Source organism: Phoenix dactylifera, chromosome 9 (genome assembly GCF_051530095.1).
Source record: "Phoenix dactylifera cultivar Ajwa chromosome 9, Ajwa_hap1_PhDact_Kaust_v1.1, whole genome shotgun sequence".
NCBI lineage: Eukaryota > Viridiplantae > Streptophyta > Magnoliopsida > Arecales > Arecaceae > Phoenix > Phoenix dactylifera.
In genome coordinates, this window is record NC_143198.1 from 30,165,000 (window position 1) to 30,292,573 (window position 127,574).

Genomic DNA, 127,574 nt, shown 5'->3' on the forward strand with positions numbered 1-127,574 from the left:
GAAAGTAGAGCTAATGAGAAAATGGAGATATACCTCATGTTTGATTGGTTGGAATTTTCAAAAAAGAGAGGTAGAAAACTAGCTTTGCCATGAAAATAAGATTTCCATATTTTATGAAAAAAAACCTATGTGGGACATTTAAAACTCCAATTCTTACCTACTGGGAATTGATGTATTTTTTTTTTCAAAAGTATATCTAAGCTTTTAGATGGAATGGGATAAAGTTTTTCCGTTTATTAAGAGTATAACATGTATTTTATGCAACTTTACCAAGAAAGCAGATACTCAACTAGACATAAGTTACTTTGAAATATATCATTTTTTTATAGTTAACCAAATATATAAAAATTATTTTTCTAAATATTATACATCTAGGCATCAGCTCATAAAAAAAATATTTCAGTAGTGAGGAAATCTTTTTTATGCAAACCAAATAAGTCCTCATATTAAAAGAGAAAGGTAGGGAGATGGAGAAAAGTGGGCTGAGCTGTAAGTACTTTCCGAGTTTGTTTGTCTGAAATTGTCGTGGGCTACTTTGTGGTGCATATAAAAGGAAATTTGGTGGCTATGTTTTTATTAAGGACATGTGCAATGTAGTGTGAGAAAATATGGATGGTTGCAATTTCTTCAAAAGGTCTTGAGAAGTACAGTTAAACTTTCACATGGAGTGGAAACCTTGAGCGCTAGAATTATTGCTCAAATGTGATAAGGCCAGCTTCAATTTGAGAGTACAGCCATCTACATAAATCGCATTACCATCTTTGTTTAAATATGCAAAGAAATATATCGGCAATTGAAATACAAGGGCTTGGTGTCCTCAATAATTATAGTAATATCAGGCAAGGTCCCGAGAAGAAGATTAATACTTTTTTTCCCTGTTTTTTTCAACCTGATTATAGGAAGCTTGGAAAGATAGCCATATCCAGATTCACCTTATACATCATACCTCCCATTGATCGAAGGTTGCCTGGCGACTTTCATAATAGGGATGGTAGATGTGAAAAAATTGGATATCGTTATATTGCAAGACTTATTTTATGGTGGGCTATTGTGTTTTATAAAGTTAATTAGAGTCAGGCATATGTTGTGGTTGAAATCTGGCCTGAAGGTGACCACGCCGGAAGAAGCCGAGGAGACACCGGCCGGGATGGAGAAAGAGGGTCACCTCCTGCACTCCGGGTTACCTGCACAAAGCCTTGGCCGGAGATTCCGACGAAGGTCCTCCGATGGCTAAATTAGTCAGGCTTTTGGAGAGGTTTCTGGGTGCCTTATCTTATAGCTTAAAATAATTTATTATGGCTTACCGAAGGCCTTTTCCTACCCTTTTTTATAGGGTGAGTGTCTCGGCCATTACTTGAAATTTCGGATCGATTCGTGATCAGCTAGCCATCAATTGGAGGCGGCGTACAATACGGAGATCAATCCTACCGGTGGAGAATTTGGGAGATATCTTTCCGGATTTGTTCTGGGGGTCCACCAGATTGTTCAAAGCGGAAGTAGTCGAGGCAGCTCTTTAATGCGTTGCGTGCGCACTTGCGAGACGTTACCTGGTGTTATGCGAGGGATTAGTCATCAATGCCCTACCCTCCTGAGGCAGCCGTCATAATGACTCGCCTTTAACACAACGATCCAGAAAGATCTGCTGAGGAAGCTTCTAAGTCTGCCACGTGGCACGATCTGGCCGCTCGGCCGCCTGAGCATGGAATCCGTAGGATCTTTGATGGGATCAAGGTCGGCTCGGCCTTGGGCGGAGGTCGGCCTAGCCTCTGGCCGAGGTCAGTTTGGCCTTTGGCGGGTTTTGAGGTCGGCCTGGCCTCTGGCCAAGGTCGACTCGGCCTTCGGCGGGGTTTGAGGTCGGCTCGGCTATTGGCGGGATCCGAGGTCAGCCTGACTCTTGGTGGGACCAAGGTCTAGCCTGTTCGACTCTAAGACCTACTCGGCTGGAATTGGCTGACTCCACAAGACGATCCATTTTGCCTCCCATCAACATAGCATCTCATTATTCTCATGGTTACTCATATGTATCACTAGTGATTTAACCTTGTTTTCTCGTTCATTTTCTAAATGCATCATACAACCACTGTTCTATTATTTTTCATGTTGGAATATAAAAACAAACACTATCATGGCACATGTAAAATAAGCTTAGAGAAGTCCCTCCCAGCCAAGTGACAACTCAGATCGACGAACCAGCTTTAGTATTGTGACGGCCATGTGGAGTGGCCGAAGCTTCTCTATAAAAATAATCCTTGGTGTTTTGTTTTACATGCTTTCTATACAGTAGTTACTGTCTTCTTTGCCACTCATCATTTTGAAAAAAATCTCTGAACCCATTTTATATTTGTTTCTTTACACATTTTTTTTCAGAATTCTTCTCCTCACCGAAAAAGGATTGCCTAAGATTTTAATGGATGGGCATACTCTTATAAAGAATAAGCGTGATTGACGTGACGACATTTGACAGAGCAGCAGGAGCTGGATCAACCAATGAGGCTTCGGGCTTCGAAAGAAAAGTTTATGAGGTATTTTGTCCTTTAATTCAGATGACAATGCTCACATGAGACTAGTGCGAGCTTCTGATGTACCAAAAAAAAATATAGTGGCTCCATTAAAGTTGGCTCCATTATTGAAGCAGATATATGTATGCTTGAATAATTATTCGTTTAGTAAACATAATTGCTACCGTGGAAGCTTTTTACTGTTTTCAGTGAAGCTAGCCTTCGATGACGCTGGTGGTGGCACCTTTCTTATTCACGTGCGATGGATGGCATGGATGCATTAATTCTAGAGAGGGAGGAATGAATCTAACCTGCATTAAATTAGGGTGATTGGGGTCTGTTGCGGGATTTTCACCCCGGCAACAGCCTTAGTCCCAACCGAGCCGAGCAGAAAGAGACCGCGTCCCCCACGAGGTATTGTCCGCTTTGGGCGCTCCGGTCCGCGCGTCCAGCGCTGACGGAGGGAGACGTTTCCGGCCCGCGCGTCCAGCGCTGACGGGGGGATTGCCTTCACGGTTTTGTCCCACAAAAGGGCCCTCGTGAGGAAAAGGCTTCGCCCTCCTCATTATAAGGCACGGAACCTTTCCGCTCTAGCCGATGTGGGACTAAATTCAAGGCCCCCTCCCCCCCCACAACATAGCCCCCCCAGCGGGAAGGTTCCGGCCAGGTTTTACCCCAACGGGCCCCCACAGTCCTGGAGGGTAGTCAATGGAGAGAGGAGGCTGGCCCTTCCTCTAGCGCCATCTGTTGCGGGGTCGGAACCCCGACACCAGCCCGCACACCGGACGAGCAGGGAAAGCATCCGCGTCCTCCCCGAGGTATTGTCCGCTCTGGGATTGCCGCTTCGGGTCTGCGGGAGGTCGCCCAGGGCCGTGGCCCAATGACAGTCCCGAGCCCTGCCGGCGCGGGGGTCCGCGGAGGTACTACCCCTACCCTCACGGTTTTGTCCTACAAAAGGGCCCTCGGTGAGAAGAGGTGTTTGCACCCCCCATTTAAGGCACAGACCTTTCCGCTGATTATTCGATGTGGGACTAAACTGGGAACCCCATCCCACAACACAGCCCCCCCAGCGGGAAGGTCTGTTGCGGGATTTTCACCCCGGCAACAGCCTTAGTCCCAACCGAGCCGAGCAGAAAGAGACCGCGTCCCCCACGAGGTATTGTCCGCTTTGGGCGCTCCGGTCCGCGCGTCCAGCGCTGACGGAGGGAGACGTTTCCGGCCCGCGCGTCCAGCGCTGACGGGGGGATTGCCCTCACGGTTTTGTCCCACAAAAGGGCCCTCGTGAGGAAAAGGCTTCGCCCTCCTCATTATAAGGCACGGAACCTTTCCGCTCTAGACTAAATTCAAGCCCCCCCCCCCCCCCCCCCCCCCAACAGGGTCTATCCTTAATTCATGTGACAAATGATTAATTTGGAACTGAGATCAGTATAAAAGAAGCAGGTACTTGTGGATCAAACTCAATACTGACTGTGGATGTGGATCGTGTAGTTTGAAGTTTTTATACCCCTCTTATGTGGATGGACGGGGTGAAAAGAATGGAGCAATGCCATCTCTCATGAATTGGAAAGGCCCTTGGCCATTGCTAGGCTCACCTTTCCCTTTTGGCTAAAGGTTCTTCAGGTAGTAAGGGGAAAATTGTGTTGGATCCTCTGAACATAGTGTTTATGTAATGCTAGAGAGCTATATGAAGCAACTCACACCCCGCAAAATTATCTTATTAGAAATCTCGAACAAAATAAAAGAAAAGAAGTTTAACAAGAAAATGATTTGATGCTCAAATGATGTGCAATCTTGAATCTGGGGGGGTGCAAGAGGCTTTTCCGCATTTCTGACACCCTGGAAAGGGTCTTAAAAAGAAAAAAAATAAAGCTAGAAGGGAACTAGTTTAGGATATTGCAATATATTATATATCATAGGTCAGATTCAAATTGCGTATTGTATACTTTTATATGGGTTATACTTTTTTTTAAATAAGTGATGAGGATCGTACATTGTTGGATATCATTTTATATTTCTGAACTACTTATATACCAAAAATCATATAATTTGAAGGCACCTAATTTATACATCAAATTCAAAAAACATACACTATTTAATTCATGATATGATAAAATCTCTCTCTCTCTCTCTCTCTCTCTCTATATATATATATATATATATATATATTTATATATATGCACTTTTTAGTCATCATGGTACTATGTAAATGCTTATTTGATTCAATAACGAGCATTTACTTTTAACTCTCTATGCTCCAAAATTGCTTGAGTGGTACAATAATTTTTTTGTTGTTGATGGATTCAATCTCTGGGCTAGCACGCTTTTCATTAATCATTTCTATGCAAGTTGCAAATGATTATCATGAACAAGGAATGTAAAATATCGACAAAATGTTAAAGTTTCTAATCTTTCTCTTTTTTGGATTTTTGAAATATTATGTAATTTTGAGCCAAGGACAATAATACATGGAATATAATAGAAGAGTAACCCCAATGAATGTTTGCATGGTTTCTTATAGGTAGGTATGATGATGAGATCTTTGAATTATTGGAGCGACATGCATTTATTTCCTCAAAAGTTACTGACATCATCATTTTTGCCCTAGCTGGTTCCCGAAAAATAATTAGGATCTCTGAGAACATGGCATTTTACTCATTGAAATAAAGCTAATTACCTCCTGAAGCAACGTAACAATTCAAGTCGGCGTTAGCGTTTTAATGCTTTCGGCCTACGTGCGGAAAAGTCGAGGCACGTGACAGACTTGGTCAAAGCTATTCGCCCATCAATGGCAGCACACGAAGCACCCTCCCATGCATGTAAGGAAAAGAAGAGAAGGAAACGGAAAATAAAAAAAGAAACTATATATTACGTGAAAATATCGAGATAAAAAATAGAACATAATCGTACGGCGCACGCCACGCCGTCATCAAATCTCCCCCAGCTCGATCGCCGCCGCGTCATCCGGTACTCCCGCACCACGAGGCCGGCGCCAGCCGCGACCCCTCTCGCCGGAACACCACCGCGCACTCCGGCAGCTCCCCGAGCCCGGCGAACATCCCATCCTCCTCGCCATCCGCTATCTCTTTGCCACCGCAATCCTCCGGGAGCCCCAACGCCGTGCCGGCGAAGATCGAGCCATAAAGCAGATCCTCCGCGGCCGCCGGGGGCGAGGCGGAGGACGGGGATCCTAGGTTGGAGAACCACCGGAACTCGTCGTGGATCATGAGGGACGGCTCTTCTCCGATCAGATCAGAGAACTTTTGGTCCAGATCGGCCGATTCCGGCGGGCTCAGGCGGATCGGGGACGGATCCTCGACGGGAGGCTCCGCTGCCGGCTGAGGAGGCTTGGGGTGCTGGTGGTGGTTCTTGGGGAGGGGCCAGGGGTGGTTGTGGTCGAAGGAGTAGGTGACGACGAGCATGGCAGGGTCCACCCGGCTCCTTTCCACCTGCTTCCTCGCCGGACAACCCTTGGAGCTGCTGCACCTATAGTACCCCCTGCGTCCAATTTATAGCATTAGAGAGTACGCCTACTGGGCTACCGTGCGCCAAGATCCCGGCGCGTGATAGTGCGGGGATGGAACTAACCTCGGGTAAGGGGAGCCCTTGATCGGCTTCTGGCCGTACTTCCTCCAGGCCCAGGAGTCCGTCGGTGGAACTCCCTCCCCGCCGGCGCCGCCTTTGGGCCGCGATCCGCTGTCGCCGGAGATGGGCACAGACACCACTCGTTTCTGGACCGACCGCCGGCTGCTGTCGATATTTATTTAAAAAAATATAAATTAACACAAATAAATAATTTAAACCAAATAGAAGGGAAATTAAAATCTAAAAGAGTTCCGGCGGAACGACGGACGCACCTTCTCTTATGGGAGGAAGAGAGGGATCGGGCCGCTTTTGGGTCGCCGGGCGGGCTCGGGGAGTTATTCTCGGGCGCTATTCCAACCTCCTCGGGCTCGGAATTACGTGACTCGGCGCTGCACCGGCCGTCCATGGTCGTTGTTCCCCGCGAGACCGAGATTAATCGCTATCCCTTGGTCCCTCCGTATATGAAAAAAGAGGAAAAAAGCTGCACCAACCAAAAGAAGGAAAGCCTATACGAGGGAGGGAGGAGAACGAGAGAGAGGAATAGCGGAATAGGGTTGCACAAGGCCGGCTTTGAGGGGGGGGCTATATGGTGGCTGTTCTAATGGTCATTGTTCGCATCCATCCATGGAGTACTGTATATATTAAACAATGACGTTTGGGTGAATTTTATACACGGGGTTTTGGACACTCGCGAGGGGTCCAGAGGGCTGAGGGAAGGAGAGAAGGATGTGGGAGGAAACGTTTCAACTAAACTATTGAAAGATGTGAGAGCGACCCCTCCTCCATCCATTCCCCATTTCCCATTTGGATTTGTTAGCAGAGAAAACATAGTTTATTGGAAAAACAAGGTGGTATCCGGCACATGCTCTCTATATATTGTAACCTTCTCATTCTCTCCGTCTCTCTCAGATTGCTACAGCAAGTGCTAGCTCCTTCTCTGAGTAATACCCTAAGCTGGAGTTGAGGATTAACAATTCCATCAGTTGCTTTTAACCGGGGAGTGGAGTTGTACTAGATTCTTAGATGGTGGTATTCATGGATCTGACTTCGAGGTTCAAGTAGGACCCCATGGATCCAGGCTCGTATCCCAGCGTAACTGATAGCCTGGTAACAAAAAAACAGTAGCCCGTACCGGGCATGGAGATATAAAGGCGACCGTTAGTGTTGCAAGTTACCACTGCATGCCTCCATTGAGATCTAGAAGCGGGTCTACATACAGAGAGAGAGCACGCGGCTTCGAGGAAATTAAAGCCAGACCAATCAATCATTCGAATTATCCTATACAAAAGTTACACAGAAGTTGCACAGAGTCATGGCAGCATGACTCCATTCTCTTGTTTTTATATTCTTATATATATATATTCTGCCTCACTTATTAACTTATTGCCAATTAGAAAATTCTTTAATCTCTCTCTCTTAATTTGTCAAAGCTCTTGTTTCTTAATTCAAAGAGTGGAAGTTTCCACATGCCTTCCTGTTCACAGCGACGCGGCACCTCCATTTATAAAAATCGGGAGGTTCTCTGGCCTCCCTTGACACCATTTTTATAAGTCGATTGCCGAGTTATGCGGGCGGGGATAACGGCAGCGATAGCTGTTTCCATTAGGAATAGCTGTCTCCAGTGGGACAAGGAGACTTGAGTTTAAGTGGCGGAGGCATTGGCATTGTGGTGGGGCCTTGTACTGCCGTGCGAGGAGTTTTCTTGGTAGTACTTACTCCTTGGCCAAGGCCACGCGACGGAGGAAAACTAGCGTTCCATCGACTTCAGCCGGGGCCCATGCTGGTTAAACTAATGCAATGGCTGGTCACGGTGAGGGCGACGCCTTGGATGGACTCCATTCGGGCGTCCTTGTCCGGCCCTTCATTTTGATTGAACGAGGCGACCCAGTCCCACCCAACGGCTATCTCCGTAGCCCCTCTGATACGTCTCTCGTGATTTACTAGAGACTATGTGTGGTTTGTCGTTGGGCGTTTGGAGATCCGAGTGATCGGCTCGGTCTAGATTATGAAGCGACTCGAAGAACCCAAATCAGGAGATCTGCATGCTGATATCCATTCAATCTACAAGGTTTTGGTGCATGTAAAATTGTTGATACGTCTCAAGTATATTTAAATTGAAACCTAAGCTGAAAGCACTGGATATGTTGCAGAGAGACGTGTTTTAGAAGTAAACGAGAAGGTATCTTGAGATGCAGTGAGAGAGCACGTGATCTGGTTATCTCCAAAATAGGGAAATCAACTTGTTTTTTTTTTTGCTTCCAAAATTGAAAGGACAGTAGATGTTAATATATTATATTGAGTCAAGATTTTGTTTTTTGAAAAAAAAATACAAATTGCGGAGTGCCGCCGGTCTTTTTAGAAGAAATCATGCAAGAGCAATGTAAACAATCGACTCCCAAGATTTAAATGTTGCATTTCATTTGCTGAAGAGACAAAAATGTTGGGCTATAGATCTTGAATGCCATAGTTGATTGGTGAACCGAGTGGTGCATGTGTGTGAGGATCCGTGTGAGTGTGTGTTTAGTTCCATATCGGTTATTCACTATATACATCTTAGGTATTTAGACAGGATTAAGCAATCCAAATAATATCTTTCGACTAGTATTTTTGGATGAAATTTTAGATTGTTATAGTATGGATGGGCAATGGTTAGCTAGGATATTACAAATAACATTATCTTGTTTGCTGGTTGTTCATCTTCGTGCACGATAGAGGATTTGTGCTCGGCCCGATGGCATCAATGAAAAATATCAGTAGGCATTAGAAGCTAGATGGGGTTGTTGGTCGAGACAAGCTAGTAGATGGACTCTTTGCCTAAATGACTTCGGTGGCAAGAAAGAGTGAAGGTTAGTAGTTCGCACGGCTGTAGAGTGCAGCTAGATCGATACTGTTGCTCGAAACTGATGCTAACTTGCACTTCATGCTCCATAAATCACAGCAAATACTCCCAAACGAAAGCTAGCTACCTAACTATTCATTCCTAGTCTAATAGTCATTCCAAATGATCAAGGAGGGACCACCCGTATTGAAGCTTACAAACTTGATTGGAATATCAAGTGATGCTGAATTCGCCATCAACTATAGCTTGCATCCAGGAGGTCAACATATGTCACGCTGGAAGCCAGTTAATTCAAGATGGAGAGAGGACGAAAATTGTTTAGCCTTCTTGTATAGCTTCAATATCTTGCAAGATAGGGCAATCTTTTTGAACTTGGATGCCTATTACTATGCAAAATGTCGACATGAGTTGGGATCTTCCCCAACTGGGGCGGATTTATTAAACCAATCTAGAATAACTATATATATCCATGGACATCTGAAAATAAAATATCTAATAATTAAGAAAGGATATCTATCACAGCTGTCTGCAAAGTAAATCCTACGTGATTAACAGCATATGACGCCAGCTAGTCTACAGCACTATTAGCTTATCTGTAGATATGTTTCACTTCGTAAGATTGAAGAGTCTCTCATTCTTCAATAATTTTCTATTAAAAAGTCCGATACCTAATTACCTGCCATTCGCGTGATGCACGAAAGCTCATTATTAGGGTGGCCCCATGTGTAAACAGGACAGTGCATCATGGGCTTATTCAACCATAAGCTGTCGCCGTTGATTGTGGATAAGACCACTGTGGATGTTATCTTGACCCAACGTAAATGGACTGGGCCAACTTGATTGATTGACCCTGTAATAGGTGTTTATCATATTTAGGTCGTGGGATCAACCTTGCAATCGGGGCCAAGAATATTAATTTTTTAAGTTAGGATCCAATCTTCTGGGGAAGAAAATAACTAGTCTTGAACGCAAGAAGCAAGTTTAGGCATGCTAGCTTCTGAGCTTTATTTCAACTCACAGACACTTGAAAATTTGCAGATGGCTGGAACCTATAACTTCTTTATGGCATCAATGCAGCTGGGTGAAATTCATGGGCAAGAGTCAAATTCATATCTCTTTTCCCTTTTTCTACTCAGAAATCTACCTGTGCCAGGATAGAGGGTCATGTAAATCCAGTCAAAAGCAATTACCCTCGGCTTCTTTTTAACCCATTAATTACAGTAGAGCGAGACCACTTCCAAAAATTAATTGTAGGACGGTCTTGTTGGACTTAGGCCAGCGCATTGCTGATCCTAGTCTAGGATGATGGTCTAGACTCTAGACCTTGTTAAGTTTTGTTTTTTTTGTGTGTTTTTGGGTACAAAGAAGAGCAGAAGCTAAAAGTAACCAAAGAGTTTCTGTCCATAGAAGAAATTAAGAAGGCCTAATATGCACAACTCCGCAAGCATCAGCCCTAAAAATTTGAGCAAACATAGGATGAAAACTTAGCCACAGGTTCGACCGCCAAAATAGCAATGGATACTCGAGAATTCCTCTTGGTTGAGAAGGGGCGCAAAGCTTTAGTTGCATTTCCGACTCCCCCAGGCCCGTAAGACATGGTCCGTCGTGGCACGGATCATCTTGTCTTGTTAGTTTGAGACGAGGTTGAGACACAAGGCAACACCTTGTTATTTGCTTGCAGCCCTTCCACAGGAAGAGAAATATGAAAAAAATGTCCCTCTGGCTCAGAGCAAAATCATCTTACTTTAGTTAAATTTTGATAAGGAAAGACAGATTCCACAAGCTTGATGGAAAATAGCTCCACTTTCAATGGCTTCCATCCTATTTACTCCATTCTATCTTTCATAAGCATAAATTTGGATACATACATACAATATAGATAACGAAATAAGTAAACAAACAAATAAATGAACTATTCTTACTTGGTCGGCGCTGCTACACGCACTCTTAGATATAGTGTGTGGGCGAATGGCAGGGCAATTCTCCTTTGGCAAGAATAGCAGCAGCAGGCAATCTTCGCCATGCCTCGGACTCGTGCCAAAGGAGAATCACCCTGTTATTCATAGACCTCACATGTGCCTCTGCTCATCTTCTTCAGCGAGGCTCGACGCCATGTAGATCACCGGCGATACAAGCTTTTATAGAGAGTGCGAGCCACAAATAAATCGGGATATCTTCAGCATATGCCTGGAAGTTGGAACTATTCCGAGGAGCTTCCCTTGCTTCGAGCCTTTTATCTTTACTCTTTTTTTGGGGGGATGGTCCAAAATTCTCTGCCAACTCTTCCAAAAGCAGTTACCTTTTTTCCCGTCTTCAACGGGCTTCCTCCCTCTTCAACTTTCTTCTGTCTACTTTGTTTTATGCCTCTTGCTCAGGCTCAGGTATCTCCATATATTTACAGGGGCATTAAGGTGTTTGGGCTAGTTGGCCCCAGGGTTAATGGTCTAACCAAGGGGCATTTGACAACAATTAATGGATTAGGCTAAATTTTGAGTCTGGTCCAACTGACGAGGAACCAGAGCTGGTCTGCGTTTGGGCTTGACATTGTTTGGTCCCAGACCAGACTTGTTCCTACGCCTATTTGTTTGACCCAGCCCATTGACACTCCTAGCAAGGTGGGGATCAATAAATTAAAAAAAAAAAAAAAATGCTCGGAAGGTGATCATTGTCAAAGAGTTTCAGAAATATTATTAGATTCTCCACTTGTCAAGGAATGTCCTAATAATTTTACTGGAATAAATGGAGTAATTATACATCACTGTGAAATTCTGGAATTGGTGTAGCAAACAAACTACATGGCCTGCCATTAGCCATGCATGCGAGCATCCATTTCATTTACAACCTTCCATCTGACCAGATAACGTTTTATCCATGGTCATGTCATCATCAGGTAGGCATAACCAAATTCTCCAACAAAATCTCAGATGTATTTTAACAAATTATATTTCTTATACTCGATCCTCCATGGAGTCGACTCGTAGCAGTACGTAAGAACACTTTATAAGTAGACCCAAGCTTGTGAGCACAAAGGAATCACCTTTCCGTCCACGTTTTGACAGCCATGACCCTAACTTTGTGCATCAGAATTCAGCATGTGAGGAACATACCCCTGGATATTCCCTTCCCGACATGCTCTTGCTTGCCATCGTTATAGTTCTAGTTGCTTCTTGTACTTAGCACATGATATGCTCGTGAGAAGGCATGAGCCTGCTGCCTTCGGCCATCCAGGCTTTCTAGGGCTGCCGACATGCAAAAACTAAGCTAATAGACGAGGTCTCATGAGCTTTTTGTCAGGGCTAAAACTAGATCGCTCACTCTCCTACTCTGTAGTCCGGTTTAATTTTGTTATGAGATATTTCTCCAGTGTCGTAGAACTGAAGCACATATATGGACCCAAGTACTCGCAAGTTCTGACAGGAGAGGTTTAATTCTAGGAATAGCATTCGATTCTTTAACGTGTCTTAGATAATAAATTGTAAGGCGATCGATGGTGGAAGTTGCAGTTATAGTATTGTTGTATAGTTATTTGATATTCGGGGATCAGACAGCCATGACTGTCTTTAAATATCCAACCTTAAACATAAGACTCTGGCGAGCCGAGGAGACAATATAAGAGTAAAATGCATCAAGTACGAAAAACAAAAATGCAGGAGTTCATGTGTTTGTCTTATAACCTTTGTCCACAACTCACAACCTTTGGTCATGGTCGTTTATTCTTGTATTTACGACCTCAGTATGTACGTGCCGACGCTTGTCGGGTATAAAATACATGCACGTAATTGGCGAAGCCGAGCTTCCGCAGGAAATGAATCAAACAAGTTTCCTTCCCTCGTACGCTCATCTAAAATGACAAGAAGAGAACATGCGTGGGAATCTTCCATTAACAGGGCACGAGAGCAGAGCATGCACCAGAGTCTCAAATCATGGACCGAGTGACTTTTCGCAGGATTAGATCGACGTGGCATGCTTCCATTGGAAGGTCAAATGGGTCCCTCACTGCATGCCTTTGAGCTCGCGACAAATTTGAGAATAAAATTGCGTGGTTAGACCTATATGTGTCGAAGATTTTATCCCCTACTTTTCTCATTCACGTTTCTTCGTCTGTCATTCTCTCAAGTGTTTGTTGCAGAGACAATATTCTCTTTTCTCAAAGAAAACGAGAAGAAGGAAAAAAGATAAGAAGAAGAAATCTAGATCAAGGATGTCCGCCCGGATATGCCGTTGCCCATTGCAGCGGGCAATGGACGCGCAAATGGCCTGTGCCCACAGTAGAGGTCCATAAATACCCAATAGGAGTGATGCACCTTCTGTGTGGCCATCGAGCCAGCAGAGCACACAAATGTGCAGTTGGATTACAGGGCAAATACTCCCTTGGCAGTCGGCCACTCCAGTACACCGGAGTGCCGAGGAGTGTGCCTACTGCCAAAGGAGATTTGTCCGGCAATTCACCTGCATTATTATCATCATCATCATCATTATCATCTATGCCATTCATGTAAGCTGATCAGGTTTGTTTAGTTTTATTTGAGTTTTTATAAGCAGGCACAAAAAATTTTCAAAATAAACATTGTTTGAATCTTAAACTGTTGAAAAATAATAGTCTCACATCGGATAGGCTAAGAACTGGTGCTTATATACTTTTGCCCTAATCCATTTGAATCAAATATGTTACGGGAGAGAAATTTGCAACATGCCTTGCATTCATGGCTGGGCTCGGGTCAGATCATTCAAAATGTGTAGGTTGTATGTGCGAGTGAATGAGAGAGAGAGAGAGAGAGAGGAACAGATCCAAAGGTTATTCCACCAGAAAATAGGAAAATTTTATTATTGATAAGGGATAATATTAAAATGAAACTGAAAAAAAATACAAATATCAATGTCGTGATATTCTTCTATAAAAAAGTAGAGAAGCTATTTGTTATAGAAATTAAATTTGCAAGAGGCGGATACTAAAATTAAAAACCTAGGAAATTTGATTTTCTTTCAGCACCTTCTTTTTAGAACCATACATCATTAGCTAAATGAAGTAATATTAACTCCTAAAATATTAGAACAAATCTAGCTAGCAATCTTAGAGTGGAAAATGCAAATTTCTTTATAAAAAAGGAGAGATATATTAAACTTACAGCACTAAGGGGAAGTTGCGATGTCACTTAACTTATGTATGGTATATTTCTCCTATGGCTAAGAATTGGAAGAGGCTATCAGAGTGGTGGGCCATTTTGTGAACGATGGCTTAGATCTCTCGATACTCTCAAATTTACGAACAAAGAAAACTATTTTTTGATGAAATTCATTATTTCAAAATTATAGGAATTCTAAAAGCAAGTGAGAGAGTTTGGGAGCATCACTCAGCCGGTCTGAACTAGGGACAAAGGTTCTAAAATTCATTGTACCTTTTTTTTCATGCGAATCCACCATTCGATTGTCCATTTTTTGCTTCTGAGATCACTGCACATGGATGAAGAAAAGAGTTCGGAGTACTTTAAGATCTATGAAATTTGTCTGGAACTTGATGCGGCAATTTCCAATGTCAGAGAATTCATTTAGACTCATTTGGTTCAATGGAAAAGAAAGAGTAGAAGTGGAGTCAACAAGAAAATGAAGGAATACCCCATATTTGGTTGGTCGGAATTTTCAAAAGCAAAAAAAAAAAAAAGTTTTTTCATAAAAATAAGATTCTCATAAAAAAGAAAAATCTATGTGGAACAAGTGAAACTCCAATTCCCACCTGCTAGGAATTGGCATAACTTTTTTTTCCCAAAAGTATACCTAAAATTTTAGGTAGAATGAGATAAAGTCTTTCCGTTTATTAATAGCATAATATGTCTTTTATGTAACTTTACCAAAAAAGTGGATGCTCAACTAAAATATAAGTTATTTTAAAATATGTCATCTTTTTATGGTCAACTAAATATATAAAAATTACTTTTTTAAATATCATATATCTAGATATAACTTACAGGAAAAATAATTTAGTGATTTTTTTTTTTGCGAATTAAATGAGTCATGTATAGAAGAGGGGCAGAGAGATAGAGAAAGGAGGCATGAGAAGTAAGCACTTTCCAGAGTTTGAGTTTGTGTGTTTCCAAGATGGTGCGTGAGATTCAATTTCCAGAAGGTGAGCAAAGACTTGACCCACGTTGTCAGTCTACTCTGTTCGGACGAGCCAGGCTTTAGAAAATATTGTCGTGGGCTACTTGGTTGTGCGTATAAAAGAAAATATAGTGGCTATGTTTTTATTAAGGACGTGCAATGTAGTGTGTGAGAAAATATCGATGGTTGCAATTTCTTCAAATGGTCATGAGAAGTACAGTTAAACTTTCACAACGAGTGGAAACCATGAGCGCTAGAGTTAATACTAAAATGATAAGGCCAGCTTCAATTTGAGAGTTTAACCATATACATGAATGCATGTTGAGCGAGAAAAACATGCCACCTAATTACCATCGTTATTTATATGTGCCAAGAAATAGATCAGGCAAGGTCCCGAGAAGAAGATTAATGCTTTTTTTCTTCTTTTTTTTCAACCTGATTATAGAAAGCTTGGAAAGATAGCCATATCCATGTTCCCCTTGTTCATCATACATCCCATTGATTGAAGGTTGCCTGGCGACGCTACGAGCAATGTAAGGCTTTCATAATATGGAAAAATTGGATATCGTTATGTTAATTACAAGACTTATTTTATGGTGGGCTACCGTGTTTCATAAAGTTAATCGGAGTCAGGCCGGCATAACATCTCATGGTTACTCATATGTATCACTAGTGATTTAACCTTGTTTTCTCGTTCATTTTTTCAATGTTTAGTACAACCACTGTTCTATTATTTTTCATGTTGGAATATAAAGAACAAACACTATCATGGCACTTGTAAAATAAGCTTAGAGAAGTCCCTCCCAGCCAAGCGACAGCCTTACAACTCGGATCGACGATCCAACTTCAGTATTGGGACGGCCAATGTGGAGTGGTCAAGGCTCAGCTTCTCCATAAAAATAATCCGAGTTGGTGCTTTCCTTTACGTGCTTTCCATATGGTGGCTCCTGTCCCCGCGATTCTAGCCCTCTTAAAGCTGGCTCCATCGTTGAAGCAGATATATCTATGCTTGAATAATTATTCGTTTAGTAGACAAAATTGCTACAGTGGTAGCTTTTCACTGTTTTCAGTGAAGCCATTTTTTTTTTGTTTGCTGCTAAAACGGATGATTATATAGTTCTGGTACTGATGCATTCAAAAAAAATTAAAAAAAAACAAATCACGGAGCGATGGATGGCATGGAGGCATTAATTCTAGAGAGGGAGGAATGAATCTGACCTGCATTAAATTAGGGTGACAGGGGTCTTTGCTTAATTCATGTGACAAATGATTAATTTGGAACTGAGATCAGTATAAAAGCAACAGGTACTTGTGAATCAAACTCAATACTGACTGTGGATGAGGATCGTGCATGTAGTCCGAAGTTTTTTTTTGTAATACCCCTCTAATGTGCATGGACGTGGTAAAAAGAATGGAGCAATGCCATCACTCATGAATTGGAAATGTAATGTCCGGGCCCACAACCTACTAGGCCCAATAAGAAATGGGCCCAGTTAAGGGTTTGGGCCCAAATTTCACTGTGGGCAGTGTTGTTATAATGTTAAAAAAAAAAAAAAAAAAAAACGAAGGGATAAGACCGACAGGGAGGGGTTACCGCATCCCCTGCTGGCAGCCGATGCCGGCGCGCCGGAGACAGGGGGGCGGCGGCCAGTCCCGAAGTATGGAGGAAAGGAGAGGATGGGACCTCTCAGAGGGGGGTTTCATCCTCTAAACAAATATTTAAGCCTCTGCCGGCAACCCCAAATCACAGACCCCCCTAAACACCGAACGAGAGAAAGAGAGAGAGAGCCGAAGCCCTGGAGCCTAAGGCCAAGGAGCCCTGAAGCTCTGAGGAAGGGGGGACTACCCGAGAGGAGGCACTGCCCGACTGAAACCGACTAAAACCAGGTATGGACCCCTTTTAATAAAATTTTAGGGAGTGGAGAAACCCTCTGTGGGGTATTCTCCCCTCTGTTTCAACTATGGGACAGAGAGGAGGAGACCGGCAGAAGGGAGAAGAGTCACGGGCCGGACCCATAGACCCCGGACCGGCCTGAGAACGGCCGCGGTCCAAGGCCAGGCCCGATGACCACTCGGACCGAGCCGCCTGCAGGGCACCGCAGCCTCGGCTGCGGCTACCCTAGGGCTCGGGGGGCAGCCCCGGGCCGCCGGATCTGGCCGAGCCGGCAACAGAGGTGGCCACAAGGCCACCAGCCCCGGCCGGACCGCCACCTCTTCTCCGGCAAGAGGTGGTGGTGCCGGAAGGAAGAACCAAGAAAAAAAAAAAAAAAAAAAAAAGAAGAAGAAGAAAGGGAATGAACTCACCGGACCGAAGAGGCTTCATCCTTGGACCCCGGCCTTACCTCACCGTGGTCGGAGCAGGGGGAGATCTCCCGGAGGAGATCCAGCCGCGACCTTACTTCCCGGCACCCCTCCTCTTCTCCGGCATCGCTTCGGAGAAGAGGAAGGGGGGGGGGCCGGCCTTTCTTCCGCCGGTGCTCCGGGGGGAAGCTCCGCCTCGGTCAGTGGATCGGAGGGGAGCCTCGTCTCCCCGGTCGCCTGCGGGAGAAGAAGGGGAGGAGACAGTGGGTTCCGGTGGGGGGGCGAAGGGTCGGAAGCTAGGGTTCGGCGAAAACAAAGAAGAAAGAAAAAAAAAAAAAAAGACAGAGAGGGAAAGAGAGGGAGTGACCGAGAGGGGGAAGGCCACAGATCTGGCCGGAGGAGAAGAAGGGGAGCCGGAGGAGAGGGCCGGAAGCATGGGCTTCGGTAGAGACGAAGGAGAGAAGAGGGAGAGAGAGAGAGGGAAAGAGAGGGAGTGACCGAGAGGGGGAAGGCCACAGATCTGGCCGGAGGAGAAGAAGGGGAGCCGGAGGGCCGGCCGGAGGCATGGGTCCGGTGGAGACGAAGGAGAAAAGAGAGGAGAGAGAGGAGAGCGGGAGATGAAGAGGCGGAAGCCTCTGGAAGGGGGGAAGAAAACCTGATAACGGGTTCGCGGGTCGGATCCGAATCCGAATCCGCAACCCGTTAAGCCCAAAGAAAAAGAAAAAGAAAAAAAAAAGAAAAAGAAAAAGAAAAAGAAAAAGAAAAAGGGAAAGGGTTTAGCCAAATTTGACTAAACCCGAGCCCAATCAAATTGGGCTAAGTCTGGACAAGCCAGACTATAAATTTAACCAAAATTAAACCCAATTTAAGCTGGGAATTAAGCTTAGTGGCCAATCGGAAGGCCAATTAAGACTTATGAGCTCAGCCAAGACCCCAATACAAAGGAATTAGGCTTGGGCTAAATTTCAGGTAGAAAAGGAAATAACATATTGTTATTATGACATGATTGTAGGTGACTTAGGACTCGTCACCAGGACGCAGGAGACCTAGGAGAAAGGCAAATTACTGTAAGTAACTTGTTTTAATCTTGTTGTGAATCGTGTATGTAAGTAGCCTGTCCTAATCTTTTATGGATCATGCATGAAATTTAACCCGTTATACTTGTATTATAGGTCATGTACCCTAAATTATAAGCTGTGAATGGTGAATGTATATGGCATGCTTTAGTTATACAAGTTATGATTATATGTGCTTTATGATTTCCATTGTGCCTACGAAATAAGTAGATTACATTATATCCTAAGATATGGATTATGAATCATGTGTATGAGTGGCATGTGTTAGCCATATAATTGGTGATTATGCATAAATCATGCTTATGTAGATTTCATAATGCATGTAAGGTGAATGGAATGGTATGTCATAATTTTTATTAGCATGAGCATAAAGCATGATGATGAATTGCCTCTAGTTGTTTGCACATCTTGCAAGGGGTACCTAAGGGTTCTTGATGCTACGGGCCGAATGCAACTGAGCCGGCCTTGCCAGTGGCCGATAATGACTGAGCCAGCCCCGCCAGTGGCCGACTAATAACTGAGCAGGCCCCGCCAGTGACCATTAATGAATTCGCCGTAGCATCTATGAGGTACTACCTATACGGAGCATTATTTATGAACTCTTAAGAGCTACTGACCTAATGTAACTGAGCCGGCCTTGCCAGTGGCCGAGAATGACTGAGCCAGCCCCGCCAGTGGCCGCCTAATAACTGAGCCGGTCCCGCCAGTGGCCAAGAAAGACTTCGCAGTAGCATTTAAGAGCCTGACCACGGCAATGCCGGTGGCACGATTTTTCCTACATGTGCATATTACTTGATTTCTTGATATCGTAGGATACTGTTTTATTTACTCAGCATGGATATTTTATTATGATGATTGATTTAGTAGCATACATGTCAGCTTTTCAAATCCTGATAAGCATGGTTAGTATTTTTAAGTCGATTCGACAAGATTATGCAGGATTACTTACTGAGCCGTGTAGCTCATGCCTGTTCATTTACGTTTTTTTAGATCACCACCAGTGACAGCTGCCAGAAGCATTTTTCTTTTGCAACAGGGCTTCTTTATTTTTGGAGATGATATAAATAAACTTTTGTGTATATAAACTATGTAGAAGCTCTGTACTCTATACGAACCAATGGGTTGTAATACTTTCTTTTGATATATATACAAGTTACACTGCTTTTGACTACCTGTTGACCATGTACGAGGCTGCGTGCTATTGCGGGTAGTAGTCGGCAATAGCACGGCCGTGTCACGGAGCCGGATCCGGGGCGTGACAGGAAAGACCCTTGGCCATTGCTAGGCTCATCTTTCCCTTTTGGCTAAAGTTCTTCAAGTATTAAAGAAAAAATTGTGTTGGATCCTCTGAACATGGTGTTTATCATGTAATGCTAGAGAGCTATGTGAAGCAACTCACACTCCGCAAAATTATTTTATTAAAAATGTCAAACAGAATAAAAGAAAATTAAGAAGTTTAACAAGAAGATGGTTTGATGCTCAAATGACGTACAATCTTGAATCTGGGGGGTGCATTAGTTTTTTTGGCATTTCTGACACCATGGAAAGGGTCTTAAAAAGAAAAAAATAGAGCTAGAAGGAACTGGTTTAGAATATTGCAATATATTATGTATTATAGGTCAGGTTCAAATTATGTAGTGTATACTTTTTATATGGGTTATACTTCTTTCGAATAAGTGATGAGGATTATACATTGATAATCTAAGTTACTGAATATGATTCATATTTCTAAGCTACTTATATACCAAAAATCATATGATTTGAAGATACCTAATCTATGCATCAAGTTCAAAAAACATATACTATTATTTCACGATGTGATATACTCTATGTATATATATGCACTCTTTATTCATCATGGTACTATGTAAATGCTTATTTGATTCACGGTATGTTCTATAATGAGCATTTATGTTAACTCTTTATGCTCCAAAATTGCTTGAGTATTACAATGATTTTTATTATTGATGGATTCAATCTCTGGCTAGCACGCTTTTCATTATTCATTTATGATGTAAGTTGCAAATGACTATCATGAACAAGGAACGCAAAATAGTGTCAATATGTTAAAGTTTGGAAACTTTCTCTTTTTAGGATTTTTGAAATATTATGTAATTTTGAGCCAAGGACAGTGATACATGGAATATCATAGAAGAGTAACCCAATGAATGTTTGCATGGTTTCTTATCGGTAGGTATGATAATGAGATCTTTGAATTATGGAAGCGACATGCATTTATTTCCTCGAAGGTTACTGACATCATCATTTTTGCCCTAGCTGGTTCCTGAAAAATAATTAGGATCCCCGAGAACACAGCATTTTTCTTATTGAAATAAAGCTAATTACCTCCTGAAGCAACGTAACAATTCAAGTCGGCGATAGCGTTTTGGAAAATGCTTTCGGCCTACGCGCGAAAAAGTCGAGACGACACAAATGGTCAAAGCTTTTCGCCCATCAATGGCAGCACGCGAAGCACCCTCCCATGCATGTAAAGAAAAGAAGAGAAGGAAACGAAAAATAAAAAAAGAAACTATATATTGCATGAAAATATCGAGCGAAAAAATAGAACATAATCGTACGGCGCAAGCCCCGCCGTCATCAAATCTCCCCCACCTCGAACGCCGCCGCCTCATCCGGTACTCCCCCACCACGAGGCCGGCGCCAGCCGCGACCCCTCTCGCCGGAACACCACCGCGCACTCCGGCAGCTCCCCGAGCCCGGCGAACATCCCATCCTCCTCGCCATCCCCTATCTCTTTGCCGCCGCAGTCCTCCGGGAGCCCCAACGCCGCGCCGGCGAAGATCGAGCCATAAAGCAGATCCTCCGCGGCCTCCGGGGGCGAGGCGGAGGACGGGGATCCTAGGTTGGAGAACCACCGGAACTCGTCGTGGATCATGAGGGACGGCTCTCCTCCGATTCCGGTGGGCTCGGGCGGGTCGGCGACGGGTCCTTGACGGGCGGCGCCGCTGCCGGCGGAGGAGGCTTGGGGTGCTGGTGGTGGTTCTTGGGGAGGGGCCAGGGGCGGTTGTGGTCGAAGGAGTAGGTGACGACGAGCCTGGACATCATAAAACAAAATGTTTATAATATTACTAGCCGGATTTATTAAACCAATCTAGAATATAACTATATCCATAGACATCAGAAAATAAAATATCTAATAATTCAAAAGAAATATTATTAAAAGTAGATCTTTGCGATTCAAAGTATCTGACGCCAACCAGTCTACAGCACTATCATAAGTTTTACATCGTAAGATTGAAGAGTCTCTCATTCTTCAATAATTTTCTATCAAAAAGTCTGATACCTAATTACGTGCCATTCGTGTGATGCACGCAAGCTCATTATTAGGGCGGCCCCATGTGTAAACAGGACAGTGCATCATGGGCTTATTCAATCATAAGCTGTCGCCGTTGAATGTGGATAGGACCACTGTGGTTCAATGTCGAACTACAGAGGATTGGATGTCATATTGACCCAACGGTAAATGGACTGGGCCAAGTTGGCTGATCAAACCATGTAATAGGTGTTTTTTATATATAAGTCCTGGGATCAACCTTGCAATCAGGCCCAAGAATCTTAATTGTTTAAGTTAGGATCCAATCATCTGGGAAAGAAATTAACTAGTTTTCAACGCAAGAAGCAAGTTTAGGCATGCTGCCCTCTGAGATTTATTTCAACTCACTGACACTTGAAAATTTACAGGTGGTTGTAACCTATAAATTCTTCATGGCATCAATGCAACTGGTTGAAATTCGTGGGCAAGAGTCAAATTCATATCTCTTTTCCCTTTTTCTACTCAGAAATCTACCTGTGTAATCCACAGTCAAAGGCAATCACTCTTGGCTTCTTTTAACCCATTAATTACACTAGAGCGAGACCACTTAACAAACGTAATGGCAAGATGGTCCTGTTGGACTAATGCCGGCCCATTGCTGATCCTAGTCTAGGATGATGGTCTAGACCTTGTTATTTTTTTTGTTTTTGTTTTTTTGTGTGCGCGTTTTTGGGTACGAGGAGGAGCAAAGCTAAAAGCAACCAAAGAGTTACAATCTGTCCATAGAAGAATTAAGAAGGCCTAATATGCACAACTCCGCAAACAGGATTTGAGCAAAGATAGGATGAAAACTTAGCTACAAGCTCGTCGCACGAGTTGCCGGCATGGCATAGTATCGGGGGGCTCGGAAAGCATGATATTTGGCATAGCGGCCGACCGCTAAGATGGTAATGGACATTCGAGGATTCTTCCTAGTTGAGGAGGGGCGCGGAGTTTTAGTCGCATTCTAACTCCCCAGCCCGTAAGATATGGGTCCGCCGTAGCATGATCATCTTGTCTTGTTAGTTGAGACTAGGTTAGGCAGCACCCTGTTATTTACTTGCAGCGCTTTCCCAGGAAGAGAAATATGAAAAAAAATGTCCCTCTGGTTCAGAGCAAAATCATCTTACATTAGTTTAAATTTTGATAAGGAAAGAGAGATTCCACAAGCTTGATGGAAAATAGCTCCACTTTCAACGGCTTCCGTTCTATTCGGTCCATTCTATCTTTCATAAGCATAAATATGGATACATACATACATATGGATAACGAAATAAGTAAACAAACAAATAAATGAACCATACTTACTTGGTCGACGCTGCTACATGCACTCTTAGATAGAGTGTGTGGGCGAATGGCAGGGCAATTCTCCTTTGGCAAGAATAGCAGCAGCAGGCAATCTTCGCCATGCCTCGTACAGTCGTACTCGTGCCAAAGGAGAACCACCCTGTTATTCATAGACCTCACATGTGCCTCTGCTCATCTTCTTCAGCGAGGCTCGACGCCATCTAGATCACCGGCGATGCAAGCTTTTATAGAGACTGCGAGCCACAAATAAATCGGGATATCTTCAGCATATGCTTGGAAGTTGGAACTATTCTTAGGAGCTTCCTTTGCTTCGAGCCTTTTATCTTTACTCTTTTTTTTCGGGATGGTCCAAAATTCTCTGCCAACTCTTCCAAAAGCAGTTACCTTTTCTCCCGTCTTCAACGGGCTTCCTCAACTTTCTTCTGTCTACTTTGTTTTATGCCTCTTGCTCAGGCTCAGGTATCTCCATATAGTTATTGGGGCATTAAGGTGTTTGGGCTAGTTGGCCCCAGGGTTAATGGCAAACATTTGACAACAATGGATTAGGCTAAATTGTGAGTCTGCTCTAACTGACAGGAACCAGAGTTGGCCTGGGTTTGGGTTTGACCAGACTTGTTAATTCCTAGGCCTATTTGTTTGACCCAGACCATTGACACTCCTGGCAAGGTGGGGATCAATAAAGCAAAAAAAAAAAGAAGCTCGGAAGGTGATCACCGTCAGAGAGTTTCAGAAATATTATTTAGATTCTCCACTTGTCAAGGAATGTCCTAATAATTTTACTGGAATAAATGTAGTAATTATACATCACTGTGAAATTCTGGAATTGGCGTAGCCAATAAACTACATGGCCTGCGGCCTGCCATTAGCCATGCATGCGAGCATCCATTTCATTTACAACCTTCCATCTGACCAGATAACGTTTTATCCATGGTCACGGCATCATCGGGTAGCTAGGCATAGCCAAATTTTCCAACAAAATCTCAGATGTATTTTTACGAATTATATTCCTTATACTCGATCCTCCATAGAGTTGACTGGTAGCAGTACGTAAGAATACTTTATAAGTAGACCCAAGCTTGTGAGCACAAAGGAATCACCTTTCCATCCATGTTTTGACAACCATGACCCTAACTTTGTGCATCAGAATTCAGCATGTGAGGAACATACCCCTGGATCTTCCCTTCCCGATATGCTCTCGCTTGCCATCGTTATAGTTCTAATTGCTTCTAGTGCTAAGCACGCGATATGCTCGTGTGAAGGCAAGAGCCTGCTGCCTTTGGCCATCCAGGTTTTCTAGGGCTGCCAACATGCAAAAACTAAGCTCATAGACGAGGTCTCATAAGCTTTTTGTCAGGGCTAAAACTAGATCGCTCACTCTCCTACTCTATAGTCCGGTTTAATTTTGTTATGAGATATTTCTCCAGTGTCGGAGAACTGAAGCAAATATATGGACCCAAGTACTCGCAAGTTGTGACAGGAGAGGTTTAATTCTAGGAATAGCATTCGATTCTTTAACATGTCTTAGATAATAGATTGTAAAACGATCGATGGTGGAAGTCAGTTATAGTATTGTTGTTATTTGATATTCAGGGATCAGACAGCCATGACTGTCTTTAAATATCCAACCTTAAACATAAGACTCTGGCGAGCCGAGGAGACAATATAAGAGTAAAATGCATCAAGTACGAAAAACAAAAATGCAGGAGTTCATGTGTTTGTCTTATAACCTTTGTCCACAACTTATTGCATCAAACTATTGTAGTTGTTTCGAGGAGAAATCAAACTATTGTTATTGTTCCTTAAAATAAAACAATTATCAGGTTAGTGATCAACCGAAATCATGTTAACTAGTTAATTGACCCCCAAAACTTAAATTATTAAAAAAAATAAGTTAATGATGCATATTGGGCTCGACAGAGTGAGTCCACCGATCTGTAGGGGTCCATTCATCATGGTCATGAAATTCTTTCAAGTCGTTTATTCTTTCATTTACGACCTCAGTATGTACGTGCCGACGCTTGTCGGGTATAATAATACATGCACGTAAATGGCGAAGCCGAGCTTCCGCAGGAAAGGAATCAAAAAAGTTTCATTCCCTCATACGCTCAACTAAAATGACAAGAAGAGAACATGCGTGGGAATCTTCCATTAATAGGGCACAAGAGGAGAGCATGCACCAGTCTCATATCATAGACCGAGTCACTTTTCGCGGGATAAGATCGACGTGGCATGCTTCCATTGGAAGATCAAATGGGTCCCCCACTGCATGCCTTTGAGCTCGCGAAAAAGTTAGAGAATAAAATTGCGTGGTTAGACCTATATGTGTCGAAGATTTTATCCCCCGTCATTCTCTCAAGTGTTTGTTGCAGAGACAATATTCTCTTTTCTCAAAGAAAAGAAGAAGAAGAAAACAGATAACATGAAGAAATCTAGATCAAGGATGTCCGCCCGGATATGCCGTTGCCCATTGCAGCGGGCAATGGACGCGCAAATGGCCTGCGCCCACAGTAGAGGTCCATAAATACCCAACAGAACAGGAGTGATGCACCTTCTGTGTGGCCATCGAGCCAGCAGAGCACACAAATGTGCAGTTGGATTACAGGGCAAATTCTTCCTTGGCAGTCGGCCACTCCAGTACACCGGAGTGCCAAGGAGTGTGCCTACTGCCAAAGAAGATTTGCCCGGCAATTCACCTGCTCAAGCTCTCGTCGTCGTCGTCGTCGTCGTGCCATTCATGTAAGTCGATCAGGTTTGTTTAGTTTTATTTGAGTTTCTACAAGCAAGCACTAAAAGTTTCCAAAATAAACATTGTTTGAATCTTAAACTGTTGAAGAATAATAATCTCACGTCGGATGGGCTAAGAACTTATGTGGTGCTTATATACTTTTGCCCTAATCCATTTGAATCAAATATGTTACAGGAGAGAAATTTACAACATGCCTTGCATTCATGGCTGGGCTCGGGCCAGATCATTCAACATGTGTAGGTGTATGTGTGAGTGAATGACAGAGAGAGAGATAGAGAGAGAGAGAGAGAGAGAGAGAGAGAGAGAGAGAAGAATGCATATGATTTTATTTTTGGATTTACTTACCTTGGCTTGGTTATACATGCAACTGTGTGAAGCACATCACCTGGCCGTGGAACAGATCCAAATTAAGGCTATTCCATGAGGAAATAAGGAAATTTTATTATAGATAAGGAATGATCTTAAAATGAATCTGAAAAAAAAAATACAAATTTCAATGTCCTGATATTCTTCAATAAGAAAGTAAAGAAGGTATTTATTATAGAAATTAAATTTGCAAGGGGCGAATACTAAAATTAAAAATCTAGGAAATTTGATTTTCTTTTAGTACCTTCTTTTTAGAACTATATATCATTAGCTAATTGAAGTAATATTAACTCTTCAAATATTATAACAAATCTAGCTAGCAATCTTATAGTGTAAAAAAAAGGGGAGAAATATATTAAACTTACTGCTATGGGGATGTTGCGATGTTGCTTAACTTATGCATGGTACATTTCTCCAATGGTTGAGAGTTGGAAGAGGTTATCAGAGTGGTGGAACATTTTGTGAACAACGACAGCTTAGAGCTCTCAATGCTCTTAATTTTACGGACAAGAATAACCACTTTTTGATGAAATCCATTGTTTCAAAATTATAGTTCTAAAAGCAAGTGAGAGAGTTTGAAAGCATCACTCAGCTGGTGTAAACTAGGGACAAAGGTTCTAAAATCCATTGTACCTTTTTTTCTTCATGCAAATCTACCATTCGATTGTCCATTTATCGCTTTGAGATCAGTGCACATGGATGAGTGAAAGTATTCGGAGTGCTTTAGATCTATGCAAGACACAATCCAATAATTAACGTCATAAAAGAAGATCAATCGTTTTTTTATATGAAAGATACAATCCAAACCTCTCAACTAGCCTGATAATTGTTATTTGATCTCCGTGGGATGAGTACCATTTTAGATCCGAAGTTATCTGATGAATAGACAATTCGAGCGTCCAAGCTGACCGGAGGTGAGACTCGACATCCGAGACATGTTTATCACATTTAGAGGAATGTAGTCATTAAGACTTAAGATTGACCTTAAAAAGACATATTTCTAGCATTCCATGAGGGAGATTATTCCTTGTCGACAACTAGGGACTTACAGGTATCTTCTCCCCAAAAAGTGAGACATTTCATTTTCCCAATCTTTTATTCACAAGAATGGTGCAACAAATTGTTGCCTGCCAACTAGGACGAGACTGCATGTTGAGTTGTCAACTCGTCATGCGTTCTCAAGTGACGGACCCACCACAGTTTGTAGAGATAAATTCAAATAAAATAAAATAAAATAAAATAAACCACAGTACCTCCAATTTTTTCCAGACATGCGAGTCTGTGATCCGCTGCACAAGTGTTTCCAGCAATCAGCAGGCTGGTGGCGGGGGCCCATCTTGATTTTTTTGGGCTATATCTTGCTTGCTCCTTAAAAGATGTGGACCTTGTGAGGTGGAATCACGTGCTCACAGGACCGTTGCCACCTCGAATTAAAGCATGGCATCTCGTCATTCCAAATTCAAAAATGGCCGATTTCTATTCTTCTTCCTTTTGAGCTTTACTCCAGCTTATGCTCCATCTCTGTCTCCCTTCGGATTCGTTGCCTCACCTTTGTACACGATCTCATGGATGATGAGATCATCTTAGAAAGCCTAGGCTCCCTCTGGTTCTTCTCCAATATCCTCTCACCATCTTCTCCCATTACTTGCATCAATGCAAAGAATACCCATGACTCTCATCCCAGTGACCCTCGAAAGCCAAAACAACCGGGACCAACTACTCAAATCCTTCAGTCCCACCAACTTAAATCTCCAGACATCTGTGTCCAAGCTGTAGGGAAAGGCGCAGGATCGGGCGAGCAAGCAACAAAACCAGAGAATCATGAAGCATCCAAATATCCGAAAGAGTCCTTCATGGAGCAGAGGAAGAAAAAGAGCAACCGAGAACAGGGTATGAAGAAATTACACAGGTTTAAGGAGGAGTTCACGGTTTTGGGTTTGAGCTTTGGCGAATTGGGGCCAGATGGTAGAAGACCATTCTATACATCTTGGAAGCAGCAAAGAATGGCGAGGTCGTATGGGCTGAGGCAGCCATTTCGTTGTCACAATATGCCCCCACTGAGTGATGGTTTGGCCATGAAGGAGCACCTTAAATCATGGGCTCATGCTGTTGCATGCACCGTCAGATAACTGGGTCTGGAATGCTACTTACTGCCATCCAGCATTTTCTTTCTCTATCCGGGTAGAAATCTTTAATAGATTCGTTCCAGTTTGTTACATTCAATCTAGATATTGATCCATCATTGTTGTTTTTATTAGCCGTCCCTGCCGTCCCTCTCGCTGGTTTGCCGATGTTATTGCTTCCCTCTCTTTTCATTCATAGGGTGAAACCGTGATAATATAAAGGAATGCCTTTTGCCAATTCATAAGCGAGTTCTCAAGCTTAGATGCAATACAGAATGACAGCACAAAGACCTCATCTTAGATGCTGCAATCTTTATCTTTATCTTTATTTTACTTTATTTTTTGTTTTGTGGGAAGGATTAGGCACAAGGTGCCTAAACAAATTCATTTAGGCAATTAAGAAAAACAAAAAAGATGCTGCAATATTTTAAAAAGTACTTTTTTATTTTTTCATTACATCAATATTAGGAGGGAGGGAGGGAGGGAGGGAGGGAGAGAGAGAGAGGAATTTTCACTTACTACATGTGAAAGTGAGGAGAATGATCTGCAAGGAGTCCTCTCCAACATTCAGAATATTATGCAAGCAGAAAGCGAGAGAGATTGATTTATAAAAACCTCTATACAAATAATTAGATATGCATGGAACAAGTGATTTAGGAGAAACCCAATGGCAAAGGATCTCATTCCTTGTTAGAAATTGCCTCTGGAAGTTTGAAGGTGGGAGGTCTATCTGCGCCCCTCCTTGAATATTCTCTCCACCTTCTGGATGCTGCTGCAGCTGTCTTAGCTCTCTCCTTTGCTTCCTCCTCTGTTAACAAGACCATTGCCAAATTAATGTACTAGGAATGAAATGCAGCAGCATATTTTTCTATTAGAATTTATATTGTTTTTTGTTTTCCAAGTAAAATGAAATTCTGATGAGCAACGATCGATCACACCGGCAAATGACTTCTTTGTGCTTGTATGCTTAGAGACAGCGAAGAATCAAATTTAGTACATGCCACATGAACCTTAAATAGAAAAATAGAAAAGAAAATTATCTTTGAACCAACTAAAGAAAAAAGAAAAGCTATTTTTCCAACTCTTGGACTGTTGTTCTTGCAGGTAACTATATGGACAAAATTGTTGAGTTCTTGAGATTGCAATTGTATTCCATTAACACTAACAAGGTGTCTTAAGCATATATAAAAAAGAGATTGATTTGATTAGTGTGTTGCAATGATCATGTTAAATTTAACAGACAAAGACAGCAGGCATTAACAACCAAAATTCATATGGGCCTAGGGTACAATATAGAAGAATCTTTAAGAACACCATCATACTTCCAAGATCCTTGTATACTGATGCAAATGGAAGAATTCATATAGGCTAACAGCTAGGAAACATCAAGGACCACCCTAAAAGCTCCCAGCATTTCAAGTATCAATGGTCACCAAGATGAAACGTACAATAGACATTGCCTTCAGCTCTCCTGTTAAGCAGACATCCAGCAACAGCTGACAAGAGAGCTAGTCTTTCTAAGGGCCAAAAATGTTGCTTGAATAGCATTACTGTTATGTGCATGCTAAAAGCAGGAAGCTTCAAGATAAATAATTCGCACAAAGAAAGTAGATTTTTTACGGGGTTCCAAGCTGCTTAGGAGAGTATTCAATGAGGACTAGAATTGTGAAAATCAAAAACCACGCATGCTCCTACAACACAATTCATTTTCAGAGTTTTGATTATCTATAGTGCAGGCATGAATTTATCAGTTAGAGATATGTGACATTCCACTAAATATTGGGACGTAGTTAGCTCACATGATGAGAGTTGTCCTAGACTAGCACCACCAATAAAATTATTTTTTCTGCAATTTTAAGAACAAGAACAGCATATAAGCACAAAGACCTAGCAAAAGAGTGCTACAAAAGAAGCATACCAATTCTTTCTCATTATATGTTTTTCTTTTATCAACGAAATTTTTCTTCTTTTATCAAGAGTACCTCTATTTTGGTAACTTTTTGGCTTTCCCCAAAGATCACTCCAAGCCCCACTTTTATCAGAGTCCTTTTGTTTCATCATTCGCAACTTAGCTTTTTCCTGCGTAAGAAAGGAGAAGTCCAACGTAATGCATAAACAAGATCTGAAAAATATGCCCACGTTATGTTGAAATGCAAACATTGAATCCATTGCTACCACAAAATGTGTAAACAGACCATGAAATCCTGAAGATTAGCAATGACAAGCAAATGATATTAGAAGCTAAGATTCAAAGAAGATGAAGAAGAGAAACTGGGGCCTTATTCAACCAATAAGCTCCAGATTTACTACCAAATGAGACAAATAAATCAACCCTGAAAAGATATTAGTATATGCTAACAATTGTTGATGCTTCCCTACACACCAAATTCTTCACACAAACACATTCATGCACGCGCGCGCACACACACACAAAAAGAAATTTTATTGACACAAAGCACCATAAATTTGGCATTTGACACAGAATTATTAATCGTCCAGCCTTTTCTTAGAAATAGTTCACAACAATCAAGCACAATAAACAATTGAACTGATCATTTTGAAGGCAGATATGATACAACTGAAAATATATTAAGTAATAGGAATGTGAAAGGATAGAGATTGCAACATATGACAAAAAAGAAAAGCAATAAACATAGAAATTGTGGGCCTGGATGTAAGTAATTTAGATAACAATTTGGGTTGATGTGTAGATCAGGTCTTAGGGAACTGGTGGTAATACCAGGATTTTTGTTTGCCGCTTCTGCCACCGTGAACTTGCCTAGCACATGCATGTAAAAAAAGATGGTCAGGACTTCAAAAAAAATGCAATAAGAAATCACTGGATAAATTTATCCATAATCTGCATAACCTACAAAAACATGTTTATTAAATTGCAATTCAAAATCAAAAAGATAAAGAAAAGGAGACCTGCTGTGCATGTCTATATTGGATGGAGTGAACATAGCTATTTTGTGCAAGCAATGCACCATAGGTTCATATAGATATGAGAATGTTATATTTGAGTGGCAAAAGATGGTCTAAATATGTATGTTAAGCTATTGGCCCCTGATTAGCAGATACATTTGCATTAAACTTTCCAACTGTTGCAGCCCAATTAATATAGCATCAGAGAAATGGATTGTTGTTATTGGCCCTCTGTGATGGCTTTGCAAACATTCAAATGACATTGGTTCTACCTACATTGATAGCTCAGAACTATCACATGATTCCAAAAAATTTTGGCAGATACTACCACAGAAATGGTCAAAGTTTGACAAAATCAGGGGAGTCTGGTCTAGATTCTAATACAGCATCAGATCTTAAGTCTAGCACTAGTGTCTTCTATCCCCAATCCTTTTTTTATATTGAACAGTGACCCAAAATATATTCCAGCCACTGCAACTTCTTCAAATGGCAAACACCCAAAACTGACATGTTGGGGTCATAATCAGCTCATTTGTAGCTCGTTAGGGCTTTTTAAAACATGCCTTCCATTTTAAATGGAAATTCAATATCATCGCATGCACCACTTCACCTTGAGTCCTTAATGAGTATTTTCTTATAACTATCTTATTCAGTACCAAATCTAATTGTTGTTTGTTGGGCTTTCTTTCATATGTTGCACACCAGGGTTCCAACTCCTGGCTGTTTACTATTGATTCCTTCATACATGTGTAGTTGCTTCGACCACCAGTCTTTTTGCACTTGACCATATGGCAGCCCACCCTCATGATGATGATGAAAGTGGTGAACAAATTGCTGAACATTCAGTTTTCTGGTGCAAACAATTAGATCATGTATCCCATCACCATTTGATGAGCTAAACAGGTAGAGATGTATGTCCATGTGGATAGACAAATCATGGAAATCACTCCTTAACAGAAGTTGATGCGACAAAGCCAACAGTGTTGCAGGAGTCTCATGTTGATCAAATAAAGAGGTGACATACATATGAGTGTTTTAAAATAGAGAATTTGAAGATGACATGAAGTGATACAAGGAAGGGCAGAGCTAGAACTGAGTACCTTAGAGGAGGCACATGGAACTTAGACAGGAAAAAAATGGTTAAGATGATCGAAGAACCAATTGAGATATGCGTAAGGGTTAAAAAAAAAGGCAATAACATAATGAAAAGCAGGAAAAAAGTTGCCAAAAAGGATTTGATGAGATTTTCACCGACGAAGGCATCAAAAAGAATTTTGCCTAACAAATAAGAATGGTGAAGAAAAGGCAAAATTCCTAACCAAATAAAATGAACAAGGCCAGTTAGGGCCTTATGTTTATGGTAATTTCTTCTGGTTGTAAATATAAAATATTATTAGGTGCATGAAACTGATTGAAGCATGATCCTAGATCATAATCCAGTACTTTCTGAAAGTCAATGAGCTCTTAAAAATTAACAACTGATATTAGAACTTAACTTGTTCAGAAGTCTAGTAACAATCATTTGCATGGATAAAATCAATACTGCATTGGTGGATGACTCAAAGTAAACTTAACAGATATAATTATTACCATTCTAAAGACATCAATGGATGAACCTCCCATTCCTGCAAGCATTAGCCCAACCTGTTGAAATGACAACCCAAATTTATAAAGATGTTAATATGTGTCAATATGTCCTATTGGTAAAGAAGACAGACTTGAAATAAATTCAAACAATTAATTTGCAATAAGACAACTTTTGGCTCAGTTCCATCTTGCAAAGATGTACAAAAGGACAAAATAAAGGTTAGTTGGAACCTCGACAATATCTGTAACTCTAACAGCTCATGCACATTTCAATGGTTTTTATGATACCTTCCTATTAAAAACTATACAACTAAAGGACTATTATTGCTCTCAGAAGAAATTCTATCCAGATTGGCATTCCAAAATTGTACTGCCTATGTTTAACATATATGGGCATGTGCATCTTAATCAGCTACCAAAGTTAAAGAAAATGTATTACTCTAGCATGTAAAGAAACAACAGCAAATATAACTGGGCCCTTATCAACTGAAAAAAAATGATTTGCTTTGTTTCTTTGTGTCTTTCATGCTTAATTCATAAAGAAAATGCTTACAGATCTCAGACTCCTGACTAAGAAGAATGTCTCGCATAATAGCTCATAATTTTAATATATGATATGATTGTTCATGCTAATATTTCTATCAACCTGTCATCAAATAATGCAAAGATGTATACACACATGCAAGTATGTATGTATGTATGTACATTTCTATATATGAATATATATACATATATATGTATATAAATATATAACTAATATGCGAGAATCCAAAAACAGTCCAGTTAAGATCACTCCTGACCAGATGACCAAGGGAACGACACTGATGATACGAGCCATCTACTATCTCTAAACTATTTACTGTTAAAAAATCACGTGATTTGGAGATCCCTGACATATGCATCCAGTAGTCAGAAATATGCTTCGTTCGTGTTATTTAAACTATCCATTTTTTGACCACCGAATGCATAAATGATGTACAGGCTAGGAATGTCCAAATCATATGATTTTTTGAAACTAAGCAATTTGGAAAGAGTAGATCACATCCAATGACTCAAATAGCCAATGTTAGTCTTCCGGTTGTTTGGTTAGGGCTGATATTCTTTGGGTTATTGTCTATGCACCCATGATGGATTAAACTATAATTTATCCTTTTCACCTGCTAAGTTTGAAAGTTTAAGCTAAATCTATAATTTAAGCAAGACATCTTAATCAATGTTTCTTAAGGTTTGGTAGTCTCGCTTTCCTTGAAACTACATGATGGATTATCATTGAACTAATTATCATGCCTAGCTTCATACTCTATATCATGACAAAAACCACAGATAATAATACCTAAGATGCATCAATCATTTGTGATTCTGTTCATGTCTAGATAAGTCAAATATCCTTTTCACCTGCTAAGTTTGAAAGTTTAAGCTAAATCTATAATTTAAGCAAGACATCTTAATCAATGTTTCTTAAGGTTTGGTAGTCTCGCTTTCCTTTAAACTGCATGATGGATTATCACTGAACTAACTATCATGCCTAGCTTCATACTCTATATCATGACGAAAACCACAGATAATAATACCTAAGATGCGTCAATCACTTGCGGAATCCCATTTTGGATGATCGAGGGTTTTGTGCAACTTAGTAGGTACAATTAGTACAATAATCAGGTCAAGTTTATCCTCAGATTGTGAAAATATTTTCTGTTCGAAACTTATGAAAATCATGATGATCTAGCATTAGAGACAATATCAGGAATATACATTTGGGGAAGAAGACAGTGAAACATAGAAATTTATCTTACATTCACTCTCTCCATTCTGCGCATTTCATCTTCAAGGAGAGAAATTTGGGCAGCAGAAGTCCAATGAATGCAATCAACTGGGCTGGAACATATTATTGACACAAATGATCAAATATAATATTATAAAATATCTACTAACAATAAAATATTAAATAACTACGAATAAGTGAAAAATATTGTTTATTATGAATTAATTAGTTTAGACCTGAGGATGTTTATTAAGCAAATGAACAGGACAAGAGTCATGGAATAATTTTGAAGCATAATACAGAGATAAAAAAAGAATTATCCTGAAATCTTTAACTATTCAATGTAGGGCATGACTTAGATGAAAATTGTACCTCAAAATGTAAAGGTAAAAGCTTTCATGGGCCTCATGGCATAAAGGGTAGAATAATCCCAAAAAAAAAAAGCTTTCCAAAACTAAATAATCAGGAATTTAACTATCTTTTCATCATATCATATATTCAGAAATTCCCTCAGATATGGGATAAAATTAAGTTCTTAATATATAATAGGATGATGGTTTCTATAAAAGAATATATTAAACTGTAAAAGTCCGAAGCTCATGTCATCACTTAAAAAGTGCATTGCACCTTGGCATCATTTTTCATGTCCTGTGTTTATACAAGAATTAGAACTTAATATATGAAAACAGAGCATGGTTGAGTAGATTTCATTTCCTGAATGAGATTCAAAGATTCTAAAAACATAAACTTGTCTTCAATTTAATTTCCATGACATTACAGAGCATAAAAGCTATGTTTCAAGAAGAACAATCATGGTTTTTGATTCCCAAAGAACTAATAAAAAAGCCTATCACCTAAAATTTTGTTAAAGATAATGATATTCTTATTTTCCCAGGTAAAGCTAAATTTAATTGAGCATGTCGCAATCAGCTAGCATAAGTTTTCAAGTGTCATCATGCATTGTAAACAGCGCATCTCAAAGTGCATTAACATGGATTAAGTTGGGCAATAAAACCATGAATGAGTTCGTAAAAAAATAAGTTGTGTAACAACAAACTTGCACTTCTTTAGGAGTGGCAAGATAATTTGAAGCTCTCAATATCAACACTTAAAGATTATTGTTTCTAATATGAGATTATAGAACTCTACCAAGTTTTCACGTGAACACTGAAAGAACAAAAAGTTTTAGCTATTCTCCTCTACCACTAACCAACTATCAATTGCTTGTTGAACCAACTCAGGATCACCAGATTGGCTGCAGACTCTCGCTCGTCCAAAGTCCTCTTCAATCCAAAATGTATCTGGGGCCACATTGGCACAATTTTTACATCCTATTTGACCAAGAAGAAACAAAGGTTATTGATGGGTACCAATCTATAGCAGATTGATAAAGTTGATTGCCAAAATTCACTCTTGCTCGACAGGTAAAGTGTTCATTGTCTTATTGTGTGCATCGAAAATAAGATTTATGTATGTACGTATGTATGTATGTACATATGTATCACATTTTGATGCTCTCCAATGATAGAAAGAAAATCACTCTAGGTTACAACAAAAATATCAAGAAGCTGGTTAACAAAGAGAAGAAAGAAATATTTCTGCTACAAAACTGCTTTAACATTAAGAATTTAAAGCAGGGGTTGAGATCACCCATACCTATGCAACTAAACTCATCAACAAATGCATGATCCTTTGGGGCAGTGTCATCCAAGAAAGGGTTGATAGCGGTCAATGCATACCCATGAATTTCATCATATACCATACGCTGCACAGGATCACTAAGCACCTGCTCTTCCCTGATCCATGTTAGCTTACTGAATTAAAAAGTTCAGGACAGATTGATTTTAAACAGCCTGTTTTTAAGTTTCAAGTCAATTAACCCACCGTATAAACTTCATTGATGAACATACAAAAGTTTGTGATCTCTGAATCATTTCCACTCAAGTCTGGATGGCATGCTTTCATGCAATTGTAGTAAGCTTTCTTTATCTGCTGAGGAGTGGCATCTGGCAGCTGGCATGCATAAATGTTTATACACTGTATCAGGACCACAACGTACTAAAACCAGAGGTATAGATTCATCTATTATTCCAGTAATTCTGTATCTTACAAATATATGGTATCCAAGTGAATAAACATAATAAAACTATATTTGAAATTTCACAAATAACATTCAGTATGTAGCTAAAACTGAATGAACATAAGCAGAAAACTTGTTTAAGACACTCTCAGATGAAATAATTTTATCATTTTACTTCTACTAAAACAGTGAATAGTAATTATCAATAAAATGGTCACAAATATGCGCACTCATGTTTTATAGGCCACTAATTTCAATTTGCTACATAGCATTCAGCCACGAAATTAATTTTTTATGATAAATCTTTATTTTCATGTAATTAGAAGAAAATTGCAGATTTATTACATGTATGAGAGATTTATTGCTACCAGAGAAACCCCATATCTGGGCTAAAAATAACAGAAAAAAAAATAAATTAGTTCCACATAACTTTCCCTAATTTCTTCTTCACAGGTCATGCTGCATAGCAATTAGCAATTGATGTTTATAATTTTAATAATTAAATTGTTCATATTCTTATTTAGTGTCATTATAGCTTAAATTAAACAGTATACACAGGCAAAATATATTTTTAACTTGAATTTCAATATAGATTTGTTTGAAAAAAAAACTTGTAGATGCTACCCTATCTTAATATTTTTTTCTGAAATCAACTTGATTTCTACCCCTAATCTTCCCAAAAGCATGCTGTTGTCACTAAGTCCCAAGCAATGTCAGTCACCATGCAAATCCTTTTTAACCTCCATTTAATGAAAAGGTATAACTCTACACTAGGCCCATAATTAATCCCAAAGAAAAACTTAAAGCGCAATTTACTAAAAAACAATCTTAAGCTCCCTTTCCACTTCCTCTTAAGCAAGTTAATCACAGTAAAAACTTTACTGTTCATGGACGGCCAATTTAAGAAACTACAATTGCTCAAAAACATAACAAAAGGACTTGAAATTTTTGTATGTATACCTTTATAAATATCTAAAATTGCATATATATACCCTCGCAAATTTACAATCTGTGTATACTCTTATAAATTATTTTCCTTTGCACATCTACCTTGTGTCAAGATACCATCTAACAGCATGAAAAAACGAGCTGCTTAAAATTGAAATGGTTGAAATACTATTAACTCAATAAGGATAAACATACAAAAGGAAATAATTTATAAAAATATACATGCAAAAAATATATATATTTTAATCAAATTCTAGTTACACCGACATCATCAACCAAACTGTGACGTCGAAGATATAAGTGTGACAAGAAATAATTTATAATAGTATATGCATAAATAGTGAAATTATGAGTGTGAACATGTAATTTCAAACATTTATAACCGTATTCACGTAAAAAAAAAAAAAGATCAGTACTTGAGATCACTAATCCTATTCAAAAGTACTGTCCCAAACCTTCTCTCCTATGTCCTAAATTTAGAAGCGCAGATTCTCCTAAGTCAGATCTAACTCAAACCTACACAAAAGCATTGACATGTAACAGGAATTCAGAGATTTATAAACTTTCCTAAATCATTCGGTAGACGAACCACTCCTCGTTGAGCATTTCGCGTACGGTACAGCTCTTTTTCCAATCCTAAATTTACAAACCATAATTTTTAATATTCTCATTCCGCTTCCATTGCCATTTCTCCGACGAACCTTGATTTGTATCAGGTTTAGTATTACCAAACGTTGCTAACATTAAAGCAGCAAACACTTCTCAGCTAAAACTAAACATGACACAACATTCGAATTCACGAAAAGGTTAACCAGACAGCAAATTACTGTTGGAAAAGCAAAGGTTCTTTATATATATATATATAAAGAAGGTACTAAATAAAATTGTTGAGAGTTAAATTACCAGTCCAAGAACGGCGTAATAGTCATCCGCTATATCATCTTCCGAGAACGAATCACCTGCTACGGCGGTGATCCTGACATCTCTTCTCCGCCTCCTGAAGCAGCGGCGGCGGCGGCGGTGGTGGGCAGTCTGCGCTAAGCTCCGCCGCCGGTTTCCGAAGCAGAGGAACGACGGCGAAGGGCTCTGGAATTTGACGAGCGAGTCCGCACAAAGCGGCGAGAGCAATTGGGCCATCAGCAATTTCGAGAAGGGGAAAGAGAAAAAAATCCGATGCGATCCCAATTCCTTCTCTTCCTCCGCCTCTCGTTCTCTCCCACCGTGAGGGCCTGGCGGTATAGTAGTTTTCCCTTCTATTTTCCCATGCCTCACGGCGCGATTTTTAAGGAGGTCCTGGTATGAGTACTGCGGGTGAGGTTAAGAGAAGTTCGACCTTCTCTCATAACCAGAAAGCATCAGGCGGAACCTTTTGAGGGGAACGAGGGTGCGGATAGAGGTGAAGCTCCGGATCCCTTCATTGTGATAGCAATGACTTATGCGTGCATATATTGAGGAGGAGAAAATTGGGGTCCAAATTTCTGGACCCATCATGAATTTTCGTGGGAGGAGCTTGTTATTCTTGACTCTTGACGTCTGCTTACATGGCACTCTCAGAGCCTCAATCCTCCCTTTCCCTGGGAGTGGACGCAACTGGCCAGAAACTATGCTTCTTGGTATTTCGTATGGGACTGTTCACAGGAGATGAATCCAAAGCTGGAGAGTATGAGGCGTATTTAGGAAGGCAAACATGACAGCGGATTAAACAACTTCTTACGTGGACAATCACTCCTGAGGCACCATATCGGTTGGAGATGAGGAGCTGCCTAGAATATTTTGAAATTTTTTTTTTTGATTTTATTGGATGTATCCGTGTAAGATATATAAGAACCATCGATTTTAGCACCAAAAATAAAAAAAAAAAAAAAGCCCGGACAGGTAACATTAGCAGCCCAGAGCCCAGGTGGGCTGACAAGTTCATGGGCCTGGCTAGCTCTTTCCGGGCTGACACGACCCAGATCCGTAGTTCTGGGTTATGAGTCATGACCCAGTAGGCTAGCCTTCGGAGTTGGGACAGCGTGATTATTATAGCTCGTTGGGACAAGAAACAAACGGGAGCGACCAAGACGGGGACCGCGAAATGCCCTCCTCGGCTCCCAAGTCCTCCTCCGCCCCCGTCAACGGCGGCCGCGACGACGTGGCCGGCGGGAAAGGCGGGTCGCAGGACGCGACTGTGGCGAAGGCTGTGGGCTTCGTCGTCTTCTCCGGCATCGCCGTCAGCATCGTCAAATCCCTCCTCTCCAAATCCGGCCAACCCCAGCGGCCTCAAACCCCCTTCCAGGACTTCTCCAAGGTAATGTCTCCAGTCTTCACTCGAAGTGGTAGGGATAAGCCCGTTTACTTAATTTCATTGGTTTAAGATGTTTTTTTTCTCTCTCTCTCTCTCTCTATGTTAGCCCATGGTTGAGGAGGGATTCGGAAGTGGGTCGTCTTCAGCTCGGATAATAAAGATTGAGAAAGGGGATACTCTTTGGGATCTGTCCAGAAAGTACGAGGTAGGGTTCTTTTTCTCTTGAGGGAAAAATTAAACATCATTTTCTACTTTATTTTACATGTAGAACAAATCTTATGGTGGCCATATGGTGGGTTTTAGGTTTCGATTGATGCGATCAAGGAAGCAAATGGAATCATGGGAAACACCATCTATGCTGGAAAGAAGCTGGTTATCCCTTGAATGCTTGTTTGTATGGTTTTGGTTCCCATTCTTCTTCTTCTTCTTCTTTTGTGGGTTTTTGGTACATATAACGAGAACCATCGTAATCCTCCCATTTGTCATTTTGATATTAAGGCTGAAGGGAAGGAGAAGACAGCATGTAGAGTTTGTATTAGTTGAGAAATTGAGTAGTTAACTATGATTGTGTTTGAGAGGGAGGTGCTTGGATGCTGTGAGCTGAATAACATGTAACCGTTAAGTTTGCAGGACCTTGAGAGATATAACTGTAGCATGGGATCAAGTGTACTGTCTGACATTATGTTGTAGTGTTTATGATGAGTAGAACAGATAACATTTGCCTTGGTAGGTAATCCAGTGGATTGATCATAGTGTTGCTTTCTTGTTTAGAACCATGAATGATCAATATGAGATGTCATTTGTCGAGGCGACCTATAGTTGCGCAACAAACCGGCAGTCTATATAAGGACCACTTTAGCAATGTGGTCTGTTGGTTTGACCCATTCCTTTGAATCTTCTATCCATTGATTAATTGCTTTAGATACAATTGGAATCAAATGTTTTCCATGGGTGAGAGCTTTGGGGTTATATTGTTGTAAACTTAAGGATTTTGATGTTGTACACATTGATGGCCTGCACCACGGACCCTTCCCTCTGCTTTTTTGTTATTATTATAAGATAACTTGATTCTAAAGCTATCAACTTGTAGATACCTGCATGTGTTGGTCATGGCCCCAGGGCTACAAGACTGTGGGGTTCCCTTTTTTTTAAAAAAAATTAGCATCTCCCACCCCTTCTGATTTCTGATCAGCTTCGGAGGAAATGATAAAACCTTAGCTGCAGCAGTTAGTCTAGCATTTAATGCATTCAAGGAAAAACAAGTAATCATAAAGTCTGCTCCTATGTGCTGTGTTAGACCTCCTAAATCATAATTTTTTTCTAATGGTTTCAATTAAGTTTTAATGTAAGTTACACTAGCATATATTTGCAATGCTTGGAATGCTATAATCATGTGATTTTGTCCTGTAATTTTATGCAAATTCTAGTACGACTTTGAGAAGCAGGTCCACAATTTCACAACCAAAGTTTGAACTGCTGGTCAGCTTTTTCCTACAAAATGTTGGATGGTATGGTAATTGCTATTTCAGACTCTTGCATGTGTTTTCTCACTTTCTTGGTCACCATCTTTGTGCCCAATTTCATAGATCAAAGACAAATATAGAATGTGGTACAACTAGCATGACCAAGGAATTAGTTATATGACATGGATGCTATGGGTGGCTGTAAATATACTTACTTTTGTAGATGCATAAGCTTGGGCTTCTGTCTTTTTATGGTTGTGCAAGTTGATGTTTGATCTGGTATGATTCCTCATATATTATTAGCAATCTAATGCCTCCTTTTTCTTTTAGTAGTTGTGTTCATAATTTGCTTAAGGTGGCAACATGATATGAGACCTTATTCATGTGGAACATTTTAGTGGCAATTGATAATGATTTGTGCAACCCCACAAGCTGAATGCTTTGGAGTTGATTGTGCATAATATCATAGACATGAGAGGTTCAGCTCTGTTTTGATTTTGTTTCTTAGGCTCTTTTTTTTTTTCTTCCTTTCTTGCTGAAGATCTTGATGTTGACTATGCTATGTTAGTAGAATTCTTGTTTAATTGACTTGCACCAGCTGAATGCTTTGATGTTGATTATATATAATATCATAGGCTTGGAAATTGGAAGCTAAGCTTTGCTTTGATATCATCTATTAGGCTCTTTTTTTCTCCTATTTTCTTCTGAAGATCTTGATGATGGTATTGTACATTACTAAAGTGAAGGGAGCATTCTTCTCATCTTTTCTTTCTGAATGTCCTTTTTTTTTTCTCATCTTTTCTTTCTGACATAGGTGCAAGGTCAAAATCTGAGTCATATTATTGCATTACTACAGACTATTATATCTATAACTGAAAGCTCATGATAGAAACTGTCTGATATGAATTTTCAGCGATATTCTTAACTGACACAGAAGTGAAAGATCTGTGTCAGTATTCTGCTATAGATCATAACATATTGATTTTGTTATTACAAACTATCTTATGTAAAATGATGTTCTAGTTACGTAGAATGATTCTTATTTTTAGCTCATATGTTTTTATCATTAAAGTATTACTGAAGCTTATACCTCACAAAGAAAGATGTCTTCTTTTTGTTTTTAGTTAGTTGTGTCATCAGAGAACGCTTAAGTCAAAGAAATTATGAACATTTGCTTTAGGTGTTTTTCTTTGTTATGCCTAGTGTCTTGCCTTCTCGTTATGATAAGAAGTTAATGCCTGAGCCGCAAAAACATAATGTATAAATTTGAACTCATGATACAGAAGATGATTGTCAAACTAGCTTGAAGAAAGGACAGTCAACTTTTCCATTTTTTTGTTTGTGCCGTTGTTGTTATTGTTGTTGTTGAGAAATGAACACATTCAAGTTAGCTATTAATCATACTTAATGCCATGGGGTTTCTTAATTCTCTTAGAAATTCTGTTTGTTGGATTCGATTTTCAAAGTTCCTGTTTTCCTTTTTAAACTTATATTATCTCCAAAGATAATCCATGTCTTTGTACTACTGTTATGTGAATCCAAGGTCCTGATTCAGCTTAGTTCAGGGATCTGCAGCTAACGGAAAGCGGTCCTCTGTGTGTGTGTGTGTGTGATTGAAGTTTGTGGAAAGATGGATCTTTCATGCTATTGGAAGTTAATTAGTAGGGACTCAAAATTTTGCTCCATCAGAATAACTGCTACCCTTTCTCTCTTGCAAATAATATGCAGGGATTCAATCAAGCAGTTTCATTCCGTTTTCTCCTACCCATGTTGCACATAGAAGCTATATAGGCGACAGGAGAGGCAACGATGCCAGAGTATATTGCTATCCAAGGATGCTTAATGTTTTGAGGAACGTTTTTCTTGGGTGGCCCTAGTTTTACTTCTGGAATTTCAGCGCTTCTCAATAGAGTGAACCATATTTTTTCTGGATGTCCTGTGCCTGTTTGTGGTTACAAACTTGCAGCTGTTGATTGCCCTGCATCACCTCTCTTAATTACTTCCGATTTCGCTGCTCAGGAATAATTCATTTACAGTTGTTCTAAAATAAGATAAAACAATACATAATTATTGATGGACATGGTGGCTGTAGACTTCCAAACTAGATATCATGCGGACGATCATACTCCGCAGGTCCATCGTGATCACATTGGCAAGTATGGCTGTTTCATTAATTTAGTGGAAGTTGGCAAGGTGCATCGAGGGGCTTATTGACTCTATTCGTCTGAGCTCATAGCAACTCAGCCGAACACCTGCTTGTAAGAAACTTTGGTAATATAATTTTTTTGCATGATATATATAGGCTCACAACAAAGGATATGCACATTGAGACAGCACCACAAGGGGTTCTGGCATCCTCTTACATCAAGTACTTTAGATATTTCAGACTCATATCTTAGGAGAATGGTTCATTGAGCCAGCAATTTGGAAAGAAAATTCTGCATCCAAACTCTTGTTTGGCTTTGCGCTCAAAAAGAAAAAGAAAGAATAAGAAGAAGAAAGAAAGAAAGAAAGAATGGAAGAAAATCTTGTAATAGCTGGATTAGACAAGTCCTATTAAATTTCTTTGGATAGCTGGATGCATGAATTTAGAGGAGCATTGAAGGGTAGGCACCTCTAGCTGACTCTGCTTGTGGTTTTAGTAGCAATTGAGGGTCCTCCATCCCTCACCTTCCAGCTTTCATTCATTTTAATATTTGTACAAAAGTGATCTAATTTTCCGAACTTTTCAACTCTCGTAATAACCCTACTGGATTCCTGTATTAAAAAATTATATCAATCTAAAATTTTCAGGAAAAAAGGATTCTAGTAAATGGACTCTAAATAGAAGTCACCGAAGGAAACAATCTCTTCAAAGTAGAAGTTACTCAAGGAAACAATCTCCTTAAGTTGGGAGTTCCAAGGTTTTTGCATAACAAGAGTCATAATCCTACAAGAGCTAAATGGAGAGTAATTTGTTGTTCAAAGCAAAACTTAAAGTTATTTACACTAATAAAATAGATTTTAAATAATTTTATAAGTAAGTATATTGATGTCTATTTTTTTCAAAATTGATTCTATATTAAAATCTTTACTCGTAGAGTGTTATTGCTATAATTATTTTGTGCCAAAAAGATGAATCATCAACAGTAGTTTTGACAATATTATTGACAAAAAAAGGTCAGAGTGTGCATTCTAATCTCTACTAATGTAAAAGAAATTATCAAGCAATAGTTGCCTATCAAATATCAATTGTGAATACACACAATATATGTTAACTAGTTTAACTATTATATGGGAGTGAAAATTAAAATAAGTGCATTAGCCGAAAGCAAGATTTATATTAATTAGTAGAGACGATAATTATCAATATTTCCTTTCACATGATTGCAATCATCAATATTATACCATTGAGATTGAGCTCGAACCAGACACCGAGCTAACAAGGTTGTTAGAGAGATCAATAGATTTGTTGTCTCGGTCGGAAGGTCGGCTTGGAAGTTGCTATATGTCTTCGAGGAAAGTAGGGCATTCGGATGGTGGCTTTAGCGCTATGCTCAAGAAAACAGCGCATATATTGTGAAAGCGGCAGAGTAGCAGCGTAAGAAAAAGGATGTAAGAGCACTTATGTGAAGGATTTTGCAAAAGTAATTTATATAAAATGAGAGTTTAAACCCATCCTCGGAGAAATCGAGGACATGAATCAACCGTCTTAAAGATTGTGCCTACGCATTTTGTCCGTACATCTCATCTCACCATCTCAGTCGTTCGTCATGCGATTATGAAAACGTGCGCAATGGTGGTCGAGTCGTTGCCAATTAAAAGAAGAGTTTCAAATTCAAAGAAATCTCCGTGCGCCTTTGAGACTGGCCATGTGGCGGGCTTTTATTAGTCAGTTGGTGGCTTTATGACAGCCTCCTATTGGTTGGTTTTCCACGCTGGCTGTGGCTAGTTCTAAGACATATTATATCAGCTTAGATACAATAATTGCGTTATTTGCAAACCTAATGCATTTCCAGGGCAGAGAATAAGCATTCCAACAACCCAACAGACGGTGTAAAATATCTGTCCTCCGTGCTTTTGTTTTCGAATTTTGGAAACATTTGCGAATCTTGCTCAGCCGGAGTTCCCCAATTATAAATAAATAATTGCAGAGAAATTTACATCAGGACATACTGTTAGATGCCTTGATGCTGCTCCGCGAGTAACTATATCCCACTCCGCCGTCCCGCCGAAGAAAAACGTTGGTTGGGTAATCCCAAGAAGCCGTCGCCCGGACCCCACGAATCCCACCCACCTCCGTCATCTTCCGAAACTCGCCTCCCTTCCAAAACCCGCAATCTCTCTCTGTGAGCAGAGCTCCCGCGTGATAATAACAAGAAATAAATCATCACCAGACCAAGATTTCAGCTCAGCGTAGCTCATCAGAGAGGATGATCACGAATCGACCTCCCACCGTGAAGAAAACAGCCTTTGCTTCCATTCTTTCCTTCTACCTGCCGACGCCGACCCCTCAACCCCCCGAATCCTCCTCCTCCTCCCCCTCCCCCTCTACAAAGACCCCTGACCCCAAGATGCCTTCCCTTAGGGCTAGGGTTGGGATCTCCCACTACCACCAACAGCAGCGGGAGGAGGAGGAGTACGAGGACGAGGATGATGGAGTCCGGCGTTCCCCTCTGCAACGCCTGCGGCGAGCCCGTGGGCTCTTCGTCCAGTGGCGAGGTCTTCGTCGCTTGCCATGGTTGCAACTACCCACTATGCCGGCCCTGTCTCGACCGTGAGATCAAAGAGGGGCGTCAGAGCTGCCTCAGGTGCGGGGAGCCTTACGTCCACGCCGCCTTGGGTATGTTGCTTGATCTTTGCGACTTTGCTTGAGATATTTCGTCTCTTTGTGATGTTAGGCATTTGGCTTTGGCTGAAGCGGTGGATTGATGGTTGCTTGAGTTTGAGAGATGTTTCAGGTGTTCTTATTTGTTTAGCGGGAAAAAAAAAAGAAAAAAAACAAGCCTTTTGCGTAGAATTTGTAGAAACTGTGTTCTTGGTTGGTCGAATACATTATACATTAGTTGTTGGCATTATAACGAACAGATAACAGTCACTTCCCCCCATCTTTTGGTTATCTAAATATATATCATTCTTGATTCCTTCAAGACTTACAAATGAACCCTTTTTTTGGGTAGCTTTTCCTGTCTTCATTAATTTTGTTACGCCTCAATAAAAAAGACTTTGTTTTGCAATTAACTTTTTCATTTTATAGTTAGATCTTGGTAGAACAGATTTTGTAGTTCTAACTGGATGATACTCTCTGTGAACAAAATTTTATGATTCTTTTTCGATGTATTAATAATGGTACATGAAATCTTCAGAAAAAGCGGATGTCAATTATGAGGATCAAGGTGCAAGATCGACACTGGCATCTCATCTCGAAGATTATGAGGTGGACTGATCATTAAGCATGCTTTTAACATTTTGTCTGACAAAGGCATTTTTTTGAAAAATAGTTTGGTTTATTTCTTGAGACATCATTATGCCATTCCAACCATCATATTTAATTTGTTAGGAACTTTGATAAGATCTTGCTATGCCCTTTAACTTTTACAGGATGAAGGAGGTCATGCCAGAAACTTGAGCAGCCTCTCTATGGTTGAAAGTGGTAGGTATTTTCATCTTTGACTATCATGTTGAGTTGTTAGTTAGCTTCTTTAGTAATAATTATAGTCCTGATAAAACTTGGCTTCATGTTGTATTATTCAAAGAGACAAATGGGGAATCTGGGAATCCAATATGGAAGAACAGAGTAGAGAGTTGGAAGGAGAAGAAGAAAGAGAAGAAATCTTCAAAGAAGGATGGAAAAACTCAAATTCCAGTGGAGCAGCATATGGAAGAGAATGAGTAAGGACACAATGAGCATAAAGAAAATTAAATGAATTGTTTTAAGCAAAGCATGCTTTCTTCAATGAATTGAAGGATTATTTCTTATTTAAAGGGTTATTCATTATTCAAAAGCACCACATTGATCACCCTAATTGGCGTCTTTCTGCAGATCTTTAGAAGCCTGGCAGCCACTTTCAAACGTCGTTCCAATTTCGCGTAATAAGCTTACACCTTACAGGGCTGTGATTATAATGAGACTGATAGTTCTTGGGCTCTTCTTCCATTATAGAATAACCAATCCTGTTGACAGTGCTTATGGTCTTTGGCTAACGTCAGTCATATGTGAGATTTGGTTTGCATTCTCTTGGGTCTTGGATCAATTTCCTAAGTGGTTGCCTATCGATAGAGAGACATATATTGACAGGCTGTCTGCAAGGTATGCATCTGAAACTGCTGAAAATATGGAAATCACTTAAATACAGTAATAGGATGACTAAGACAAGTATGTCACGAACGATGACGTTCTCTTATTTCAGAAAGCTGCCTAAAGAACTTACTGTTTTTTGAGGCTGGTTATGATATGGCTGAAATGTTCCAAACCTTATTTAAGGTTTAGGTTTTAATGTTGAATTTTTGTTTCAGCAAACCAAGTAGTCAAACACTTTAAGCTGAGAGCAATCATTCACCGTAATTGAGTTTTAAAAAATAAGGAAAAATATTTTTTAGCAAAAATTAGAAAATAATTGAATTAATAATAAATTGACATTTACACAATAATGAACACACCTTTGTATGCACATAGTATTCATGTTTTGTTTTCCATTTGTGCATGTAGTTGGTATAGATCATATCACTTGTGCAGTGACTATTGAGGATAAATAATCTTGGCATATTGTGATTATTTGATGTTACTCTAAACAATTATGTTTCAGAATCGTAGTTTGACATGAGAACAGAAAGAATATATATGAATGATGCTAAATTTTGAATAATATTTTCAAATACCTACCAAGTTATTAATCATCATTCACCACCATGCACCCACAATTGTGAAGTGAGTTATGAAGATATTCCTCATCATCATTCTCTTTTCAAATCCTATGCATCCATGATTTTCAATCGGAACTAGTTGCATACCTGTCATTTTATTGTAAAGGCCAGGGTGCATAGGCAGTCCAAGGTGGGTTCTGCTGTATTATGATGCTTTAGTCAGTTGGTCCCATAACATCGCACGTGTGAGAAAAATCTAGTAGCAATTGACACATAGAGCACATTTACCAATCTGTATTTCCTGTTGGTGCTCCAGGCAAAACTAAAAGAAAATAGATTTCTAACCAATTTAATTTACCTTATCGTGTATATTAACTAAATATCTTAACTAAAATCAAAGAGTTTTCTCAGAAACAAGAATAAAAAAAGAAGATATTGAAGCAACCAATTTATCTCTAGAAAAAAGAAGCAAGTAATTCATGAGGATGGCCTTTGCATCTTAGTATTTTTTTTATTCACATTATGTTTCCTTCTGATATTTTAGATTCTGAAGATATAAACTGCTTTTAAAAATTTAGATACCAGTCCATCAATAAAGTGTCTGTACAGTCCTGTGGCATGTGGGTCCATTCTTATTCTTGCTATAACTGAATTTTCATCAGCATGCTTTAGGCTGCCAATTTCTTATATGTTTCAAAGCATGCTACGCGAAACTTGTTTCTTGTAAAATGTTTTTAAGCTAGTTTAAAGTACATAAGGTTTTGCGTCCTCCAGAAAACTGGGCACCCTAGTCATTATCCTACATCTGGTTTCGTATTTCTTATTCTCTTCCTCCTTTTTGCTTGTGGGTGGCTATGCAGCATGTTTTTTGGTTTACTCTGTTGGCTATGCTTAAATATTTGAATCTAAGTATTCATAAGTTTTTTAGTTATTGAAATTGATTATGTGGTAGCTGGATGTGAAACAGAACTCTAGAAACACAGTAATTGTCTAAATGCAATAATTTTGACTTAATTCTCTACTTTTAGATATGAAAATAATGGTGAAGACAATGGGCTTGCTGCTGTGGACTTCTTTGTTAGTACGGTGGATCCCTTAAAAGAACCCCCACTGATTACTGCAAACACTGTGCTATCAATTCTTGCGGTGGACTATCCTGTTGACAAAGTCTCTTGCTATGTATCTGATGATGGTTCTGCTATGCTCACCTTTGAGACTCTTGCAGAAACGGCAGAGTTTGCAAGAAAGTGGATCCCATTTTGTAAAAAGTATTCAATTGAACCACGGGCACCTGAGTTCTACTTTTCACAAAAAATTGACTACTTGAAGGATAAAGTACAGCCATCTTTTGTCAAGGAGCGTAGAGCTATGAAAGTGAGTAGTTGAGTGGAAGCTAAGACTTTATCTAAATTTCTCAATCTCTTTTGCTTTATCAATCGTTACTTTGTTTTCTCATAGTTAGGCTATTCAGATGTGGTCCTGGAAAGGTTGCAGTAAAATATATGACAAAAATGTAAAAATGAAGGTAACAGATTAGTAGTGGTTTCATTTTGTCGCAGAGAGATTATGAAGAGTACAAGGTGAGGATAAATGCTTTAGTTGCTAAGGCTCAGAAGACACCAGAAGAAGGATGGGTTATGCAAGACGGAACATCATGGCCAGGGAATAATCCACGTGACCACCCTGGCATGATTCAGGTTCATCACTTTCTTTTCTTGTTTCTTTTCAGTTTATCCCAAATAATGACAAGTCTATATACGAGTTCATAAGTTGCTCCCTTAGGGATCATAGTGAACAACTGAGCAGGAAATGGCTGTAGATATCTAACCATGCATTTTCATTTACCTTTCTTGTGATTTTATTTATGCTATTTGATTGACAACTTATATTCTCGTTCGATTATTTGGCTGCTGATATTTAGGAAGATATTACAAACTTTTTGCCACTTACAGCACTTGCTGGTCGCTGTCTAGAACCATAATGTTTATAATCAGGGAAAATAGACTGAAACTTGCATCCAGGATTTTGTTTTTAATCCAGCATATTTTGTAGGTTTTTCTTGGAGATAGTGGTGTTCCTGACATAGAAGGAAATGTTCTTCCTCGGCTTGTCTATGTTTCAAGAGAGAAGAGACCTGGATACCAGCATCATAAAAAGGCCGGTGCCATGAATGCGCTGGTATATGTTGTCATTGTTGAAATGTGAAACTCTTTATAGTTCTTTTATTTCTATACTCGTACTTGTAATTTACCAAGTATTAAATCATACAGGTTCGGGTATCAGCAATCCTGACAAATGCTCCATACATTCTTAACCTTGATTGTGATCACTATGTCAATAACAGCAAAGCAGTTCGTGAGGCAATGTGTTTCATGATGGATCCACAAGTTGGGAGGGATGTCTGTTATGTTCAGTTTCCTCAGAGATTTGATGGTATTGATCGCAGCGATCGATATGCCAATCGGAACATTGTCTTTTTTGATGTAAGCTCAAGAAATTAATTCCCTGTGTTATACATTTTCTTATCCTTTTTTTATTACTGAGGGCATTTCTACCATATGCAGATTAACATGAAAGGCCTTGATGGCATCCAAGGACCAGTTTATGTGGGAACTGGTTGTGTTTTTAATCGGCAGGCACTTTATGGGTATGGACCACCATCTTTACCAGCCCTTCCAAAGTCTTCATGTTGTTCATGGTGCTGCTGCTGCCGCCGCTCTAAGAAAGCTCCCAAAGATCAAACTGAAGTTTATCGAGACTCTAGAAGGGAGGATCTCAATGCTGCCATATTTAATCTAAGAGAAATTGATAGTGAGTATAGTTCAGATAATCTCATTTTGGAAATTTGAATTGCTTGCATTGTTTATTATTAATCTCGGGTTACTTAATGCAGATTATGATGAATATGAGAGGTCTTTATTGATCTCCCAGATGAGCTTTGAGAAGACTTTTGGGCTTTCTTCAGTGTTCATCGAATCAACTTTAATGGAGAATGGGGGAGTGGCTGAGTCTGCAAATCCATCAACACTGATAAAAGAAGCAATTCATGTCATTAGCTGTGGATATGAGGAGAAAACTGAATGGGGAAAGGAGGTGAGCCCTGTGCTGCCTTTTGTATTGGTTACATGCTTAATAAAGAAAACTCATTTAAGTGAGGAAATATGTCTTGTTTTTGTTTGGCTTATTTTCAAAAGTTATTTTGACCTTTTGTTTGGTTTATTTTCGAAAGTTATATCGACTATTTGACTAAAGAATTTTTGAAGACTTGGAATTTAGTCTTTGATATATTTGTACACCATCATGAACAAATAAGGAGACAGTGGTTCAGCGTATTCTGGATGTTGAGTTTAGTTCTAGGATTTATAAAGGTTGATTATGTGCTTTGGTGGGGACATCTGGCTGGTCTTTTGCTCGACATTTACTACATGTTTAGATTTGCAAAATTCAAGTTTCACAAAAAACCTGTCTCAACATTCATGTTTCCAAACTTTAGGGTGTGCATCTAATTCTTCTTCTTTTTTTTGTTTTCTTAAAACTCGATCACATTACAATGCTGGAGTGAGCTATCAATTTCAGAATCTCATATGCCATTAACAAGGCAACATTGGACATCTGAGTAATTGGCATCTATAGCTTTCAGTCTCAGATTGAACCTGTGCAATGGGAGATCTTTCCATTTTTGTCCTTTCTTTCTTTCTTTTCTTTTTAGTCATTTTTGATACTAGGTGAGTTACAAAGTGGTGGTCCTCTATATAAATGGCAATGTCTTTTCTGGAGGAGAAAAAAAAATTGGTTCATATCTGTCAAGCTGACAAGAAACTTGGCTATATTGACTGAGCTCAATATGTGGGAATGACCTACAATTTCCAAATCTAGATTCTGATTTCTGACATTCATTGAACCATCTTTTAAGCCAACTTTGCTCACAAGTTACTTGGTTAAACCTTGAAGCGTACATCTACCTTTTTTCCAGTGAAATTTCATAAATTTTCATATAAATCCACTAAGATTTTCATACAAATTCAGTAGCATTTGTTTATCGGATCTTTTAATTTCAAGTCTCAATTTTTTATTTATGATTATTCACAAGAAGTAATTTCCCAAGATTTTGATCTACAGCTCTATACTGATATGAACAAAGCATCTCAAAGTAGAATGGCTATATATAAGCCAGAACAACTAATTATCTTTCCATTTTGATTTGTAAAGTCTATTATTAATTAAATCTACATCTGGTTATATGCTCTACAACTTTGATAAATCCTACCTTTGTTCATGGTGCTACTGAGGTTAAGGTTCATTGCCAGACTATTTGGTGTTCTTTATTTATATCAGAATATAAGCTACTCTCTTGATATCTGACATGCGACAGTGTTGTCCTGCTTTTCTTCAGATTGGTTGGATATATGGATCTGTCACAGAAGATATCCTGTCAGGATTTAAGATGCATTGCCGTGGATGGAGATCAATCTACTGCATGCCATTGAGACCTGCTTTCAAAGGATCGGCACCCATCAACCTCTCTGATCGTCTTCACCAGGTTCTTCGCTGGGCTCTTGGTTCTGTTGAGATCTTCCTTAGCCGGCACTGCCCACTTTGGTATGGATATGGGGGTGGCCGTCTCAAATGGCTTCAAAGATTGGCTTATATAAATACCATCGTCTATCCGTTCACATCCCTCCCTCTCATTGCTTACTGCTCTTTACCTGCCATTTGCTTGCTTACTGGGAAGTTTATCATTCCAACGGTAATGAGCTGTCCTTTCCTATCTTATTATTGTTCCAACAGATACTTTACTCTTGGTAATAAAGTCATTCCCGTTTTATTGAGTTGCTGTTAGTGTTTCCTGCTTCCTTTCTTGATCACTGCAGCTTTCCAACATTGCAAGTGTCTGGTTCCTTGGGCTCTTCATCTCCATCATTTTGACGAGCATTCTGGAGCTTCGGTGGAGTGGTGTGGGCATTGAAGACTGGTGGCGTAATGAACAGTTCTGGGTGATTGGAGGTGTCTCTGCACATCTCTTTGCAGTCTTTCAGGGATTTCTAAAGATGATGGCAGGCCTTGACACCAATTTCACCGTAACAGCAAAAGCTTCAGATGATGCTGAGTTTGGCGAGCTCTATGTGTTCAAGTGGACGACACTCTTAATTCCTCCAACGACCCTTCTCATTCTGAATATTGTGGGCGTCGTTGCAGGATTTTCAGATGCCTTGAACAGTGGATATGAATCTTGGGGGCCTCTTTTTGGGAAAGTATTCTTTGCTTTATGGGTGATACTACATCTTTATCCTTTCCTCAAGGGTCTCATGGGGAAGCAGAATCGCACCCCTACTATTGTTGTGCTGTGGTCAGTGCTACTGGCGTCAGTTTTCTCCCTTCTCTGGGTGAAGATTGATCCATTCCTGACCAGCTCAGATAGTTCCACATCCGAAGGCTGCATTTCCATCGATTGTTGAGCTCATCAAGGTGGATATGAAATTTGATGTCTTTTTTGTGTCAGGGGAGCTCTCAGAATGGGTTCCAATAAGTTAGCAGGAACCAAAAAAGAAAAAAAAAAATCTGATTGGTATGTGGAGATGAACTTAATCTTTATATAGTGCAAGAGTTCTGGTGAGTTTTTGTGAGAAACCTGCACCGAAAAACTGTATGTGATGTATTTTTTAGGTTTCAAGATATATAAATGCTGGTTCAAAGATATTAAGCTTCTGTTGAGAAAACTCGTATTATCTAAAGTCCAGCACGTATATTTCTCTCCTTGAGGATCAAACATCCTTTATTGCCTGAGGTATCACCTCGTTTGTGAAATCAGGAATTCCACGCATTTGTTCGCGTTACTTCAGATTTAAGTCAATGCCAAGATCAGCTCGTTTAGATATCAGAGGTCCACTTCATATTCTAGAACTCTATTTGCATGTAGTTGTCGCATAGATTGGAGTGGAGCCAACATTCCCCAGCTCTGTAATGCCCCTGCAAGATGGTGAAGTGACGTGCAGCAGTTCTTGGATCCAAATTTCATGATTGCTCGCACTAAAAGATTTCACTTTTACGTCTTCTTAAAGCAGGAAAGAAAATTTCTCACTTCATTGTCCGGTACGACCTTAGGAGGGAGGCAGCATGATCCTACTCTTACCGATAAAGTATTTATAAACATTCTGCTGCTTTTTATGGTGCCCAAAATTCATTTGGCACAAGAATGTTTCATCTTTTTGGTTTTCATCCCTCGGATGTTAAAACAGGCAGAGGTCTAAAACTCATGGCGAACCCTGTGGCCTCTCACGTGTCATAAATACTCTCCTCTTGCCTGGCCTAGTCAAGAGTCGTGTTCATTTGGACTCGACCAGCGTAAATTAGACATTCTCAGAATCTTGACTTAAGCAGCCTCCACCATCCTTGTCGTGGTCAGTCAGCGTCTTATGCCATCTTGCTCGTGTCTGTCAACGCCACCGCTTGAATGGCGCGGCCACGAAATCAGTACCTTATAATTTTTATAGGAACTCAAGACAATTTATTGTCGCTAGATATATATATTACTTGGGCAGACTATTCTCTGCATATTTCTATATTTATTTTGAAATGAAATGGTTAGGATGAGTAACATGTGTCTGATAAACTATAAATTATTAGTTATTTTTACAATTTAAACAAATACATGTCATCCATCAAAATCAATATATATATATCTACTTGACTGCATTCATAAAAGAATAGCGATATCTGGCCATTATATCTGGGTCAAACGTAATCCATTCCCATCAAAACCAGGAAGTGAGAACTTCCCAAAACTGACACTTCAGTGAGAAACATACTGAAGGAGAAAGAGAGAGAAATGGTGGGTGAAGTTGGTCTGATGCAAATCCGTAAGACAACTGCAAGCACACAATCAAAGAATAAAATGATAAAACGTAGAAAAACGACAGTTCCATTGCAAAGATGCCACCTATTGGATTGTCAACTTATAAGCAGTCTCCGTTGTTTGTTTTTGGTGGGATTTAAGTTAACCAGTTCACTGCTTTAAGTTAACCAGCATTCCATAAATTAACATCCATAATAATGAATTTAATTGTGGGAAAGATGAGGATTACAGAGACCAGATGCTTCTCTATCACCTGTGTAAACGCTATTATACTCATCTCGATTCACACGACGGCTACAAAACCCATAACAGAAGAAAACAAAGTAACAAAGAATAGCTCTAAAACCATCAACCCAACTCTAATTCACCGGAAAAAGAAAAAAAAAAAAAAACTTTAAAGCCATTACAGTTCTTCTTCCTCCGCTCAATCCTCTAATTCTCATCCGCACATCCTGGAGAGGCAAACCAGGAAGATCACCAAGAAGACCAAGCACGACAGCCCGATCGCCACCCCAAGAACAAGCTTGCTCGGCCCATGGTGACCTCCGCTTCTCTTCTTTTCATTCTCATTGTCATCATCTTCGCCATCGTCGTCGGAGTAGTCCGAGTCCGACTTAGAGGACTTGTCGGGTGGCGGCGACACCGGCAGGCCGTATTTGTCGCAGGGTGCGATCCCGAGCTTCATCTTAGAAGAAAGCAGGGTGTGATTGTAGCAGAGATTGCTGTTACCGCCCACCTTGAAGAACTCAAGCCTTTTAATGGAGGTGGCATTGAAGGGGATTGCTCCCTGGAAGCTGTTGTTCTCCAAATTTAGGAACTTTAGCTCCTTCATCTCGGACAAGAACCTCGGGATGCTGCCATTGAGCTGGTTCGAGCTCAGATCTAGGTGGGTGAGGTTCGAAAGCTGGGAGATTGAGTTCGGGATCGGGCCGGAGAGCGAGTTCTGCGAAAAAGTAGCGTTTTTGAGGAAGATGAGGTCGCCGATCGAGTCGGGGAGGGTGCCGGTGAGGGCATTGGAGCTGAGATTGAGGGTCTGGAGGTAGCCGAGGACGGAGATGGTGCTGGGGATGGAGCCTTTGAGGGAGTTGGAGGAGAGATCGAGGTGGACGAGGTCGAGGGTGTGCCAGTGGTGGGGGAGGCGGCCGGAGAGGTTGGCGCGGGAGATCGTGAGGGAGCGGAGGTGGTGCATCTGGGAAAGGACGACGGCGGGGCCGGATGCGGAGACGGGAACGTCGACGACGACGAGGTCGGTGAGGTTCTCGAGGCGGGAAAGCATGACGCCGTTGAGGCGGCGGAGGGAGGAGACGCAGGAGAAGGAGCGGAGGGAGGAGGCGAGGGAGGCGGGGAGTCGGCGGGGGGCGGGGATGGGGCAGCGGAGGAGGGAGAGGGAGCGGAGGGTGTAGAGGGCGCTGAGGGCGGTGGGGGAGAGGTCGACGTCCGGGGAGCAGTTGGCGAGGCGGAGGGAGACGAGGTGGCGGAAGGGGGACGCGCTGTCGCAGGCGGTGGCGTTGTCGTGGGGCGAGGGGAGGGCGCAGGGGTCCCGGGTGGTGGAGAGGCCGATCGACTGGAGGGCCGTCAGCTGCCTAGGGTCCAGAGTCGACCTCCCGCCGCCGGTCACCGGAGGGGCGGGGCCCCGGGCGACCGGTGAGGGTCTCGGGCTCGGCGAGGGGGAGGAGGCGGTGGAGTGGGCGGCGTCGCCGCCGGTCCCAATGTAGGATAATAGAAGGGGTATCAAGATGACAAGGAAAGGTGGGACTTTGAGATCCATGACTCACTCGCTCAGTCTCTGAGAGAGAGATTCTCTTGAGGTGAGAGTGGAGAGTGGAGAATGAGAACAGAGAACAGAGAACAGAGAACAGTGTAAAGAGAGGGTGAGGGGGGAGAGAGAGAGAGAGAGAAAGGGTATTGTAATTCTTGGCGTACGTGAAGGACCCGGCGTTACGAAAACACGATGCGTTACGTTACTGTTCGGGATTGCAGCAAGGGCAAGGGAAGCGAAGGACGGCCGTTTGATTAGAATTAGCCTTTGGTGGGTCCATTTGGTCAGCGGATTACAGCCGTGTGGTTAATAAAGGTGTCGGGAGGGTGTCGGCTTGGGGGTTGTGGGGGTCGGTGTCGTTATGGATTGGGATAAAAAGGCGGTACCAACGGGCGAGCAGCAGTGACCTCGAAAGGGATGGCTAGGAGAGGTTTAAAGTTTAATCTGAGGAATGTTTAATTAATAATATAGTTATTGAAGGATTTGAAATAATAGCGGAGCATCTTGATGTTGTTGAGGCTCATCTGTTAAGAGTCACTGCCACGTGTGATCCACTTTCGTGCAAATAATGAAAGGTCTTCTTCGCCATGTTAGCGGTTGAATCATATCATGCATGAACCTCAATGTACTTTAAATTTTCTCATTCATCATTTACATAAATTTTAAAATAATTATTGTACGATGTAAGAATAGATTCGTGCGAAGAAAAGAAAATCGGTCTTTCGTGTGAAAGATGCAATCTTTGTCCATCTGTTTTAGCTGCAGGTTGGGGCTCACCAAGAGAAAGAAATAGATCTTTTCTCTAGTGACTCAGGTTGTTGGGTAGTGCAGGCTACATGACAAGCGGGTGCTCGTTCTCCGCTGAAGGTTCGAGTTGGACGTGAACTGTGTTTGCTTTCCAGTTCGTGAAAAAGTCCAACATAGTGAATAGGGCATAATATCATGATCTTTTCTTGGATTTGCTTTGAAAATTTTGAGAAATATTTATATAAAGTGGTTGGTGTATGAATTGGAAATGCAGCGACATGTATATTTTCTAGGTTGTTGATGCCAAAGACAAGATCCATTAATGGTATGACAAGGTTGATAAGAATGTCCCCTCAAACCATGCCTTGGTTCTTAGTTTAGTCGGCTATATCAGCTGCTATTTCGATGCTGAATAACGTAAAAGGTTTATCTATTGGTAACTAATCTCTAAATCAACTAATCACTTGTTAAAGTTATCCACGGTTAATATTTCCTAAGTGAAATAGGTTGCGGAAAAAATAGAAAAGAGATAAAAAAGAGAACGTTAGTTCCCTTTATTTCACCTTCTCTCATGAAACAGTTTCCAGTGTCACAGCGTCAATCAGAATGAGCACCCATGTCAACCTAATATTGCAGTGATTAATTAGTCCCGGCTCTCTTGGTTCGTTGCCTTTATTTAATAGAGCTCCTGTCAGCCAGAAAAATAGTACTCGGCTCCTTTACGCTGGGAAAAGGATTGAGGTCCGCTATGAAGCAAAGGTAACGTACGATATCAGGACAGACGAAGTCCCTCCCACTAAAAATACTAACTAGCTACGAGGCAAGAACAACTAAAAGATACATTTTCAAATGCAAGTAATTTTTTTCTTTTTTGATTGAAAGGTTCGATCAATATGGTTTATTTCTTTATCCATTTATTCATTTCTTCGATCCACCTCTCTCTCTCTCTCTCTAAAATCTGCTATTGATTTTCAAAAAAACTTATTTTTTTTAATACATCAACTGTCCACACTAATACCGATGCGCATAACCAGCTACATTACTAATAAAAAAACTACACAAAGCATTTGCTTACTTTACTCCTCATTATTTTGGTAATAGAACATGTTGCAGCCAACAAAATTGATGGTTTCCGGCCCCATGCGTTGCTTGTGAGTTGTGGCCTTGGGTGCTCTCCCCTCCCGCACACCCATAACTCCTCTTTATTTTTTAGTATATTCTGTGCTCATTAGAAATGTACACCTGTCAGCTTGTGAAAAGGAAAGAAAAAATAAAACTTATTACGTATGATTCTAACTGTGACTCATACTCCATAGGGTATCATTTTACCTTCTCTTTTTTTTTCATTTTTTGTAATATAGAGGGGGATTTGCCGAAACTCTTAAACTGATGCCACACGTCCAGATGATTCTGTATGGATATGCTTTTCTTCTATTAGTACTGAAATGGTGCTGGAATAACGTACTCACACGTGGATGGCCCAGTGAAATTTCCTACGGATTGAAAAGGGCACGCGGAAACTTACGACCCACATCGAATATTTTCTGGTGGAAGGAGGATCCAGTGAGGGCTGCTACGCGAGTGAAATTCTGCCTCTCCCCTTCCCCTCCTATCTTTTACCCCAAAAAAAAAAAAAACTGTACACTAAGCGTATTCACTGGCAAGATACAGCCCAAATCTGAACGAATTAAGGTCCAAGAGTCCGGCTAAAAGCAGTCGGCTGCTTGATTTCCTTCTCTGAGTGCATGGCCTGCCTGAAAGAGAAGAATAACTCGCTTCCGCCGAAGAATATCCAGCAGTAAAGGATTCATTTTCTCCATACATGAAGAAATAGAGTTAATCCAGAAGACCAGCGTAAATGAATCCCCTTGTAAGAAAATTTGCTGCTCCCTAAAGCGTGGAATAGCGTTGCCAAAACCTGCTCAGGATGCAACTAATTCAGCGCAAGGCACTGAAGAGGAAACCAGTTGCTCACAACGACGTTGTACATGGTATCTCTTTACTAGATAATATAAGAAGGTAGAGAGGAAGTAAAAGATGTGTCCTATCTTTTATATAAAGATAACAGGAACATAGAAAAAGATTTAAAGTAAATTGAATGTTAGAAGATAAAGCAATCCAATTCTTTAATTTCTTTTACAGAAAAAGAAAAAAAAAATAATTTCTTTTATATCCATTAAAATATTTTAATTCCTTATTTTGTATCCTGGAGCAATGAGGATTTTTCAATACCTAATTTTTCATTTTTAAAAATTTTTTAGAGAGATAGAGAGAGAGAAATATAGAGGATCACAACAATAACAATAATACAACAATATGATAAGTTCAATAGGACATTTTAAAGCAAATGTTCAATAGGTACATACATACATACATACATATACATACGCTCACAAATATTTTATACGATTCATATGCATAACCATATGAGAAGGCTCCACTTTATTGGAGGCTGCACATTGAGCCCTTATTACCCCTTGAAATATGGGCATGCTCGAGAGGTTGCAGCACCGCTAGAAGAACCAGTCGCGGCAACCTCTCCAGAGGTGGCTGCTACTTGGAGGTGTTCACTTGGGGAAAGCAATGGACCCTTGAGAAAGCCTCCAATCAATTCTGCTGGATCATAGTAGATCTCCAGCTCTTCTGCCCTCAAATGCTCATCTACCTGAACAGTTTATGATTGGAGCAATAACATAATACAATGCAAGAAATTGAAATAGAACAACACTGATTGAAATATTTCTTTCGAGGGACGACTGTTTTGGATAATGTAAGAATGATGTAAAAAATGCAAATCTTCCAAGAAGAAAACCAACTCTTTCAAATTGAGGATAATAATATTCTGGATTGGTGGCATCGAAACTGAAACTTTCACCACCACAACTCCCATAATAAGCATTTTGAGAACTCGTAAAGAATGTAATTTGAGAATAGTATCATTGTTGCTATTCTGAGAGTTTCTAAGAGTTCACCATGTAGCCCTTGTGCCTTTGTCATGTCCTGTTTCTGTATAAGATGATCCCCTAAACTAAGCAAAAAACAAGAAATCTAATCCTAGAAATCTAGGTCTGTTATGGATTTCATATGAGATATTTTTGTCTTCGTTCTAGGAGAGATGTTAGGCGGAAAGAAACTGGGAGAGGTAGGGATTGTTTTGGCTGCGTGGAGATGGCATGGCCTTTGATGGGTAGCAGCCCGAGCCTCGCAAGTGTCCGCTCCAAGCCACAAACGCTTCCGGCAACGATCGCAAATCTAGCACTAATAGGACTGAATACAAGTCTTTCCATAGACAAAAGGAAAGGTACCAACAAATTAACCTAACCACCAAAAGGTGACTATGGACCCAACTAGAGCATAGTAAATAATTGAATTTTAAATAAATCCAGCCAAAACCAAACAAAAAATCAATATAGTTTAGGCTCGAGGCTCGGGCTCATGATCAGCTATGCTAACCAGGCAAGCGGAGCTGAGCTGAGTACAGGCTATTTGAGGTTGGCTTGGCAATCTAGATTGCTTAAACTCAGCTCCAACTCAAGCTAGGCTTGGCTTCAGTTATTCAATTCGGATCCTATAAGCTCGAAACTGAGCTTTTGCCCAGTTGACCCAGGCTTTTCTTTGAACCATGCCGCTATTTTATGTTCAAGCTAGGCTCGGATAATAATCGAACCAAGCTACAAAAACTATTTAAGTTTAGCTTAATTTCTAATTGGTCTATGCGCAAAGGAAGCTCAACCCAAGCTACACATGAGCAACTCATATCATTAGCAAAGCTCTTCACCAGAACATGGAATGGTTTCTGTAATATTAGATTATACAAAGTCTAGATTACTGAATGAGCCATTCCTTAAAAATGCCATTAGGATTATCATAAAATAATATTAGAAAATAAAACTAAAGGTCAATTGGGAAGCATCGAAAGCATATCCATGATGCTAAATAAGCAAATATAGCATGTAGATTTATCAAAGAATGGTAGGTGCCATCCTATTCTAATAGTTATTGGCTAGTATCTTCGTAATTCATGCTTTATAAAAGAGCTTAGAAGCAGTGGCATCGATGTCCAGCTAGTTATCAATAATCTTTGGCTATAAAACAAGCAGGTTTATAGCCAAGACTAGCATCATGGCCTAGATCTCAATTTTCTCTTGGGGGTTAAGGTAGATCTCATCAATAAAACACAAAGAAAATCTCAACCCTTATTATCTTGGTCAATATAAATTTATATATTTTAATATATAGGCTATACTAATATATACTAAAATGGAGGCTCTGCTTGCATAAAGCTCTCCATTCACCATGTGGATAGCTATATTAATAATGCTATTAATAAAACTCTTTATTCTTGATAATAAGGAGGGCTATTATTTAGTATGATTCTTTATCAAAATATAACAATATTATATTATTGATAAGAAACTTATTATCTTATTAAACCATACTAAATAATTTTTTTTTGTTAGCACTAGTAAATTGATACAGAAACTAATGATATTATTAATAGCTATATTTGCTTAATATATGCTGATACAAATGAAAAATATTTTTCATTAGTATTGCACCTTGCTTATATCCCACAGGCCATTAGATTACACTAGTATTTTATTAATTTCTATTATATTTTTAATGATTGTGATCTTAAAGTTAGTATTTAAAAGGCTGTTGACCTAATATTCAGTATTTTGGTTCTAAAACATCCCACGAGGTCCTCAAAAATTTTGAAATTTCAAAAAAAATTCTTTCCAGTCATCAAAACAAGTTAAGATTTCAAAAGTGCCAACTAATATCCTTGACAAAGTCTTTTGAGGACTGGTACAAAGATCTAATCCGAGTCCCACCATCACGCCAATTTTGGCCAGGATTCCTTGCAGAAAACCTCAAAATATCTTGGTCTTGGCCACCAACCAAGCCAACATGAAGCTTGGTCTAGTGTTAAGAGTTGCTTTTTTTTTAAAAAAAAAAAAAATCAAAAAGCAACAATGCGAATCTGCACTTAAGACGGAAGAGGTGCTCAAAAAAAGTTACAAATACAATACCCACAGGTAGTCCAGTTGCATAGAACCAAAGAAAATTAGTTCCAGAGATCAAAAACAATTATGATTTGAGGTGCAGAAAAGTACGTAAACTTTCCACCGGTCCACTTATAATATGCAACCAGACAAAATTAGTCAAAGAGATCAAAAACAGCCAAGGAAAAGACAGGATAAGCAGGATACCTTTACTCAACCTTTAAAGAGATCAAAAACAGCCAAGGATAAGACAGGATAAACAGGATACCTTGAGGATAGCCATTCCATAGAACTCAACCTTTTCCCCGGTTGGTGCATGACCTTTGTAAGGCCCTTCCATGTATCCCCAGTGCCTGAACTTGAGCACGATCACCGGAGGGCCCGAGTACACATGCAGCACCTCCCACGCGAACCCGCGAGGGAACGCTGTCCGGAACAACTCGTGCGATGACTCAAAGCTCTCCAAGTCCTCCTCCGGCTGGGAATTCTGCAGCAACGCGTTGTAACTCCCCAGCTTCAACGTCTCCTCGGCTGATAACGCCTGCCTTCCATTCACAATGAATTTGAACTTCTCCCGGTTGATGGTCTTGAAGTCTTCTAGCCGGGTCTTATGAGAGAACTCCATCTCCCACGTTTTGATCGCGTTCTGTACCTTCTCTTCCAGCGACCCTTTTGGCCAGACCTACAAAAAAAAGGTATAGTCCGATCAAAAGAGAGAGCTTGAGAGTAAGAACAATCGATAATAATAGATTTGATGGGCGTTTTACCTTCGTCCTTCCTTCTTCGAAGAGCTTGTTGACAAGATCATACGTTGGAGGAGATCCAAGCCTCCAGTGGGTGTCATCTCCTTCTTCTCCCACTAAATAAGACCTGTACTGGTCCCCCACCGGTTTCTCCTTTGAAGCTTCCTCCATATCCAACGTCACAGAACGTCCGTCTTTCTGCCTACCGCGGGTGCCTGGAGCAGCAACTGGAAACTTGGGCTGCAGAGTAACTTACCGTCACTACAAAAAGGGAAGCTAGGGCCTTTCCTTTCGAACAAAGAAGAGACCCTCTTCTGGGAATCGCGATTATTCGACGAGAAGGCGCCGGCGGCCTTCACAAGGGCCCTTCACAAGCTAGTCACCTTCCCGACGGCCGGCGCCGCCGTCTCCAGGTTCGACGAGCAGGAGGGGCGGCTGGGTTGGAAGGGGTTAGGGATTTTGTTGGGGGCGTAGTCTTCGGGGGAGATTAGGCCTCCGACGTCGCTTTCTAAAGGTCGTCCAAGGAGGACGATTAGGCCTCCGACCCCATTTTTTCCGGTAGTGCGTTATTTTCATATGATTTCAGTCGGTATCCATGAAGCCGTGCTTTCGAAGGCGGCAACTCTGACGGCACCCTTGCGGCGACTCTGGCTTCTGAATATCTCCCTTAATTTTTTTTAATGGATTACATTTAACAATTTTTTACATAAACATCCTTCTCAAATTCAAATTTACATAAATACCTCCTTAAAAATTATATTTATTTTCTTATCCTCATAAAATACTGTTTTTTTTCACTATCACGATCGTCTTATAAATATTTCTTTTTACATACCTATCTATTAAAAATATTTTAGCCATTTTAATTTGAAATCTTTAAATTTTTTAACAACGTTAGATGGTGCGGATACATATGCAAAAATAAAAATAAAAAAATATACAATAGTAAAAATATTTTACGAGAATGTATATACAAATATTAATTTTAAAAAAATATTTATGTAAAATTTGATATTTAAAAAAATATATTTATAAAAAAAACTCTATATTGAATAACATCCAAAACTTAAGAAGGACGGCAAATTAATAACTTCAAACCCAATACGTCCTACAAGCTTTAAAGGAGGTGAGAAGCAAAGCGGAAAAGGGACCGGAATGGCGCAATGTCCATGTCCTTCAAGAGGGGGGGGGGGGGGATTCATTGCTGCAACTTGGAATTGCTGTTTGGATGCTCGCATGCATACACATCGCAGGACACAATATACAGAAGCCAGGCTATGGAATTTGTACCATAATTTACAGAATTAATGCAGTAGAGATTTTTATCTTAAGAAAAAAGATTATCAATATGGTGTTAAATAAGAGCTACTATAGGGAATAATATGTAACACAGTAATCCGTGCACAAGAAATCCAGCCGGGAATAATATGTATAACAGTAATCAGGACAGAGGAAATTCAGCTAGAAGAGAATTATTTACTATCGGTGCGAGCTCTTTAAAGGAGGCAACAATCTCCATAGACCTAATCACATAATACTTTTTGATGTTCAATTATAAGGTCAGCTCATTGCGCCGAGATCCACTCACTTCGCTTACCCCACTCCAATAAAAATGCCTTTTTTTCGGCTCTGGCATGTAAACTCAAGACATAACACAATGTGTGACCCACACCTGTGCTCTATAATGGTCTCCTTTTTCTTTCTGCTGTCATGTTCATGGATTAGTCTGAGTTCTGCCCCAGAAAAAGAACTCCTTATAGATCATCTCGATGCGAAGATATTTAAAATTTAATAAAAAAAGGATATTAAGCATAAGCAATCAAAAGACCTGCTTTCTCAATATTTACTCAAATTTAAATGTCATGTAGATCACTTGTATCCAAAAAGGGGACAACCAGGAAACCAAAGACAATCTGCATGTATACAAGTCTGTTACTCTAAAATCTCCAAAATACGAAAGAACAAAAAATTGAGTGGATATGTCCAATTTGCCTGCCCTCGTGCAACTGAATGCTAAAGCCAAAGAGATTTTGAAGTGCAGGCGCTCCAAAGGCCCTGCATATAAGCCAAGTAACAAAACAATTTCGCTAATGACTTGTATATATTACCCCAACCATCTTTCCACCCTCTGAAAGGCAAGGATGAGATACCGTCAACTTACTGATTCTCCGTGACCAAGGTATAGTGGAGCAGGCACCATGTCAGAACATATTTACACGTAAAAACCATGGAAGTATGAATGCTATTACCAGGCAAGCCATTAAGAAATTACAGAAGGGTTGACGCCTCCAACAACCACTCCTCTCAGAGTCTATGTTGCTCAACGCCCTCCTGTCATGCCACACCTCCAAGAATCTGCTGTCTTCCTCGCCGGTGATGTTTTTAGCAATTGTACCACAGATTTCACAGTACCTGCATCATAATCAAAAGCAAATTCATTCAATTTAATGCCATCTGAGATATGGTCAGCATTTACTTACAAGATACTCAGACAGGATACAATAAAAAGTTTGATCAACAAAAACAAGCTAAACATCTTAAGATGTGCTAAAATCTGGGTGGATTTTCAATCTGGCTCTCCGGATTATACTCCTCTCTTCAAAAGATTGGCTCATTTATCCTATTACCACAGCTGGCCTTTTCACTGTTCACCTCAATTCTTTACACACAAGATAATCTTAACGAGTTGCGTCCATGCTGGATCCTAAGTCATGCGAAAAACAGGTCTCCCTCTCAGCAGTCAATCTTTAAGTTTACTTACCATATTAGTCTCTTTCCAAAAGTCATCTCAATCAGGAATTTGGAACCAATTAACAAAAGGCAGATGTTGGATTGATGGTAGTAAGAGTGCTCAAACCTCAATGCATCGCGCTATGGATCCATAAGGTGATCCAGTACCAATGAGACAACGCCTACATGATAAGGCCACGATTAAGTATAGGATGGGTTGAAACTGACACATGAAGTAGAAGTTCAGCCAAAAAAACTAGGCAAAGCTCAATGTGAGGGCTAAAAATGTTAACCGACAAGACTTACCTCATTACGTCAACTATCTAGGTTGGCTTCGTCTATAAGTTTTGCTAAGTTGGATCCTTTAGCAGAACTTCCTTTTTGTTCCTTTTCTTTTCCTTTAAGTCATCCTTTCATGTTCCTGACCATTCAACAGAAATCTGATCCTCCACTGTATGAAAGCCTAATATCAGATTTTTGCCAAGATCCATATTAGTCAATTGCCCACCACGTAACCATCTAAACCCAGCTTGATGCAGCTCTAACAGCTATTTCTAGTCAATTTCGACACAGTTAGGCCCTGTTTTTAGCCCTAAACATTGGAACATTCTTATCTATACAATGATCATCTTAATAAAGTTGCATACAAGAATATGTACAATATCTGCGGAGATAAATTGGCTGGCTGAGATGATTCAGTCAGAGGCAACCAATTCAGAGAGTACCTCCTACTAAGGGGCATGTTTCTGGGTGAAAGGTCTGAGATGGGTGCAGCAGAAATTTGAGAAACCTAGAACAAAAGTGTGGAGGTTGGGTAGCAATGTACTGAAACTCATTCTGATGGAAAATATGGCCTTTGGCATAAATGAATGACAAAACAATGTTCACTATGCCATCAGGGGATGGATCTTTAATAAAATTTAATAAATACCCAATGCCTTCATATGCAGGTTACCATGCTTAGCAGTGGCTAATCAACTATGCAATGTCTTTAAAATCGTAAAATCTCTTTACATCATGTTAATTGTATATTCGACAACATTTCAGACAAACTTGCAAACTTGTAACCCATAAAGGACCTTCAAGCACATCAGACAAGCCCTCTCTATCATGGTTCTCCTTGTAAATATGGTTATACGAACTACTGAAGACCACCTAATATAAGATTAATTTCAAGATACGAGTAATGCTACCCATTAGCAGAAGCTACTGATCAACATGTTCAGACTAATTTTTTTTGTTTAAATAAGTAGTTGGAAATTTTGAACTATTTGTCCTCTATAAGAGGCAGGAGAATATTCAAAAGATAAAATAGAAGTATAACCGCAAGACTGCAAATCTCTCCATTCTTTGCGCTCAAAATCACTCCCCCATACATCTTAAAACATTTGTTATACCATTCTTCCTCGATACTTCTCCAAAGAATCACTTTTTTTAGTTTTTGCACATTATCGTGATATGATCCAAACATATGATAATAATGATGATGACAACAACATCAATAGCACTGAATGGTAGGTTCCTCCTCATGCCAGTATTCCAGAACTTCATGTCAAAACCCTAACTTGGATTAGACAAAGGGTAGAGAAGGCTTACAGAGAAGCCAACATAATTTATTGAAAGCCGCTAGCAAGTATGAAATAGCAAGCCAACAAAAAAAGGCATCCTTAATACCCACGAAAAGTTTATCCTGCTAGAGTAGAAATCCAATCTTCACCATTCTAAAATATAACTAACAAAATCTTGTGTCTTGCAAGGTGCATTTTGGCCCCTGCTTTCTCTTTAGGCACATCATATAGCATTACAAAATTATCTAGATAAATGACAACCTTGACGCCTAGATAGTACACCAAATAAGTTGAAAAGCTAATCTGTAGTTTCGCTTTCCTACATCACTTGCAATATAATTCCAAATGCAAATATGAAGATTCGAAGACAGCATTTCACTTAATAGCAAGCCAAGGCATGATCAACTATAGAAAATCAAGCACATACATTAGCTGTTAAGGAATCGATACAATCATTAAACAACCATTCAAACATTCATAAGTTTAGTAGGACTAGACAGTAGGCACATCACTTTCACAAATCTACAATTTCTTCCTAACACAATCACCTAATGCGGCACCGACATTTTAGCTGGTGTAATTCATTTGCAGGAAAGAATGAAATCACACTTACTCACTGATTCAAAAAGAACGTCGTCAATTTTTTGAATGAAAAAGTGTCAAACATCAAGCACTGTTATATGCCTATGTTTTCATGCAAAATGCCAACAGTAAGCCATTGCACCTACCCAATCTTTAGTGAATCATTTCTAGTTTTATAAGTTTAAAAGGGTATACTCTTTATTCGCGATGTAAATTACTTGGTACAATTCAGGCTGCTGCATGGATAATGTCATAATTACTATCAGCCTAAAACTTAAACATTTTTATTACAATTATAAATCCCTGCAAGATGCCCTTTTTTTCTAAATCTCGGCAAGATGAGGAGCATCCTGGCTGTCTTGTCTTGTTCCTGTGAGAAAACGGGAATTGGAATGGTGGCAGCAGTCCAAGACCCATCCACATGAGGAAAGAAGAAAGAAAGAGGAAATAAAAAAGGAAGGAAAGAAGGAGGAAAGGAAAAAAATGGAAGGTAAGAAGAAAAAAGGAAAAGAAAGAAAGGAAAGAAGGGAAAAGAAATGGAAAGAAAGAAAAGAACGAAAAAAGAAAGGAAAGAAGAAGTAAAAGAAAAGGAAGGAAGGAAGAAATAAGAAAAAGATAGAAAGGAAGGAAGAAGGAAGAAATGAAAGAAATAAAAAAAGAAAGAAGAAGGGGAGATAGACTGATGGTATCATAGGGATACTCGATGGAGACTGCCGTCGGAACAGGATGGGACAGCAGGACATCCTACTCCAAGGAGAAACTGAGACACCGTGTTCCCAAAGAATTTAAAACCTTGATTTTCATAGTGATCGAGATAGAGTTGAGGGGAGAGGGGAGTCCATGGTGTATTTCGTGTAGATAAAGTACAAATCAATTAGACTACAAAAGAAGTTGGTGATAAACTAGTGTTATGCAAGTAAGCACAAAGATATGGGACTGAAATACGTCCAAACAAGTGAAGGGGTGAGGGGAACTGTATGAAATGCAGCTAAATGGTAACTCATAATTAGACCATTAGCTGCAACTGATGGATGAAATAGGCTTGTGAAAGCTCATATTATAAATAAAGGAAAGACAAAAATGGCTTAAACAGTTCAAACATGCCATGATGATTTTGTTTAATAGGCAAATATCAAAAATATCATATGCGACGGGAACTTAAGCATCAAAATAAGCACATGTGAGAGTTAGAAACTTAAGGCTCAAATGCATCAGAGTCTGATCAACAATCATGGACACTACTATAGAGATTTCATTGGCATATAAATGCCTTACCTCCTGTAGAGCTTCCATCATCTTTTTTTCCGAAAAAAAAAGGAATGAAAATAACTTCTAGATGAGGAATGCTTATAATTTATATCAATCAAGAAATTACATTCCAACCCCTTGATTAATAAATCATTCCTTCCAACCTGTCGGCATAGTTTACTTAGCTGACACTAACAAAATATATGTTTCCTTGTTCTTGTAATTAGAATAATTCTAGCTTCTGGCTCTTGCTTCGTGCAATCATTTGCAAGATTATATATGAGTATGTTCTGCAAGGAACATAGCTGTGATTTTGTCACATGTAATTCTTATTCAATTTTTTCCTCTCTTTTTTGGGTTAGATAGTTCTGCAATTAAATCCAGAGCTTCCAATCTGGAAGAAAACAAAGTAATTCTGTTGACCGCAGTCTAACTTTATCCTTATGTATTTGTTGGGCATGTTTCTTTATGGCTACTAATCGTGCGTGTATAACACGATAGACTAATAAGTTAGAAAGTCAATAAGGTATTAAAAAATGACGCCTTATAGAAGAATAAAACAGATGCTTTGACAAGGTTATAGCAGAGAGACGGACAGAGAATGGATTAGTTGAAACGAAAAAGATGAAAGGCTTGGCAGGACCTTAAGAAAGAAAGTTAAGACTTTGATAGCTAAGGCGCCCACGCCTCCAAAACGACAAGCTATCAACTTTAACATGAATCTAGGGTTTCAATTTATTTCACTCCTCGTAAACATCAGCAAACCTCCTTAAATTGGTTCTTGTAGAAATCACTACAAACCCCTTCAGATCGAGCTTAAACACAGAAAACCCGACGTTGAAGAGATCAAATCGGTAAATTAAGTCAAGCATAGACCCCAGCAATCAACATTCCAGCATTAAACAACTAAGAAATCTGAGAAATCTAAGGGATTAGATAAGAAACTTAATCAGCAATACCTGTTACCCTTGAGCTTAAACCACGCCTCGGCGCAGTGCCGGTGAGCGATCCCGAGCTCACCCTTGCACCCGCACCCAAGCTGGGTCAGCTCCGAGCCATCCTCCGCCCGATCCGGACTCAAATGACAGATCCTACACACCTCTTCCGCTTCCACATCCTCGTCGTCGTCCGCCCCTCCGCTGCTGCGCCCCACTTCGATGACCACACACGCGCCCGCCTGCGACGCCGGAACATCCGCCGCCTCCCCGTTCCCCTCCGCCGGTCGACGCTCATACGCCACCTTCCCCCCTCCACAAGCCTCGGTCTCGGCAGAGCTCGCCGTGACGACAACGGCGATGGCGGCCTCGGGCGGCGTAGCCGCAGGGTTCGCCGGCGTCGTCCCCCGCGGAGGATGAGGTGGCTCCCCGCTGGTCTCCGCTCCGCCGCGTGGCTCGCTCTCCGTCATCGTATCTCGCCCACATTCGTATCGCGACGATTTCTTTCTCGCTTCGCATTTAACGTTTCGGTCCGGGTAAAGACAAAGCGCTGTCCGCTTCGGAGCTCGTTTATCCGATTAGCGGTAACGCCGCGGGCAAAAGATTGAGGAGCAATAAAGCGGAGGCGGCTTTAATGGAAGTTTTGACGGGAGTTTTAGCAAGATTAAGCGACATCACGGAATTTCAGGGTTGCAAGGATTGGCCGTTAGGTTCTAATTTGGAAGAAGGGAAATTTTGACAGGGTGACTACTGGTAGCAGGTAAAGAAGGAACCGAAAAGGATGCGGGGAAGCCACTGAGATGGTAGCTCCGTGGAACTGGGCCTTTACTTTCATTCTTGAGATCCGAGTTCGAAACGTGCGGACGTCGATTAAATGAGAAGACCAAATATTCTCCGCTCGGTCACATAAGGTGGAAGGGCTTATTGGTCTGCTGATAGCCTTGGTGATGCCAAGAATAACGTACTCACATAGAGAATTCGTGTCGGAGCCCAGAAGGGTAGCCGGACTGGCGTGCCCAACACACAGCTAGTTTTGCCCGCATAACATTTTTCTAGCGGGGTAGGGGTCCAGTGAGGGCTGCTATGCGGGGGTGGGCTTCTCCCATCCTCTCCCCTTCCTTTTTGTCTAATAAGCAACAAAAAAAAAAAAAAGTGCGGAATAAATTATATTTAAAGGAAGGAATGATTTATTATTCTGATATTTTAAAGAGAGTGGAAGGGGGAGTAGGTTTGCTCGGCTAGAATAGAGAGGTGAGTGGATGTGGAAGGGAAATGCTTGGGGGCCTGGGGCTTGGAATGGGAAGTTGACGGGGGAATAAAACTTTTGCAAGGGTTAAATAGCTAGGTATGTATACATTGAACATTACGGGAAGAAGAATGGGTTTCTATGGAAGAGGTTGGTGGGGTACGATCGATGTGATCGATGTTGGGTCGGCCAATGAGCACGGTTCTAATATCTAATGATGATGTGGGTGGGATCTAGAAGCCAAGGAGGGATGCGATGGTTCTAATATCAAGGCAAGAATCCACGTTGGAACAACATAAAGCTAGCATGATGGACGTCCGACGGCCGATCTACACTGCACTGCGTGAATCACATTTCATTTTGCTTCATGGTTAGGCATCAGCTATATTCGATATGTTCTTTCCATTAGTTTGGGTTCGTGATGCATGCAAATAGATTCTTTCTGCTGCTTCATGCACACAAATTTTGCCAGCTTCCTGCGCATGTATATAGAAAACTTAGAACTTTTTTAACATGACTTCTATTTCTTAATTTTTTTTAAAAAAATAAAATTACAAAAATCAAGGCTACAAAATATATTTGGTGCTATTATTTTTATTTTTTTATTATTTTAAAAAATATTTTTTAAAAATTAAAATAGAGATTTTTTTATCAAGAAACTAATCTATTTTACAATCACCACCAATGCTAACTCTATTATTGTTACCACTGCCGCTAATGTCGTTTTTACTATTGTCACCCCTATCGTCTCTGCCATAGCATCTTGTCAGTCATGGTCTCTATTACTACTTTTACAATACCACCACAATCATCATCACCATTACAATTAGATTAAATGAGTGAATTATGAAAATTCTATTAAGTTTTACATTTATTATAGTTGCATACAATAGTCTGTAAAATTTATATTTGCATCCAGTTAAATTAACTATGCTACTAAAACTGTTTACCTCATATAAAAAGTTGAAATTACATTTAAGTGAGAAGGAGGATATAGAATAGTTTTTCTTATATTGGATGATTGTTCTATCTTTTAGAAAAAAAACAATAAGGGTTATGCAACAAGATAACGGACCTTGCATCTTGAATTTTCAATTTTTCTTAATACAAGTGCATTTCTTTCGCCTTCATCATACAAAGTTAAATTAATTGTTTAATCCAAATATTCAGGTCGTGAAAGAAAATAAACACCCCGTGATCTCATGAAGAGAATAGATTGCTTTTCAGAGGGAAAAGCCAAGATCAAGTCTACGTAAGATAACATGACACCGCTTTAGGAATTTTTCAGCAAAATATTTCATGCAATTATCCAAATACGAGTACCAGAAACCCCAAGTCTATCCATAGCATATGGTCACGAATAAAAATAATTAAAAGTTCGTAAATCAAATGGAGTGTTTTGACGGGGTTACCTCGCTCGCCTTGGACTCACCAACCGTGCTCGCCCACGGAGATTAGTACGTGTCGCAACGTGACTTGACTCAGCACCCACCCGATAACATATCTGATCTACGTGGCAATGTATTCAAGTCACACTAAAACCAATCCTCCAATTCAACTTGCAGCGGATCCGTTCAATTACTTGCGACCTCCAATGCGTCATTCGCGCCCGTCGATTTCTCCTCTTGGCGTGACGCCAACAAACAACCGGACGCGATCGCTCGCCAACATGGACGGCAGATCTCGCTCCCGTAAAGACCATATCCCGAATGCTGCAGTATCCATCAGCTTTACCCACTGCCGCACACGGAAACGATTCCAAAAACGATGTGCTCCCTCGAGAAGCGCGGCCGCGTCTTTGTCCTCACCCTCACCGGCGACGGCGAGCATCGTCTCGGTCACGATCTCATCGCCGCCGTCCGATCGGCCCTCGCCCGGGTCCGCGCCGAGTCGGCCGCCGGCCCCGGCGGCTACGCCTTCGTCACCGCCGCCGAGGGCCGGTTCTTCTCCAACGGCTTCGACCTCGCCTGGGCCAACTCCGCCGGATCCCGCTCCGCCGCCCGCGAGCGGCTCAGCTCCCTTGTCGCCGTCTTCAGACCGATCGTAGCGGACCTGATGTCCCTCCCGATGCCGACGATCGCCGCCGTGACCGGTCACGCCGCCGCCGCCGGGTTTATGCTGGCGATCTGCCACGATTACGTCGCGATGAGGGGCGATCGTGGGTTTTTATATATGAGCGAGCTCGACATCGGCCTGCCGTTCCCCCCTTACTTCATGGCGCTAATGCGGGCTAAGATCGCGGATCCGAGGGCGCTGCGGGACGTGGTGCTGCGGGCGGCGAAGATCCCGGCGGCGGACGCGAAGGAGAAGGGGATCATCGATAGGGTGCACGGCGGCGCTGCCGAGACGGTGGAGGTGGCGGTGAGGATGGGGGAGGAGCTGGCGGCGAGGAAATGGAACGGAAGCATTTACGCATCGATCCGGATGGCGGCGTTCCCGGAGCTCTGTAGGGCGGTGGGGCTGGCAGAAGAGGGCGACGAGGAGAAGCCGAAGACCGTCGCCGCGAAGCTCTGAAATCCGGCGGACCGGAGCTTGCAGCTGATGGATGCTGTCTTGTGTTTGGGGGAACCACCCGATTGAGTGGCAAAGTGACGTAATAAAAATATGAAGTTAGTCTGGTCCGAACGTTCCGAACCTTGTTGATTTTTGTTGGATGGGAAATGCTTGGGCAAGCCCAAAGTGTGGATAACGCCGATATCTCTAAACGAGGGACGCAAAACGTTATTTGCTGTCATATTATCTCCTGTTAATGATATATATTTGTTTTCTAATGTGATTTCTATAGTTAAATATCAGTTTGATTCGGTCTAATGTCTACATTTTATATGTTTACATCCTCCTTGTTTGTGACTGCTGCTACCTAACCAAGAGCAGCTCTTTCACAAAGCGTGTCTAGGAGCATAGAGGAATCTTTTCTGTTACAAATTCTTGATGAACTTGTAATTGAGGGCGTTTGTAATGTACTGGTATTTAACATGAATGGTGCAAAAGAAGGGTGGATTTGATAAATGACCATCATTGTACCAATTAAAATTGCTTGAGATGCAGCTTGGGGTGTTTGTTGGATTCCGACTTAAGAGGGTTGACTTTTTATTTATAATCTCTGTTTAGGGATGGTAATTTACTCCGCATCATCTCTGGTCCCAGGAGATATAACTCTTCACATATATTTTTCTCTGGTAAAAAAATAAAATAATTTGTATGAAAAAAATAGTATAGTTTTATCCAACCTAATCTGTCCCGTCCTCATTTTAGCCCTAGACTCTATCTGTCCTATTCCATCTTGAGAGTAATTTGCAGCAATTTTAACTGTGGAAGAAAATAAAAAAAACTCAATTATCCTTATATTTTAGAAAAAATTCAGTTGCCTCTTAATCTAAACTTGTTATTCTAGGGACAAGATTGTATCTTTCGCACAAAAGAATGATTCACCTTCTTTGGTGCGAATCCTCTTCTACATTGAAGATGGTCGCAGAGTCATGGTTGGTGACGACTCCGCGTGCTGTTTGAATGGCCGCCAATCGTTGGTTCACGCACAACTGCTGCTATGATCACAAGCAAGTGCAACGACCACCAAACTAACTCCATCTAAAACCCTCTATAAGTCCCTCCTTCCCCTCTACTTGATCCATCATCGAGCCTTCTCCTTACTTCTCTCTAGTCTTTGGCAGTTGCTGTGCCACCGTGATCGACCACCGCTGCCCAAAATCTTCTCTTTCTCTCTAGTTTATCCGACTACCCTATTTGTCTTTTCTTTCTCTTGATTTGAACATCGCCGCCACAAAAATGCCGGAATCAGCTATCCTCGACCAAGATCCACCGCCTTTGCCACACTACGGTGAGCTTCCTTCCTTCCTTCTCCTTTTTCATTTTCATCTAAACCGAGCTCCTAATCCAACTCCAATCTTCTATCAGCCTATTCTCGGACCGCCATTGTCCTTGGCGGATGCCGTCATTTCTGGCCATGGCCACCATCGCCGAGGCCACCTCTGCTACCGGCTCCATCGTGATCAGCTGTCGGATCCCCGTCATTTCAGTTCCTCCCTCTCTTTTTTCCTTCTATCTTTCTTCCTCTTCTTTTTTTTTTTTTTTGGTTCTTCAACTCTTAGATTTTTATTATTTTCTAGAAAAAAAAAATCCTCGGATTGGGCCTATATTATAGCTAGATTTATACTTTTTTTTCTTATGGTTGACCCGAACTAGGCCTACGATCAGGCTTAGACCCAAACCTGTGACCGAACCCAGAATTCCAGATTGAGTTTTTTTTATCCTCTCTACTTTTTTAGCTCTCTTCCCTCTCTCTCCCTCTTTCTCTCTCGACACGATACCATGTGTGTATGCCAAAGTAATCACACGATGCCATATGTGGATCCAACGGATACTGAAAGGAAACCAAGATAGAATCCGATAGGCGTTGTGGACCCATCACGCGTCATGCTGCCGCTTCGGAACGCCCGTGACGCAATAACCCTTGTTTCCAGCGCCTAAACCAATATAATCTTGCCACGTGGAGATAGATTTTGAAAACGATCCTCATATCCAGCGCTCCCTTGTTTGCCCTTGCCCCTTTGTTTATCAGTGCGGAAGCTTCTTTCAGTCGGTCTTCCTTCCGGGTCTTCGACAAAGAAGAAGGACCAGAGAAGTAAGACATCTCGCCGTTTCTCTTAGATCTCTCCGTCAATATTTTTTAAAGGAAAACCAAGAAAATCTTAGATAAGAGAGGGAGCAAAAAGACGAACGCGTGATGGGCGACGACAAGTCGTCAATTCCGATGGCGAGCAGGGAGAGAGATCGGGAGCTGCTTATCCCCGTGGGCGACGCCGGCGACGACTCCGACCGCAATCCTTCGTCCTCCTCGGCCTCCTCCTCCCACCACCACCAGTCTGGTAGAGAGGTCAGCACCAGGTCTTATTGTCTCTTTGATCGATTTGCTTGGGTCTCATTACTTGGGAATTCGACATGCTTTTGCTTGTTTTCAAAAACAAAAGAGGTTAATTTGGTCACCCTTTGCATGTAATTTTGTGGATTTCAAATTGGTAAATCTCTTGCTTATTAGGGTTCTTCTGAACCCCTGGAAGCCCCTCTTCATTCATGACTAACTTCGTTTTTCTATTCAATAAATACAAATTAGACTCAATTTTAGACTCTTTAAAAGTCTTAATTTCCTTGGCCGGGGAAATTTTGGTTCATAAAAAGTGGCAATTAAGCAGAAGAAGGAAGTTCCTTTTTACATCTGAAAACCAAAAATCGTTTCGGAGTGGAAGCTGCATGAGTGAAAAATTATGATGTGTGTTGATTCGTTCCGTTTGACCTTTGCCTCCAACTGTAAATTTATCTCATGGATCATGTGATGCATTTATGAGGTTCTGACGCCTAAAAGATTGCGCGTTTCTTTGCCGTTGCAATCAACATTATTGTCACCTCTCAATTTCACTCTCCTCTCAAAGTTTTAAGTGGCTCAGTTACATTCCCACAACAAATCCCATGCCTTTGCTTGTAGACATTGGGCCAAATTTAGTGGCATCCCCATGTTAAACTTAGAGATATTTAGTGCCATCATCTGTTTGCTACATTGCACTATTTAGCCCTAAGTTTATATAATTTTACAATTTGTTCTTAAGATGGCACAAGAATTTGCAAATTGGTAATTGAATCCCAGCCTAGGCAAATTCAGGAAAGGGAGGGGCATGTTACCCTAGATTCTGTGTGGTGGGACGTTAAACTTTGCTGGTTATGAAATTGAAGCTTATGCAGACAGGTACCTACCTTCAAGAATTCTTCATGTCCCTGCATTTTGTGAATTCTTGCTTATATTTTTGGAGGGGGAGGATGCATGGTTCCCATGACCTAAGAGTTGCAGATGTTGTGAAAGGTGTTTTCATTGCTTTAAATCAACATAATATATCGTCTTTCATCTCTCAACTCAAGATTTAAGAATGCTTTTACACTGTCCCAAAATCATAGGATCTCCATGTAAGTTTAGTTATGACAGTCATCACACTATATCATTGCTCATGCCTTTATCAAACAATCTTTTCTCTGGGACTTGTTACACCTAATTTAAATGTCACTTCCACCCTTCTCTTCCTAGTGCTTTCCCCACTATGTCACGTCACCATCCTTGACTACTTTAATTTTGTCAGTATTAACTCTTTATCAAGTACTTTATATGGTTTTGCTACTGCAATTTTGTCAGTATCAACTCTTTATCAATTTTGTTGAATTTATATGTCTCATAATTTTCTGGCTCCAATCCTTTTACATGAGTATGTGTCATTTTTTGAGCACAAACTGTACAACTTTATGACTTATGATAGCTTGTAATTTTAGGCCTTTTCTCCCTTGGTCGGCATTGCCTTTTTGCATCCTTTGCTTGTACCACCTTGTTTTTTATAACTGATAAGATCCATCTTATCTTAAACATGTTCATCATTACGTTTTGGAGATAACTGTAGTTTATAATTCTTTGGAAAAACTGCTTCATGATTTGATCCTTCAAGTAATTGATATACAATTTATAACACCTTAACTTTAAGATTGTTTTTTAATCTTCATTGTTGCTGTAGTTTAACATATTTTATTCTGGTTTGAGGTACCTCATATAGCTGAGAATAGAAGTAGCTGATAATGGAATACATCCTTTCATATAGATATCTTTTTTTTTATCAGTTTATTACATAATCTATATTGTTCAATATTGCAAATTGATATATAGCGGCATGGTATGCCGTACCGGCCCAAACCGGACGGTACGCTACTGGTACCTAGTATGGATATAGGTTGATATTGCCCCGTGCCGTGCCGGCTCTGTATCGACACAGTAGAGACAGGGGAGAGGGAGAACGGGAGAGAAAAATAGTGAGAGAGAGCGGAGGAGGGAGAGAGAGAGAGAGAGAAAGGAAGAGAGAGGCCGACGGAGGGTCGGGGAGCCTCCGCGTGGAGAAGGCGGAGGCTGGGGAGCTGCCGAGGCATCCGATCCTCCTCCGTGCGGAGGCTCCCCAGCCTTCGCCGGCCAGCCTCTCTCCTCTTTCATCTCCCCTCTCCCTCCCTCCCTCTCTCTCTCTCTCCCCCCTTCTCCTTCTCCCCCTCCAGTGACAGGGTCTCAGTTTTGTTGCCGGAACCGTCTTGGTCCGCCGCCAGTACAGCTCGGAACGCCCCAAACCGGGCGGTTCAGGATGGTTCCGCTGACTATAGTACCAACTTTGCTTATTGCAAGTTTTTTTTTCCCAAGATATAAGTTGTGAAAATTTGTTCATACTTTGTGGTTGTTAATGTTCTTTTTATAAAGGCTTCATATTGGTTAATTGATATGCCTTTTCTACTATGCAGGCATTTTATAAAGTTTTCCGTAGTTGGGCTTCGAAAAAGTTCATGACAGGATGGTAAGCTTTTTCCTGTTCATCGTTATTTGTCTTCTCTATTCACCAACTTAGCTGGTGTCAGCTGAAATATCATAGACTATGTTTTCGTATTATATCACCTAGCTTTGTTCCTAGTTTTTTGTGGTCTAAGTCCAAGTAGTGCAGGAAACTTCTATAGTGCCACCCTTCAACCTCCTCCTTCTTACTTCCTGCTTTGCTACCTTTTGCATGCGTTAATGGCTTCCTTGTCAACTAGTATCCATCATCAGAATTACACATAGTCGAATAAGATTGATCTTCTCTAGTCTTGTCAACTTCTAAACCTCTATACCATGTGTTGCTCAAAATAAAACCATAATAATATGGTACATTTTTCACAAGTTTCATAAACTAAGAATAATCTGGATCCCATCTAATTATTGATGCTTCTTGTGCCTTCCTAAGTGTTTAAAGCACTGCATAGTTGGCTTTCCTTCTGTCTTCACTTTTTGTTTATCACAAAATAGAAGAACTGGTTAGTCCTTGTTTGTTCTAATCTAAAGACAAGAACACATTAAGGATATAAAAAGAAAGGGCTGTGCATGGTACTCCTTTTCATATTTTCAAGAACACAGTCTATGTCATCCATCTATAAATGGACAGCTTGGATTTCTGATTAGGTAATCCGAGGTACCGGCCAGTTAGTTGTAATTAATATAGAAAACCATGTTCCATGTCCAACCTTTCCTTCATGTTTTTTCTTCTTCCCCTAATTCCTTGGTCCTATTGTTGGGGGTGACCCCTCTGCCGCCCTCCAATGCCTCTCTCTCTCTCTCCCCCCTTCTCTGCTCCTCTCTTTGATCTCCCATCCTCAGCTTCATCACCTGTTGTTATCATCTCCTCTCACCATGATCCGGCTGCTATCACACCTTGGCAATGTGAATTGCCATTTGCCAGCAACCTGCTTGTGTAGGAAATTGGTTCGTGCATCCATGGAGGAGAGGGGTGATGGCTGACATCCCCTCTGCCATTCGCCAATGGATTGACATCATCAACACATCACCGCTGCCTCCCTCTCTCTTCAGTGTTTTGCGATTTAGTTCTCTCCATCATTTCCTCACCTCGACCATGTCCATCCTCGTCGGCCTAACCAATTGTCGAGTACCAGTCCATCATCATATAGATCATTGCACCATTCCGATCCGCTTGGTCTCCGTTGTTGATGACATCTGGACCTAGCCCTCTTGCAATTTCTTCCTTGGACTCATCTGCACCTGCTCCTCTTCAAATGTTATGCCTACACCATCCTCTCTACCACCCTCATCCAGGAGAAACCGTACACCTTGACAGCCTCCAACATCCAAGCCATCTTGCACCTTGCTGTCTCTTCTCCATTTCATTAGACCTTCCATTGCCACTATTGCGCCATCAACAATGCTAGATTTCACCACCTCCTTTAACGTTTATCTGCTGCAGGTGCCACTGCCCTCTCTCTATACACTGCACAATAGATTCATGACTACTAACTGTCACTAGGACTTCACCACAACTCCATGACCTTCGTATTCTTTGACCCTATTCTGTCCCTCAGCCCCTCCATGACTATTCTCTATTGCAACTGGATAATGTTCAAAATGATATTTCCAACTTTCCAAAATGGACGACCAATATTTATGAATGAGCTGAGCAAAGAATATCAAAAGAGCATCATAGCAAAACCCAAAAAAGAATTGAAAAAAATGAGGAAAAAAAAGGAAAAGGGAATATTAGAAACATGTTTAGGCAAGGGCAGAAATTGACAAAAATAATAATTGAACTATTGAATCGAGTGGATATGTAAATCAGTCATATTGAAACTGATTTAGATTAAATCATTTGATAAGTATTGAGTACAAAAGTACAACAAAAGTCGAAACTATCTAATTGGAGCATGACTAGTAGCATAAATAGGCATATCCAAGTTGGGATTTTGTTACAACTAAGATCATGCAAATCTTTATTACCATTAATTTTTTAGACTCTAGGTGCTACACGAGCGGCCAAAGATTTTCTCAGGCCATATGTTCATGGTGGAGGCCTTGGGAGGCGCATAGAGGTCAGGGCAACCTCAAATACAAGGATGCTCATACCCACACCAGCTGTTGCAATAGCGGACCCCTGCATGTCAGAAGCTATAATAGCATCCCTCACATAGGCGATGTTTGCAGTAGGAGCAACCACTGCACACAGCTAGTGTAGAAGTTCTTAAGACTACCCATGGCGACATCTGCATCGGTGAAAAGAAAAAGAAAGTGGGATGAGGATAAAGGGGGAAAAAAGAGATCCTCTATTTTTGCAGCATCATTACTTCATCGATCACCACCATTGTCCTAGGAGAATGAAGAGCTGGTGTAGGCAAACGACATAGGTATTATAAGCAACAGGTCACCTTCGCGGGTTTCCAAGCTGCCCAACTGCCTGACTGATTAGCATGTCTGGCTTTGCACCTTTTTTGGGGTCAACGAGCGACTTCATACCAACCCAAGGTGTGAGCAACCTAGACAGGCCACCCAAGCCCTAGCAATGCCCTGGCGGCTGCCGCCCAAAGACTAATATTTAATTGGACCAATAAAATCTTGTGGATGATATGTTGATATAAAATACCAAAGCTGATACCCTGAAAGTCTTCATCAAAGAGATTGTCCATTTGTGGTACCACTTGTCTACCGGATGATACTACTGAATAATCACCTTAGTTGTTGATGCAGTTGTGCTGATGGTTATCTCTGATTTTTTTTTTTTTGTTTTGATTTATGTTATTGAACTAGGTGTTAGATGATGGCTTTTTATATGCCTTAAATTGCATGCATACATTCTTTGGTGCAACTATATGATTAAGGTTCTATGATGCTGACTTTAGTTACATATTCTGCGCATATATGATAAATAATATACTTTAAATAAATAATAAATTCAATTTGATGGCTAATATATTTACCTGAGGAGGCAATCAGTTACAATGGTTTAATTATAAAGAAGATTCTGGTTATATTTGACTGTATTTTTAGGCTTTCAAAAGCACATGCGCAAGTTGGATGAAACTGCATTTGGAAGCCTCTATTCAATATATGATATGGTATTTGTTATATTAAGTGGAACCTTTAAAATGGCATTCATGTCTTGTATTGCATATCCTTAAATGGTATGGATCTGTATGATCTGTATGAGTTTGATCCTTCTACTGCATTTGAGAGAACTGACGTCAGTTTCTAACCTAAATTGCTTATTTTTCTGTATTTTGCAGTGTTATCCTGTTTCCTATAGCAATAACCTTCTATATCACCTGGTGGTTCATTCATTTTGTTGATGGATTTTTCTCTCCACTCTATGCTCAGCTTGGAATCAACATATTTGGTATGCATATGGTCTTTCTATATCATTGTACTTGGGGTTAAGTGACATTTTAGAAATACATGTGAGGAGCCAGCATGGTCTTCATATTTAATCCTTCTAGCAATGGTCAGTTTAAATGCTAGCATGATTTATTTTGCATGGATCATTTATGATCATAATATTGAAGTCCCCATGAACCTGTAATTATTAATAAATTGCTGTCACTGTCTTAGCATCTACCCTTCTTGTTTTGTTTTATAGCCCTCTTTTTGCATGTGCACTTGTGCTTTCTTTTTGTGCATGCGGGTGAATGGGTATATGTACACAGCGATGCCCACTTGCATATTCACTGAATAGACACCCAGGCAGCACCCTTGTGGCCCTGTTTCTTCATGTGCACTTGTGCTTGTGTTTGCACATGGGGGTAGATGGGTGCAAGTATGCACACAACCATGTACATGTGCAATCACATAGAACACACCCATGCAACACCCACATGCATCAATTCCTTTCTTGTGCACTACAGGTTTTTACCGATTTTGGAACAAAATCTAAGATCACAGCACTAAACACTAAGATAACAAAGAAAGTGCTCACCAGTTTTATGCTTTATTGCTGTATATGTTTTCTAGTTCATTTTGTTCATTATCCCTATTTTTCTAGATTCCTAGATTGAAAATTAACAGGATTATTCCTTTCCAGGGCTTGGTTTCATAACTTCAATAACATTCATCTTCTTGGTTGGAGTGTTCATGTCATCGTGGCTAGGGTCATCCATCCTTAGCCTTGGTGAATGGTTTATCAAGCGCATGCCGTTTGTTCGCCATATCTACAATGCATCGAAGCAAATCAGTGCTGCTATATCACCCGGTAAATTTTATCGAGTTTCACTCCCCTTGGTAGATTTTGTCATGTAATTACTAATGTTATCTAGTTACAGATCAGAACATGCAAGCCTTCAAGGAAGTTGCAATTATAAGGCATCCTCGACTGGGTGAATATGCATTTGCATTCATCACCTCGACCGTTGTTCTTCAGGTCATTAATCTTATACCATCTTGAAGTGTTACTAGTGTAATGTACTTATGTAATCACACATGCTTTCTGGTGCATGTTTGTGCACTTTAGTGTGGATTTAAGTGTTTGTTGCATGCACTGATTTAAGTTATGTTGCATCTCTGGTACTTTTTATCGCAAGGAAATATGTTGAGTGCATGCATAGTCACATCATTTTTAAACTTGAAACAAAAAAAGGCCTGAGCGGTTCTAGAAACATGGATGGATTAAGAACTCCATGGCGATATTCTTAAACAGTAGATGCAGACCGTATTATGTCATTGGCATCATGAAAGTCATGCACCCCCTGGTATGTGCTTGGGAGAGTGCACACCTATGTGAAAATATTCTTTTTCTTGGAGGCGTTCATGATCATTTACATAATTTTATTATTATCTCAGGGAAAATAGCAAAAGGAAACTAAGGGCTAAGGTGGATACACTGTGCTTTCTCATGATTCTAGATAACTTATACCTAATAGGAGCTTATAATGTTGCCTAAATTATATGAAGCTTCTTATACATAATGCAAAAGCCTCCAGTCTTGTCATGTGAGGCCAGTGCAAGCTTCTTGATGCACATTCCTAGCATGTGAGAGTGCATGGACCTTTGTGGTGATGAAAAGGCTTCCGCATTTTTACTCATGCTTCCTTTCCACTCTCTTTCCCTCTCCCTCTCCCTCTCTCTCTCACACACACACACACACACGCACCTTGCACGAGCCGAATTTTCTCACTTTCATGGTTACCCCCCATCTTTATTAAAATGTTCCCTATTTCATTTACTACAAGGAGGGAAAAGGAGAAGTGCAACTCTTAAAAATAGGAGTATATTTATCAAGTTACAGAAAGAAAAGGAAAAAAAATCAAATGGATGATGACAGCTAGCCCCGCTTTCTCTTCACATGGACTGCACATGCCAATTTCTAATATAGGATTTTAATATCTTGATTTTAATATTTCCTACCAAATTTAATCGATGGTTTTACTAATAATTATGTATGCTAAGTATGCAATATTATATGAGCTGGACTTGACTACATTTGAGTGGATCTTCACTCAGATTCTATCAGATCTTCATTGGACAACAAAGGCCCCACATCGATGATCCGAGCCGTTGGATATGATCTACTATCTCTAAATGCTTACACATCAAAAACCATGTGATTTGGAAACCCCTAGCCTATGCATCAAGTGTTCAAAAAACACATAATTTAATTTTATTTAGAGTGTTCAATTTTTTGTCCACTTGATGTATAAGCTAGGGTTCTCCAAATCACGTGAATTTTTGTATGCAAGCAATTTAGATGTAGTAGATCACATCCAACGGCTCGGACCATCGATATAGGACCCCATCATCTAATTTAGACCTGACCGGATCTGAGTGGACATCCACTCTAATGTAGCCAAGTCTAGCTCATATTATACATACATACACACACACACACACACATATATATATGTATAAATAATACACAAGTCATATATGTTTGTGTGTATATAATTCTTTATTGCTTCGGTTATAAATTTGGATTGGGCCACATTCAAACCTGATCCAAGGTTCAATTCAGATCCAAACCCAGTCTCTAACGATGGAGTCAAGATAATCGGGTTTTTGTGCATAGTTCTCAGCTTTGTTTTCTAAAGTATCAATGAGTAAGAAGGATTGTAGGAAAGAGCAGGCTAGGAAAGAACACTGGTGGAAGGATTGATGGGTCTTTTGGGTTGTAGGAATCCTAACCAAAATAAATGAAGTTTAACAGACACACTGGTATATCAGTTTGTAGGAAAGAGCAGGCTAAGCTTTGAAGGACCTTGACCTTGTGGGGAGGGGGCAGGAAAGAAGTGGGTAAAGCCTAACGAGACCTAGATGGAAGTTAAGGAAAAAAATTATAAACTTGTGTCTGTGATGGATTGGTACTATTTATATGAATAAATAGTGGAAGGATTCATCAAGCTGACCCAAAGTAGATGCTATGTGTACAGAGAGTTATGCTCATGGTTATCACCTGTGTCGAGCAACCTGACTAGTAAACTGGTTTTATCATGCATGGGGCAAGTATTTGTAGTTTGGTCAAGCTGTCATTTTTCATTACTACAACAGTTGCATACATGCACATGCATGCGGAATTTTCGTTATCCTTCTTTTTATATCTCTCTCCCTCCCCCCCTCCCCCTCTCCGACTATTGTTTACTTGTCCGATGATTGATCTGTGATTGCTGTACATAAAATCTGTACTTCAAATCCTGGGTCCTCTTATTACTTTTCCATAACAGAGTTACTCCGGGGAAGAGGAGCTCTGCTGTGTCTATGTTCCAACCAACCATCTCTACATTGGTGATGTATTTCTGGTTAATTCTAGGGACGTTATCAGACCAAATTTATCTGTTCGTGAAGGAATCGGTGAGATGTTGTCTTCCTTTTGTTGTTTGATGCGCCTTCTTCATATTGCTTTTAATAAACTGCAATCATGGGGTGAGATAGAATATTGGTCATTATAGTGACATTCTTCAATTCGTGTTTTGATTGCAGAGATTGTTGTCTCTGTGGGCATGTCAATGCCCCAAATTCTCGCAACACTGGATCCACATACAATACATGTGGATAGAACTATAGCTAGCAGCAGCTGAAACAGAAGCATCAGGTTCCAACATTCCCTTGCTGGAGCTATCAGAGAGGTCATGTTAGTTCCTTCATCTTGGTTTCAGGATTTGCAAGTCCTAAAGTTCATTAATCTTCCAGCAAGATTCTGCTAGCATGTATCATACTCCTCTTTTTTGAATTATTGTGGAAATAGTAGGTAAGTGGATGGGAAATGTCTGCGCATTACTTACTCGCGTTCTTTGTGCCTCAAAGAATCCCCTATTATAATTTAGCTGCCATATTGCATGTGGTTGTTGAGCTTATTGAGAGGATTTTATTCTAACATACCAGTTTTAGCTTTTATATATCCTTGATCAAATATATATATACATTTCTGGTCATCTGTGAGTTTGCAGCATAAGCATCCATTTTGAGTCTATCTTCAGGTATTCCAACCACTTAGGAAGCCAGGTGTCATCCATAGGTAAGTATTAGTAAAGCAAATGATGGTTTCCTTCCCCATCATGGATTGATCTAGTTCTTACCTTTCTAGATAAAAGATGTGCTGCATAACGAAGTTTCCAATCCTCCTCCTTTTTTTTGCGAGAAATTTTCTTTCCCTTTAAATTATTGAGTTAGAGAGATATACTATATCTACGAATTGTCTAGGTGGTGACTTTTGTTGTTTGAAAAGTATATTACTCCGAACATCTTAGAAATGTTGGAGGTCATAATCAGCTCTTACTTGAGAGAGAAAGGAGAGGCGAGGCAGATGGTCATGGAGCTGTGGACTTTACTAGTATAAATTGTGGATCGCAGAAAAGGATGGCGAATTTATATGAAACGTAAATATGCTGACTGACTAAATGTTGCCTCTGTAAATAAAAAGACTATGCGTAAAAGAATATTAACTCAAAATAGTGGTCAGTCACATCATGTAGTGTGTTTAGAGGGTTGTTAAGGATATTACTAAGCTTAGGGCCTGTTTATCTTCCCATAATTAGGCGTTCAGATTTAGTTCAGGCGAGGGAATCCTACTTCAGGTATTTGGTTGGCGCAAAGTGAAACTAAACTGAAACTCTAGCCTTGCCCAAGTTAAGGTTGAAAAGACTGAAGACTCCTTTGGTTTATGGGGAGAGGAGGGGAAAAGTGCGGTCAACAAAAAAAAGAAAAATTACAAAAGTGACTCATGTTTGCTTAGAGTTTTCAAAAAAGCGAGATGAAAAATAGCCTTTTTCATATAAATAAGGTTCTCATATTTTATGAAAAAAAAAATCCATATAGGACATAAGAAAGTTCAATTTCTATGGGCTAAAATTGGGTTAAATTTTTTGCTCCAAAAGTATCTGAAGTTTTTAGATAGAATGGGGTATCATGTTTCTATTTATTAAGGGCATAATAGATATTTTATATAATTTTTTTAGGAGAGTAGATGTTCAACCAAACAAAAGCTTTAGAATGTATTATTTTTTTATGATTAATCAAATATACAAAAACTATTTTTTCGGCCGTCAACTTTCTAAAAAACATATTCCAGTGGGGAGCTTCCTGCAAACCGAACGGCTCCTAAGCTTAAGAAAACATGAATCCGATAACTCAGCTCGGGCGAGGGCCCATTTCTCGTGTTTGATTGGTTATAAGTGAAACTGAATTGCATTCCAACCCGGTCCAATAAAAGGTAGAAAAGGCCCGAAGTGGCTTCAGCTTCGAGACAGTCGAAACCACCTCAATGTAGTGGGAACCTGCGAGGCCCACTTACAGCAAACAAAACAGGCCGTGAGTTAAAAAAAATGTAATAAGTGAAAAACAACAGTGGAAAATTGAAAAATGCATTTTAACTCTTCATCTACTTGCATGATTTATAACCTCAAGAAAAAACGTGAAATATTAAAAACCTCACCAAAAACATCTTGAAAAAAAAATCACAATCACATAAGATCTGCTCCTATCTCTTATTATCAGATCTCTCTTCTTTGTTGCTAGCATGCATTCAAATCCATTGCTTCAATGAAGGTTTTAGATGATGACCGTTTTAGCATTAGAATAATTGTTTTACAATTATAAACACTCTCGTTACATTAAATCGACGCACCCACTCCCATTCCTGCTCTAATCCCACCTATGTAATCCTTGTGCACTACACCAATTTTTGATGGCTGCGAGGGACCTGTGTAAAGAGCAGGGAAATGAAGGGTATTGTGAAGCATTACTCCGTTGCATGTGTTATTATCTTTTAAATATTAGCTACTATTTGTTATTTTCGCTATTCATCTATATAAACTATTTTTTTAAAAAAAATATAAATAACTCCTAGAAAAATAACTCTATGAATAGGGTTTTTTTTTTTTTTTACATTAATTCTTGAGAACTTTCATCTTTGTATATTAATTCCCATATTTGTTTTATTTGTATTTTAATTCCTAAAGCCTTGGAACTTATACATCCCTAAGGTTAAGTTAACTAGATGATAATGAAATATTTTGTATTTATTCTTCTAAAGATGTTAAATTCATCTTTTAGATATTTTAGTGCTTAGTCCTCGCATTTAGCCAACTTCTTAACCCATACCCTTTTATCAGTGGTTATTAGCAATCAAGTCCCCCATGAATATTGAGCGACATGAGCAAAAAGAGATCGTGCTTTGATCCTCATTCGCTATTAAATTTAGCACAATATTATCCTTCTATAACCTTATCTAGTTTTAACCTTGGTCCACACCGTGAAAATAGTGGATGTTATATATAGGCAAATAATTTTAATTTTTATATAAATAGAAAAAGATAAATTTTAAGATATAAATATAAAATTCAGGGACGAGTCTATAAAACCTCTTTATTTTTTTTTGTAAAAGAAGCCCAAATAGTAGGGATAAAAGTGGAATAAAAATATCCATCAGAACTATTTTCGTATTCAAATCTATCTGGATATGAATGAAAATTTGAGCATTTAACTAATATTTGTATCTGTATTCATATCCATCAAATATATATATATATATATATATATATATATATATATATATATATATATATATAACCATATGATCCATATTCGAGTATTTGATTTTTAACCCTTACTAACTTTTAAAAAAATAAATAATCATATTAACATAATATTAATTTAATTTACTATAATATTTTTGATTTTATGATCATAAAATTTAATTATCTAATTTATATCTATATTAAAATTTATATAAAATTTTGCATCCGGTTTCAGCCCAATCGGGCAGGGCAGCGCAATCTAAACTCGATTGGGCGTCGGTTTTCTGGAAACAACGCGCTCACAGGCTGCGAATCCAGGCCCGGTCCATTCACGCAAGAACCTGCGCACGAACGACCAGCAGTGGATTCCACAAAATTGACGGTGAGGATGCAGCCCCTAACAAAACCATGAGGAAACGTAGAAACCCTAACCCTCAAAACCTCTATAAATAGATGCCATCAGACCTTGATGCGGCCATTCTCATGGGGTCTTTCTTTCTTCGAGTGGTCTTCCGTCTGTTCTCCGCGGTGATGTCGTGGGCTTGGCGCCGTGAGTTTAGGGTTTCTTCCCTTTTCCCGTTCTTATATCGATTTGGGGATGAGGACATGGGGACGATGACGATGAACTGGTTTTAGGTCTCGTTCGTCGTAACGGCGAGTTGCCTTGCCGACCATCCTGATATATCACCACCCATATTCTGAGTCCCATCGCCTTCCCCCCAGTCTGTCGTAGGGTTATGGTTCCGATAAGTGTTTTATTTTTGGATTTTTGTTTTGATTTTGTTGTTAGTTTTTTTGTTGGGGCCGATGATTAAAGAACTTTAATGACAAGCATATGTCTGAATCGATCCGTGTCGACGAAATCTAATCTTCTCTATGAGGCCACTTTTGCTGCCAAGATCGATCGTTATTTCCTCAAATTTTCTTTTAAAATGACAATAGTTCGTATTTTTTTTTAATTATTTACTCTTGATGGAGTCTGTGATGAAGATTGTGGAACTTATTGTCTGAATTTTCTATGATTACAAACCTACTACTGCCTTCCTTCTGAGGCTTCCATCTTTTTAAATCTTTTTTTAAATATATTTTGGATCTAGGGTTTTGGGGTTAAACAAGTGGGGAGGGGGCTTCGATTAATTGATGATTGATAAGGTCGCTTGATGACCAGTTGCATAGTTCAAATGATAATCTCTTAGTAGATTATGATTACTTTGAACGTCTTTCGCTCCTAGCTGACGACCTTAACATTGTTGTCGAAATTCTAACTCCTTTAACGCACCAAATTTGATTTCTTATCCATTTTGCCCCCTATCGATGATTTTTAATCTATCTATTTATGAAATTTTCTATGATTGAGTATGTGCCATTTTATCAGTTAGGGATTGGAGAAACATGGATGCAGATTTTTTGTTCTTATAAATTATGCAGTATTTCCCATTTCAGTCTTAATTGCTTTTTTTCTCTGCTAGTTTGATGCTCAGATTTGGCTCCAGAATTGACCATGTTATTATATTTTTGTTAAATTATTGAAGATTTTAAGAGGCGCCGATTTAGGTTGATTATTCTTGTAGACTGAATTGTGCACTACGGGCATTATTATGTTTCCTCTTGATCTTGGCTAAATGTCTTCTTGCTCCATTGGTTTCTGAATAATTGTTATGTTATGTTTTGGATAATTGTTGGTGTAAACAAGTTGCTGTGTCCGGCGCTAACAGAAATTAATTTTTCTTGACCTCAAAAAAGTGGATTGAAGCATCCATTGTAATCTGAATGAGGAAGATGCACGGTAAGAATGGCAAGTCATCTTGGGGTTCTATTCTTAACTTAAAGAAGAGGAAACAGTTTAAAGAGAGAGCAGAAATTTGGACCCAATCTAGACCATTCCTGTACTTGAATTTTTTTTGTTTGGCTTGGGTAATTGGGTTATATATTGATCTGTCTTGATCTGAATGATCCGTTGGGTTAAAAATTGTACTCATTGATCTGATCTGATCTTTTATTGGGTTGGATATGGGTCTAATATCTGAATAAGAAATTGGATTAAGTTGGAATTACTCATGACTTGATCTGACTCGAACTAAAAATGATGTAAAATTTCAAACTGAAAATTATTCATTCTTCGGTTAGCATCTTGTGGATGAGAGATAGGGAGCTACCTTGAGAGCTGATATTCTTCTATTTTCTGATTTTATTGGGTGCATGCACATGTGTTGTATGAACCACTTGGTCTAGCAAAAAAAAAAAAAATCATACTTCAAGTTCTCAAGATTTTATCAAACATAATTCGAGGCTAGCAAAAAGTTGTAATGCCACTATGAAACTCTTTGGAACTTCAAGATGATGTATCAATGAACTTTTGTAGGCTAATTACAATTATTGATAGCAAAATGGAGGATGGGCATAACAAATGTTATGATATTATCTTTTTTTTTTCTTATGAATTAAGTGCAATCTAAGCCTATTTCCCATTACTAATGAATTGGACGTTAATTGTCAATCCAGAATGTTTTTATATGAATAAAATTAAATTATTTTGATGTGAATACAAGCATATATAGAACAATATGTTTCATTTTATATTAAATTATTGTGATTTTATGTTATTAGATACATAAATAAGCGTCACATGTACATTTGTAAATTTCCTGAGATATAATATAGTTTTTATTAGAGCTTTGGTATGGACTAGCGAGTTAAGACTTGTGAAGGAAAACAAATCTTAGGAGATTTGTTTTATATTTATTTTATTCGAGCAATAACACTTTTGAAGAAGGAAAGTTCGTTTAGCGTTATATATTTGCAATAAAAATAAGCAATTTATTAGTTCGCAAAGAAAATCTTGATATAGGAATTTGAGGACAAATCATATAAAATTACTCAAGTTCTAGTTCAAGATCTCTTTAGTGATTATTGTGTACATGAAAGAATTTAGCAGCTTATAATGAATATCATTGATTGAAAGAAAAAGTAAATTCATTCTCAATTTCTAGAAATGCAACCCAAGGGAACCTAATATGTATTTTTAATTTCTAAGAGAACGTGCATAAACTTTCCATGATTTAGAAAAATTGTTGATAACAAATGTTTTCTTTATTCATAGAAACTTAGACATTGTTTCCAATATTATTAATTTTTAAATTGAGTTTTTTATTTAAATTTTTAAATGTTTTGTCATAAAATTAGAGAAACTTCACAATTAGTATTTCACATCCTAATTGGCAACAACATATTGGATGGAATATAATCTTCATACCCAAGTTAAATCAATAATTAGAAAACAACATAAAGTTCAAAGTTTGAAAAAAAAATCCACTCCAGAAATAATCTTTTTACCTATACAAGGCAGTTTTTCAGTTCGGCAATCCTACTAGCAGATTGCAAGAGGACATTTGTTACTATGATTCTAAAGAGGTTGGACGCCACGGAGCCGTGTTACTACCGATTGATTAGCTTTTGCACTACCTAATACAAAGCTACGGCAAAAGTTTTTTTCGTCAGACTGCATGTCATTCTACCTAGACTCATCAGTTCGGAGCAGGGTGCCCTTGTGGTAGGGCGAAGCATCACAGACAATATTTTTATTGGCTAGGGGTCCATGTTCAATCTTCAGAGAGCTCTGAGTCGGAGGAGCTTGATGAGCATCAAGCTAGACATGGAGAGAGAGCTTATAATGGGATGAGTTGGGACTTTCTGCGCAGTTTATTGGTGAGCTTTGGTTTCCACGAGTAGTGGATTGGCTAGGTTATAGGGTGTGTGAGTTCATTAAAGAGATCCAACCGTGTGTTACAGAGCCAAGTCTGCTATTTGTTTTAGTCCAAAGATCCAACCGCAGATCAAGTCATCCATTAAAGAGATCCTGGGCATAGGCAAGCAGGAGGGCATGATGAGATATCTTGGGGTTCGTATCACTGGCCGGCGTCTTCGGCGTAGTGATTGCTCCAAGGTCGAGCTGAGTATCAGACGCAAACTGGAGGGATGGCAGGTGGACACTCTCTCTATGATGGGGCGTATCACCCTAGTGTGGACGGTATTGAGCTCGATACCAGTGCACTTGCTGGCGAACACACCGGTGCTGCTGTCTCTATTGAGGCCTCTAGAGCAGTTGTTCAGGGACTTTGTGTGGAGTAGATAAGAGCACAAGAGAAGCCTTCACCTGGTGGCGTCGGAGGTAGTTTGTCAGCTGCTTAGACAGAGTGGTTTGGGGGTTCAGTCACTGTTAGCGAGGCGGGAGGTTATAGCTGCGCAACGCGCCACTAGATTTATTCTGGAGCCGGATAGTCTATGAGTGCCTTATTGAGGGCTAAGTATGGTGCCCACTCGACGGGGGTGGAGCTCCAGGCCTGGCGTCACTGTTCCTTCATTTGGTGGGAGATTTGTTCCTCCTCCCCGTCAGTGCTACCGGCGATCAGGTGGATGATTGGTGATGGATAGTCTATTGATGTTCTGGAGGATAAATGGGTGGCGAAGCTACTGCTTTGCTGGATGCCGAAGATGGTCGACTCGGTGAGGCTGACGAGCTCAAATTCAGTGACCTAACTATCCTGGAGGGCCGGTGGGATGAGGTCTTGATTAGAGAGGGTTTTGGGCGCAATTAGTTGAGAGGGTACTTGTCATCCTGATATCTTAGGGTGTATTGGATAGACAGGTGTGGGCGGTGACTGGGTCGGGTGTATTCGGCTGACATATAGACAGTGATGGGGGGTGAAGTGGCTAGACAATGCGATGGTAGCTGGATCTGGAGGATGTGGGTTCACCTCCGAGTAGCATTACTCATCTAGAAGTGGTTTGGGACTACCTGGCGACTTGGAGCATGCTGGCGAGGAGGGGAGTCAAGATTTCCCCGATGTATGTGGACTGCCAGGATTCGGTGGAGACTGTCAGTTATGTTTTGTTTCAATGCCCATAGGCAGCTCAGGTTTGGAGGAGGGCATCGTTTCCCCTATTGGGGTCCGGTGTTGCGATGGGGAACTCTCTATGGTAGGTGAGGTCTGTCATATTGTCCCCGAGCATTGTAGGGTTGCGTATTGCTGCTGTCTACTTGGCTCATTACATTTGGCTGGACAGAAATGCCAGAGTCTTCGAGGACAGGAGGGCACTCGTGAGGTCTGTTGTAGAACGGGCTCTCCATTAGGTAGTGGAGGTGATTGAGACTGTTGGGTCTGATTTATCTACGACGGTTAGGGATACATGGGACCCCTTTTTGCTGCCACAGCGCCTAAGTTTGTTCTTGTTTCTTAGGAGCCCCCACCCTCTGGCCATCTTAAGGTGAATTTCGATGGGAGCCTGCCTGCTGGTGGTGATAGTGCTGGAGCAGCATTTGTGATCAGAGACCACAGCTACAGGCTGATTGCTGCCGGGGGATGTTGTTCCTTCGAAGCTTCGGCATTTGGGGCGGAGCTCAGGGCAGCATGAGAGGAGTTTTCCTATACGAGAAATGTGCTAAGCTGGCTTAATCATTCTGAAGGAGGACTCAGCCTCGTTGATTAAGTGCTTACAGGAGGAGGGGTGGGAGGAGGCAGAGTACCTGCTTCTAAGCGACACACGATGAATGATGCGGGAGTGCCGTGCTATCCAAGTCAGGCATGTCCTTTGGAAGGCAAATCAAGCTGCTGATTGAATCGCCTCATTCGCTGCTCATCATTCTGGAGAATTTCTCTAAACCCAACAGTTCTCTGATCTTTCTGCTTTATGTAGCCTTTTTGCTAGTAATATAGCTTGCTGTGCTCATGCGGGAGCAGTGTGAGCAGTCGATATACCAAAAAAAAAAAAAAATCTTTGCTCACTTTAGCTCTTTATGGAGTTTTCTGGTTATAAAAACATAATAAATCACTACCAATGTTATTAGTCATTATAATGAGAAATTGCAGAAAAAATGATAAAAAATAACAATTGCTGGAAATATCATCATTTCCAAACTAATATCTTTAACTAATATAAGAATTTGAGTTTTTAAAAATTATTTTAATCTGATAAATATGGAAAACATCAATTGAATGGTTGTTATATGATGACTTTTATAAGATGATGATGGTTAAATAACAATAATTATATAAAGCTTTGTCACATCGATATATTTGTTTCGAAATATTTTTTTTGTATACCATATCTTAGGTGTACCCGTCCAAGGTTGATATCATTAATTGAGTTCTTATTCCTCTGGAGATAATAATATTATTGCCTGTGCAAAACATCGCTTAAATGGTTAGGATACCCAATTAAAATTTTACAATAAATGATCAAAACTTTGGGATCAACATGTCCTGGTTAAGGCGACCAGTGAAAATTTCATAGTTGAAGAGCGAAGTAATGGAGAGATCGAATGAGTGTTACTATTGTCTATTAACCGTATATAAAGTATTAATAATTATATTGTTGTTTCTTTTAAATGAACCAAATGGGTATATGCACGTGGTAATGATAAGAGTTTCTAACGGTAACCTCCAAAACCGTTATGAGTCATTTGAACCCCCTGCCCTCGGACAATTGCGAGTTTCGGATCGAAAGATTTCGCCGTGCTGTCGTGGTTTTTGAAAATTTGAAACCCAAGCGCTCGGCGCGTGCGCACGCCAAGTTGCATGCGTCGCTCTCTCTTCCGCCCGCCCCCAACCCGATCCCTCCCTCGTCTTTCTTTCTCTCCGATCCTGATCTCCCGATCCCTCCCTCGTCTTCTGCTCCGGCGAATCGCGTCCGACGAAGGTATGGCGTCCTACCCCTCCCTCGCTCCTGCTTTCTTGATCTCTTTCGCTCTCTACCCCCGCCAGAACCCTAGGTCTCCACACATTCTCTCGTATTGACCCGCTGTCTCCCTCTCCTTCCCCGCTGCCATTCTCTCTCTCTCTCTCTCTATTGCTGTTATATGATAGGGGTTTGTTGGAATTCTCTGGCGAATTCGGTGGGTCAAAAGATTCGTTTTGATGTATAAACTGAGGCTGTTGTCTTTCTATGGTGGGTTTGTGGACAACTGATGACAGGAATTATTCATGGCTGGATTCTGTTCGAAAAACCGTGACAAAGTTTTAATTTTGATATTGGTTTGTCATTCTTGGTGCTCCGTACGGATCTCCATTTATGAAAGGCTCATGAATGCGGATCAAATTTTGAGTGGCTTTATCAGAGGAATTCAATTTATAAGGATCTTATGATGTTTCAGTAGCTATAAAATTTATGCTTTCTTGTTTTATATTAACGTTACCTGCTTTAGTTCTTGCAGCCTTGAATGGATAATCTGGCTGATTCGGATATGGTTTTTGATCTCTTGGATGAATAGGCTTGGATAACTTTGGGCATCTCTTACTTTCGTTATTTCTTTTAATATTGATGGAAATCAAATGGTTATTGAAAAATTTAATCAATAACATACCTTATGAAAGCATGTGATCAATGTTTCTAGGATCTTTCTTTGGCTAGAGTTACGTGCTCTAGGCTTCTCCTTGTGATCCTTGTCGTGCTCTTTTACTTTGATGGTTGAATGGGATGATTTCGCAGCTGGAAATCCATTTACTATTGAAATAGAGATTTTCTCTCACAGCCCAAGAGTCGCTCAGGTTCAATGATGGCAGATAAGGATGGAAGGGGAAAAGAAGATTGATTCTCACGTATTTGATGTCTTGTTTTTTTAACAAGGTGTTATTCTTTTCAAGAGGGAGTTAGATAACTACATAATGCAGTTAGCACTCGGGATGGGCAATGGGCATGCCCTCCCTTATTTCTAACAAATATTCTTTTTTCTTCTTGTCATGGTTTGGAAATGCAGTAAATCTCTCATGTTTTTTGCTAGGTTCCAGTGTTGTCTATTGTACATTTTCATAATTTGGTGTTACTATGGGGGGTTAAAAGAAATAGTTTACATGGTATCTCTTAGTTTCTTATGGACCACCCTCACCAGATTTCAGCTAGCTTTTCCTCCGGTCCTCACTCTCAAAATAAACGAACAAGTAAATGAAAGAGTAGCCATGTTGAGGATGACAAGGTGGAGGATGATATGATCATGGGGCTTCTAGTGGGGTGATAAGGTTGGTGGTGTCATTGATAGATAATTTGAGATTAGGGTTCCATTTGGTTCAGACATAAAATAGGCATATTGGAATAAGCTTTATGCCTGGCAGACAACATTTGGGAAGAAGGTATAACCGAGGAATAGTTATGCTGTTCAAACTTGCTTATGATAGGTACAATAATTCCAAGGAAGAGCTGTCATAAGCCATTCCTCGGCATAAAGGCACCTTATATGCCTGTTTTTCACTTTATTTTTTGTGAAAAAGAAGTCATCATTCAAAAATTATTTCATAAAGTTCTCTTGCTATTCAAATGTGGAGCCAAAAAAATTGGCATACGCACAGCTTCTACTATACCAGTTTTTTTTATTCCAAACCAAACGCAGCCTTGGAGTTTGGATACATGAGGACTTGGGATGGTGGTATAGGTGCATCAAGGAAGTGGAATAATTTGGAAATCTAAGGATAGATGGTGTTTGAGGAGGATGATAAGTTTGTTGTTTGAAAAGGGAAAGCCTAATCCTGTAAAGCAATAACCTACGTGTAAACAATTCATGAATAATGCAGATCATTGACACAATATCCCATTTGTCCTGTAAAGTAATCCAACAAGTTTGCATTTTCTAGCATGGTGACAACTTATCAAAGCTAATCATGTGACTGAGCAAGTGAGCAGCATACCGTATAGTGCAAAATACTTATGGAATTCAGATAATCTTTACCTCAGCTTTTGAATTCAAGGAGAAAAATAAGTTTTATGTACCTAATTTAGATTATAAATTCTGTTACTTTTGAAATAGTATTTATTATGTGCTATTCACTTCATGTGTACACTTGAGACACCATACAAATTCCTGCAGCTGACTGCCTGCTTTCACCATCTACCTGTTTGTAAGTCTCATCATATGTTTATGCTATACCTTACTGCAAAATTCATTTGCTTCTAATTGTTTAGACCACTTCACCATAATTTTGGATTCATTGTATTTTGACTGTAAGCCCTCACATTCTTAAGGGAATATGCTAAACTAAAATTTATATAATAAGGCTTCATAACTTTTTTTCTTCATTGATTTGGTAGTCTCAACATAGTTTGTGTAAAGATTGATATCTGCTGATGATGCAAAGAAATCATATTTCTTCTTTTGTTCTTACATTTGTCTTGTTGATTTCATCTGTTTCGAAACCTGTGCCTGACCGCTAAGTCTATATTCCAGGAATTGGAACCTGTAATATGAAATCCTCTAACATGAAAGAAACTGAGGGACTTAGAAATCAAAGTAAAGAAGAGGAAGTATCTCAAATTACAGAGGCAAATGCATCTATGCTTTCAGATAAACTTGTACCAGGGACTGCAGGCAAAGGTTCTCTTGGACAGGATGCAGCGTATTTGAGCTTGGGTCAGGTTGGCACTACAAACTCCTCAGCAAATGTGGGATGCATCACGGTATCAGAATGCACTAAGGAAACTAGTGGATCATGTTTCCCTGCCAAAGTAGATGAAGAGCGTGAACACAATAAGTTGAATTCTGTGGGCATTGGTGTGGATCTTAATGCTATAGAGGTTTCAAGTATGGTGGAACAGAATCCCTTTTATCCCTACAAAAAGTTGGGACAGGTTAAATCTGTAGATGCCTCTGAGAGTGGAAGCACTACTGGCCCAGTGGAGGAGAGTGAACCTTTGAGAATATGGAAGGAAATGAAACAGAATGGCTTCCTATCATCATCACATGGAGGCATACCAATGCCCAAGCAACGTGCCTGCCAGCCTAGAAAGAGAAAAGATGAATTCAGAAGAAAGGCTGAGTTTGCAAGGAGAGAACAGGCTAACCGGTTCACAAAAATTGCTGCTCCAAGTGGACTTCTTTCTGGACTGAACCCTGGGATCATTAATCATGTCAGAAATAGCAAACAGGTTCATTCCATAATAGAGGCTATAGTGCGGTCCGAGAAGCTTGATGGTCAAACACAAAACAGATTCACTGATCAAATGGGTAGCGAAAGTAATGACACCAATGATAGAAGGAAACCGTATAACTATGCCCATGGTTCAGCAACCAATCAGTTGAATCTGTCATTAAATAAACTATCCGTTCCTTCCAGCTTGGATCGAGGTGTGGACATGCATATGGCTGAAGACAAGTTTCGTTGTGAAATTTCTACAACTCAGTTCAGCACAAAAGATGATAATGATGCACTTACCCTGAAACTCTCATCAGCTATAACAGAGACATCAGAAAATGCTAGTGGTGCATCAACTGACTATCACTCTGCAAACCAAGATAACATTACCTCTTTATCACTCAAAGGTAATTCTAAACAAGTATGTGATATCCTCTTTTGAGTTTGTATATGTTTGATTGCTGATATCATCACAAATTATTGGAGAATTTGGCCTTTTATATAGTTGATCAAATTCTTCCAGAAACCTCGTGTGAAAGGGAAGATATGTAAAATGTGTTAAAAATTGCAGATGAACTAATTTGACATTTTTTTCATTTACAGCTGCTACTGTTTCTTCTCAGTGGCTGGACCTACTTCAGCAGGACATCAAAGGGCGTCTTGCTGGTAATCTTTTGTTAAACTTGAAGAATAAGTTTTTGAATATAGTTTAATATGCTCGTATTTTGTAATTGAGAGTCTGTTCATGCATGAAGCATTGAGGCGCAGCAGGAGGAGAGTAAGGAATGTTATCCAAACAGAATTACCTTACCTATTATCAACAGAATTCTCATTTAGCCAAGAAAATGATCCCTCGTTTGTGCATTCCTCTGAGGCTCAATGTTTAAAGAAACCTTCCCAAGAGATGCATGTTGCACGATGGAGATCTCTTTTCAGTCAGATGGATAAAGCACTGTACGAGGAGGGAAAACATTTGGTGAGTATTTTGTTAAGATTTTATAGTTTGACTCTTAGATAATTAGTGATTTTAATATCATCATTGAAGTGTTATCTTATTATGTATTTATTAGCATCTATTTTGTAGTATAACATATCTATTTTGATTTAATTTTAAGTTCTTTACCGATAACCTTTTTTTTTCAAAAAAGAACCGTGTGGTTTCCTTCTTAGTTTCCATCGATAATAATAAATTCTAACAGTGGTGCTGCTAGCATAGCCCTAACGTTTGGACACTGAGGATATTGGTTTGAAGAGCTGATTGCCATATTTCTCTGAAGTAAGGAAGTGAATGCTCTTTGATATATATGGCACTATGTTTGGAGCAGGACTTGTATGGTGGTCCCAAATAAATACGTTAAAGCAAGCAGATCATGTAATGCGATTCATATGGAGTATCAATGAATCATAGGTTGATTGACTTATTTAAGATGTTGCCTTTTTCTGCAATAAATGGACAAATATGGTTGTTTTCAGGAGAACTGGTTGAAACAAGTCCAAGAAATGCAACTGCATTGTCAGAAAGGCCTGAATTATGTTTGTGTGGAAGGCTTATCAAAATTTGGTTCATCAGAGGATTCCAGGTTTGTCAGGATTTCATAGTTTTTAACTACAAGAATCTTGATTCCATTTCAGATATCCTGCTTTAAAAATTGTGCAGATTATATTGTCGTAGCTCTACATGTTGGATGTTTTTTATGAATATCTTCTTTAAATGTGAGAGCATTATTAAAGAGGAAGCCACTTACTTGAATAAAGCAAATAATTATTGCTGAGCCAGAATTTTTTTTGGATGCTTTAGCATTATAAATATCCTCAGAAAGAAGATAAAAGATCAGTCATGTTTTTAAGCTATTTTAAGGAGAATCATGCTTCATTTCTATTGTAATTGACATGTATTAAACTTATGCAATTGCTGTTCATGTCATTCAATATGATGATACTGTATTGATTGACTGCTTTTCTGTTCTCAGTAAATTGAAAAAATCCGAGGCTCATGAGCAGGAGTATGCAGTGAGGGCTGCAGCAGCATCCATCTACTCCACATGCAACTTGATCATGACAACAGAAAACGTGCCATGTTTCTGATTTCATCCGAGCATGCCTGTTTCTTTATCTAATTAATGCCTTGTTTGTAATCCTGTTGTGCATTTATCACTCCTGTGACTTAGGAATGAAGGTTTATTTGATTATCCTTGTACCATTAGAAAGTGTGTCAATTTGTCTGAATTATTTCTGACATGACTCATTGTTCTACATAATTAATCTGAATTGAAGTACAATATTCCATTTCTCTTAATATCATTTTCTCTCTCTTGCAACCACTTCTGGGGTCCAATTGCACTTTGTTGCTATCTATAATTTGAAAGAGGCAGTCAAAGTGACTTCTTCAGGGAATGTTTTAACATTTGGATAATGCAAAATGAGATACAGATAAGACATTTGCATGGCTGAACCTTTAAGATTGTTCATGGCGAGAGTAGTTCTACAGGGGATGTTATTGGATGAGCTTGGCAGGCTCTATGGGATGTTAGACAAGTTCTTTCTTGAACCAAGCCTAAACTTGTTTCAGTGAGACTGGCTTGCACTTAAATTAAGCTTAGACTTGCATTAAGCTTGACTTGGACTCTTCGCCTTAAGAGAGATCCGAATTAGTTTGGTTTCGTATACAGTCAAGATGTGCAGGGCCATGTGACTGTAGATGATATGTATATATGTTCGCAAGTTGCGAAGGGTCATGTTCCTTTATACACATATACACACACACATATACTCAAGAAATGGCAGATCTATAGAAAAAAAATTCTTGAAAAAGAATAGGATGTGTCTATTAGTTCTACCTCTATCAATGCAATGGGATGTGTGTATTTATCTATCTCTTGACTCAAAATAGGAGTAGGTTTGAAAAAGAATCTTTGAGTGTCTAGAGTTGAGAATGTTTCCCATCTCTTCTCGAGAAACAAGTGGGGTATTTCTTTGTTGGTGCTAAATTTTATATGTGGCAATTCTGCCAAGATTTCTTCATTAGTTGGGGGAAGAAAAACGCACACGCACACATGCACACACACACACATATATATACATACATACATGTTTGTATGTATGTGTGTGTGTGTATATATGTATGTATGTATGTACGTATATAATACACACACCCCTCTCCAGCGTGGCATATGACCTTTGGTCCATGCTGAGAATTTTAACTCCAGGTTCTATACACAAGGTGATAGCAGAGCCGATTCCAAGTTTCATAAATCAGCAACTTGGTTAAGAAGGCACAAAATAAACAATCTTGATGACAGGCAGCTTAACCCCTGAGCATAGGAAAGACAAAATATGATGTCTTGGAATAAATATAACAAAAATTTTCTTTTCATTTTAAAAAGCCAAAAAAAAGATCCTGATGGTAGTTAGTATGGAACTAAATGGACCACATCTTGGGGCCCTTCCTGAAGAAAGGAATTGAGAGCTCGGACATAATGAAACAAAGTCAATCAAACTCAACATAAACCTTTCCCTTCTTGTTCCTAGGCTTGGTATCTGCAGAGGTTCTCAAATCCCATGTACTCATGATGCTTGATTTTTCTGATTATGTTTGAAATTCCAACTCCACCTGTAGAAAGCATTAAGAGGTGCAGGGCACATAAGAAAACTAGAGAACAGAAGCAGCCAGAAGAGAGTAGAATCCTTTATCATTATTCCTTGATATCTTAACTTTAAAACAATTGCAGTTGGAAAAGGAGTCAATCGTCTGTTTGTCATTTACCTAATGAGATTGCACTGATGAAGATTGTGAAAGCCAATATGAAGATGATAAGTGATGCCCTCCCCATCAGAATGATTAGTCTTCTCACCACATTTTGGCCCACATAGGCAGCCACTGCTGCCATCGTGACAAAGTAGAGAGCTGCCAAATCAACAACGATCAGCCTAACACATCAATAACTGGCACGAGAATTAGAGGAAGGAGTTCACAAACCTTGTTTGACCTAAGATGTGTTCCAATTGCTCAATCAATTTGGCAATTAGTCACAAGCCAAAGGTAATTTACTTTTTTATTCTATTTGTGCTAGAGAATGGAAAGCGGGTTGTAGTACCGTATGGGACAGGAAAACGATTTAGGAGGTAGTATTCTACAACGGACATGGATGAGGAGAATGTCATAGCAAAGGTTGCTGTTGCACTTGAGACCTGCATAAAATTTCATTGAAATACATGAGATAAAGAAATCAAAATATCTACATCTAGAAACAGCTTAAAATTCTCATATTATACAGTGTAACGACTTCAATAGGATGTGCATACAGCAAGCACATCCTAATGCCTGATTTAGGCCAATTTATAAAGTTTACAAACATACATTGAACATCCAAACATAAAAAAACAAACTTCTTGCTCCGCTTGATATGACAGTGTTAAAGGTCTTTTTAACTGAACTCTGTTGAAGATGTATATGTCAACATGGTATGTCAAGAAAACATTAGATGTTCCCTCTCCCCACACCTGCTTATCCATTTGTCTTTTTGCAATCCTGGGAAATCTTCCCTTCTATGTCATTATCCTCTTTTGCTTTAATTCTCGTGTAACAACTATTAACTAGTTACTCCCCATGCATGCCCACCTGCTTTCCTTATTCAATTAAAATTTGGAAACAGAAAAGATTACATGTCAGCCCTGTCCCTGTATGATTTGATCAAAATCCTCTCCCTCTCTGGACTTCTACTTTCTAATTCTTCATTCAGCTTCTCCAAGGAAAAACTGATCTTTATCAAGTCTGATGATTTAACCAAAACACATATAAAATGACTCTAAACCTTTCTTCACATTAACATCATTCCATGAAGGTTGTAAGCCTTGAAAACTGAGCATGATAGCTTATTAAGCTAATGTGATTTTATGAATTCTATCCCATAATTGAAGCCTAGAATCTAGACCTTACGAAATCTGTGGAAATCTATTAGCTGGATAACCACCTCATTGAAAAATCTGGGATCTCCAACCCCATGAAGAAAGAATTACTGTTAAGCCATTTACCTTTCCACAAAACCTTTATTTTTTTTCATGCTTTTCCCTTGCTTAACGGGTCCATCTTTTCTAAAGGCACATACTTATACTTTGGTCTTCATACTTAATGGCCTTAGTTTTTTGAGGTGACTCGATGGCCTCAGTTTGAAACAAAATGCCTGTTACTGCCTGGTATTTACGTAGTGTTATTTACTCATCGTAGTCATAACTCTTGGTGAACATTCATACCATATTTATGCTGCATTGAGATCCACATCTTCAGGACTGATTGCTTCTTGTATATTAACTTCTCACGGTTATGCTTGCGCCAACACTTGCTTTCTTAAAGCATAAAAAGACCTAACTGCCTGTCTAACCATAGGAAATCTATTAATGGTTCCATCGCTTACAACCTACATATCTTGCAACATTGGCATGTGGCTTTGAACGTTGCTCCACACCTCACTTATTGGTGCGGGCACCAGAATCCAGAAAAGACTCCAATCAATTAACTCAAGGTCACTGTGGCTTTGATCGAGTCCTGTAAATAAATTCAATAAGTCAGAAAGCAAGCCTCAATAAGTCAGAAAGCAAGCCAAGTCAGGACATGTTGCATGTTTCTACCACCACCTTTGCACACCCTTGGAGCACCACCTCGGCATCCACATCAACATCAGCTGGCCACCTCACCACCACTCCAACCAATGGAAGCACGCCAACCAGGATGAAGTCAAGCATAAGGAGCCGACCACATCATCTCATCAAAGAAACCAATGCAACGTCATGCCACCTCATCAGAAGAACCAATCACCATGCCACCTCATACAAGTTGACACGTCACCCAAATTCAAAGTCCAAGAGGTCGGCCACAATTTAAATGCAAGAAAATTTCAAATGGGAGCCAACAACTTTTCAAATCCTCCCCCTTAAAGCCGGCCAACTTTCTTTTCTTTTCTCTAGCAACCAAGCCTTCAAATGTGGAGCGCCATTCATTATGTGTTTAAATTTCAAATCATGAGGAAAGTCTATAAATACCTCCTCATGATATCTTGTAATTTCAGTTGATGAATGAATAAAAAGAGTTTCTTTCTTCCTTAGCAATTTTGCTTTGTCACCTTGAGAGAAGGTTGGGCGTGAGGCCCTTGTTCCAAGTTGGGCGTGAGGCCCTAAAGCTACAACCACATCCACCATTGCCCTACCTCCTCTCGCCTCCTTTTTCTTTTGTGATTTCCATTCCCCTCTCACGCCAAAGTTCTAATCCCTGTTTCTTTGCAGGTCCTTAAAGTACTCCATGTCATTGGGTCAATTATCCTTCCAAACCAATAGCAAAAGGGCCCTGTTGCAACGGAAGATGAAGCTTGGTCATCCAATCATCAACCTTCAAGAGTGAGATCAAGGATCCTCCTCCAAAAAAAATCCAGAAGTTCAATGTTTGGTAAACCTCAACTCTAGGTCTGATTTATTGAAGGAAGTGTCCTAATCAAGTGGTTTCTCAACCACAACGGTCCATTCTTCTAAGTCCTAAATGAATTAGTACATGCGGGTAACTAGTCTTGAAATTACTATGCTCATGTTAATGTTTTCTTATCCCATATGTGACTGAATTTCCTGCTGCTATTAGGCTAGTTAATCAACATAACTTACTGATAATCCTTATGTTTAAATCCCTCGCATTCATCCCGCATCACTTATCCATCTACCTTGCTGTCAGTTGACTTCATCAGTTTATTTTCTGTATTTCTAATCAACTTGTTCAGCAATTTTATCTCACCAGAAGGGAAATACTCCAATCTCCTAAAAAATTTTCAGTGGAAGCTGGAAGGCACGTGTACCATTGTATATAGGATGATCAGCAATTCTGCATGCATTTGCATCATTATTTGATCAGGCTCTGTTTAGATCTTCTTGATACCATATCAAAATTTCACTTACCCATATCACCATATTAAATGCTGGCTAGTGATCCGCAATATTGCTAATGAGTAATGACTTTCTGAAGAAACCAAAGTTCACCTGCAGTGTTGGATATCTGAACACCTTCATTGCTTGCAAATGCCTTTATACAGGATCCTATTAGCTCTTACTAGTACTCTATCAACTAGCACACTGACCAACCAGATTACCTCGAGGCCTGTCCATAGAGAGCTTTAGCACATGCGACTGTTCGCAAACTGTTGTCAGTAGTCAAGCTCTTTGACCATAATTTCACATGATCTATAGAACTTGCATTCTCAGTAACTTCTTTTCAATCTTATTCATGCCTTCCTTACTAAACTAAATTGTTTCTGTTCCCCCTCTCCTGAAGCCAGATTGAACACATATTGTGTGAGATCCATTTCTTGTGGTAAGCTGTTGGTCTAGGATCTACGTGAGTTTTGAAAAGCAATGCACAACCTTGTACGTTTTTTATACCATATACATGTATTTTATTGTTCTTTGTATGAACACATATGAATTGTGTTTTAGCAAGTTTATATATTGGCACCACTAAGTGTCCACAGCGCATGGATCCTTTCTAACATTAATTTGGGTTAGTTCCTTAATGAGATTGTGGATTCACTCCAACACTACCTCTTCAAATTTCAGACCTTCTACAACAACGATACCATGAGCTAATTATAACAGCAGGAGATATGTATTCAAATGCAAGGCAAGGAAGACATAGTACAAAAGATCCATTAATCAGAACGTAGCAAACATAAGTTTGATTGCTTAAACAAGAAATATACATACCAAAAGAATAAGGTACACAATAATGGGTAAGATCAGTACAATATGCAAAATGGTCACTCGAGATAAAAATTCAAATGAACTGAAAAATTGACATATATGATAATCTGGCAGTTCTATGAAAGTAAGCGAAGACAAAATACAAACCTGTGGAGGGATGCCAAGCTCCAAAAAGAGTGGACCTAAAATAAAGCCTCCTCCTAGTCCAAGCAGTCCCCCAACTATACCAGCAAGGACACCTAATGAACAGTATATAAATAACTGATGGACTTTCCAGTTTGTCCCTTCATGCCCGTTGGATGCAATCACTCTTTTTCCGTTGTATAAACTAATTGCTTCGTATAAAGTTACTGCCATGGAGACAGGGATCTGCAAAAAGACAGGATGATAAATTTCATATTCATAAAGCCATTTGAAAGACTAGAACTATCTAGACCCTTAAACACATGACAGGAAGCAAGGCATGGTACCTGCAGCAAGTTCAAAACCCAAAACCATATGGAACATATTGCTGTATAGTTCTGCAAGTGTACAGCCAATACCAATCAAAAAAAATCTTGCTATTTTAGATCACTAAAAACTTATTCACCAATTACTCACCTTTGTGATCTGTAATATGAGGAATGATATCCATACAAAGACAAGAAGGCCAAGCTCCTTCCAGCAAACATTCTGAAGAACTGGTACCTGTGCTGGTTACTGATTATAGTCTGTATTAAGTCCAACAACTAGGAGGGGCAAAGCAATCTGTGCTACTAATTTACCTCTAGTTCTGCAGTCACAGCAACCTCTCCATCATTGCTTGGACCGGTAGCAAGAGGTTTATATTCTTCTTCTTGATTCCCACCACCTGGATAAAATGAGAGAGCGATGAAATACTCGTTTCTAAAACATAAACAAAAGCAGGGTATTACATATTCCTCCCATGCTTACTGCTGGGCTGAGAGCGTTTAGCAGCCTCCTAGAACAAGAAAAGAAGAAACAGATGGATTATTATTAAACGAAGAGGATAGAAGAAGCTAAAAGGAAGGTGATTGTAGGAGAGATACCTTCTTCATCACTGTCTCTTTCTTCCATGACTCAACCCCCTTCATAAATGCCTTGGTTGATGTGCCTGTAAAATTCCATCAGCATATATAAAGGGTGCTCCCATTAACAAAATCACAATGATCGCACATATCAGATAACCGATTACCTAAGAATAGGACAATTAGGAGAATCGTAACCATCCAGTCAGGAAATATCACATTAAAAATGACACCTATACTGATCCCAAGCATAAGCATTGGCTGAATAAGCAAAGCTAAGTCATAATCGATGATTGGTGCATCCAAAGTTGGATGCCTCAGCTTAAGATTGTAGTAGACAGTTGACCCAGCCGCGCCCATGATCATACCTGGTCAAAGAGCACTAAGATCTAAATTTTTATGGAAGAATTATTTTTTTTTTAAAAAAAATCTTCTACTCCAAATATCAGTCAGAATATCATGCTAAAACAAACATAGAGGATGATAAGAAATTACCCACTTTAAATGGTCTCCATGAATGGGGGGAAGAAAGAAACCTGACCTTAGAAAGCAAATTCAAGCAAACAAGCTAAACAGAATGATGCTTCTTTTGAGCAGCCAATCCAACAAACTGTAGGCTGATAAAATTATACTGAATGATTGAAAATAGTATGAGAAATAAACTATAAACTGGCATTCAATCCAAGTGTAACCTTCCCACAATACTCAAGTTCTCTTGTAACAAAAAAAAATGAATTTTACAAAAAATAAACCTATATTGGCAATAGATAATAGGATGTCATGCAGCGTTACTACCGAGACTAGGATTAAATAAGAATTTAAGATAGCAGATCTTCATTCAAATAAAAAGGGAAATAAGCAACTTTTCATAAATAAAAGAGGAAACAGAAAGAAAGAAAAGGAAAACCAGAGAAGAGTTCATGAACAGCATTCCCTTGGTTAGAAATAACATAACAGAAAGAAATTCCTACATTTTGACAATGCTGTTGATGACTTTGGATCAAACCCAACAATAAGTGTAAGCATGGGAACAAAAATTCCACCCCCACCAACACCTCCAACACTCCCGAAAGCCGCTCCGAAGAACCCAATCAACGAACCTATCACAAGTCGCCATCCGAATTCCATTGGCTATAACCAAACACAATATAATCCCATCAATAACAGCTAAAATCCCTAATCCATTTACTCCAGAATAAACAGGAAAAAAAATAAACATAGAAGAACAAGCTTGAAAGGAATTACCGGCCAAACGTGGTGATAATAAGATCCGTCGGCCTGCCACAAGAAACCCAGCGCCTTGAGAAGATAACTAAACACAAACGTCTCCCCATCGGCACTAACATCGTCTAATAAACCACCAATCTTGAGGCCCCGCTCTGCCGATACCACCGCTGATGCCAAGAAGAAGCCGAGAGCACCCACAACCCACGTTCCCAACCTTCTCCATCTTCCACCCATCTCCCACCCAAAGATCCCACCTTTAATCTTCCCCTACTATCCTAAACGCCTAAAAATCTTATCTTTACCAGATTTCCGGCGATCCTGTTCGCCTTGAACCAGAACTCGAGCGGAATCCGGCCGGAAAACCTATAAACCCACCGAAAAAGGTAAAACGAAAAAAAACAGGTTCCTCTGAAGAAACGGGGAAGAAAGGAGATGACTCCTGCGGAACCCTCGGAGCGAGATGAAACCGGTCTAAATTTAGAAAGGCGCGGGATGTCCGAAAGGAATCGAAGGGAGCCAATCGCCCCGTAACGGTCGAGCTCTCCGTCCGCTCCCGTCGGGTCCTGGGGCATGACCGTAGAGCAGTTCAACGAACGTAGAAGCGGGACTCTCGGTATGAAATTTTGTTTACGGAAATTTCCCTGACTTAAGATATTCGAGATTTCTGTTTATAGTCTAAGGGATGGAATTATTTAATAAGTGGTATGGTTTAGTATAACAACCAAGAACCTCCCCAAAATAACTAGTTAGAAAATATTTTTTAGGTTCTTTAATTTTATATAAGCATCCAAGATCTCTCCAGTAAATAATCAATTGAGACTAAACACACGCTACTCCCCATTTAAACTATGACGTCCTCGTTAGACTAAGCATCCAAATTTATTCAAATCTAATCATAAGTACCATAATCAGTTCGTGGACAAATTCAATAAACCCATACTGCAATATTTTCTAGTCTGCATAGGCTATGAGTGGGTCTGCTATGATACTATTTATAACAATGTAGCACCTTATCAGGGCCGGCTCGGGCCTTAGGCGACTGCGACTGAGGCGGTCGCCTAAGGCCCCCGGCTCATGGAAGGCCCCATTCTGCCCATGGACTCGTGGAGAGTTTTTTTTTTTTTTGCCTGCACGGCCGCACAGCTTTGAGCTTTCCCATCCGAAAGCTAGAAGGGTGATGGGCGACGGCTACGCCGCTACAGTGCGTCCCTATCTCCCCGACGACAGACATCTGAGACAGGCTACGGCCTGGGCGACGGGCATGGCTACGACCTACGACAGATGAGACAGGCAACGGGCATTTCCTCCCCGGCTCCCCTCTTCTCTCCCCCCTTCTCCATCGGTGCTTTTTTTTTTTGCTGAACGGCTGAACCTTCTCGGCAGTCTCGGCTTCTTTAGTTCTCCTCTCCGGCTCTCCCCCCAGTGCTTCTTCACTTCACTTCGCCGTCCTCGGCTCCTCCGACCTCTAGCCTCCGGCCTCCGGCTCCGGGCTCCGGCCTCCGGCTCCTCGGCTCCGCTCTAGCCTCTAAACTTCAAAAGGACCCTGTCCTCCTCGGCTCCTCCTCCGGCTCCAAGAAGGCAAGAACCCGTCGACGGCTTGAGGCTCGACCACCCCTGCTCCGGACTCTGGAATCCGGATCTCCTCTCCAGCTCTGCTCGCCGTCCTCGGCTCCTCCGACCTCCAGCCTCCGGCTCCGGGCTCCGGCCTCCTGCTCCTCGGCTCCGCTCTAGCCTCTAAACTTCTAAAGGCCACTGGCCCACCATCCTCCTCGGCTCCTCCTCCGGCTCCAAGAAAGCAAGAACCCGTCGACGGCTTGAGGCTCGACCGCCCCTGCTCCGGACTCTGGAGTCCGGATCTCCTCTCCAGCTCTCCTCCTCGCCGTCCTCGGCTCCTCCGACCTTCGGGCTCCACCGCTCCGTGGCTCCGGCCTCGTCGGCTCCGCTTCAAAATCCACGGACCACCGTCCTCCGTTAGCATCCCAATTCCCAGGCAGTGCCGCAGTGGTGAGCCTATCTATTGACTAATCACTAATGACTATTGAGTCTATTTCACATGGAGTTAAATGTTTTGGGCCGCCCCTGTTACATGGTATTTGTTATTTTATTTGCCAAAGGATTCTTGACTATTTACATGGCTTATCTCATGGAGTTTTTCTCTGAGTTGTTGTTATTGGCTTATTGCATTTAATGTTATACAATAATGAAAAAAGCTAAGGAAATAAATGGCCAACTGATTAATTTTTTGATCCAATTGATTTTGATTTAGTCAAGTTAGAGACACTACAATTGATTTTTTTTTTGTCCAATTGTAGGTTGGTTGTGGCTTCGGCGGTTCGGCCTCTTCTCGCCGTCGAGTTCGGCACTATTCGGCCTCTTCTCCCCGTCAAGTTCGGCACTACTTATCGGGACCTGAGTTTGTTTTTTTTGACACAATCAAATTTTATCATTTTCAACTTTTTTATATTTTAATCTGTTTGTGGTGTTTTTTTAATTGCTTTGTTTGATAATATTATTTTTAGATTAAAATGTCTAATAGAAAATATGAATGTGGGTATGAAAATTTTAAAGTATTTTATACTTATTAAAATTTTTCATCATTAAAAAAAAAAGGCCTCTCCTAGTGAGTTCGCCTTAGGCCCCCAAATGTTTTGGGCCGCCCCTGCACCTTATCTAAAAATGCTAGTCGAAAAGTATTTTTCGAGTTTTTTAATCATGTCTAGATATCTAAGATTTTTTTAACGAATAACCGATATGAAACTAAATACGTACTCGCACGAGTTCTCATAAGGTATGCTTAGATAATCAAATAAGAACGGATTTTCTACTTAATTTGATGTTGATTTTTTTTCTTCCATAGGACTCAAGTGCTATGGGTTAGTCCAAATAAACCTAACTGAAACTAAACATAACTTTATATTCGTAGATTAAGTATATGAAAGATTATGATTTTCTGAAAGATTGGATGTAACTTTTTGGTCAAAATTTGCTTAACATATATATAATATTTGATTAGAAGAGTGGTATCCAAATTTTGATGCTATGATTGATAAAAATACTTATATATTTGTTTGCTTGTAGCAAATTAGATGGATAGTTTTAACAAAAAAAAATGTATAATTTGCAATTTATTTTTTTGATGAAATGAATTTGCTAGAAATACAACGGAAAATTTTGTTTTACATATATAGTTTACTTAATATTAAAACTTATTTGTTGTGTCAATGAAATCATTTAGATCTTTAAAAAGTAATGCTACGAGACTGTATATAGCCATTTTAAAAATTTGTTATGTTGATATAGTACGATATAAGTAGTATAGCATCATGTCGAATATGAGAATTCTTATAAATTTTTTTTATAAATAAGAGTATATTTTATAAAAAAATAGAATGTAGCATCAAACTACATATCAAACTATACTGAACCAATTCAAACTTTTTTCAGTACAGCAAAATTAAAAAAAAAACTGTACTTGAGATTATATTCAAAGAGTAATCCAGCCTGCTAATCCAGCACGATATCGAGATTATATTTGCTTTCATACACAAATAAGTTGTCACTAAAATGTCTCTTCTTTCTTGACTGGAAGCAGTGATGAATTAATTGAATTAAATTTTTTTATCATTAATCCCGCCCTTCGTTGTTGAGAACGTGCCAGGTGGTAGGACGGTAATTTTCATGGAATGACGGGACGATTTGCGTTGGGGCCCGCTGAGAACGGGGTGGTTCTATATACACCCCCCCTATTGCTCAGGACACCTCCCAAAAACCAAAAAAAAAAATACCCAAACTAACCTTTAGTGTAATTACCATATTGCCCTTAAAATTTTCTCAGTACACCCCCCCTTCCTCCTCACTGCCGCCTCCTCCTCCTCCCCCTCCTCCTCACTGCCGCCTCCTCCTCCTCCTCCTCCGCCTCCCTCATCACCCCTCCTCCTCCTCTTCCTCCCCCCCTCCCCCCTGCGCCCGCTTCCTCCTCCTCCCCATCCCCCACCTCCCCGTCCTCCTCCTCCGCCTCCCCCCTCCTACCCCTCCTGATTCCCCGCCTCCCCCATCACCCCTCCCCCTCCTCCTCCTCCTCCTCCTCCTCCTCCTCCGCCTCCTCCTCCTCCTCCTCCGCCTCGTCTTCCTCCCCCCCTCCCCCCTGCGCCCGCTTCCTCCTCCTCCCCATCCCCCACCTCCCCGTCCTCCTTCCTCCTCCTCCCCATCCCCCACCTCCCCTCCACCTCCCCGTCCTCCCCCTCCACCTCCCCGTCCTCCTCCTCCGCCTCCCCCCTCCTACCCCTCCTGATTCCCCGCCTCCCCCATCACCCCTCCCCCTCCTTGTCACGACCCCCGCCCCGTTCCCGGCGGGCCGCCGCGACGGTCCTAGGGTGCGGGTAGGCATAAGGCCACCAGCCACCGCGTAGAACCCTACTACCTATCAATCATCAATAAATCTTGAAAATTTTGGCATGATACATGCACAAAATGATCACCTTTCCTATGGTGACCTGTCAGGATTATCTCATTACATACAACAATGCTACCTGTCAGAGCAGCAATCACATAATCTGTCACATAATGAACCTGGACAATATATATCAATACATCATCTCAGGCATATAACTTATCTATATAAAAATCTGGTTCCCATTTCATCCATGGTCAAACCCATATCCACAACAGGATCTATGACTGTAACTATACACTAAATACAACAGAAGGTTTATAATACACCAAAAGGGGATAAACCTCTATCTACATTATACTATGCTACACTATGGAGCGGCACAGCTAGCAGGCAATCTCTAACCCTGCTCTTCTCTATACAATACCTGCCCTGCAATCAAAAACACAAAACTGGGGAGTGAGTATATAAATACTCAGTGAGTGGAGTAGAGAGTACTATGCACATGAGACAGAATATAATCATGGCTCGAGATGAAATCTCAAGATCAATAACAAGATGAACATGATCTCAACATAGAGAATATGGAGTAAATCATCAATATCACCACAATCAATATCAACTCATCTGAAGCATATATGGAATAATCAAGTAAACATATATGCTACTCATGAATATGCTCAACAGATCATAATGCTGGAACATACAAATCAGGTGTCAATATGCTGAAATCATCACTAGACAGCTATCGGGAGGTGGGTTTTACGCCCCAGGCGAACCAGCAACAACTCCCTACTGCCATATGCATATATCGAATATGACACCACACCAATATGTAAATCATCACTAGACAGCTGTCGGGAGGTGGGTTTTACGCCCCAGGCGAACCAGCAACAACTCCCCACTGTCACATGCATATGCAGGATAAGACACCATATCGATAATGTAAATGCTAGACAGCTATCGGGAGGTGGGTTTTACGCCCCAGGCGAACCAGCAACAACTCCCTACTGTCACATGCATATGCAGGATAAGATACCACACTGATCATGTAAATGCTGGCCAGTATCCAGAACAGAAATCCATCTCACATCTACATACTAAACGGCACCTCGCGGGAATTCTACATCCGCGGAAAGCCATACTGCACCTCGCGGGGTCTTACTATGCCCGGCGGCAAGCAGAATATAAGTCGTAGGACCGGCCGATCCTACGCCTAGGGCCGTGTCCCCCCTAGGAAGGGACTGGGCTCCGCCCACCCAGAAGGCTACTATGTGCACAAAGGCCGATGTTCAACCCCCATCGACTATAGGTGTCCTGCAGATACTGCCAAGCCATGCATAAATGCCATAATGCACCCTCCCAATACTCTACTAAAAAGGAGTATAATCAAGATTACCACTCACTCGATCATGACCCAATCATAAACTAACATCAGGGTTGGGAGTGAGGAATCACGGGAGTACAATGCAACTCAATATACCATGAGAAGGGCTGTACAAGTCTTTGAAATAGAGGAAATGAAATCAATTTACAAAAGAAATCATTTCACAATTCAGATCCAATTTCATTACTCATAAAGGAGTATAATCAAGCTACGACTCACAAGTCTTTAAAATAGAGGAAATGAAATCAATTTACAAAAGAAATCATTTCACAATTCGGAATCAATTTGATTACTCATCAACCCCTCGTAATTCCTCTCAATGTTCCCTCAAATGCATGTACAGAATAATCAAGCATGGAGAATCAAAATATAGAGGAATATACAACAACAATTAATCAATAGGCTCAGGTGGAATCAATTCACACCTGGCGACATTCATGAAAATGAATTAAGGATGCTCATGGTGCAAAGTACATGACTCCCACTCACCTGTCAATCTGGCACAGCCCTGATACGCCTCCAAAAATCTACAGCTGGCAGTGGGGAACTTCTTCCTCTTGTTCCCTAGCTTCTTGCCCAACTGATACATGCATTTACAATATATTTAGTTTTGTATCAAGGGCTATAATCTACGTGCCAATTATAATATAGGGAACTTTAATTGATTCAACTCCCCTGTTCCCTAAATCTTTTCTTTTCTTTCTTCTTTTCTTTTTCTATTAATTAACTCATCATTTATGTGTATTAGGGACTCCCTTGCACGAGTACAAGGTCTCCCTTAGCCTAATCTAGGCTTAATACCCTATTATGGCATGAAATCCCTTATTTTCCACCCGGATAAACAGTAATCCGAACTGACAGTGGTTTACTTCATCCCGGTTTTGATCCACTTTCAGGACTCCAAATTTGATGAAATTTTTACCTAACATTCTACACTCATAGAGGATTCCAAAGAGATAACATGCATCATCATCGGAGGCCGTTTGACCCCCTAAATAATTCGCCGAAGTTGGGACTTCGACACAGTTTTTTCGTAGTGCCGGAAAAATTTGTTAAAATCCGATTCTTCTTCTTTTAACCACCTCTACAACCCTTATCCGACCCCTCTAGACTATATCCACCCTTTGTATAGCCTAATGTCATCAAAAGACTAGATAGGGATGGATATTTACCTTTTTCTTTTTGGAAATCGAGGTCCTTGCGTAGAGGGGAAGGAGATCTACGTTTTTCCCTTCAGCTGGAAGTGCAACCGGGATCCCTTTCCTCCTTGAATCCCCTTCCTCTTCTTCTTTCTTCTTCTTCTTCTTCTCTTTTTCTTTCTTTCTTTCCTCTGTTTCACGCCTGAGAACCCCCTCCCTCTTTCTCTCGGTTTCACCAGCTCAAACCCTCCAATTAAATCACATCAAAACACTATTCACCCTTTGTTTAATATTATTAAATTCCCATTTTGCCCCTAACACTTCAACATATCTACCGTTATGCCATTAACTTTTGATTCCTTCCAATTTTACCCCTTATATCAATTTTAAAGGACTATTCTATCCCTTTTTATATATAAAAAAAAAATTTGGGGTTATTACATCCTCCCCTCCTTATATAAAATTCGTCCTCGAATTTAAAAGAGTAAATTATCTGATTACTCAAAGGGGTGAGTGTATCTGCTCTTCATATTCTGCTCGGTGTGGTATTGGGAATCAAATAAATTGGGAGTGTTTTACCTTCTATCTCTACCACATAGGTAGGATATACATACTTCGCTTCTATACTATCCCCTACAGGTGTACTAATAGCTAAGGGAATATGCATTAATATCTTATCCTTAGCTAACTTCTTAGCAAAATAAGGGAACACAAATGAATGGGTAGCTCCAGAATCAAATAACACTCTAGCTTTAATCTTATCAATGAGGAGCATACCTGTCACAGCTGCATTCGATGCCTGTGCCTCCTGTGGATTTACCGTGAACACCCTTCCTTGCCCTTTGCCTACTGGAGCTGACAGTTGAGATGGTCCAGCACTCTGCTGTGATGTTTGTGCTTGACCTCTGCCTCTGCCTACAGGCTCCCTACTACTAGGCCTGTCCATCTGCACAGAAGAGTAGGATGCCAAAGGCACAAACTGCTGGGTGGCACCCTGCGGGCATTCTCTGACAAAATGACCCGGCTGTCCACATCTGTAGCACACTCCCTGACCCATTCTGCATCTGCCAGGGTGCTGCTTCCCACATATGCCACATACTGGCCATGATTGGAACCTAGATTCAGTTCTGGCCATAGTGACTGGAGGACGAGGTACTGATGGTAGAAAAGTATCTTGTGATTGACCTCTTTTCCTCCATTTCCTCTTACGTGGGACAGGTGGAGCTAAGCGTACAGACTGCTCCATCGGGCCCTCCGAGAGATCTACTCCCTCAGATCTATCTCTACTGCTTTGCCCTTTCCCCATACTCATTTTCCTCTGTTCTCTTTCAGCTCTTTCCTCTTTGTTTCTGGTCTCCCACTGTTTTGCTTTATCAATCAGCCTAGATAAGGTGGGGACCTCTACTGCCAGTACTGCATTATAAAGCGGGGAAATCAGACCCCGCCTGAATCTTTCTATCCTGGCAGCTTCAGTGGGGATGATGTAAGGAGCATACTTCCCCAATCTAGTGAACTCACGAGCGTACTCAGATACGCTCATTCCGGGCATCTGCTTCAGCCTCTCAAACTGAAGAGCCCGATTCTGCCTCTCAACCGGAGACAAAAACTCATCCATCACTGCTTGCCTGAACTCTTCCCAGGTTGGAGGATTCCTACTGTACAATTTGTCCTCCACTTGTCTCTGGTACCAGCCCCAGGCATCTTTTTTCATTGTGAGCCCTACAAGTTCATTGCCCTTGCATCAGAACAGGGCAGTCTCCGTATCATCTTTTCAGTCTCCTCCAGGAATCTCTGAGGATCTTCACCTTCTTCCCCCTTAAACTCTGGGGTTCTGAGCCTCAGAAATTTCTGTACAGTAATTCCCTCATCATCTAGAGCTCGCCTGGCCAAACTTCTTGGCACAGGTACAGGAGGTGGAATGGATACTACTGACGGGGCAGAAGATTTCCCCCGAGCAATCTGCTCCCTCAGAGCCTGATTCTCCGCCAGTAACTGTTCCATCAATGCATCTCTACTTCCTACATCTCCTTGATCATCAACCCTCCGTCTATCAGCAAGAAGAAATTTTTCTTTTTGGGACCCGAATCCAATGCTAAATCTGGCTCCATCCTCCTTCCAAGACGAGCAGATCCTCTCCTTGGAGGTATTCTTTATATATCTACATACTGAGTCATAAAATGCTTTACTAAATTGTAAATGACCCAGCAAATAGCATAAAAAAAAAAATTCTATGCTCCATAGTATAATCCTATACTTAATCCTGACTCATCCTATTGCTCTGACAGGACTCTTCTTAACCTTTGCTCTGATACCACCTCTGTCACGACCCCCGCCCCGTTCTCGGCGGGCCGCCGCGACGGTCCTAGGGTGCGGGTAGGCATAAGGCCACCAGCCACCGCGTAGAACCCTACTACCTATCAATCATCAATAAATCTTGAAAATTTTGGCATGATACATGCACAAAATGATCACCTTTCCTATGGTGACCTGTCAGGATTATCTCATTACATACAACAATGCTACCTGTCAGAGCAGCAATCACATAATCTGTCACATAATGAACCTGGACAATATATATCAATACATCATCTCAGGCATATAACTTATCTATATAAAAATCTGGTTCCCATTTCATCCATGGTCAAACCCATATCCACAACAGGATCTATGACTGTAACTATACACTAAATACAACAGAAGGTTTATAATACACCAAAAGGGGATAAACCTCTATCTACATTATACTATGCTACACTATGGAGCGGCACAGCTAGCAGGCAATCTCTAACCCTGCTCTTCTCTATACAATACCTGCCCTGCAATCAAAAACACAAAACTGGGGAGTGAGTATATAAATACTCAGTGAGTGGAGTAGAGAGTACTATGCACATGAGACAGAATATAATCATGGCTCGAGATGAAATCTCAAGATCAATAACAAGATGAACATGATCTCAACATAGAGAATATGGAGTAAATCATCAATATCACCACAATCAATATCAACTCATCTGAAGCATATATGGAATAATCAAGTAAACATATATGCTACTCATGAATATGCTCAACAGATCATAATGCTGGAACATACAAATCAGGTGTCAATATGCTGAAATCATCACTAGACAGCTATCGGGAGGTGGGTTTTACGCCCCAGGCGAACCAGCAACAACTCCCTACTGCCATATGCATATATCGAATATGACACCACACCAATATGTAAATCATCACTAGACAGCTGTCGGGAGGTGGGTTTTACGCCCCAGGCGAACCAGCAACAACTCCCCACTGTCACATGCATATGCAGGATAAGACACCATATCGATAATGTAAATGCTAGACAGCTATCGGGAGGTGGGTTTTACGCCCCAGGCGAACCAGCAACAACTCCCTACTGTCACATGCATATGCAGGATAAGATACCACACTGATCATGTAAATGCTGGCCAGTATCCAGAACAGAAATCCATCTCACATCTACATACTAAACGGCACCTCGCGGGAATTCTACATCCGCGGAAAGCCATACTGCACCTCGCGGGGTCTTACTATGCCCGGCGGCAAGCAGAATATAAGTCGTAGGACCGGCCGATCCTACGCCTAGGGCCGTGTCCCCCCCTAGGAAGGGACTGGGCTCCGCCCACCCAGAAGGCTACTATGTGCACAAAGGCCGATGTTCAACCCCCATCGACTATAGGTGTCCTGCAGATACTGCCAAGCCATGCATAAATGCCATAATGCACCCTCCCAATACTCTACTAAAAAGGAGTATAATCAAGATTACCACTCACTCGATCATGACCCAATCATAAACTAACATCAGGGTTGGGAGTGAGGAATCACGGGAGTACAATGCAACTCAATATACCATGAGAAGGGCTGTACAAGTCTTTGAAATAGAGGAAATGAAATCAATTTACAAAAGAAATCATTTCACAATTCAGATCCAATTTCATTACTCATAAAGGAGTATAATCAAGCTACGACTCACAAGTCTTTAAAATAGAGGAAATGAAATCAATTTACAAAAGAAATCATTTCACAATTCGGAATCAATTTGATTACTCATCAACCCCTCGTAATTCCTCTCAATGTTCCCTCAAATGCATGTACAGAATAATCAAGCATGGAGAATCAAAATATAGAGGAATATACAACAACAATTAATCAATAGGCTCAGGTGGAATCAATTCACACCTGGCGACATTCATGAAAATGAATTAAGGATGCTCATGGTGCAAAGTACATGACTCCCACTCACCTGTCAATCTGGCACAGCCCTGATACGCCTCCAAAAATCTACAGCTGGCAGTGGGGAACTTCTTCCTCTTGTTCCCTAGCTTCTTGCCCAACTGATACATGCATTTACAATATATTTAGTTTTGTATCAAGGGCTATAATCTACGTGCCAATTATAATATAGGGAACTTTAATTGATTCAACTCCCCTGTTCCCTAAATCTTTTCTTTTCTTTCTTCTTTTCTTTTTCTATTAATTAACTCATCATTTATGTGTATTAGGGACTCCCTTGCACGAGTACAAGGTCTCCCTTAGCCTAATCTAGGCTTAATACCCTATTATGGCATGAAATCCCTTATTTTCCACCCGGATAAACAGTAACCCGAACTGACAGTGGTTTACTTCATCCCGGTTTTGATCCACTTTCAGGACTCCAAATTTGATGAAATTTTTACCTAACATTCTACACTCATAGAGGATTCCAAAGAGATAACATGCATCATCATCGGAGGCCGTTTGACCCCTAAATAATTCGCCGAAGTTGGGACTTCGACACAGTTTTTTCGTAGTGCCGGAAAAATTTGTTAAAATCCGATTCTTCTTCTTTTAACCACCTCTACAACCCTTATCCGACCCCTCTAGACTATATCCACCCTTTGTATAGCCTAATGTCATCAAAAGACTAGATAGGGATGGATATTTACCTTTTTCTTTTTGGAAATCGAGGTCCTTGCGTAGAGGGGAAGGAGATCTACGTTTTTCCCTTCAGCTGGAAGTGCAACCGGGATCCCTTTCCTCCTTGAATCCCCTTCCTCTTCTTCTTTCTTCTTCTTCTTCTTCTCTTTTTCTTTCTTTCTTTCCTCTGTTTCACGCCTGAGAACCCCCTCCCTCTTTCTCTCGGTTTCACCAGCTCAAACCCTCCAATTAAATCACATCAAAACACTATTCACCCTTTGTTTAATATTATTAAATTCCCATTTTGCCCCTAACACTTCAACATATCTACCGTTATGCCATTAACTTTTGATTCCTTCCAATTTTACCCCTTATATCAATTTTAAAGGACTATTCTATCCCTTTTTATATATAAAAAAAAAATTTGGGATTATTACACTCCTCCTCCTCCTCCCCATCCCCCACCTCCCCGTCCGCCTCCTCCTCCTCCTCCTCCGCCTCGTCTTCCTCCCCCCCTCCCCCCTGCGCCCGCTTCCTCCTCCTCCCCATCCCCCACCTCCCCGTCCTCCTTCCTCCTCCTCCCCATCCCCCACCTCCCCCCCTCCTCCCCTCCACCTCCCCGTCCTCCCCCTCCACCTCCCCGTCCTCCTCCTTCGCCTCCCCCCTCCTCCTCCGCCACCTCCTCTCACTCCTCTTCCCCCACCTCCCCGTCCTCCTTCCTCCTCCTCCCCATCCCCCACCTCCCCCTCCGCCTCCCCCCGCCTCCCCGTCCTCCTCCTCCGCCTCCCCCCTCCTCCTCCGCCGGCGGGTGTTTTGGAGGGGAAGAGCGGGGTGGGGGGGGTTTGGGGGTGTAGAGAGCAATTTAGGTGAGGGGGTGGGAAGGGTGGGGGGTGATTTAGGAATTTTTAATTTTTTAGGGGTGTCCTTAGCAAATGGGGGGGTGTAGAGAGTATTTAATTTTTTTTTAATTTTTGGGGGGTGTCCTGAGCAATAGGGGGGGTGTATATAGAACCACCCCTGAGAACGTTGGCGTCGGAAGGGAGGAATGTACGGTTTGAATAAAGCGGGGCCCGCAAACTTTTTCGAACGTGTGGTATACGTGGACCAATAAACTGATGCCATGATAGTGAACAGAGGACGTGGATTATATGCAAACCAGGCAGCACGATTTGATGATACTACCACTGTACAAATACTGGACAAAAACGACATTAAACTATTGATAAATCGCTGTCATTTGTATGTGGTATTATGATGGTCTATCGGAGTACCCAAACTTCACCCCCTTCTTATAGCCTTGTTTTCGAATCCACGAAAGAAAGTTGCATAAAACCCCCTGCCGAAGTTTAAAATAATTGCCGTTATAGCACTTTCGGACTCCTCTCTAATATTGTCAAATATAATAACATTAATAGGAATAAAAAGATAATGGTCATTCAATAATACATTATTTAGCATTCCATCATATAAAAAGGCCGTTTTTCACATATATATATTTTGATAGGAATTATTTTTAATCAATTTTTTTCTCTAAAAGAGTATGTAGTTATAAAAATGGATATTCTTTTATCAAATGGACAATAATAGAAATTTAATTTTATTCTTTTTGTTAGTGATTCGTTATTTTTTTTATATAAAAAATAGGAGGGGGGAGGGATGAACCTACCCGCGTAGCAGCCCCCACTGGACCTCCTTCCACTAGAGAATGTTCGATGCAGATCGCAAGTTTTCGCGTACCCTTTCCGATCCGTGGGTTGCTCCACGTGTGAGTACGTCATCCCAGCACCACCTCCGTACCGGCGGACCAAATGGGGACTCTACCGGACAAACCAGAAGGGGGCATTCAGTCTCCACATTTAATCGACGCTTATGCATTTCGAACCTGAGTCACTTCCGTAAAATCTTAGCCTCGTTCCAACCGCGCTACCACCTTGGTGGTCTGATTCGTTATTTTTCAGCATAACACATGACAACTGTTATAACAATGATCATTTTGATGCTATGAAATTTAAAATAATATTTTTGAGGTGAGTGATGGCTCTTATACTTCTTGAAGCTCTTCTATAACAAGACACTATTACTATTGAAACCTTGGGCACAGCACATGGGAGAAGATATTGAAAAGAAATAAGAAATTAACAAAAAAATGTATAGCAAGATGGATGGGAAAATATATGATGCTCCACCGAATTATTTGCAGATCCAATTAGTGCATATCCCAATCTTGATTCAAAACTTCAAATAAGTGCAAACATAATTGTTGATTTTTTTTCCCTTTTTTGCTTATTTTAGTGTTGTCTGTGGAAGTACAAGTTTGATCTACCAGTCTATTAAATTAGGTGCTCTATCAACATTAGAAACAAATTGTCAGGTAGGCGTACCATGTCGCATCAAGGGTAGGTTGCATCATTTAATTCTCTTTGAGTTGTTTCTCCTTTTTCTACGGCTGCTTGCTTGTAAGATAAAGTACCAGTTTATTTATGTAAGCAGATAGTATCATTCATTTTCTTTGTAGTTTGGAATTCCCTTTGATTTGTTTCTCCTTTATTTACCAAGGCTGCTTGCCTGTAAGATAAACTACCAGCATACTAAATCATGCAAGCATATCACTATGAGGGGGGAAATTACATAATCATTCTACCTGTACTTTGAACTTTCTTCCTTCTCCCCAGAAATACCACTGAGCTCTGCTTCGAAGAAGTTAAAATTATCTCGTTAGTCATCAGCATTCCCACACGAAGGGAATGATAAAGTAATGACTATGGAACTTTAAAAAAATGACTCCAAAACGTAATTCATGTTATTGTGGCATTGCTTGCATGTGTTGTACTTCACATCGGTTTACCTCACGAGTCACAACAGAAGATATCAACTTAGTATTTTATCTGTAGGTGATAAAAATTCTTGAGCACGTAGTTGGAGATATCAGATCATCAAGTTAAAGGTAGAATTTCTCTAGTCGTGGAAATAAAACATTTGATATTCGAAAGTTATGGAGATCCATATTGCCACGGCTTTTATTTTTTTTTTAATTTTTTGATAAGAAAGCTATCTCATTATTTCAGAGGTCCCTCTACCAAACCACTTTTCAGTTTTGTAAAACAAAATGATCATTTTTTGCCAAGCCACCGACTATGATACAATTGTGCACATTCATGACTGTCATCAGTCATTACAATGAAGAATAGTGAATAATAACAGTTAAACAATGCTTTGTTTTATTTAGACAAGATAACTCACTAATATCGGTTGAATTGGTATGGAATTTCGAATTTATAATAATATTTTAATTAATGAATGTTATGTGACAATTATTATAATCATCTAAAGGATACCTCACCATTTAAGGGATGCAGGATGGTATTAGAAATGTGCTGAAGTCCCCATCTACATACCCCACCGCGCTCACCCCCACCAACCTAACCAACCTAGAGAGAGAACCTACCGAAGGCCGCAAATGGGTTAGGTAGACCCATGATGCGATCCGCTTAGACCCGACTCAATTCATTTTGAAAGACCTGCTGAGCCGGGCTGGATCCTAAAATTAGACCCGTTCTATTTTCTGGATTGGATCTGGATTTATTGAATTCAGACCCGACCCATTTAAAATTTTAGTAATTTTGAATTTTCAATCCTACGACTTGTCCCGAATCTGTAAAATTATTTAGACCCATAGGCTGCAGCCCGCAAGGTACAAACAAGTTCTGAAGGCATGGATGGGTTAATTCGAACCGAATCCAAATTTTTGGATTGAATCGAGATTATATATGGACCCAATCTGATCCGAATGATCCGTTTGGTCAAAAATAGGCCCGACCCAATCCAATCCGATCTTCTATTGAGTTGGGTTTGGATTCAAAATTAAGACTGGAACAAAAAATTGAGTTAGATCGGAAGCACAGTCGTGACGCGACCCAACCTATTTGCACCTCTAAACCTACCAAAGGAATTGGGTTCTCTCCACAAAAAAGAATGCCCTGTCCAAATAATTTACCTTCTCCCAGTCAGGTTCTCCATGGGTCAAGCCTCACCTCTCACTGCCTCTGTGATTTTAATAATTTAAAATACAGATGCTGTCTGCTATATATGCTGTTCACACTCATAAAGAGCCTTGCTGGATTCACTGAAGCCACTAGTAGTAACACTGTTAATCATCTTTGAGGCAGTTATCATTTGCCTTAAACTGGCCCCTGATGTATAATTATTAATCAGGAAAATATGTTAGAAAGAAATAATCATATCATGTTGGCATGAAGAAACCAGAAGTTTTTTCTGTCAAAAGTTAAATTTAGAGGGGAAAATATGCACGCGGTACTCATAAGAACATGTTCTGACAAACACAAAAATGGAACAAAGCGTACCAAAATCCCCGGATGAATCATTGACTTGGCTGCAGTGTTGGCTTGTTGCTTGTGGCATGATATCTCCCTTTTGTTTTGCACTCCTTTTTTTATTATTTATTTTGAAGGACAGTTTTGCCTGCGTATGCATGCATTATGAATCTCCAAACTCTAGATTGATGTCATGGGGGAAAATATGTATCATCGGTTCATTTGTTCTCATATTTCTAAATATCTCCTTTCTGTGATTGATCATGACTTAGATCTATCAGAAGCGCTAGGATTCTTTTGCAGGCCTCATGACTTAGATCTTATGCAAGTGACTAAAATTGTGGCAGACTGCACTTTACTTGCATCTTATCATTAGTAAATTGTGCTAACAAAGCTCACTAGAACAGAACAGTGCTAACTCATGCAAATTTGGACAACTAGCAAATTAAGTCATGTTTAGATGTCTTAGTATGTTGTTCATGGATAGAATGACAAGACAAATGTTAGAGATATGCCACTCATAAGAAATTCTTTAGGAGACCCACATATCAGTTCTTCCTGGTGCAGGACTACCCATTTTGTAGCCCAAAATTAACCAAATGCAACAGAAATGCTAAAGCCTGCTGAAGTAAGGCAGCTCTAAGACGATCATTTGTCGCTATACCATTGTCACAGCACCTAAGATCTGTATGAAAGGAATGAGAGATGGGAAATTTAGCACGGTAGAAAGTTCTTTTTTCCTGTGTATAACAACCACCTTCCCATTTCTTTTTTTTTTTTTATATCCTTTTGTCTTCAAATAAACCATTAATTCACATTAACTGGAAATGGAGAATGACCTTATTTTCTCATGTAAGATGGTTTCTTTTGAAGAAAATAGTTCTCTCGAAGTGTTTTCAAGTATATCTTGGTGAAACTCAAGAGTCAAGATGGCAAACAGTAGTAGAGCATGCATGCTCCTTTTTTGATCTTGGCAAGGTTATGCTATACCTGCATGATACACATCACATGCACGTGACTTATTTACAGTGTGTTTAAACAGTAACATATCTACTGATGAAATATTTTTAATTAGGTAAGTCACTACTAGATTTTTCTTTTTCAATTTTTAACAGATCAACCTGACTGACCAAACATGAGGCAATATAAATTTTAACCTGAAGAGACACTATATAGTCACACCCAGTCATAGACATCCCTAATTTAACTTTACCTTGACTTACAGTGTGAAGTTGTGGAAAATTTGAAAGTTAACAAGTAAACCCTCTTTCTTTCTTAATATTTATGAAAAGCAGTAAATTTCCAAATCATAAATTCTCTTCACTATCTATTTTCATGTCAATGAAAAACCACAAACAATAGTAATTCATTCAGAGTGTTGGTAGGCAGTGCATCGTCCTCAAACAATAGCTAAAGGAGTAAAGCAATAAGTCACAAACAAAATAAAGAGTAACATGCAAGGTTCAAGGCAAATCCTTGGGTTGCATCTAACAGCTTTGCTGCAGTTGTTTCAACTTTCAAACTCCTAGGTTTTCAGATTGTACTCCTTCCATGACAATTGACAAAAAAGTTCACACATCTAGAGCACCTGAGATCAGATATCAGATCTCCTTTTCAGTTAATGAATTTATGAACAAATGACATACATGAGAAAGAATGTCTTTCTTATTGCTTCTTTCCTATCCTGTAACTTCCATATGAAGTTATCATACAGCTGTAGAGAGTAGCAAAACTATGACATGACGTATAGTTGCTGTTAGTAGGGATAGCTTTCATTCTGGACCAACAGGAACCGATAGATATCATTGATCTTCCCTGTGTTTCATATATTGTTCTTCAGTGCTTTTAATCAACTATATAACACAAACTCCCTCCATATCTCCATGTGCAAGACATGTCTAACCATCCTCATTTTCCTACTGCCTTTTTCCTTCTCACATCTTTCCTTTAAGTTTAACCATGAGATCAAAGATTCCTTCTTCGAATTTATTTATTATTTATTTATATAATTTTTATTAATAAACAAAATAAAAGATCAAAGATTCATTTCCTCCTTTTAGCATGTATTTACTATTTATTTATTTATATAAGTTTTATTTTTAATTAAAAAACAACATGTGCATTGTACATGCCACATTCTAGTATATATGAGCTGCAACCTTCACCAACAAGTATCATTAATATAGATAAACTGATAGATGTGGGCAGCCCCTGGAACAGCAGCAAAAGAATAGAAGACAGCTTGAACATCAACAACCTCAGGCGTACAGGTGTTGCTCCTCAAATTCTGCCTTCAGACCATCTAATTGGTGCTAGGTACATTTTTCGGAAGACTAACACAAGAAGCGAAGAACAAGGTATGGTTTAGTATCCTCATTTTGTTGAACTTAAGAGAAAGTTGACAGTGTTCCCTATAGAGTTCTGGCATCTTGATGATTATGGAAAGTAACATCATTTCTAGGCATACAAAATGATAATTTACACCTAGAACAGTTTTGAATAATTTATCTAGAGACCCACAGAAGAATCAAAAAATGAATTTTAGGACGAAAAGAAAATTGTTAGAAATGGGATTGCATAACAAGCGAGTGTTGTGATTTATGGTATCAAAAGCACTAATCCTATGAACGGTGAAAA

General features: G+C 40.2%; 11 protein-coding genes, 3 non-coding genes and 1 pseudogene across 20 annotated transcripts; 8 read left to right on the forward strand and 7 right to left on the reverse strand.

Annotated features, from left to right (window-relative positions):
- Positions 1-5,344: 5,344 nt before the first annotated feature.
- LOC103708974 (putative WRKY transcription factor 65) lies at positions 5,345-6,656 on the reverse strand. 2 transcript variants are annotated; one of them, XM_008794105.5, is made up of 3 exons: positions 6,353-6,656; positions 6,084-6,245; positions 5,345-5,993 (listed from the first exon to the last, which is right to left on the reverse strand). In XM_008794105.5, the coding sequence occupies exons 1-3, from the start codon at positions 6,484-6,486 to the stop codon at positions 5,456-5,458; spliced, it is 834 nt and encodes a 277-aa protein (XP_008792327.2). In that variant the 5' UTR covers positions 6,487-6,656; the 3' UTR covers positions 5,345-5,455. The 2 variants fall into 2 exon arrangements, with proteins under 2 accessions (XP_008792327.2, XP_008792328.2); XM_008794106.5 differs by having other exon boundaries at positions 6,084-6,242; positions 6,353-6,628.
- Positions 6,657-20,910: 14,254 nt separating this feature from the next.
- LOC148702567 (putative WRKY transcription factor 65) lies at positions 20,911-24,950 on the reverse strand (annotated as a pseudogene). The gene is made up of 2 exons (XR_015969045.1): positions 23,014-24,950; positions 20,911-21,447 (listed from the first exon to the last, which is right to left on the reverse strand). The product of XR_015969045.1 is annotated as a putative WRKY transcription factor 65 (transcript).
- A 3,723-nt stretch (positions 24,951-28,673) lies between these two features.
- On the reverse strand, positions 28,674-38,814 carry LOC103708976 (DNAJ heat shock N-terminal domain-containing protein). The gene is made up of 9 exons (XM_008794108.6): positions 38,454-38,814; positions 36,407-36,535; positions 36,179-36,308; positions 35,733-35,853; positions 34,554-34,635; positions 32,764-32,817; positions 30,989-31,027; positions 30,231-30,327; positions 28,674-29,056 (listed from the first exon to the last, which is right to left on the reverse strand). Exons 1-9 carry the CDS (start codon positions 38,685-38,687, stop codon positions 28,929-28,931), a joined length of 1,014 nt encoding a protein of 337 aa, XP_008792330.1. The 5' UTR covers positions 38,688-38,814; the 3' UTR covers positions 28,674-28,928.
- Positions 38,815-39,562: 748 nt separating this feature from the next.
- Positions 39,563-40,594, forward strand: LOC103708977 (uncharacterized). Its single transcript, XM_008794109.5, has 3 exons — positions 39,563-39,840; positions 39,944-40,042; positions 40,141-40,594. Exons 1-3 carry the CDS (start codon positions 39,628-39,630, stop codon positions 40,219-40,221), a joined length of 393 nt encoding a protein of 130 aa, XP_008792331.2. The 5' UTR covers positions 39,563-39,627; the 3' UTR covers positions 40,222-40,594.
- A 4,928-nt stretch (positions 40,595-45,522) lies between these two features.
- IRX1 (cellulose synthase family protein) lies at positions 45,523-53,838 on the forward strand. The gene is made up of 13 exons (XM_008794110.5): positions 45,523-46,122; positions 46,646-46,716; positions 46,881-46,932; positions 47,036-47,171; positions 47,323-47,589; positions 49,172-49,517; positions 49,703-49,840; positions 50,196-50,321; positions 50,414-50,626; positions 50,708-50,954; positions 51,037-51,236; positions 52,537-52,890; positions 53,015-53,838. Exons 1-13 carry the CDS (start codon positions 45,933-45,935, stop codon positions 53,597-53,599), a joined length of 2,925 nt encoding a protein of 974 aa, XP_008792332.2. The 5' UTR covers positions 45,523-45,932; the 3' UTR covers positions 53,600-53,838.
- A 1,340-nt stretch (positions 53,839-55,178) lies between these two features.
- Positions 55,179-56,904, reverse strand: RLP51 (receptor like protein 51). The gene has a single exon (XM_008794111.5). It carries the CDS (start codon positions 56,762-56,764, stop codon positions 55,436-55,438), a length of 1,329 nt encoding a protein of 442 aa, XP_008792333.1. The 5' UTR covers positions 56,765-56,904; the 3' UTR covers positions 55,179-55,435.
- Positions 56,905-59,819: 2,915 nt separating this feature from the next.
- On the reverse strand, positions 59,820-63,918 carry LOC103708980 (pathogenesis-related family protein). The gene is made up of 3 exons (XM_008794113.5): positions 63,276-63,918; positions 62,777-63,190; positions 59,820-60,167 (listed from the first exon to the last, which is right to left on the reverse strand). The coding sequence occupies exons 1-3, from the start codon at positions 63,420-63,422 to the stop codon at positions 59,973-59,975; spliced, it is 756 nt and encodes a 251-aa protein (XP_008792335.1). The 5' UTR covers positions 63,423-63,918; the 3' UTR covers positions 59,820-59,972.
- Positions 63,919-65,056: 1,138 nt separating this feature from the next.
- Positions 65,057-70,914, reverse strand: LOC103709027 (uncharacterized). 3 transcript variants are annotated; one of them, XM_039131162.3, is made up of 3 exons: positions 70,339-70,914; positions 65,501-65,663; positions 65,057-65,306 (listed from the first exon to the last, which is right to left on the reverse strand). In XM_039131162.3, the coding sequence occupies exons 1-3, from the start codon at positions 70,782-70,784 to the stop codon at positions 65,265-65,267; spliced, it is 651 nt and encodes a 216-aa protein (XP_038987090.1). In that variant the 5' UTR covers positions 70,785-70,914; the 3' UTR covers positions 65,057-65,264. The 3 variants fall into 3 exon arrangements, with proteins under 3 accessions (XP_038987090.1, XP_088561062.1, XP_038987089.1); XM_088704936.2 differs by having other exon boundaries at positions 65,168-65,306; positions 65,413-65,663; XM_039131161.3 differs by lacking the exon at positions 65,057-65,306 and having other exon boundaries at positions 65,334-65,663.
- A 2,311-nt stretch (positions 70,915-73,225) lies between these two features.
- On the forward strand, positions 73,226-74,355 carry LOC103708981 (enoyl-CoA delta isomerase 2, peroxisomal-like). The gene has a single exon (XM_008794114.6). It carries the CDS (start codon positions 73,328-73,330, stop codon positions 74,072-74,074), a length of 747 nt encoding a protein of 248 aa, XP_008792336.2. The 5' UTR covers positions 73,226-73,327; the 3' UTR covers positions 74,075-74,355.
- Positions 74,356-76,094: 1,739 nt separating this feature from the next.
- On the forward strand, positions 76,095-86,239 carry LOC103708982 (protein CONTINUOUS VASCULAR RING 1-like). 2 transcript variants are annotated; one of them, XM_008794116.4, is made up of 8 exons: positions 76,095-76,202; positions 76,274-76,454; positions 78,890-78,942; positions 82,184-82,293; positions 82,975-83,142; positions 83,213-83,310; positions 85,604-85,730; positions 85,860-86,239. In XM_008794116.4, exons 2-8 carry the CDS (start codon positions 76,305-76,307, stop codon positions 85,955-85,957), a joined length of 804 nt encoding a protein of 267 aa, XP_008792338.1. In that variant the 5' UTR covers positions 76,095-76,202; positions 76,274-76,304; the 3' UTR covers positions 85,958-86,239. The 2 variants fall into 2 exon arrangements, with proteins under 2 accessions (XP_008792338.1, XP_088561063.1); XM_088704937.1 differs by lacking the exon at positions 85,604-85,730 and having other exon boundaries at positions 76,123-76,454; positions 85,860-86,160.
- Positions 86,240-89,504: 3,265 nt separating this feature from the next.
- LOC113462845 (small nucleolar RNA Z43) lies at positions 89,505-89,600 on the forward strand. Its single transcript, XR_003386041.2, has one exon. It is a non-coding gene; the product is annotated as a small nucleolar RNA Z43 (small nucleolar RNA).
- Positions 89,601-89,870: 270 nt separating this feature from the next.
- On the forward strand, positions 89,871-89,949 carry LOC113462846 (small nucleolar RNA U83). The gene has a single exon (XR_003386042.1). It is a non-coding gene; the product is annotated as a small nucleolar RNA U83 (small nucleolar RNA).
- A 93-nt stretch (positions 89,950-90,042) lies between these two features.
- On the forward strand, positions 90,043-90,138 carry LOC113462844 (small nucleolar RNA snR60/Z15/Z230/Z193/J17). Its single transcript, XR_003386040.1, has one exon. It is a non-coding gene; the product is annotated as a small nucleolar RNA snR60/Z15/Z230/Z193/J17 (small nucleolar RNA).
- Positions 90,139-95,332: 5,194 nt separating this feature from the next.
- LOC103708983 (uncharacterized) lies at positions 95,333-101,091 on the forward strand. The gene is made up of 6 exons (XM_008794117.6): positions 95,333-95,590; positions 98,106-99,197; positions 99,394-99,456; positions 99,546-99,766; positions 100,264-100,370; positions 100,761-101,091. Exons 1-6 carry the CDS (start codon positions 95,470-95,472, stop codon positions 100,873-100,875), a joined length of 1,719 nt encoding a protein of 572 aa, XP_008792339.2. The 5' UTR covers positions 95,333-95,469; the 3' UTR covers positions 100,876-101,091.
- A 1,017-nt stretch (positions 101,092-102,108) lies between these two features.
- Positions 102,109-109,419, reverse strand: LOC103708984 (sulfite exporter TauE/SafE family protein 3-like). 2 transcript variants are annotated; one of them, XM_008794118.5, is made up of 12 exons: positions 108,795-109,419; positions 108,521-108,680; positions 107,717-107,917; positions 107,571-107,635; positions 107,455-107,482; positions 107,286-107,371; positions 107,122-107,208; positions 106,992-107,042; positions 106,669-106,890; positions 102,885-102,978; positions 102,554-102,694; positions 102,109-102,400 (listed from the first exon to the last, which is right to left on the reverse strand). In XM_008794118.5, exons 1-12 carry the CDS (start codon positions 109,008-109,010, stop codon positions 102,315-102,317), a joined length of 1,437 nt encoding a protein of 478 aa, XP_008792340.2. In that variant the 5' UTR covers positions 109,011-109,419; the 3' UTR covers positions 102,109-102,314. The 2 variants fall into 2 exon arrangements, with proteins under 2 accessions (XP_008792340.2, XP_089781714.1); XM_089925588.1 differs by lacking the exon at positions 107,717-107,917 and having other exon boundaries at positions 108,795-109,139.
- Positions 109,420-127,574: the final 18,155 nt, after the last annotated feature.

Bases quoted from the DNA above. Each gene is read 5' to 3' on its own strand.
- LOC103708974 (XM_008794105.5), bottom strand. From the start codon at position 6,486: ATGGACGGCCGGTGCAGCGCCGAGTCACGTAATTCCGAGCCCGAGGAG. The intron at 6,246-6,352 runs GTGCGTCCGTCG...AAATATCGACAG, and splicing joins TCTTCCTCCCATAAGAGAAG to CAGCCGGCGGTCGGTCCAGA. The intron at 5,994-6,083 runs GTTAGTTCCATC...AATTGGACGCAG, and splicing joins AAGGGCTCCCCTTACCCGAG to GGGGTACTATAGGTGCAGCA.
- LOC103708976 (XM_008794108.6), bottom strand. From the start codon at position 38,687: ATGGCCCAATTGCTCTCGCCGCTTTGTGCGGACTCGCTCGTCAAATTC. The intron at 31,028-32,763 runs GTAATAATTATA...TGCATGTGCTAG, and splicing joins CCATTGATGTCTTTAGAATG to GCAAGTTCACGGTGGCAGAA. The intron at 29,057-30,230 runs GTACTCTTGATA...TCTTGTTAACAG, and splicing joins AAAAAGTTACCAAAATAGAG to AGGAGGAAGCAAAGGAGAGA.
- LOC103708977 (XM_008794109.5), top strand. From the start codon at position 39,628: ATGCCCTCCTCGGCTCCCAAGTCCTCCTCCGCCCCCGTCAACGGCGGC. The intron at 39,841-39,943 runs GTAATGTCTCCA...TCTCTATGTTAG, and splicing joins CCTTCCAGGACTTCTCCAAG to CCCATGGTTGAGGAGGGATT. The intron at 40,043-40,140 runs GTAGGGTTCTTT...GGTGGGTTTTAG, and splicing joins ATCTGTCCAGAAAGTACGAG to GTTTCGATTGATGCGATCAA.
- IRX1 (XM_008794110.5), top strand. From the start codon at position 45,933: ATGATGGAGTCCGGCGTTCCCCTCTGCAACGCCTGCGGCGAGCCCGTG. The intron at 47,590-49,171 runs GTATGCATCTGA...CTCTACTTTTAG, and splicing joins ATTGACAGGCTGTCTGCAAG to ATATGAAAATAATGGTGAAG. The intron at 51,237-52,536 runs GTGAGCCCTGTG...GCTTTTCTTCAG, and splicing joins AAACTGAATGGGGAAAGGAG to ATTGGTTGGATATATGGATC.
- RLP51 (XM_008794111.5), bottom strand. From the start codon at position 56,764: ATGGATCTCAAAGTCCCACCTTTCCTTGTCATCTTGATACCCCTTCTA.
- LOC103708980 (XM_008794113.5), bottom strand. From the start codon at position 63,422: ATGGAGGAAGCTTCAAAGGAGAAACCGGTGGGGGACCAGTACAGGTCT. The intron at 63,191-63,275 runs GTAAAACGCCCA...TTTTTTTTGTAG, and splicing joins TCGAAGAAGGAAGGACGAAG to GTCTGGCCAAAAGGGTCGCT. The intron at 60,168-62,776 runs GTATCCTGTTTA...TAAACTGTTCAG, and splicing joins ATGGAATGGCTATCCTCAAG to GTAGATGAGCATTTGAGGGC.
- LOC103709027 (XM_088704936.2), bottom strand. From the start codon at position 70,784: ATGACGGAGAGCGAGCCACGCGGCGGAGCGGAGACCAGCGGGGAGCCA. The intron at 65,664-70,338 runs GTATTGCTGATT...ATTATGATGCAG, and splicing joins TTTAAGCTCAAGGGTAACAG to GTACTGTGAAATCTGTGGTA.
- LOC103708981 (XM_008794114.6), top strand. From the start codon at position 73,328: ATGTGCTCCCTCGAGAAGCGCGGCCGCGTCTTTGTCCTCACCCTCACC.
- LOC103708982 (XM_008794116.4), top strand. From the start codon at position 76,305: ATGGGCGACGACAAGTCGTCAATTCCGATGGCGAGCAGGGAGAGAGAT. The intron at 76,455-78,889 runs GTCAGCACCAGG...TCTACTATGCAG, and splicing joins ACCACCAGTCTGGTAGAGAG to GCATTTTATAAAGTTTTCCG. The intron at 85,731-85,859 runs GTGAGATGTTGT...TTTTGATTGCAG, and splicing joins ATCTGTTCGTGAAGGAATCG to AGATTGTTGTCTCTGTGGGC.
- LOC103708983 (XM_008794117.6), top strand. From the start codon at position 95,470: ATGCGTCGCTCTCTCTTCCGCCCGCCCCCAACCCGATCCCTCCCTCGT. The intron at 99,457-99,545 runs GTAATCTTTTGT...TCATGCATGAAG, and splicing joins CATCAAAGGGCGTCTTGCTG to CATTGAGGCGCAGCAGGAGG. The intron at 100,371-100,760 runs GTTTGTCAGGAT...TTCTGTTCTCAG, and splicing joins GGTTCATCAGAGGATTCCAG to TAAATTGAAAAAATCCGAGG.
- LOC103708984 (XM_008794118.5), bottom strand. From the start codon at position 109,010: ATGGGTGGAAGATGGAGAAGGTTGGGAACGTGGGTTGTGGGTGCTCTC. The intron at 106,891-106,991 runs GTACCATGCCTT...GTCTTTTTGCAG, and splicing joins GGGTTTTGAACTTGCTGCAG to ATCCCTGTCTCCATGGCAGT. The intron at 102,401-102,553 runs GTAAATGACAAA...TGCTTTCTACAG, and splicing joins CATCAGTGCAATCTCATTAG to GTGGAGTTGGAATTTCAAAC.